This window comes from Sorex araneus, chromosome 2 (genome assembly GCF_027595985.1).
Source record: "Sorex araneus isolate mSorAra2 chromosome 2, mSorAra2.pri, whole genome shotgun sequence".
Lineage (NCBI taxonomy): Eukaryota > Metazoa > Chordata > Mammalia > Eulipotyphla > Soricidae > Sorex > Sorex araneus.
This window is the reverse complement of record NC_073303.1, coordinates 64,081,343-64,225,521: the sequence shown is the minus strand read 5'-3', so window position 1 is coordinate 64,225,521 and position 144,179 is coordinate 64,081,343. Positions and strand designations below refer to the sequence as shown.

Here is a 144,179-nt window from a genome sequence, read left to right as displayed (position 1 = left end):
TAAGAGACAGTTATGAGCAATTTTTTTTATCCTTTTGGGTCATACCCGGCGTTGAACAGGGGTTACTCCTGGCTTTGCACTCAGGATTTACTCCCAGCGGTGCTCAGGGGATCATATGGGATGCTAGGAATCAAATCCAGGTCGGCAGTGTGCAAGGCAAATGCTCTACCTGCTGTGTTATTGCTTCAGCCCCAGTTATGAGCAATTTTATGCCACTAGGAGGACCTAGAAAAAATGGACTAATTTTTAGGATTTTATAAACTCCCAAGACAAAATCAGGAGGAAATTGAAACCATGAACAGGCTATGACGGAAAGTATATTAAAGTAGTCATCAAAACTCTCCCTCAAAGCCAAAGCTCAGATTTAGGTGTTTGTACTGGTGAATTGCACCAAGTCCCTCAAAAATTATCTGCTTCCCTATAAGTCCAAGCTTCTTCCAAATGTTGAATTGTAAAGTAATTCTTCCAAAAACTTTCTTTGAGGCCAAAATAACCATGGTACCAAAAGCTGACATGGACATCACAAAAAAAGAAAACTTCATACTCTGATGCAAAGATCCTCAAAAAATATTAGTGACCTGAACTGAATCATACACCATAAAAAGATCATATATCACAACCAAGTGGGATTTATTCTAGGGATATAAGTGTGGTTCAACATACAGCTATTAACATTATAGATCATATAAAGTGCAGGAAAGATTTTCTAAAAAGTGGTTATATCAATATCAGAGAGCTTTGATGAGATTCAAGTGGGTCTGGCGCTTGCCTTACAGTAGCCAAACGAGACTCTCCAAATGGTCCCCTGACCACTGTCAGGAGTGAGCCAGGAGTAACAGGGGTAAGCCCTGAACACTACTAGGGAAGGCAAAAAAAAAAAAAAAATCATTTAATTACGAAAAAGGTCTTCCACTAAACAAGGATAAAAGGGTCATACCTCAACAAGGCAAATGTTATTTAAAAGAAACCCACAATTAGCATCATACTCCATTGTGAAAACCGAAAGTTTTTCCTTGAAGATAAGGTTCAAAAACAGACGTTCACTTCCTTTCTTTGTTTTTTTCTTTTTCTTTTTGGGTCCACCTGGTGATGCTCTGGGGTTACTCCTGGCTCTGCACTCAGGAAAGGGAATTACTCCTGGCAGGCTCAGGTGACCCTATGGGACGCTGGAGACAAACCTGGGTAGGCCGCGTGCAAGGCAAATGCCCTGTCCACTGTACTATCGCTCCAGCCCAACGATGTTCACTTTCACCACTATTATTTAACATAGTATTAGAAGTCCTAAACTGAGAAATTAGGCAAGAAAAAAGGGTAGGGGGAAAGTATATAAATTTAAAAGACTTTAATTTATCACCATTTGCAGAGAACATAACTATATATTTATAGAAAACTCTAAAGGTACCACTAAAAAATTATTAGAAACAATTGACTAATACAATAATTCTCTGTTGGGTTTTGTCCTAGAGCAGGGAGGGGGAGCGGGGAGGCGGCAGAGGGGGATGGAGTTGGGGTGACCCCAGTTGATTCTGGGCCCAGCTGTTTGGGCCTGATTCTTGACTTTCAGGCCCATTGTTGTGTAGCTACTCAAGTCTGGCAGTGTTTGGGGACACCAGGGCTATACCTTGAATCAAACTCAGGGCAACATAAGGCATGCACTTAGTCCTCTGAGCTCTAGCTCTAACCCTTAAACCAATGAAGTGTCAGGCTACAAAATCTGCGGCATTTCTATAAGCCAACAAATGTAGGAGAGAGAAAACAATCCCAATTGCAACCCAAAAACTGTCACCTAGAAATCAGTATAACAAAGAAGCGGAAAGATTTGCCCTTCAAAAGCTATCAGTTTTTGTTTATAAAAAGAAAAGAGGGGTCAGGAGAGATATGAGAGAGGGTCAGGTTCTTACCTGTCTGGGTTCCTCCCAGTATAGTTCCCTGAGCCTACCAGGAGTGATCCCTGAGCACAGAGCCAGGAGTAAACCCGTAGTACTGCCTAATGTAGCACCACCACCCTTCAAAAACAAACAAACAAACAAACACAAAAACAAGAAAATGGAAGGATAGTCCATGTTCTTGAATTGGAACAACTATTTGTTAAAATGACCATTCTTCCCAAAGCTTTTTGAAGATATGCAGATACAGTGCAATTGCTAACAAAATTCTAATAGAATTCTTCAAGTATGTATAACAAGCATTACTAAAACGTGTATGGAACCATACCAAAAATCAAAAAAAAAAAATCAATCCTGAGATGTGAGGCATATATTCACTGGCTTCAGACTAAACTGCTAGAATAATCCAAACAATATGATAAGCATTGTGATAAAAGCAGACGTAGCAAGCAATGGAATTAAACTGAATGCCAGAAATAAGCCCTCATACAGACAGACAGTTAATTCATAACAAAGATGCCTTCAGCCTAAATGGAGAAAGGAAAATCTCTTCAACAAGTGATGGTGAGGAAACTGGAGATACACTTGCAGAAGAATGAAATTACATCAGTATCTCACACCATGCATAAAATTCAACTCAAAAAGTTTATGCATTCAACTTGGAGGTTAGACTTGAAACCACAAAATACATCAGAGGAAACATAAGCCAAGTACTCCATAATATTGACTTTGTGGCCTCTTTGCAGATTTAACTCTGCTGGCAAGGAAAAACATATGCGAAAGTAAACAAATGACATCACTTCAAGTTTTAAACATCAATTTTTAAATGTGTTAAACTTTTAAACATCAAGCTTAGGAACTGAGAGACAGTACAGGGAGCTAGTACTTGCCTTGCTCTCAGGCTACCCCAGTTTGATCCCCAGCACAGTGTAAGAGCCTGCTAAGTACTACCGGAAGTGATCCCGAGCACAAAGCCAGGAGAAAGCCCTGAGCACAGGCAGGTGAGGCCTAGAAAAAAAAATTTAAATTTAAAATGTCTCTTAAACAACAAGTTTAAAAACTTCTGCACAATGGAAAAAACTTAACGCTTTTTAAAGGGTATTCTGCTGAATGGTTGAAAACTTCGACACCACCCATTTGACAAAGGAGTGCCTGGTAATGTGTACCAGGAAGAAGCACTGAAATCCCAACCAGCCCAGAGGCATAAGGACCTTTGAGACAAAGACCGACCCTTCTCAGGATCCAGAATGTTTTTCTGACACAGAATTCCAGGCCCGGAGTATGAATCCCTGGGAGCTGAAGGAAGGAAAGTTACGGACAAGGGCTGAGATAAGAACTCAAGAACTGACCATCAGAAGTTAAACGCTTTTCCCCAGGAAAAGCCCAATTAACCCTGATATGTGTAAAGAGTTCCAGACACAGGCATTCAGCAAAAATACCCACAACATAATCTCTCCCCCAAACCCATGCTGGGGTGTTTTCCACTCTGAAGAAGCTCAAGCTTTCTCTAGTTCACGGAACTCTCTTGCCCTCCCCTCACTTCCCAAATACACTTATCTGACTTCACTAATTGTCTCATCCTGAAATTCTTTTCTGTGAACAAAGGCAAGAGACCTGGAAAAACTGACAGATTTCTTTTTATAATAAATTATTTCTCCTTTCAGCCTGCGTTCCTCTGCCCCATGAGAAACCAGGAACTTGGGTGGCAGGGCTCGTTTCCCACATCCAGGAGAACAAGTGTGACTCAGGAACAATTTGATGACCACCTGCTCCACGGAGCTGGTGAGATGTAAGGTTTGTGTCATGCAAGTGTCATGGCTGACCCATGTCAGTCCAAACCCTCCCCAGGCACATTCTTAGGTGATGGGGAGGGGAAGGGGGATGAGAGGGAAGCTAGAGACTCTCTTCTGAGGCTGCCATCTCTGTCCTCCACACTTCACACTTCTTTTTTTTTTCCACTTCTGCATTTGAGTGCATATCCATCCGTGCTCAGTGCTTCCTCCTGTCTCTGCACTCACAAATCCCTCCTTCAGGGACTTCAGGGCCCATATGTGGTGCCAGACTGAAACCAAGTCATCTGCCTGCCAGGCACATGCCTTACCTGCTGCACTATCTCTTTGACCCCTCGATAGTGTATATTTAAAGTCAGGGAACGCAATGCCTCCCATATTGTTTTTCTCAGAATTGCATTGGCTACTTGGGGAGTTTTATGGTTTCATACAATATTAATAGCATCTGTTCTATGTGCTTTAACGAGCGCCATTGTAATTTTGATAGGGATTGTATTAAATCTATACAATGTTTTGTGTGGATGATCATTTTGACAATGTTATTTCCTCCAATCCAGAAACATGGAATATTTTTTTCCATTTCCTTGGGCTTCTCTTTTCTTTTGGAATTGGAGCTATACCTAGAGGGCCTCCAGCCTTTGTGTTCAGGGGTCACTTCTGGTCATGTTGGGGATCGAACCAGGGTTGACCATGAGTAAGGCAATTGCCTTAACCTCTGTTTCGTTTCTCTGCCTTTCATCTATTTAATAGCGACTTGTAGTTTTCTATATTTTCTTTATTGATTCCTAGGTATTTGAGGGTTTTGAATACAATATTAAATTGTTTAAGTTACATTTCTGTCTTTTCTAGTTTGTTGCTTGCTTACAGAATTGTTGCTTGCTTACAGAATTGCAACTGATTTTGGTCAGCATCATTTGTTGAAGAGATTTTTCCTCTGTTGTACTGTGGTAAATTAAATATTGATAAATTTGTGGATTTAATCCTGGGCTTTAAGTTGTATTTCATTGATATATTTGTCTATTTTTATTCCAATGACTTACAGTTTTAATTATGAGTATTTTTTCTTATAATTTAAAGCCAGATAACATTGAAGCAGGCAGGCAGGTGGATAAGAAAGGATCTCCTATGGCAACAAGTTCCTTGTAACTAGTAACAGCGATGAGCCCTAAGGCTGTCAGGACCCCCCTTGTGAACATAGGAACTAAGGTCTGATAAGACCTTTTCTGGTGCCAGCACAGACCCAGGGAGGCTGCACTTCCTGTGAGAGAAGTCCCAGCAGGAACGAAGGCCAGGAAAGGGATTTCAAAGAAGACCATCAACTACTTTCAACTCTAAACACTTGGCAACCACCCTAGCAACGGACTCTTAGCTAGGTAAAAAGCCCATGTGAGGCAGCTTGGGAGTAACCCTATAAGAGCCAACTTGAACAAAAGAACACTATGCCGCCAGAGTCCATGTGTTGCTACGCCTAGCACATGTGTTGCCTGCATCTCCCTTCTTGAGATGTGTGTCTTCATACTTTCATATCTAATGCTGGGATATACACTGGGCTCTCTCTCCACTTGGAGAAGCCCATGTTTTCTTTTTCCTCTGTCTCTGTCTCTCTCTGACTTTTCCCTCTCTCCCTCTTTCACACCCACACACATACATACACCCCTTTCCTCAGAACTTCCAAATAAAATCTGTTACACTTCACTGCGTGTCTCCTCCTGAAATTCTTTTCTGAGAGAAGGGCAAGAACCTGTAAGGCCTGGGTAAGGTCTAAGTCTACTTCCTTTCCTACAAGGAGCAAGGCCCATGGGGCTAGATTCCCTCAGCCATTCCCCCGGGGGCCGAGGTGGATAGACAGCGAAGGGCATATTCCCTTCCAAAGGCCACCTCCCTTCTCCTCCCCACTTCGAGTAAGTCACTAGGGGACTCCACCAGCATCAACATCATGCCACCCTTTTTATTTTACTTTCTCAAAGCAACCCTAGCTATTGGAAAAAATTTTTAATGAGTGCATATAAATATTCATAATTTCTTTTTCCATTTTCATAAAACATATTTTAGGGGATTTTTTGAGATTGCATTAAATATTTATCCTTAAAAATAAAACTAAACTAAACAGTAACAACAAGCCTCACAATGCCTGCTCGAGCAAATCGATGAGCAACGGGATGACAGTGACAGTGACAGTGACAGACAGAAAGTAGGTCAGGAGGTAAGGTACTTGACTTGTAGAGGTGCTGCAAACGTGGTTCTAATCCCTGGCACTACGTAAGTTTCCCTGAGCAAAAAGCCAGGAATAGCTCCTGAGCACAGTGTTCCAAACCCCACCCCCAAGATTGCATTTTTTGTATTAATTTCAAGTGTATTAATTTTTTCTATCCATGTGTGTGGAATGTCTTTCTTATTTTATAATATTTTGTTCTACCTTTTTGTAGTTCATTAACCAATATTTTATCTTCTTTGAAAAATTTATTCCTATGTATAAAATTTCATTTTTTGATTTTGTAGTTTTGAAGCAATACCTGGTGATGCTCAGGGCTTACTTCTGGCTCTGAGCTCAGGGATTACTCCTGGAAGGACTTGGGGGATCAAAGGAGATGCCAGGATCAAAACTGAATAAGCTATGTGCAAGACTACTTCGTCAACCTCCATATTTTTAAATATAACTGTGCAAGGAGTTGCTTTATTAAGGCCTTTTTCTCATTTGCTATTTGCATATAGGAATGCAATCTTTTATATATAGATATATACACATATCTATATTATTGATTTGTAATAGTTACTTTTCTGTACTCCTTATTGTCAATAGCTTTGTTTTTCCTCCCAATGGATTCTTTAGAGTTTTCTACATACTTTGCCAAACATCCGCTAATAATGATAGTTTTAGTAGTTCATTTCTTTTTGATCTGGATTCTTTTTGTTGCTGTCTCATTGCTCTGATTGAGATATGTAATTCTAAATTAAGTAACTATAATGATAGAGGACAGCCTTGTTTTATTTTTCACAAATGAGTGTGATACTAACTGTGGGTTTATTATATATGATTTTTACTCTGTGAACTATAACTCTTCTATCCACATTTCATTGACTTTTTGTTACTAGTGGATGCTGAATCTTAAACACTTTCTCAGAATGTATTTGTTTGATTTTTTCTTTATATTTTGTATATTACATTGTTTGATTTGCAGATGTTAAACAATCTTTGTGTCCCTCAAATTAACCCTTTGTTGTCATATAAGATGTAAGATCTTATACAAGATATAAGATCCCATTGACACATTATTAATTTGATTTGTAAATATTTTGTGATAATTTTGCATCTATGTTTATAAGAGATACTGATGTTCAATTTTTGTTTTGGTTTTGTAGTGTCCCTGTCTAGTTTTGATATCAGAGTTATGCTGCCCTTAGAATATGTATTTGGGAGTATTACTTGCAGGTTTTTGTTTATTTACTTGTTTTGAAGAGTTTGAAGAGATTAGGCTTAAGTTCTGGAGAAGTTTGCTTAAATTTACACGTGACACCTTTTGGCCCATAACTTGTGTTTTTGGGGAATTTTTTGTTTGTTTTTATTTCTCTAATGGCAATAAGTCAATTCAGATTTTCTATTTCTCCTTGTCTCAGTCTTAACAAGTTGTAATTGTGTAAAACTTTATCTCCTTTTATAGGTTACCACTTTGTCATAGTATGCTCATAATAGCTTACTGCTGTCCTTTGTTTTTCTGTTTTATCATTACTCCTGTCGGTGCTAGGGGGGACCATATGGAAAGCTCAATCCACACATTCTACTTTTTTAAATGATGAATAAAGACCATTGACATTTAAGGTAATTATTGAAATGTAATTTAAATATTTTTATTATTTTGTTATTTAAGTAGTACCATTTTATTATTAATTTTATGCATTTTTTCGTTTAGTTGTTCTCTTGCTTTTCTAATATTTTTTTTCCAGGTTAATTTAACACTATTCTTAGTTTCTTGTCTAACATCTATATTTTTCTTTTACAGATTTAGTTTTAAGGTTGTCCAGAAGTTTAAATGTAAAATTCTATACATGTGACCTAGTGATCTTAAATTTTTTTTAGTGGGTCACATTTCACATTTCAACCCTCCTCACTTCCGCATGGAATAACTTGGGTGACTTACTACTTACTACTACTTACTACTTCAATCAAATGCTTTTCATTTGATTGAAGATGCTCTACTATTTCTTGCAAGGTCAGTTTGGTGATGATAAACTGCTGTTGCTGCTGTTTTATCTGCAAAATACTTTATCCTTCTACTCTAAATGCTAATCTCTTCGGGTAAGTGTTAGCCCTTGAAAATCTTCTTCCTTCAGATCTTTGAATATCTCATACCACTTCTTTCTGTCTTATATAGTTTCTCTGGGCAAGCCTGAAGAAAATCTTACAGAGGTCCCTTGTGTGTGTAAGTTATTGTCCCTCAGATGCTTCATTTTTGGTTTGGTGGTCACACCTGATGGTGCTCAGGGATTTGCCCTGGCTCTGTGCTCAGGGATCATTCCTTGTGGAGCTAGTGAACCATACAGGGTGCCAGGGATTGAACCCAGGTCAGCCACATGCACAGCAAGTTCCCTACCCCCTGTACTATCTCTCCAGCCCTAGTATTCTGGGGTTTTTTTGTCTCTAGTTTTTAACATTTTAATTATAATTTGTCTTAGAGTTTGTGTGTTTGGGTTCATTTTGCTTGGAACTTCTTAAACCTCCTGTATTAGGATGTCTTATTCTTTTTTTTTGGAAATTAAGGGAGATATTGGCCATTATTTCTTCAAATAAGATGTCTGTTCCCCTTTTTGCTTACTCTTTTTCTCTAGGACCTTCATAAACGGGACCCTGACAAGTGTGCGTTGTTCCTATTGATGTAGCTCTACAGGACTTACAGTTTTGTGTGTGTGTGTGTGTGTATGTGTGTGTGTTATTTTGTTGTTGTTGTTTTTACCTCTTTTTTTTCTATTTGCTATTCTATTTGGGCGTTCTACCACCACAATACTTTCCAATGCGTCTGTCACTGTCCCTGTCACTCGTTGTTCACTGATTTGCTCGAGCAGGCATCAGTAATGTCTCATCAACTCGAGTAATATTCTTTCTATTTTTACTATATGGTCTCTGTATTTTGTCTTTAGTTCACTTGTGATTTGAGGTTCTTTATTTCTATTTGGTTATTTATCTTTTTTTTTTTTTAATTTTGTTTGGTTTTTGGAGCCACACCCCGTGGCTCCTAACTCGGTTTAAGGGATCCTTCTGGTGGTGCTCAGGGCATCATGTTACGAGTTATATATGGTATCATGTTACAGGGAAGCAGAGGGAGGGACAGGGCACTAGATAAACCAGTTCATTTAATTGATCATTTTAATTCTCTTCCATGGAATCTGTAGCACTGTCATTCAGTTGTTCATCAATTTGCTCAAGCGGGCACCAGTAATGTCTTCATTGTGAGACTTGTTGTTACTGTTTTTGGCATATCTAATACGCCACGGGCAGCCTGCTAGGCTCTGCCGTGCAGGCGGGATACTCTTGGTAGCTTGCCAGGCTCTCTGAGAGGGACGAGAGAGACCAAGGAATAGAACCTGGGTTGGCCGTGTGCAAGGCAAATGCCCTGCCCTCTGTGCTATCACTCCATCCCTCCATTGAATCAGTAGTCAAAATAGGTAATGAGATGGCTGTGGGTAGGATATGGTAGAAGATAAAAGGAATCCCCCATTTCTGTATCAAACCCAGGTCAGAGGGATGCAAGGAAAGCACCTTAACCTCTGTACTTTCTCTTCAGTCCCTACTTCTGTTTGAAACTTTTAAAAAGTTTCTGTCTTTATAAATCTTATTTGCCTGTGTATTGTTTTAAAAATAGTTTTTAACACTATCATAACTTTTTAAAAAAACTCTTAAAACTTTCTTCCAGTTTTTTCCATGGGTATTTGTCTTGTTCCATTATCTGTGGCAAAATTACCTGTTTGCTCATTGAATAGTGCACGTTAATGAGTATGTGTTGAGTTGGCCGGCTGGCCTTGCTTGGGCTGTTATGCAGGTCTTATATCAGAATTGTAGCTTGCAGGGTATAATCCTAAAATATATAATGAGGGCCCTGGGTGTTGCTTGATATAATGGCACTTCTACACCTGTCTAGATGATTGGAGGTCTCATGTTAGCACGGGAAGACCAGCAGTGAATATAAGAGGCTCTCCACTGGAGAGTACCATGAACTCATGTTTCCCAAGAGGGTGATAGTGTTCAAAATGAGGAGGGCAGAATCTCCAACCTCTGTATTCCATATATCAGTTCTGCAATATGAACTTCTCCAGCCACTTCAGGTCTTCAGTTATCCCTCAGCTACAGTCCTGTTCTGTGGGTTCTAAATATGTCACAGAGGAGTACATAAGAGAGAGAGATACAGAAGCTGTGAGATTAGACTATGGTAGGCTGGGTGATGCAAAGGATTAAATCATGCCTTAGCCCTTGTAATATCTCTCTGTTCCCTCTATTTGATTTTTTAAATATCAAAGATACTGACTACTACATAACTTACATTGTGAATTATTGAATTATTATGAATTATTTGGAAGGTCTATATCTAAAATACACAATGCTTAAGTGCTAGAAGCAGATATTTCCTGGTATCATTACTGCTCCTAGAGCATTAGACAAGTATTTTAAGAGACAAAACAAAATTAATTGAGATATGAAAATATCTACTATTGTCAATATTCTTTGACTTGCCACCTCAGATACAGTGATGTCCCTTCATTGATTCAGTACTATTCATCATCTTTGGATTATCTTGTGTTACAAAAATGCTTCTGGATAAAACACCCAAAACCTAGAACCTTAAGATAAATCAATCCACTCCTGGGTGATTTTGAATAAATTTAGCTGCAAAATATTTTTTTTTCTTTTTGGATCACACCCAGCGATGCTCAGGGATTACTCCTGGCTCGGCACTCAGGAATCACCCCTCGCGGTGCTCAGGGGACCACATGGGATGCTGGGATTAGAACCCGGGTCGGCCGCGTGCAAGGCAAACACCCTACCCGATGTGCTATCACTCCAGCTCCAAGCTGCAAAATATTTTGTATCATCGCTGGACTTTCTCACATATCTAGGGACCTGGCTGGCAGTTGGCTGATCTCAGATGTTCTTAAATGGGATGTCTGAAACAAATGGGCTCTCTTCCTCATATTTTTCTCATGTTCTCCTCACTAACCCAGGCATGTCCTCACAGTATGACAGAGGAAAATAGTGAGCATGCCCAGTCATGCAAGAGAACGATATAAAAGTACATGAGCTTTTCAAGTCTCTGCTTGTGTCATGTTGGGTAACATCCTGTTAGCCAAAGAAAGTGGCATGACCAAGCCTAGAGTGGGAGAGAACTTTAAATTTATAGAAGAAACATTGTTGATTGATGATTAAGTGAGGTCATTAATTCATTCTACAAACACCTGGGTTCCGGATCTTACCACGATACTAAATTTTAAATCCTTGTTTAAGAGAAATTGGTAACATTTTAATCCCATGTAATACAGATTTCAGAAAGTAGGATTCCTTAGGAATTATACTATAGTGTTAAAAGGATATTGGTATTTTAGTGCTGGGTGTGGTATCATACCATGTATTTTGAAAAGCTGGTGAAATTTTCCCTATAAAGCAAGTAAAGGCTTGTAAAGCCACATTACTGCTAGTTCCATTGTTGTTTTATTATGTCGTTAGCATTATGGTTTTGAATACAGTTCGCTCTCCCTGGTCATTTGCCCACAGTCGATGCCAAAGCCATTTTTGTTTTGTTTTGATTTGGGGTCACACCTGGCTCAGGGCTTACTCCTGGCTCTGTGCTCAGGGATTGCTCCTGGCAGTGCTCAGGAGACCATATGGGATGCCAACGATTGAACCCGGGTTGGCTGTGCACAAGGCAAACACCCTTCCCCTGTACTATCCCTTCAGCCCACCAAATCTGACCTAGGGCTTAGCCTCACAGCAAGAAGCTAAAGAAAAAGCCTCTTTTTAGAAACTGGCCACTCTCCTCTCCTACGAGAGGTGGGAAACTAGACAGTGGGAAACTGAATCTTGGTAAATTGTAGTCTACTCTGCTTATCCCCCAAGAACAGGCTGCAGCTGATGACCCATGTCATGGCTTGACACTACTCAATCACCTCCCAGCCCCGGTGCAGGCTAGGAAATGATAAAAACTTGGTGATAAGAAAGCCTGCCCCTTGGTGTTACCAAACTGTTGGGGGCAGCTGCTGTGAATGTATATGTATTTTTTTGGCTTAGAGAAATGAAAAATCAACCTTCAAAGTCCCCCCTCAGTCACATCCTTTTTTGTATCAAGAGCAAGAACTGGAGCAATAGCACAGCGGGCAGGGCGTTTGCCTTGTACGCAGCCAACCTGGGATACCCAGCATCTCATATGGTCCTCTGAGCACCATCAGGGGTAATTCCTCAATGCAGAGCCAGGAGTAAGCCCTGTGCATTGCCAGGTGTGACCCAAAAGAAGCCAAAAAAAAAAAAAGAGCAAGAACTCAACAATTTTGAGATTTCACCCTAATTATACCTCAATTCAAAAAAATTTTTAAATGTACTTCAGTATTTCAAAGATTTGAATCTTTATTTGGAATTTATCTTTAACTTGAAGAAGTTGTGCGGTTTTTTTTAGGTAGATTCTCTCTCTGAAATACACTCATCAGATATCAGAAAAAGGAAACCTATACAGTAATAGCAGTTGCGAATTTCAAGTGATTCTGTCGAATCTGGCAAAGTATAATGGTATAAGAGATGAGACAGAAAGAAACAGTATGTCACAGAACATTTAAACTTGAAATTTAGTATGCTCTACTGAAGGCTAGCTCCTAAGCTATAGACTGATATTTAAATGAATGTCTTAAGTCAAGAACCAGTCTTTTCCTGCCCAATTCTTGATTCCTGGATCAAACAAACAAAAAAAGTCGCTCCTTTGGAGTATAAATGTTATAAATATTCTGAGCTTTATCAGACGGCTCTGTCAAGTAGTTTTGATGACTATTTAATATAAAAACCACTGTAAATGATAAAAGACCAAACCAGAAATAGCCAAATTGATATGAGGAAATCTATTAATATAATGTGTGTGTGTGTGTGTGTGTGTGTGTGTGTTTCAACACCAAGTCATCCTCCAATTCCATCACTGGGTTGGTAAGTCAAAACTAGCTGGTGATCCAGGGACTAACTCTATTCATACTTTCTCTCTCCCTGGAAATACCATTGGTCCTTGGAGGCGAAGGGCTTGGTTCTGCAAGACTGCCGCACTAATTTCAGAGGTGGACTCCAAGTCCAGGTTGTTAGCTATGCGTCGGACCTATGGACTGTAGGATTCAGATGTTTCTACAACCCATTTGGGGGGTTTGATTAACAGGCTAGTATAACTCACAGAACTCAAGAGGAAGGTTTTACTTATTAGGTTTCTGTTTCTTATAAAACTTATGAACATTATATGGATAGGTCCTTGGGGTATGATAGGTGAAATGGGCAGGACATTCATTTCATTCTGGACATGTAACCCCCCATTTCCCTGTATTCACCAAACTGGAGCATTCAGATTTCTGTGTCTTTAGTTTTTTTTTTTTTTTATAATTTTTTAATCGGTTTGAGGCCACATTCAGTCAGGCTCAGGGCTTATCCTAGCCGTGCTCAGGGTTGACTCTTGATGGTGTGTTGAACTGGGGTCAGCCCTGTGCAAGGCAAGCACCTCTGCCTTGTCTCTCCACTACAATCTCTCTTTAATTTTTAATGAAGGCTTCATTACAGAAGGATGAGTGTTTAAATCTTTGGTCATTGATGATTAATTCAACCTACACCCCATATTTTCCACAGAGATCTATGGGGCTGAAAGTTCCAATTTTCCAATTGCCTGTTTGGTTTCCTGTGTACAATCCCTCATTGGTAGATATTTTGCAGATGTTTTCTCACTGATTGAGATAGCTATAAATGTGATTGAAAGAGATTTGTTATGATTATCGAGTTACCATTTCACTTAGGAAATAGCTTTCTTCAATTATATAATTCTTATTATTAATTTCACATCACTCCTAGTTTCATAATATCTAGTCAGATCAAGAGATAAAAATATAGATCATCTTGATCACTTGTCACTTGTCATCCTTTTGCTCATCAATTTGCTCAAGTAGGCACCAGTAATGTCTCCTTTCGTCCCTGTCACATGCTAGTGTAGCCCAATGGTGTCTGCTTCCTCCAGGAACACAATATCATCTTGATATCTAGAAAATAATTCATATGTAAGAAAGGATTTAATATTTATAGTATTTTGCCTCTTTGAGGCCAGAAACATAATATAGGGGTTAAGGCATTTGACTTGCATGCAGCCAATCTGGTTTGATCTCTGCACTGCATACAGTACCCTGGGTACAGAGCCAGGAGTAAGTCCTGAACTCTGCTGCATATGGTCCAGAAACAAATAAAAAAGTCAAATTCTTTGTATGAACAGTGATCATGGACACTTCAGTGATGGTGGGGTATAGTAAGTCTGTGCATCAATGCCATAAATGTTAACATTATTGTAATTTCCTGAACTATAATAAATACAAAAATAATTTTTCTTCCCTTCCTTGCAATGACAAGAATCAGTTGCACATGGTGTTTGCTACAGGTCGTGCACATAATTGCAATGCTTGCACACTTTCTCACTAGAATTCACACTCACTTGGTTGTGGTGCTCATTCAGATTCTGGTTATGATGCTCACTGGAATTCATGATGGTTCTCACACATGTTTTTGCTGGAGATCACACTCCTGGCCACAGTAGTGCTCACACAACATTAGCTGTTGTGCTGCCACACACTTGGGTACAAGTTAGATATGCACACTGTTGTAGCGCTCTCTCCCCACACAGGAGAGCTCTTGGGACCGCACTGTACACATGTGGACAGCACCTGCAATTGAACTCACGGTGTCATGCATCCATTATGGATACCTCTAATTACTGAATAATTAGGGAGGCAGATTAATTTTTTTTATCTTACTGTTTAGTAAAGTAACATTTGTTTTAAAAGACTAGCACTGTTGTCCTGTTGTTCATCGATTTGCTCGAGCAGGCACCAGTAACTTCTCCATTGTGAGAGTTGTTATTACTGTTTTTGGCATATCGAATATGCCATGGGTAGCTTGCCAGGCTCTCCTGTGCAGATGGGATACTCTCCCTAGCTTGCTGGGCTCTCAGAGAGGGACGGAGGAATCGGACTTAGGTCAGCCGGGTGCAAGGCAAACGCCCTACCCGCTGTGCTATTGCTCCAGTCCTTTAAAAGCATATAAATGTTTAAACATTTTAGGGAAGAATGTTACCATAGCACACTCACCACAAGAATGTCAAAATCTGGGTGAAGGAGATGATGACTCAAAAGATTGAAGTGTCTGCTTTGAATGTGGCTCTTCCGGTTTAATCCCCACCACACCACCATAGTGACTGTTGGGCAATGCACCAGGAGCAGCTGCTGAGTATCCCTGGATTTGGTCCAAACCAACAAACCAAAAGAAAAGAAATGAACCTGCCCAAATCCCTCCACCACCGTTCATAGAACCCTTCGAGCCCCCTCTTTTGTGCCTCGGTCACCTGAGATTCTGTGATCTCAGTCTAACTGTTCATGTCCATTGACCTTTGTCCATGCCCTACTTTATTTCTTTAGACACCTGATCCAGTGATAGCGTCAGGAATTGGTACTTGTCCTGACTCACTTTGCTTAGCATGATGCCCTCTAGATATGTCTGTGTTACACCACACAACACGATATCATTTTTTATAATGAGTGAGTATCCCACCTCATGTCTATACCACAAGTTCTTTATCTAGTCACTTATTGTTTGTCACTTGTTTTTTTTTCCCCCCAGATTTTGGCTATTGAAAATAGTACCGTAATAAACATAGGTGTGAGGATCTTTCTTAATGTATTTGGATTGTATGACTAGTTACCTAGGCCTGGAATCATTAAATAATATGGTAGTTACATTTTAAATATTTTGAGAACTCTCTACACTGTCTTCTATTGAAACAAAATATTCTGATGAAAAGTGAATGAGGGTTCTTTTCTCTCACCTCTTTTAAAGTAATTTAGCAATTGCTTTTTTGGGGGGGTGGGGGAGCAGGGACACATATGCTGAGCCCAGGGCTTACTTCTACACTGTCCAGGGATGACATTTAGCAGTGATCAGGAGACCGTATGAGGAATTGAATCTTTATTACCTGCATGCTAGGCAAGCATCTACCCATTTACCATCTCTCTGACCCCTCAGTCATTGTTTTGTACTGACTTTTCTTTTTTTTTTTTTTTTTTTGCTTTTTGGGTCACACCTGGCATTGCACAGGGGTTACTCCTTGTATGGACATTTTGATATAGAATATTCTCATTGAAGTGAAGTGATATTTCATTGTCACTTTGATTTGCATTTCCCTGATAATCAGTGATAATAAACATTTTCTGTACATTCTCTTTACAGAAGTATCAATTCCGTTCTTCTTCCCATCTCAGGATTTTTTTTGGGGGGAGGGGTAGTTGAACATGAGTTCTTTACAAATCTTGCATACTATCACTTTATTATATGTATGGAATGTTCATATATTATCCTATGTAGGAGAATTTCTTTTTTGCTTTTGTAATATTTTCTTTCATAGTACACAAGTTTTTGTAGTACTATTTGTAGTACTATTTCAATTGATGTTTGATGTAGTATTATTTGGTTTTTCTTTTGCTTTTTTGCCAGTGGAGTTGTGTAAACCAAACATGCTACTCAAACCAAGAACACAGAGAGTTTTGCCTGCCTTTCTTCAAAGAATTTTATAAATTAATGTTCAATATACATATGTTTGGTTTATCTTGAATGAAGTCTTAAAAATTATATGTATTTTGAAATTAAGCACCATGATTTACAAAACCATTAATAGTAGAATTTCAGGCACACAGTGTTCCAGCACTAAACCCATCACCAGTGTCAACTTTCTGTCATCAGTGTCCCCAGGTTTCCTCGCACCCCTAGCCCACCTTCTCGGCAGACATATTTTTTAAAATTAAATTACTGTGATTTACAAAGTTATTGATAGTTGAATTTTAGGCATAGAACTTTTCTCTCTTTTTTTTTGGCATAGAACTTTTCAACACTGATTCCACCACCAGTGTCAACTTTCCTCCAGCAGTGTTCCCTTACTCCCTCTCCACCCCCACTCCCACCCCATCCCCACCTGTCAACTTGACAGACACATTACAAAGTTTCAGAGATTGCAGCTTAGATCTCATGCTTTCAGTTCTGTTGAGTCTGTGTTTTGGATATATGGCCAAAATACTCGCCCATAACACCAGTATAACCAAAGCCTGGATGCCTTTTCATCCTTTATTTTTCATTTTCTTATTCCCCCTTTGATTTCTTTTCTTCTCTGTCTCCTCTCTAAACACTGGGGTCCTGTGAAATCTTGGCAAAACCCTTTTTAATACAGCACATTTCCTGATGCAATATTCTATATACCAAGATAAGTGAGACCATCCTGTGTTTGTCTTTTTTCTTCTGGCTTACTTCACTCAACATGATATCTTCCAGTTCCAACTAAGTTGCGGCAAGTTGCATGCATTCATTGTTCTTTGCAACTGCATAGTATTCCACGTCTTCATAATCCATCACATCCTATTATACTGAGCAACAATGAATAATAGAGTTCATATGTCTTTTTGAGAGAGTATTTTTTGTCCTGGAGGTAGATGCCCAAGAGTGGAATTGTTAGGTCATATAGCAGTTCAATTCTAAGTTGACTGAGACTTCTCCATACTGTTTTCCACAGGGGTTGTACCAGAAAACATTCCCACAAATAGTTGATGACAGTTCTTTTATCACAACATCCCTGCCAAGACAGATTGCTCCTACTTTTATGGATATGTGCCATTCTCACTGATCTCAGATGGTATCTCATTGTCATCTTGGATTTGGATTTCTCTGATACATGCTGATACATCAGGCTGGAGCAATAGCACAGCTGTAGGGCGTTCGCCTTGCTCGAGGCCGACCCCTGTTCGATTCTCCCGCCCCTCTCGGAGAGCCCGGCAAGCTACCAAGAGTATTGTGCTCGAACAGGCAGAGCCTGGCAAGCTATTGGTATATGCCAAACACAGTAACAATAAGTCTCACAATGAGAGACGTTACTGGTGCCCGCTCGAACAAATTGATGAGCAACAGGATGACAGTGACCCAGTGCTGATGCATACATGCTGCTGAGCATTTTTTAATGTCTTTGTCTTCCCCTGAGAAGTGTCTATTCATTTGCTCTCTCTATTTTTAATGGGGATTTTGAATTTTTTGATCTTTGCAAGTATTTTACATATTCTGTCCATAAAACCTTCATCTGATATATTGAATGCATTCCCCCGCCCCGCCCCCAGCCCATTCAGTTAGCTGTTTTAGGTTTAGCCCTTTTCTCTTGCCATACAGGAGCTCTTTAATTTTGTGTAGTCCTGTTCGTTTATTTTTTTCATTTCGTTACCTTTGTCAGTGGTATCAGATCATTGAAGATATCTTTGAGGTCCAAATCTTGAAGTGTTCTGCCTATATTTTCCTCAATATACTATTGAGTTTCTGATCAAATCTCAAGATCTTTGATCTACTTTGAATTGACTTTTGTGAGGTGTCAAATATGGATCCAGCTTTAATTTCTTATATGTAGTTCTCCAGTTTCCCTAGCACCAATTGTTGAAGAGGCTATCTCTAGTTCATTTCATGTTCTCAGCTCCCTTATCAAAATTAACAGCCCATAAAATGGAGTTTTGTCATAGTTAATTCCATTCTGACCCATTGATCAGGGGATCAAGCTTTACTCCATTACCATGCAGTTTTTGATCATTATAGCTTTATAATACAGTTACAAATTAAGCATGAAATACCTCCCAATTTCTTGGTTCTTTTAGTATGGCTTTGTATATTTGTGGTTTCTTCTTTAGCTATTTGTCATCTTTTCTGATTCCATGCAAACTTTATTATTGACTTTTCTAGATCCTGTTGCATTGAGCCTATATAATACTTAGGTAGGGTATCACTGTATCACTGTCATAACATGGCTCATTGATTTGCTGGGGTGGGCACCAGTAACGTCTCCATTGTGAGACTTGTTACTGTTTTTGGCATATTGAATATGCCACAGTTAGCTTGCCAGGCTCTCCGAGAGGGGTGGAGAAATAGAACCCGGGTCGGCCACATGCAAGGCAAACGACCTACCTGCTGTGCTATTGCTCCAGCCCCAGCATTTCAAATTCAAAAGTACTAAAATTCTTTTTAAAAATTCTGATAATAATACTCTCTAAAAGAATAAATAGATGGCATCCAAAGTTTCTTAGAATTCACGTGAGTTTTGAGGCTATTTTAATTTTATTAAACTTTATGTTTGTTCTGAAAAGAAACACTACTTGCTTGTCTTGTATAATCAACAGCTGTGGAGTGAATGTGGTAATTCAGCTACATTATAACGGCTTTTGAAGGTTGGACCAAAATGCCAAGGGCCACTTGATTAGGTAGGGTAGTCGTTTTAATAATATTGATTCTTCCAATCTGTGAATATGGATTTTTTTTTATTTCTTAGTGTCTTCTATCTCTTTCTTAAGTGATGTTAAAATTATCATGGATAATTAAAATAATCAAAATAATCATGGATCATAGATCTCTCCCACATTTTTTATAAAACTGATTCCTAGATCCCTGATGTTTTTGGATACTATTTTTAATGGGACAAAGTCCTTATGGCTTTCTCCTCTGATTCATTCTTTGTATATAAGAATACAACCAATTTTGTGTATTGACTCTGCAGCCAACCACTTTGCTGTATTGGTTTATTGTTCCTAGAAGCATTTTAACAATTTTTTTAGGGAGGGTCTTCTATGTTTATCATAAGTGGATGATAAATCTTATCAAAAGCTCCCTCTACATATATAATTATTATCCCTCCTTTTTAAGTTAAGACAGATTTTACTTGGAGGTTTTTAGGAAGGGGAAGGAGGAAGAGGAAGTGAGAGAGTGTAACGTGCGCAAAAAAAAACCCCAAAAAAACAGGCTTCTCCAAAGGTGGAGAGATCCCTTACATACATCCTGGTGTGAGATGTAGAAGCATGAAAATACACATCTCAAGAGGGGAGATGCGGGCAACACATGTGCTCGGCCACGTGGGCACAAGTAGTACATGCGCTTATCTTTTCTTTTGTTAATAACATATGTTATATTGATTTGCATGTGCTGAACCATCCTTGCACTCATGGTATAAAATCCACTTGGTCATGATGGATTACCCTTTGAGTGCATGCTTGATATTTGTTTGCTAAGATATGTTGTAGACTTACGAGTGAGGGTTTTAGTGGCTATTTTCCCAAACCAGTGGTGTGTGTATGCAAGCAATGACATGCGCAAACTGAGACACAAAAGTTCTTAAGTGAATTGAGGGGATTCCCAGAAACCAGGAATTTGCTGAATACAGTTAAACAGAATTTCTTTTATTTTTTCATTGTGATGATAATGGAGATTTATTTTATCCCCTTTGTCTCATGAGTACTACAGAAAAAATGGAAGAGCATCCATTTTTTGACTTTTATATTGCCTACTCAGTGTTTGCAACCTGTGCTTCTCTGCCTCCTACTGGGAACCGGAAAATTAATTTCACCTACTGAGACCATCAAGATTTCTGTTTTATTGTTGAAGATGATGTCTGATTTCCTGAAATATATGGGCATTGTTGTAAAAAAATATGTTGAAGAACTTTGTATGCTTATAGGGCCATTGTATACACTTTTGCTTTATCTGATGTCCTTGTTTGCTTCTGATATTAATTTATCATGGTCTCATATACCCTGGAAGAATTCTCAGGGATCAGAGTTGGGCCTCCCATATGCAAAGTCTGAGCATGCATGCTTGGCACCTCCTCCCTGGCATCTACGGGGCTTTGGTGGATCTGAACAGTGAAAACATCTTTGAGTCTAACCATGGTCTTGGGGAAAACTTTTGAATACTATTTCAGTTGTGTTGTTTGTAATTGCCTGTTCACATTTTAATTTCCTTCTTATTCATTCTTGGGAGGTAGTATGCTCTAAAATTTTATACAATTTCCCTAAGTCCCCAAATTTAGTGTCATAATGTTGTTCATAATAGTTTCTTAGTAGCCTTTGCATTTCTGTGGTATGTGCTGGAACTGTTTCTTTTAGTGTGTGAACTGAACTAAAGGTTAATCTTGTTTGTTTTTTCAAAGACCAGCTCTCGGTTTTGTGGATGTTTGTATTATCTTTTTGAATTCCATTTTGTTTCTTTACACTTCATTTTCTTAATTATTTTTTTTCCCTGGTGAGGCTTAGGGGACCATATGTGGTGCCAGGGATTGAACTAAAGTCAGCCATGTAAAATGCAAGTGCCTTAACCCCTATCCAATCTCGCTGGCCCTGTAACTGTAATTTTAAATAATACTCTATGAAGGAAGAGTCCCCCTGTAAGCTGTATGAAAGTCTGACTCTTGCCCAGGGGACAGACCTGTTTTTTGTTTTTCTGCTTTTTTGTGTCACACCCAGAAATGCTCAGAGGTTACTCCTGGCTCTGCACTCAGGAATTACTGGCAGCAGTGCTTGGGAGACCGCATGGGATGCCGAGGATTGAACCTGGGTCGGCTGCATGCAAGGCAAACACCCCACCTGCTGGACTATGGCTCCGGCCCCACAGAACTGTGTTTTGACCTCAAGTAATGTGACACTAAGTCTATGTTTTTCCAGGACAGCAAGTTACCCTATATTTAAAAAGGGCTAAAACTGTTCAAAAGTTTGATAACTTTTTAAAATTTTAAACAAAGACATTAAATAGGGGCTGGAGCAATAGCACAGCGGGTAGGGCATTTGCCTTGCACGTGGCCGACCCGGGTTCGATTCCCAGCATCCCATATGGTCCCCTGAGCACCGCCAGGGGTAATTCCTGAGTGCAGAGCCAGGAGCAACCCCTGTGCATCGCCGGGTGTGACCCAAAAAGTAAAAAACAAAAACAAAACAAAACAAAAAAAAACAAAGACATTAAATAAGGATAGAAAAAAATGATCCATGAAAATATCACTGTATCACTATCATCCCGTTGCTCATCAATTTGCTCGAGCGGGCACCAGTAACGTCTCCATTGTGAGACTCGTGTTACTGTTTTTGGCATATCGAATATGCCATGGGTAGCTTGCCAGGCTCTGCCGTGCGGGCGAGATACTCTTGGTAGCTTGCCGGGCTCTCCGAGGGGGGATGCCATGAAAATATATTCATTTTTAATGGTGTTCAGTTGAAGCCATGGAGATATTTAATTATATGAAGCTGATTGTATTGACTGAGAAAAATGGCCTAGGTGGATCCTAAAGGCCTATGGAGTGAAAGTTCAGGGGTAAATTCAGGACTTGAACAGTTGCAAGCGAGAGCAAAGAGGAAATGAATTAAAGGCTGTACACAATCTGGAAAGAGTGCAGACCTTTCCAGGGTATAGGTATTGATATTTAAGAATGCATGTCTGCACGTCCTAGAATTTATATTCGGAAACATTGGAAAACTAAAAAGATGAGGAAAAAGTCGAGAGGGAACAGTTCTCATTAACAAAAAATAGTAAGCAGGAAACTATAAGGACTTTGTAACAATGTGTGTACATGTGTGTGTGTGAGAGAGAGAGAAGGGGGAGACAGAAAATAAAGAGACGTATAAAATAAGTATGTATAAGTATGTATAAAATAAGATGGAAAAAGTAAGCATCTGGATTGAAGAATCAAAAAATGATTCATAGCAATGGAGTGACATGCTTTGATATATATTTTAGAATTATCTTCATGGATTTAATGTTGCCTGAATTCCAGCTACAAGATCAGAGGGCAGGGATAAATGAAGAGGAAGATAATATGCAGATAAAAGTTACTCATTGAATATTCAAATATTCAAGGAATGTTACTGGTGTGTTTGGTACAGGCTTTTCCCCCAAAGCTTGGGTATGCTGGAAGAAGAGAACTAAGAAGAAAGTATTAAAGTCAGGAAACATTTTAAGACAGGAAACTCTGGTGATTATGCTGAGTTGCAGTCTATAGAAAGGTGAGGTGAAAGACATGCCAAGACAGCGATGACAAAAGGAATTAGACAACGGACAGGTTTGCTTTGTAGAGAAACAAGATTACCTAATCTTTGAGTCAAAGGAAAAATAGTGGGCTGGAGAGATAGTACAGGATGGGTAAGGCAAATTCCTTCCACAAAGCTAACCTGAGTTCAATTGCTGGTGCCTCATATGGTTTTTGCAGTACACTCAGGAATAATCCCTGACCATAGAGCCAGGATTGAATCTGGTGTGGTCCCAAACGCCACCCCTCTGCCACCGCAAAAAGAGGAAGAATAATTAAGTTGAGTTCCACACTATGTGGAACCCAACTTTATGTGGGTAATTTATGCAGTTTGGGTGTGGTGACTGGGCAATAATTGTAGAAGTTCATGCTCTGTGACTTTCATTATCGAAAGGTTATTCCTGATGAGTAATGTAGTTACAGCTGACTTCTATTACAGTGGCCTTCCTCCTGAAAGCAATGCACAAAACCGACATCTCTTCTCTACACCCAGGGGCTGGCTTGTGCAAGTGCGGAAAATAACGCCCACTTCATGAGATTGTGGTGTGCACTGATTACAGGGACCCACGTGTTGGCGCGCTCAGTAGTCGGCTTATCGCTGTACCCGAGCAGCGGATTACCAATCAAACTGGACTGGGCGTCGTCTGCCAGCAATTACTCCTTCTTCCAACGGGTTCTAAGTCAAACACTCAACTAGGTTAAGAAGTACTTGTGAGCTGCCTCGTGTGAGCTGCGTCGTGTTCAAGGTGAGAAGGCCGGCGCCCCGAGACCTCCCTCGGGGGAGGGGGAGGCTATGTGCCCAGTGGCCCGAAAAAGTCAACCGGGTGCCCACCACCTGCTGGAGATGCTCAGCCCGAAGCCTCGGCCGCGGCGTGGCCCCGCCCCCTGACAGGTTCAAGCCCCGCCCCCGCCTCCGATTGGCTGGCCTTCCACCTCCCTCGACCACTCGGAAGACCTGGAGGAGCGGAGTTTTCAAAGGCCTGGGGGGCGGGGTGCGGCGAGGTGGGGGGGGTGGTGGAGAGACGCCCTCGCTGCGCATGCTCCCCGGAAGCCCGATTCCGGCCCGGGAGTCGGCGGCTTCGGGGCGGCCGCGGCGTCGCGCGCAGTTGCCGGGGCCGGTGACGCGAGGCCGGGGTGGGGGCGGGGGGCGGGCCGGGTGTCGGCGAGCGCGGCGCGCCGCCTCCGAGTGGCTGCGGGCGGCCTGGGCGGCGAGATGGCGACCGTGGGCGCCGAGGGCTGAGCGCGCCCGCCGCTGAGGGCCGCGGGGCTGCGCGCCGGGTAAGGACGCGGGGCGCGCGCGGGACCCTCGGGGCGGGGGCGGGGGGCGGGGGGCGCGGGGCCCCGGGCCGGCCCCGCCGCAGGCCCCGCCGAGCGCTCGCCGCGGCTCCGCAGCCGGCCCTGCCTCCCGCCGCTCCCCCGCCGCGACTTTGGCCGCAGTGTCGCCGTCCCGAGCCGGGGACTCGCCGCCCGACTTCGGCTTCTCCCTTCCCCCCCGCACCCCACCCCCCGGGCGTATTTTTCAGTCGCCCCGGGCGCTTCTCGGACTCCGCAGCTTTGCAGATCTCCCCCTCCACCCCTCCCCGCCCCGCAAACACACCCCGCACCTGCACCTTCGTGACCTGCTCGGTCCCGGTGACCTTGCAGTTTTCCCGAGTCCTCCGCTCCTCTGTGACTTGGACCTTCCTTCCGCTGGCATCCTCGAAATGTGCTTTTTTTTTAAAAAAAAAAAAAAAGCAAAGAAAAGAGAAAAAAGAAAATTGCCGCTGGCCCTTTTCTCTTTCCGCTCTTTTAAATGATCCGGCTTGTGCGCGACCCTTTCTTGGCTCACATCGATTTGGAGTTGAGTTTCCTTTGCTTCCGTAATTATAGCAAACCTTCATCTCCGAAGAGGAGAAGTAGCGATTATTGGGCCGTTTCTGTCCCCGGGGGATAAAATATTTTCTAGGGGGCTTGATGTCTATCCCCCCCTCCTCCCCCCCACCCCCCAGTTTGGTAAGTTGTGTGTATGTGTGTGTTTAAATTTTTTTGGTTGTGGGATGATGTGCAAAAAAAAAGAAAATTGGAGGTTCTGTTGTAAAATATTCTTGGTTAATAGTGGGAGAGGATGATACTCAGCGTCAGCTCTGCCACTTCTTGTGGTGAAATACCTGGTTTACAGTTGAGCCTGCAGATTACTGTCTGCAGATATGCTCCTGGCGAAATGCCGGCTTTACAGTTGTTTGAGAATTCCTGTATAAATTCACTTGATCTGTCTGCATAATTATCTGTGTGCTTCATACAAACAATAAGCACCTTTTTAAAAAAAAAAAAGAAAAGAAACTTATCTCCGTGGCTTGCCTGGGGCAAAAAATAGCTGTGGCTGAAAAAGGCTCACTTCTGGTAGATGCTACTTTTCTTTGATAATTTAATGGCCGGTTGTTTGGGAGTTACTCCGACTGAATAGTGCAAAAAGTTCTTTAGGACCTTTTCAAGTCTTTCCTGGAAATGAGAAACCCCTTGGAAGGTACACATCACCAGGACTTTCAAAAATAGTAACCAAGGGCTGGATTTTGAGAGGAAGTTTAGTGTGATAGAAAATGGTGTAGAAGTTGAGTCTGCTTTTAGTCAGCACGTAATCTGGTTTTTAGCTGAGATTGTACTTAATAGTATCTTCTGCATGATTCTGAAAGGTATGGGGGGGTGTGAATTTTGGGGAGGAGGATGATAACAATTTAGCAAACTAGTTAGGCCGGTAGGACAATAGAGGAACACTTCATTTGTCTTGTAATATACAGCTCCGTTTCACCCAGATTTTAGATGGAGAGCCGGGAGGTGAGCTCATGTCTCCTAGGGCAGAGTTAGGGGGAGTAGTTCCCGGAGCCTCTCTGGCTTGGGAAGTCTTCGGAGGGATGGCCCCGGCTTTCGGGAGCCTGGGAAAGATAATCTGAGCATAGGAAGGGGTTGACGCTACGAAGGGTGATGAAGCCTGCTGTAGTGGTTCTGGGCGTTTGATGATCACTGTGTGTGCGTGCCAGGCTGAGCGCCTCGGCGGGAGGTCGGTAGGGGGTTTTCACATGGTTTTGGAGTTGGGGCTGAAATAATTGACGTTTGGGTTTCAGAGCACTAGTCTGGGAGCCGTGTGTGCTGTGCGGGTCGAGAGATGCTGCAGGTGGAGCATGGGGTCGCTGCGGGCGTGTGGAGTGAGTGGGACCCCGACATGGAAGGGAGGAATGGAACAGGCGTGGGTGACGGCAGAGACAGCGAAGAGAAAAGCCCCGAAGATCCTGATGGAGGGTGGGTAGGAAATCTGTTGGTAGCCTTCTGAGCGCCCATAAATGCATTGGCAGGAGCTTTTATCTGTGGCATAGGTGTGTTACTTCACAGCAGTCATTCTCAGCCTTGAATCAGCTTCTGATTGTCGAGGGAACGAAAGACTTCTGGCCTGGCAGATTTCCCTGTGTGACCAGCTGCTTGTTGACATAATCCCAGGGAGCCTCATGCCGCAGACCCAGGGGCAGTGATCGGGGCTTGGTCAAAAGTTTCACAAACTTTTAATTCTATGCATTTTTATTATTTCTGGGTTTGGGGCTATACCCGGCATTGCTCAGTGCTTCCTCCTGGCTCTGAGCTCAGGGAGCACTGCTGATGGGGCTTAGGGGAGCAGGTGGGATTCCGGGGATTGAGCCTGGACCAGGCGCTTGCAAGCCAGTGCTGTGCCTGCTGGCCTGTCTCTCTGGCCCTCCTGTAAACTTCGTAAAGCAACAGGCCCCTCAGATGCTTGTAATTCCTGATAAAAATTCCCTCAAGGTAGATATATTATGTATACATATGTGTATATATATGTCTGTACATACATGTATGTGTACGTATATGAGTACATATTGAGAGAGACACTGCTTTCTTACATCTGTATTGTGGTTTATAGTTCATAGACAATTTCAACTAATTTCCATAATTCACTACTATATTACAAAACAAATAGCCCGGGAAGTTTCATGATTTGCCCTATTTCAGTAAACAAGTGTGTAAAATGGCATCAGGAGTTGACAAAGATGGGTTCGTGCATGAACATCAGCGTGTATCTGCAAGTGATCTACCATCAGTTGACTATGGTTACTGCTTTTAAATGACTCAATAAGGAGTAGCTGATCCTGGGAGGTTCCTTGCAGTCCTTAAGAGCTTGGTGGTTCTTGGGTTTTAGAGTCGGGCGGACTGACGCAGTGTCCAGTTCCAGGGAGCTGGTGAGGCAGTGACTGCCGTTTATTTAATTCCTTGGTAGCGGTCCGTGTCGGTCTTCATAATCTCTCTTCTAGATTCATGAATAAGTTTAGCATTCATCCTGTCTTTCATAAAGCCTTTATTAGGAAAATTGGAAACTAGACTAAACAAAGTGCAGGGTTCTAGTCAGTAAGTTTTTATTGGGTTAGGTAACTTTTAGTAGGGTTAAAAGCTAGTTTTGCTCATAAGCAGTTAACTTCCCTACTCCTGTGTGATGGTCTACCTGGTGGAAACTCGAGCGCATTATTACTTGATACCCTCTATAACTGTAGGAACTTTAATTCCATAATTATTAGAAACATGCGGGGTTTTTTGTACTCTATCAAAATATGATTTAATTATAACAAGCTGTGAAAAGAGCACAAAATTAGCCTTTGTGGTGTTTCAAAATGAACCAGCTCCTCATACTTATTGGAGTATAAAATTTCTAATGAGCACATTAGCTGGTGTTTTAATCCTTCTTGCCAATTTTTTTAGACTGCCATATCTTAGTTTAGCATTTTGCATTTTTTCATAATGGTTACATAGACTCAGTTGGTTCTCAGAGCATCAGGTGTGTCAGGGGATAATCACTGCATCTTAAATAAATCACCTCAAGCTCAGTTAAAAATTTAGAAGTTAAAATGTTAGGGCTTATGGCTAGAGAGTGACTAAATAGAGAAGTGCTAAAACCTCTCTTTTCCTACTGATTGAAATGGAAATTTAACTGATAGCTATATGAGGAGTCTGAATTTGGAATGTGTTTATACCCTCTAGACCTGAACTTTTATATTTCTTCCTATAGACTAAAATGGCAACTTTCTTGCAGCAGCTATTGTTAGGTTATTATAAAGTATCACTAAATAGTTTTTCTCCTGTCCTGAAAAAAACTGAAATAGATCTGAGAGTACCTTGATGAAATGTAGATTTTTCATACTGTTTGAAAATTTGTTGATTTCTGGGGCCGGAGCAATAGTCCGGCGGGTAGAGCATTTGCCTTGCATGCGCCTGACCCAGGTTCAATCCCCAGCGTCCCATATGGTCCCCCATGCACTGCCACCAGTAATTCCTGAGAGCAGAGTCAGGAGTAACCCCTGTGCATTGCTGGGTGTGACCCAGAAAGCAAAAAAAGAAATTTGTTGATTTAATATCAACTGCTTTTACGGATAAAATTCTACGTTTACAGAAATTTAGTCTATGAAAATTGCCTCTGGAGGGAAGCATATAAATAGGAGTCTGATTCCCAGCGTGTGATTTGAATTTTATGATTTTTTGCCATTATATGAAAAACTATATCATTTAAGAAAAGTTACCATTAAAAACTAGTATATGTACTTCATTACAACTTAAAATACTAATATATGTATATATAATGTAATGCCATATCTCTAATAGTTGCTGTGTTGCAAGGAAGATTGGATTTGTCTGAAAAGAGCTAAAATAGTTATTGGTTCGTACTGTAACAGTGTGCCTTTCCCCACCAGCTGTGCGGGGCATTGAGGTCACAGTGCCGGGGGGGGACACAGCTGAAGCTGTCTGCTTAGAACTTGGTGTATACTCGCATCCTCGCTTCAGGATGGCACGGACTCTGTCTCCCGAGGTTGTGTGTTTGCGTTCCGATCAGTCAGTACTTTTTTCTGGGATTTGAAGGAATGGTGTGAGTGTTGTTTCACTTCCTCAGTGCTGTTCAATTCTTCATCCCTAAAATTGAGCTAAAACAACTTGTGTCTTTCTATGTCTTTCTCTCTAATTTCTGTCTCTGGAAAACACGCACACACACTCAGTTACACACACACACACACACACACACACACACACACACTCTCTCTCTCTCTCTCTCTCTCTCTCTCTCTCTCTCTCTCAGTTCCAACCCTGGCGTGTACGCACACACACTCAGTTACACACACACACACACACACACACACACACACACACACTCTCTCTCTCTCTCTCTCTCTCTCTCTCTCTCTCTCTCTCTCTCTCTCTCTCAGTTCCAACCCTGGCGCGTTTGAATGGTCCTGCAGGTAAAGCAGGGGTGTGAGCCCTTTTTTCTGCTAAGGATCATTTGGCTAATTCAGATCATTCTCAGGTCAGACGGTAGAGGCAGACAGGCCCCAGGCAACCCGTGAGCAGTCCGTGTGTCTGTCCGGTCAGGAACCAAGCCGGCCCTCAGGGTTTCCTGGCTGTCTGTTTCAGGCCGAGTGTCCCCCACCACTGCCAAGGGCTGCTTTCACCTGTGAGGTCACCTCTGTCTTTCCCGTCCCTCCTGTTTCACGTTCTAGTGTAGTCTCAGATCTGACACCCCGTCTTTGTGGGTCCGTCCAGTCCAAAGGCCGAAGCAGCCAGGCTTGAGGCCTGGAAGGAGCAGGCCACCATTTCGGCCACATTCTGTGGTTAGAGCCAGCTGAGGTGGAGCTTTGGCCCTGCCGGGATTCGGGAGACAAGCGTGTGAGAGCCAGGGTTACAGCACCTCGTAAACGGGCTGTCTAGAATTGTTCTGCAGGTTGTGACTTTCAGTACTTTTGCTTTGGGCCTGAGAAGCAAAGCCGAGCCTGAGGTAGGAATGATCGCATGCTTCGCTTAGTATACAGATGGAAAGAGCTGCTGCTCTCTTTTGGGCAAGAACAGAGGAGAAAAATTATACCTCTGGGGTTTACCTGGTATGCCTCATATTCGGGCAGGACCGACTTGCTCCGTTTGAAGGCTGCCCAGGCCAGGGGGACAGAGGGGCGGGCTAAGGAAATGTAGGACCCACAGCCCCACAGCCCGGGCTGTTAGAAGGCAGCAGTTAGTCAGTATTAGGAACTAGATTGGACAGATGTCCCCGAGTGGGCCAGATACGGGCGGAGATTGATGCCCCCTCGCCGCTGGGAAACTTGGCCTGGCGCATTCCCTGACCAGTCACAGTGTCCTTGACCAGCCTAAAGCAACCTGATTACTCAAATTTGTTTTCTCTCGAAAACTGTTGGGATCAGCTACTTTTCCTCGGAGAGGAGTCAGTGCGTTGAAAGGCTCTCCTCCAGGGGCCTGGCGCCCAGTTCCTCCTCCTCTGGGCTGGGTGTGGAGGAAGGTCTTGCTCCTCGCCTGGTACCCAGAGATTCATTGCTTGCTCGCTGGGTTTGATCACATATCTTGAGAAGAAAATGAGCGTTTCACTGTAATTACATAATTGCATCATAGTCTAGGATGCTATTAAGCATAGCTTTAGGTGTGTGTGTGCTTTTTTTTTTTAATGGCCCCTGTGTCCTTGTGCAAATCTTTGAATATTCTGGACACCATTGTACTTGTAGGGCAGAGTTTGTGATTGAAAGCCTTGAGAAGCGTGATTTTATAAGTAGGAGTTTGCAGAGCACAAAGAAGGGTTTGAATTACCTTAAAATGTTTCCTGATGACTCCTCCCTGCCCTCTTGCTTAGGTAGTTTAAAAATGCTCTAGCATTAACAGAATTATAAGTGAGATAGCTTTAACAGAAGAAAGCAAGTTCTTTTGGTAGCTGTTCACTACGCCTGTAATTATGATGAAATAGGATGGATGGAAGCAAAGTATTGAGTTCTTACTTGAGGAATACTGTGGTTATATATTAATCAACTTGCCAGGAATTGTATGTACTTGTGCAGGGGAGTTAAATGAACTTGATCTGTACAAATTAGAATGTATTTTACTTTAGAATAGTAAATGAACTAGATTATCTCAGTCATTAAATATGTGCTGGAGTATATGTCAAGAGCCATGGCTGTTAAGCTAGGATGTATTGGTGCTGCCTAATAACCATTCTTTTCTCAGTATTATTTTCTTTCTTCTATAAATGTCTTCTTTATTGGGTTTCTGGTTCTGTTTTGGGTCCCTCTGGCTGTGCTCAGGGCTAACTCCTGGCAGTACTCTATATTTGGTGTTGGGGATTGAGCCTAGGTCAGCCTCACGGAAGGCAAGTTCCTGCTGGCTCTGCTATCTCTCCGGCCACTTGACTAGATTGTTAGAAGATCAATTGAAGTAATGTTTGAGAAACAGGAAGTACAGCTCCTGAGCATAAGCAACGCCCATATCATTTCCCCCCTCTTTCGAGGGTCTTCAAGCAGTGCTCAGGAGTCTTGGAACCCTGCCCAGCAGCTGTCAGCTGACTGGGCCCGAAGTTGGATGGGACATGTGGGTGTGGTGCTAGGGGCTCCAGGGCCTTCACCCAGTAATGCTGGGGACAGTGTGATGCCAGGGATGGAACCAGGGTTTGACATGAGAGGCATAGTTCCTAACTAGGGGCCATCCCCTGGCCCTTTTAGATTATTTTTGTTGCACGTAATTCATTATTACTAAGAAGATGAACATTCATCATCCATCTTTTCTCTGAGCCACTCATTTCTCGTGGATGGCCATAGCTTCGTTTTGATAGGCGCGGAGCTGCAGATCAGCTCTCATCTCTTAACTTACAGAAAGCGTTTTCAGGGCCCAGGGATGTAGGCGGCCTGACTTTTGTCCCCCTCATGTGATTCCCGCACCCGAGAGTCTGAGAGCCTGCAGCTAATCGTCGCATCCAAGCGGGTGGTTCCTGGGTACCACTGCCAGTGTGTCCCCTGACCCCGCCATGGCAAAAAGAATGCCGAGGCTCTGATAAAATAGTTAAAAGCTACGTCTCAGAAAGACTGAGACGTAGAAAGTTACTGACTCAACATGACAGGCGGTTTTTATCCCAGAGTGGTGTTTTTGGCTCTGCAGTTTGAGAGCAAGAAATTGTTACCCACCGTGAGGTTGGTTGAATTATAGTGTAGAGCCGCGTTTGTCAGAAGCAGCTCCTCCGTCCCAGTCACTGGTCTACTGGCTTGTTAGCGTGACGGCTGTGAGATTCTCCTCCGCAGGCGTTTTCCCGTTTCACAAACCCAGATGGCTTTATGCAGAGTTGTTGAAAACTGCCTGTAGAATCAGGTAATTCGGGGTTCTAGAGTTCTCTAAGATAATTTGGGGCCAAACCTGGTGGGACCCAGGGCATATTCCAGGCACTATGCTCGGTGATCATGCCTGTTGGTGCTCAGGGGATGGTATGTGGTGTCAGGAATCGAATCTGAGTCAGTTCAGTGTAAGGCAGTTACCTTCCCCACGGTACAATCTCTCCAGCCCAGAGATAATTTTTTGGCTACTCTGTTCACAGAATGTACAAGTGTAATATAAGTACCGTGAACTTACTAAGAAGAACAATATAATTGTCAAGGACTTAAGCTAAACAAACCTGATAAGACCAATTACAGTGTTAGGCAAGAGATCAGTATTAGGCAAGAGATAAGTAACATCGTGCAGGCTGAATCAGTGAAGTATTCTTCTGTTAAAACACAAAAATCCCCATGTTTCAGCATTCTTTTAAATCAGAGCTTTTTTTTTTTAAACCCACTGAAATAATCAGACCAAGCTGTTTTTAAAATCAGGTTATCTGATTGCTTTCATGTAGCTAAAATCACCTACTACAAAGGAGATTATGATTGAAGGGCATCTGACTTGAAATTTGGTAGGTTAGAAGGGAACCAGGACCATCTCTCCTGGGGAAGACTGCCAGAGCTGCATCTTGGCCATGGGTGAGTTACATGATAAATGGAACCAATTTTCCTCATGTGGTGTGGATTAATTGTCACTGTCATCCTGTTGCTCATCAATTTGCTCCAGCGGGCACCAGTAATGTCGACATTGTGAGACTTGTTGTGAACTTTGCTGTAAACTAATCAGTGAAATACATTTTAGATTCTGTTTTACTTAATTTGTAAGAGACATTTACGTATTTCTAAGCTTCAGTTTTCAAGTGGTACAGTGATAGTTTCTTAGGTAAATGTTTGATTATCTTACATGTGTACTCCACTAGACTTGATCCAGTAGCGACTTCAGAAGTTAGTTTAACTTGTAATATGTCTTTACTTTTTTCTTAAGGAATAAAAAGCAGACCCCCCCCCCACACACACACACCCCATAGAGCCGGACAAGCTACTGAGAGTATCCCTCTGCACAGGCAGAGCCTGGCAAGCTACCCGTGGCGTATTTGATATGCTAAATACAGTAATGACAGGTCTCATTCCCCTGACCCTAAAAGAGCAGTCATTGGGAAAGACGAGTAAGGAGAGGCTGCTAAAATCTCAGGGCTGGGAGAAATAGAGACATTACTGGTGCCCGCTCTAGTAAATCGACAACATTGGGATGACAGTGATTATGATGTCACTGAGTTGAAAACCTGAGAAAAAGTTTTAAATTTGCTAATCCAAAAAAAAAAAATCTTTGACACACACGAACACAAACTTTGACACTTATTTTCCCTCGGTTTTGCTGAGGACATCAGGAGTGAGCGCCTGAGTCTGTCACTTAGTCCTCATCAGTCTGTGTCCTGGTGGTTGAGGAGCAGGTCTTTAAAACTGGGGCCGTGTTGGAAAGCAACCATATTTTTATCCTTAGAACATTTTGAGGTTTAAAAAAGAAACATGCCAAGACCATGATTCTGTCTTAATTTGGGGAGAAAAGATTGGTTGCCATTTGTTTTGAAGAAGCCATTGCCTTTGTTTTTACAGTCTTCTGGAGAAAAACAATAATGCTCTCACTCTTTTTTGTCCTCTAAGTGTGAAAATGGTGTTATGTTTAGGTGTGAATGGGGATACACATTATTTTCAGGATTTCTATTTTTCTAGTTAAATTTTTTGTAACTAGTTTTATTTTTTCTTAATGTTGTCTCTTTGGGGGTTTTCCATGTAAAATAAATTAGATTTGAATACTGATGCTCAGTTATTGGCAAAGTGATCTTGACTGAGTTATCCTGGGTTAAGCCCTATGTAAATTGGACATTGATATGCGAAATGACAATTATCTTTTCTAATCAGTAGACTTAGTATGTGACTTTTAATTCTCACACTCAGTAAGTTTTCTCTCTGTTCAGTTAGTGATACCTCATCATTGACATCAGTGGGTTTTTTTTTTTTTATTTTTGAGAGAGAACATTTCGTTTCTTAGGTTGCATAGAACATAAACTCAGTTGAAGTACAGGGCCTCATCTTTTTTTAAAAAAAGTTCAGTAACATGTATTTTTTAGTCTGGAGGGGCTTGATATGGTTAAATGCACTTGAGTATAATAATTTCTTTTTATTTTTTTCATTTTTATTGCATCACTGAGAGATACACAGTTACAGAGTTGTTCATGGTCAGGTTCCAGTGATACAGTGTTCCAAGGCCATCCCTCCACTAGCCAACATTCCCACCCCAGGGCCCTCCTTTCTCTCCTGCTCTGCTCTGCCCTGCCCTCCTTCCCTCACCGCAGGCACTTCTCTAGGTGCTCTCTCTCTCTCTCTCTCTCTCTCTCTCTCTCTCTCTCTCTCTCTCTCTCTCTCTCTCTCTCTCTTCCCCCTCCCCCCTCCCTCTTCCCATCCCTTCCTTCCCTCCCTCCCTGCCTCCCTCTTTGCTCTTCGCTCCTCTTGGGCATTATGGTTTACAGTACAGATACTGAGAGGCTATGGTGTTTGTTCCTTTACCTACAGTTCTTTCCCAACTGTCATTGCCCTGGTGGTCCCTTGTGTGTCTCAACTGCCTTCTCCCCCAGCTCCTGAGGCGGCTTCCAACCAAGGGCAGTGCCTCTTGCCTCGTGTTTCTACTGCCCTTGGGTATTGGTCTCATAATGTTGTTGTTGTTGTTGTTTTTTAATGTCCCACAGATGAGTGCGGTCATTCTATGTCTGCCGGTCTCCTTCTGACTCATTTCACTCAGCATGATGCTCTCCATGTTCATCCATTTATATGCAGATTTCATGACTTCATTTTTTTTCTAGCTGCATAGTATTCCATTATGTAGATGTGCCATAGTTTCTTTACCCAGTCCTCTGTTCCCAGGCACTCAGGTTGTTTCCTCAGTCTGTCATGAATAGTGCTTCAGTGAGCACAGTGAGCATAGAAGTGCAGATGGCATTTCTGCTGTGAGTTTTTGTGAAGGGCCTCATCTTGTACTTTATTCGTGTAGTGTGTATGAATAATTCTTAGGGATAATTAAGGACAATAACTAACTTCATATCTTGTTCAGATTTCATTGCTAAGAGAGTTCAGGTCGGTCTTGTGATCCACATCAATTGAAAATTACAAAAGAACTTTCAAATTTGGGGTGTTTTGTTATGCTTTGTTTTGGGGACAAAACACCCGTTGACGCTCTGGGCTTACTCTTGGCTCTGCACCAGGAATTATTTCTGTTGGGGATGCATAGACGAAATGCCGTGCTGGCATTGAACCCGGGTAGGTCTCGTGCAAGCAAGGCCAGTGCCCTACCCGCTGTGCTCTCTCTCTGGCCTCTCAATTGAGTATCGTTTTGTTTTGTTTTGTTTTGTTTTTATTTTTGTCCTTGTTTTTTTTTCCTCCTGCCTATCTTTTTTTTTTTTTTTTTTTTTTTGTGCCACACCCAGCAGTAGTGCTTAAGGCTTGCTCTGGGCTCTGATGATACTTCAGGGACTGTATCAGGTGCCTGGAGATGAACCCTGGCTCGGTCACATGCAAGGCAAGTACTTGCTTTCCAACTCTGTCCTGTTTCTCTGGCCCCACTGCCTTTTTATAACACGATCCCTTGCCTGAAATGCTATATTCTGCTGCAGAATTGTGGCCACTGCAGAGCGGTCCACCCAGTTTTTAAGTAATAGCAGCAAAGGTCCAGTAGGAAAAAAAAAAAGCAGTTTCACAGAATGGGCACACCCTACTTTTTGGTTAAAAAAAAAATTGGCACCAACTCTGAGGATTATGCAGTGGTTTTCTTAACCTCTATATTGTCATGAAAGTGTACTGGGAAAATATTGGCATTTCGATGCGTCAGAGTCTCTGAGAGTGGTGAGGTGATGAAAAGGTGTTCAGGGCATATTGAACACCTTCCGTATTCTAAAAACAATTCTGGTTTGCAGTTAGTGTTGCCGTTTCTTTTCGCTTTCACAAAGCTACATTCGTTTCCCCTCACCCTCCCCCCCTCCCCAGTTTCCAGATGAGAAAACCGAGACTCAGGTTAAATATACAGACTTAAAATTTTGGTTTGAGTGTGTCTGACTCTTAAAGGAGTTCTCTATATTGGATTATCCCCAGGGTGCTCTTTTCAAACTAGAAATTGGCACTTTGGAATTGAACAGCTAGCAGATCCCCCCGACTGCTTACGTGCTGGTAAATCAGAATTCTTTTTGTTTGGGGGCCAGGCCGACTGGGGCGTGGGGTGGCGGGGGGTGCTTCTCCTGGAAGAGAAAAGTTTCATGTTTTCTTAGCACCCTTTAGCCTCACCTGAGCTCTGTCCATTCCTGTGTTTGCTGCTTCATGAAATGCTGTAAAACTGTGTTTCAAGAATAATACCCAAATGTTTTCTTTTGAGGTGGGGTGAGTGTGGGCCACACGTGGCGGTGCTCGGGGCCAGAGTGGGCTCTGCACACAGGAGTCGCCCCTGCCGGGCCGCGAGAACCGTCTGTGGTCCTGGCATGGGAACTGCGTGGCTGCTTGTAAGGCAAGTGCCTTGCCTCCCATCCTATCTTTCCAGCCTCCCAAAATATTGAAAATTTTCTATTTAAAAAGAATCAGGTGGTTAGCAAATATTACATTACAAAATACCACCCTTTGAGACAATGTATCAGATTGGCGGGCCGGAGTGAAAATACAGTTGTAATGACATTTGCCCTGTACTGGGCTGCAGCAGTTCCTGAGTGCAAAGCCAGGAGGAGCCCCTGAGCTTTGTTTGGGGTGTAGCCCCCAAACAAAACAGAATACCAGTTTTAAATCTGAGATGGTGCATAATATGGCATGAGGTTTGGTATTTGCAAAGTAAGAGTGTTCTGTTGCTCTGAAAGTTCTCTCCAGAACAGCCTGGTAGCTGTCTCCTTTATTGTAATGGACTGTTGTTGTTTACACTGTTACCTTTTTTTTTTGTACTGTTTTTCAGCCATAAGGAAACTTATTTTTCAGTGTCTGTTGAAAAGTCTTACAATGCCACCAAGTTTTGAAGTTGCTTAATCTTAAGAGTAGCATCAGATTGGTACAAGAGAATGCTCATTTTAAGACATGGGTTTAATTTCGTGTTAGCATTTCATATTTTATACAGATTGTTTTTACAGTACAGTTTCTAGTGGAAAGAGTTTTTCATTAAGCCCAAGAATCTGAGTTTGCCTCAGTATACACTTATTTAAATTTTTGAAGCCTATATTTCCTCACCTGTTCCTAGGGCTAATGACCATGAAGGGTAAATGATAATAGGGATAGCAATTTTTGGTGTATACTTATTTGTTTTGTTGAGTTTTTATATTACATTCCCAGGTTCAATTCCTCTGTCCCTCTCGGAGAGCTCGGCAAGCTACCTGTGGCATACTCCATGTGCCAAAAACAGTAACAGGTCTCAAAATGGAGATGTTACTGGTGCCCGCTCAAGCAAATCGATGAGCAGCGGGGTGGCAGTGCTATTTATTTGTTTGTGACTGACAGTAGTATAAGTTCAGTGCATGGTCACTGTTATTTCTCGAGTGCTTTTGGAGTTGGAGACTGGATTCAGGTTCCAAGAATAAGATTGGCTGTTTCTGTGTCTCTTAGACAATCTATGTGAAAAAGTGGGCGAGTTCAGGCTTTGGTTATTCTTTCTTATTTCTACAAAGTACTCTGTATATTTGTTAACTTAATTCTGTAAGTTTGAAACCTAATTTTCAAGGTACTCGTTGTCATCTAAATTTTCTTAAGCTTTTTTCTTCTTCGGCCGTGGTGCCTCGGGGCCACACCTGGCAGTGCTCAGCGTTGTCCGGGTTCTGCTCTGAGGTCAGTCCTGGCAGTGCTGCAGAGACTGTGAGTGGTGTCCGGGACTGAGCCCGGGTCAGCTGCTTGCGGGGCAAGCCCCTGCCTGTGACACCTTCTCTCTGGCCCTGATTTTCTTTTCTTTTCTTTTCTTTTCTTTCTTTTCTTTTCTTTTCTTTTCTTTTCTTTTCTTTTCTTTTCTTTTCTTTTCTTTTCTTTTCTTTTCTTTTTGGGTCACACCCGGTGATGCACAGGGATTACTCCTGGCTCTGCACTCAGGAATTACTCCTGGCGGTGCTCAGGGGATCATATGGGATGCTGGGAATCGAACCCGGGTCGGCCGCGTGCAAGGCAAATGCCCTACCCGCTGTGCTATTGCTCCAGCCCTTGTTTTCTTGATTGATACCATGCAACCCAGGAATGGAAAACTGATTTTCTGTGGATGCTCACTGAAATGTGTGGAGATATACCCAAATGGCAAGACTTTTTTTTTGTTTTTTATGAACTATGCAGTTTTTTGTTGACATAAATGATTTTTATATCACCTTTTTTGGCTTTTTGTGTAACACCCAGCAATCCTAAGAGTTTCCCTTGGGTCTGTACTCAGGAATTACTCCTGGCGGTGCTCTGGGGACCATCTAGGATGCCGGAGATCAAACCCAGGTGTGCTCGCGTGCAAGGCAAACCCCCCCCCCCCATGCTGTACTATCCCTCTGGCCCCAATGTCACTTCTTTCAAAACAAGGAAACAAGAACCATGTTCCTAAACTAGGAAAGAAAAAAATAATGCATAAAAAGTAAACATTCAGACAGTAGAGATAAGGCTTTTTTAAAAAGCCTTCCGTGTGTCTGGCCTGGGTTTGATCTCCAGTACCACACACAGTCCCCGGAGCCCCTGGGAGAAGTCCTGAGCACAGAGCCAGGAGGAAGTCCTGAACATTACCAGGTGTCACCCCCAAGCATATATGATAAATAGATTATACACATATGTATCTATTTTAATTCTGACCTGTGGCGGGAAAGGCTGTAGCAGAAAGAGAAGGAAGGGTGAGTGTGACAGAGACAGCAGTGGGCAGAGTCCTGTGTGTTTGTTTTGGTCTTTAGGACCCGAGTCATTTAGGCTTACAAAAATTAGGCTTATAATTTCTGCTAGATTTGAGTAACATAAATTTTTAACTCATTTTATAGTAAATTGTTAATATTTTTATATCCTTTTAATTGCAGAAAAATATTTCATTTTTCTGAAACTTAGTGTGGTATAATTGGTTTCAGGGGTGCCTTTTATGGAGCAACAACACCATCTTGTGGCCTTCTGGAATATTGTTGCCAGTTATGTTTTCAGCAAGTGAAAACATCAATTAAATACTTCTGTGATATTGGCCAAGGGCTCAGGGAAGCTTGTAATTGGAAGTTCTTACTGCAAATAAAAGATAGTCGCTACGAGATAAAATGATTTGTACATAAAATATCGCAGCTTTGTGAAATGTGTCGGAGAAAATGGCATAAATATTAACATAGGTAGGTGCAACTTAAGATGATTACTGTTTTGTGTTTCCATGAACTATGCAGTATATTTTCGCTAAGTAGATTCATTTTATTTTTGAGCCACACCCAGTAGTGTTCAGGATTTTGCCCTGGCAGGGCGTGGCAAACCATTTGGCCCTGGGTCTTGAACCCGGGTCAGCTGTGTGCTAGGCAAGCACTTCACCCACTCTATACTCTCTCCAGCCCTGTTAAGTAGTTCTTGTATCACTTGCATCACTTGTCGTCCCATTGATCTTCAATTTGCTCGAGTGGGTGCCAGTAACATCTCTATTCGTTCCTGTCTCATGCTAGTGTAGCCCAATGGTATCTGCTCACTCCAGGAACACGAAGAGCCTCAAACCATTCGTTCAGGGTTTTGACGAAGAAGTCTGACCATCTTGTAGATGGGCGGCCATGCGGTCTTTTGACGTCCCATGGAATCCAGTCGGTCTAGTCCAGCAGTCATCTCTAAATCTCATATTGTGTCCGGCCCATCTGATTTCCGACGCCTTGGCAAACATGACAGCGTCTCTGATTCTTGATGGTCAGTGGAGGTCGGAACTTTGGATTCCTTCTCTCACTTGAGTGAAACGTGATACTCCAAGCACAGCTCTTCCGATTTCTCTTTGGGATACCCGAATAGCATTCTCGTCCCGTTTGCGTAGGGCCCAGGTCTCTGAGGCGTATGTTAGTGCAGGAAGAACGGTGGAGTCGAAAAGATGTGCCCGGAGCCTGAGGTTCTTCATCCTCTTAACCACTTCTTCGACGCTCATGAAGGCGTTCCACACTGCTCTCTTCTTCCTGCGAAGTTCTGGCACCGACTCGTTCCTCATGTTGATTTCTCGACCCAGGTACACATAACTGCTACATTCGGAGATGTTCGTTCCATTGAGAGCAAATGGAACTTCAGGGACTAGTTCGTTTTTCATGAACATTGTCTACGTGAGATTCAGCTTCAGTCCGACCTTTCCACACTAGGTCAAAGTCGGCCAGCATTTGTGCCGCTTGGCTAATGTTTGGTCATTATGATGGAGACATCAGTTTCGTTGTGAAACTGTCCACCAGGAGACTCCCATGTCCACCGTTGAGATTCGGCCTTCTGGAACTGAACTGTGAGTTACCATGGATGGTCTTGGTTGACAAGATGAACTTGGACAGTCTCTCACCCTGTTCATTCCATTCTAGGCCATGGGTCCCAATGTGGAGTTCTTCGGCGACCTTCTCAGTCCTATCATGGCATTAAAATCACTGACAATGATCTTGTAGAAGGTGTGGTGTCCTTTATAGAACTTCTCCAGCTCCATGTAGAACTAACTTCCCAGTTTCTTCTTCATCATAGTTGGATGTTGGTGCGTAGGCGACAAAGATAGAAACTGCCGGCAGTGAACCACATCTATTCAAGCATAATCATCCGATTTGGTTTGTTAGGCATTCAAATGAATCAATCAATGCTCATGGCCAAGTTCGTGTTGACAAGGATACTGACACCATGATGCCTCATTGTTGCATGTTCCAAGGAATAGTTCTTCTCCAGTGTCAAAAGTGGCGTGATGTGATTGATGCCTTCTCGTTTTGGTCAGACCAATGATGTCGTACTTGATCTTCTACGCGTGCACCATCAGGTCCTCGATGAATGCTTCCGATGCCAGTGTACATGCATTGAAAATACAGACAGTCATTTTAGTCCTCCTTTGTTTTGGTAGTCTAGTTCATCCCTGAGATTTCATCAGCCTCTCCTTTCTCATCCTTAACACTGCTGTATAGGGGCTCTTTCAGTGTCAGGGGAATGAGGCCCATTGTTACTGTTTTTGGCATATCGAATACGCCACGGGCAGCTTGCCAGGCTCTGCCGTGCGGGTGGGATACTCTCGGTAGCTTGCCGGGCTCTCCGAGAGGGGCGGAGGCTTTTAGGGCGGCCTCTAATTGCCCTTACAGGTGTTCCCATGGTTCACACCATATTTGAGCCCCATCAATAAATACCTCGACCGATGAGGTATTTATCTGGCACTGGTAGGGTGGGTCGTCTTGGTGTGATCCCGGGGGTGCCGGAGGTTGGGGGAAGCAGGCAGAGGGTCTCTGTTTCTGGGCCCCGTTGAGCCTGGAGTCCAAGGTCACAAAGTTCTACTTTACCTGGTTCTGTGGGGTCCACTCATGCATGAGTAGTAGAACTAAGTAGTTCTAAGCTAGAAAATCCTATCTTTTTGTTGTTGTTGTTAAAGCCTTTTAAAACACTGTGATTTACAGTTATTCGTAGCACATTCATAGTTATCTATAGTTGTTGGAGGCATGTAATGTCCCATTACCAGTTCGTCCACCAGTGACCTCAGTCACTTCCCTCAAGCCCCTGCCCCCTTAGCAGAGACAAGACAGATTTATTTCATATTGTTTGTTCCAAGAAAACTTAGAGGAATAGCAGACGCAATTATCAGAAAATTCTGTGCTTTATTTCTACTTTAGTAAGATTATTTAGGCCCAGTGAAATTTAGGTTCTTTTTATCTCACTCAGCTGTTTAATGAGATTCTTGCCTATAAACGTGTTTTCTAATCATGTGGGAGGGGTTTTTAATAACTACATTTTTGTTCTTTTCATTTTGATCGTTTTAAAGAGATAATTTGAGAAGCATGGTAATTCCTCCAAAGAGCACTTGAAGATTGAAGACTTTTGATGTGTTCATTTGTTTTTGCGATTCTGTTCTGCTCAGTCTCTCACGGGCAGGTCTGTTTCAGTACTCCTGTGGCTCTGAAGGAGGCATTGTCTCACAGTTGGATGCAACAGTTCAAATTTGTCCTATGCTTTTGAAATAATTGTTTTAAAAAATTGAGCTCTTTGGGTGAACACAATTTTTGAATTCAGAAGTTCTTGATAAAATAGCTATAAAATAGTGTGCTAGGCAGCATACAAAGTTCTCTTGTTTTTCTCAAACTCAGTAATTTATTTGTGAATTTTGCTTTGGTTTTGCAAGAATAATGCATATACCAAAACTAACGTGAAAACCCTGAAACCTCTGTCTACACAACTGATCTCCTTGTATAACTAACGTGTGGTTTGGCTCCTTGAGTTCTGGTGGGCTTTTATGTCTTGGTTGTCATATCTGAACGCTAGAACATTTTGGTTTTTTATGTCTTTTTTTATTATTATTGAGTCATGGTGAGATACAGTTACAAAACTTTAATGTTTGAGTTTCAGTATACAGTGATTGAATACCCATCCCCCCACCAGTGCACATTCTCCACCGCCAGTGTCCCCAGTAACCCCCCATCCCACTCTCCCCCTGCCTCTCTGGCAGAGTTTCCCCCATATGCTCTCTACTTTTGGACATTATAGTTTGCAATTATTCTGTAACATTTCTATGGGAAAAATTGTATATATTCAAGCAGCCATCTTCCCCATGCCCCAGTTTTAAAGTTTGATAAATAATTTGGGGATAACCTTGCTACTTTGAATTATTTTGAAATCATAGAGTAATTTTAATTTTGCTATTGCATAGAAAATTACAATAGTATTGAAATTTATGCATTGATATACAAATTTGTCCCCACCCCCACCACTCTCCTCTCCCCCAACACACACACGTGCGCGCGCGCGCCAACTTGCCCGGAAACGTCTGCATTGACTTTGTGTCTCTTTGGTGTGCTCTGTCCTAGCCTCCTCTCCTTCCCCTGCCGTGGGATAGCTGGTCCTTCGCTCACTGTCAGTGGCTTGTCATCGATGTTCGTATCGTCTGTGTTCTTACTTGGACTCTCTGTTCCACAGATGAGTGGGACCATCCTGTACTTAGCCTTTCCTCTCTGACTGACTTGGCTTGCCATGGTGCCCTCCTGCTCATCCGTGTTGCAGCAGACTTCGTGGTTTCATCTCTGTCAGCTGCAGAGTGTTGCACCGGTGCACACCACAGCCTCTTGCTCCCTTCGTCTGTAGTTGGACATGTCGGTTGTTTCTGTATCTTGACTGTTGTACTGAGTGCTGTAGTGGAGATGGTGAGCTTACGTCCTTTCCGATGAATGCTTTTCTCAGTTTTGGAGACAGAGGCAAGAGCTTTTTTCTTCATTCATATACTTTTTAGCAGTGTCAGTATTCAACAAACCCAAATGAGTGTTTTAGGTAATCTCTTTTAATAATCTTCCTCTTTGGGATTGAGCATTTTCATCTGAGCATCTGTGTTATGAAGTCAGTTGGCAAGTGCCCACCTGCCGTACATACTGTCTCTCTTGCCCGTGGCACGGCTTCTTTCTACACCCATGCTTTGCCTGAGCAAGACCCACTTAGTCCTTGAACTTGGACTGCCTTGATAGCATTTTGGGGGACCATATTTGTTGGTGAATAAACCTGGGGGTCACTCGTTCATGGCATGTTCTTTGCACCTTTAGGGTATCAACGTGGCTGGTTCTGGCAGCTTCTGTTTAGAGTTTCATATTTGAAACTTAATTTACAATTCTTTCTCAGTGCAACTGAAAAAAAATATTGCTAAGCTCTGGTCTGGAAAACAATCTGCATTCTGTCCATTCAGAATAGAAATAGTTTTGATACTTGGTATCTGGATTTGGTATGCCACGGTTATTCCTGACTTAGCTTCTGGTTCTCTGTCCGTTATTTATTACATTTTGGGGAGATAAATTTATTCTCTGCAGACACGAACCTGCATATTTTGCAAACTGAAAATTCACATAAAACTGACTTATTTGAAAGGGTGTATGGTTACTTTTGCTTTGGGTAGGCATTTTCAACTATTTTTTGTCACTCAAGATGCAGGGCTGGGGAGATACTCAAAGGGCTGGAATATGAGAGGCCCCAAATTCTGCCCCAAGCACCAGGTGGCCTCTTGAATACTGCTGTATGTGGCCTGGTGGGCCCCAGTGCCTTTGGGCCTGAGCAGCATTGCACCACTGAGTTCCAAGCATTAAAGGGTCCTGTCTGCACAGCAGGGCTAAATATGACTGGAAGTGACCCTCAGCCTCCTGGTCAGTGCTTGAGAATATAGCCCCTCCTCTCCTCCCCTCCGGAAAAAGGATCCAAGCGCCCCATCTTTATTAATCCTCTGCCTGTTAACTGTGAGGGTTCTTCAAGTTGCTCGAAAGACAGAGTTTGTAAAGTGCCCCTTTACCGAAAGTGTACATGGCACTCGTAATGTACCAGGAGGGTGACATTCCTGTGTTTTCTGTTATTCCTACAATCTGAGAAATTAATCAAGAATATTTATAAAGATGTCTGTATGAAGAATGGAACTTGTAGAAATCATCCAAATTCTGTTCCAAATAGATCAGTATTTACTTGAAGACACTAGGTAACACTAAGAATATTTGATGATGATGATGATGATGATTTTGTGCGTGTATGTGTGTGTATGGTGTGCGAGAAACACACACACAGAAAAAGGTCCTCATAAGAAAAGCCCGGTGGGAGTCAGAGTAGGAGTTAAAAATAATGTTAATGTATTACTAAAATTGGGAATGATTATGCTTAGCCTATTTTTCTGAGATGACACGTTTGAAACTGCAGTGCTCTGCGAATAGAAAGCAGGAATGACATTGCCACTAAGTGCTCCCGGGGTGAAGGAGAGCCGCGGGGACTAGGCCGGGAGGAAGGGGGCAGAGTGGAAAGCGAGAGAGGGCGGGGGCTGCCGGGGGAGACTGAGGACACGGCCAGTGGGATGTTGGCAGACTGGCGCGAGGGTGGTGGCGTGATGGGGAGGAGCAGCAGCGCCAGGTGTCTGCAGCTCTCAGCGCTCGGCCCCTTGGGGTTGGTGGTGGCTGGGGAGTGTTGGGTAGAGGTTGGCAGTCTGCGGGCTGACAGCAAGTCCTGAGGAAGCTTCTTGTTCCTTCATCGCCTGGTCTTGGGTGTGATACAAAGGACGGACGGACGGTCCTCCTGATGGAGTTTCCTGATGTGAATGTTAGGGTTTAGAGAAATGTGGAGTCAAACAGGATTCTGCTTTATTCACTGGGATTCCAATAGGGAAAAATCTAGTTTGAAAAGGTGAAAGCTATCCAGGGAGGGGCTAGAGCAGCCGCCCAGTGGGTAGAACACTTACCTGGCACGTAGGCACCCCAGGGTCTTTCCCCAGCACCCCATGTGGTCCCCTGAGCCCCGCAGAAGGGATTCCTGAGAGCAGAGCCAGGGGTATCCCCTGAATATTGCGGAGTGTGGCCTAAATCCCCCTCTCACCCCCCCCCCAAAAAAAATTAGGCAGTCTTTATATTGTTTATTCAGGTTACCAGATATCCCAGTGGATGGAATAATAAATTGAGAGGCTTCCTACGGGTGAATCCTCAAATAAGCATTGCTTGGGGAAATGAGGAGGAGCTGGCCATTCCTTTTCATTGCTCCAGTTTCTACATTTGCTGAGATGCCGCTAGTCTCTCTGGGCGGAGGGGTTACCCGGCTGGCAGTGGGCGGAGTGTTTTGCTTTATGGTGCTGGAGCTACCTAGTGCCTGAAACATGAGGCTTGTGCTCTGCCTTTGAGCTACATCCCTGACCCCCAGAATGTCTTTTAAAAATACAAATAGAATCTTGCAACATGAAAGTAATAGTGTGTTGTTTCAGAATTAAACCTGGGGGCCAGAGATGCGGTTGGTGTTCAACCCACATACCTTGCATATGTGAGCTTCTGAGTGTAATCCCTACCTTAATGTTTCAATTGAAAACCTGTATTTGTGGTTTACATTTTGGGAAACAGCTTTTCTGCTTTGGGGTGGTTGAACTGTGCATGTTTTCGGGGGAGGGACCCTGCTTTGTTCATGTGTCTTGGCCACATTCATTGCATTTTAAAACTAGACCCAATTGAAGCAGGAATTTTTGTCTTCTACCATTTTTGTGTCCTTGCCTTTGTGAGAGTTGGGGGTGGGGAGAGCGAGAGGGGGGAGGGAGGGGCGGAGGGAGGGAGAGAGGAGAGAAAGAAAGTTCCTCCCATAGAGATGGGGGCAGTGGCACTAGGGAGACTTGGGACATTGGTGGTGGGAAATGTACGCTAGTGAAGGGATGAGTGTTGAAAAGTTACATGACTGAAATCCAGTCATGAATGACATTGCCATTGTATTCTTACTGTGATTCAATTTTAAAAGTTAAAAATAAAAAATGTTTTTATTTTATTAATAAAATATAAAAATAAAATGAAAAATTTTAGTCTTTATGGACTAAACAATAAGTATGTCTAATAATTATTCAAGGAAGGAAGCTTAGTGCATTTTTCTTTTTTAAAGCCTTAACATATGCAAAAAAGGATTAAAAGGATTAAAAGAAAAAAAGGGAAAAAAGTTGTTTTTAGTTTTTCTTCTGATTTAAGAATGACATTGTGAAGAAGTAGGTAACTAAGATACAGCTTCTGAAAGAATTAGATAGGTCTAGAACCTTGGAAGTTTATTACATTCCTAACTTTCACAATGTTTTTGGCAGTAAGAATGAGCGTTTATATAAACATGAGAATTTTTAGAAGGTTGAACTGGGCATATTCAGTTTCCACGTAAGTGGTCATTTCCTCTGGGCAGCGGTTGTAACTTACTTCATGTGAATGAGTAGCCGGATTGCTCGCCGGTTTGTGAAAACCCAGGCTGTCCTCATTCACGTAGTGGACACACAGTTGTTCAGCGGAACTGGAAATTTAAACATTTTGCACAATTGACTCCAGAAAATCCCCACACTTTTTGCTTGTCTCTTCCTACTCCTTTTCCTGGTTATGGTTAAGATCATCTTCAAAAAAAAAGATCATCTTCATCCAGATAGTAAAGGGCGAAATTTCAGCCGTTTATAATCCTTTTTATAGTTTTTTTTTTCTTTTCCCCCTGGTTACAGTAATATCATCTCCACCCAGAGTTAAGGAGGAAATTTCCGTTGTTCATGATCTTTGTTGTATTGCCAGCTGTCCCATACGCATCGAGTCAAAATTGTTTTTGTAGCCTGAATTTTTTCTTCATACTACTCTGCTTCAATGCACTTGTTACTCTTTTCAGTCTCACCCACCGCTGCCAGTGTTATTATTAAAATGCAAGCCTTTGTTTGTTGCAAACTTCCAGTTTCTTCAGGCTAAGCTTTGAACTATACGTATATATGTATATGATACCATATAAACTGTGCCCCAGGATTCTATACAATTTATATCACCCCGTTTTCCTCTTGGGTCAATAGGTTTTCTTAAAGTTTCTATGATAGAGAAAACATTTCTATAAACAACAATACATTATAAAAATTATTAATGTTTCTACAATATTCTCTTGGAGGATTATGCATGGGGACACACCTCATTCCCTGCGCTCTTCCCTGCGTAGTGTCTGAGGTTCGCGTCCCTTCACACCCTGCTTTCCCTGTCTGCCCCTCCCGAACGGGTGTCACTCTGAAAGCCGTTTCTTTGTTTCTAGGTTTGTCTCCTCGCTAGACTATGAACTCCTTGGAAGTGGGAATCGTGTATCATTCATCTTTATATTCCCAGTGTCTAGCACAGTTCCTGGTACATAGTAAGTGACCAGCAATTTTGTTTTTAATGAAGGCTAAGTTTAATAAACTTAATTTGCATTGATGATGCCTGTGTAGATCTACGTAAGTTTATCTGTTATACTTACAGTAGACAAATAAGGGCGGTTGACCTTTGCCACTGGTGAGGTTCAGTTTCCTGTGAGACAGGGCTAGTGTTCGTTCAGCATTGCTTGTAGTGCTCGGTGGAGAGAGTCCATGTAATAGAGGACTTTAAGTGCATGGAACCTTCATATTGAAATGTATAATTTTATTTGTTCTGAGTCTTCATTTTTAAGGTAGATGGTAGCTCTCTGAAAGCATCTGTGTCGTGTTCTGTAGTCGCACTTCCTTATTAGCAGAGGCATGTGCTCACAAGGCATATAGCCTTCAGGATTAGTTTAGTAAAGACTATGAAGAAGAGCGTGGAATGGAGACCCAGGTATAGAAAGACTTCTGAAAAGTGGATTGAAGGGCTGGAATAATGTAATAAAGGGGAGGCATTTGCCTTGCACACGGCCAACCCGGGTTTGATCCCCAGAATCCCCAGAATATGGTCCCCCAAGCACTGCCAGGAGTGTTTCCTGAGTGCATAGCCAGGGGTCACCCCTGAGCATGCAGGTGTGACCCAAAAAGCAGGGGGAAAAAAAAAACCACAAGAACTGGAGTGAGCAGTCTTTAGACTGATTTCCCCGTCTCAGCTGTTTAAAACTTTTAAAATTCTTCTCAAATAATGAGTCCTGCATGTAACTGGCATGGGTTCAATCCCTGGCACCCCGTGTGATCTCTTGAGTACCAGCATAGGAGTAAACCTTAAATACTGCCATATGTGCACCAATTAGAAGAAGAGACACAAATAATGAACTCTGTCCCTACTTGTCTCTATTTTTCTCAGTTAGATTTCTAACTCATCAGTTAGGCTATTTCCAAATGAATTTATATGTTCACCTAGTCGTAGGCCCATCATTTGCTCTGCAGAGGGAGAGATGCCTTTTTCTTGGGAATTAATTGCATACTATCTGAGAAGGAAAGCCCTGTTTTCTTTCATAGCCTACAGACCTCACTTTTGATGAATTATAGATCAGTATTTATTTTTTGCTGTCTACTTCCTTGTCTGCCATGAATTTAGAGTTTTAAAAACTCTGAAATCTGAGCTTGCCAAATTATCTGTAATTTATGGAATTTAATCTGTGCTGTTGCTCCAGCCCATGGAATTCAATAATTAAAAAAATTTAGGGAACAGCCTCCTAACTCAAGAAAAGGCCAGAGAAGATTGGCCAAGCTTGCACAGTATGTGGAGGCCCCGAGTGTGATCCTGAGCTCCACATCACTTGTCACCCCCGCAGCTGCTGGCCAGGACCCTGGGGGACCCTTGGGCACTGTGTGGCCAGAGGCCCAGGCCCTCAGGAGTGGCTCCTATTTAAAAAAAAAACAAACACTCGAAACCTTCAAACATCTACACTGCGCACGCATCTCTTTAACATTATATCTGTCTTTCCACAGCCCGTGAAGTGTGTGCGTGCTTGCTTGCTTTCCTTTCTTGCGTTTTTGTTGTTGAGCCATCCCTGGCAGTGCTCAGGCCTTACCCCTGGCTCTGCATTTAGGAGTCATTCTTGGCAGGCCTAGGGGACCTCGGGGCTGCCAGGGATCAAGTCCAGGTCAGCTGCATGCAAGGCAAGCACCTTGCCTGCTTAACTGTTGTGCCAGCCTCAGTAATTTCTGCTCAGAATTAGTTTTTCTTTATCTGTTTTTTTTTAAATAGTATTATTTGCTTGTTTTTCTATTGAAATTAATTTTGTTTCATAATTGTTTTGTAGATTTCTAAAAGCTTGCAAAAATCGTGTTTTATCTTAGAGGAAAATCTTGACTCACAAATCTTCGTACACTTTTTTACATTGAATTGAATTTTTTGTTTTGTTCTATTTTGGGGCCAAAGCCCATTGTGCTCAGGCTCACTCTTGGTTCCGTGCTCATGGATCCCTCTTGATGCCGTGCTCATGGATCCCTCTTGGTTCCGTGCTCATGGATCCCTCTTGGTGCCATGCTCACGGATCACTCTTGGTGCCGTGCTCATGGATCCCTCTTGATGCCGTGCTCATGGATCCCTCTTGGTTCCGTGCTCATGGATCCCTCTTGGTGCCATGCTCACGGATCACTCTTGGTGCCGTGCTTATGGATCACTCTTGATTCCGTGCTCATGGATCCCTCTTGGTGGTGCTCAGGGACTATATAAGGTGCCGAGGAATTGAGCCCAGTCAGCTGTGTGCAAGGCAAATGCTCTGCCTCCTGTACTCTCTCTAGCACAGTCTTCAGATGCTGGAAAGAGAACATTGAAAAGTGCAAGGATAGAAAATCTCAGGATGTAAAATCAGATTTTGTTTTGGGCCCACAGCTGGCTGTGTTCAGGACTTAACTCCCGGTAGGGTTTGGGAGACCATACGGTGTGCGAGAATTTAAACCCGGGTTGGCCATGTGCAAGGCAAGTGCCCTACCCACTCTACTATCTCTCTAGCCCTACAACTCACGGTTTTTAATAAGGAAATTATTGTGGTGACATTTTCCCTTCGTGGCTATTGCTGTCCCAGTGCAAAATAAGGTTCTTTATTTGGAATGCAGAAATATAATCGAAGTGTTTCCACACATTAGTTTCTTTAGAGCAAAAGTGTTTGAAGTCGATTTCTAGTGGGCTGCTTGGAGGAGAAACAGCTTAGCATCTTCCCTTTGATGGTTATGTCTTTCGGATGGTTATGGATGGTGCTCCCTTTTGAGACTCAATCCACAGTTCTCCGTGTTTCTGTCATAGAATCATTGAACTATCAGAGAAAATGCGTAGCAGAAGATGAGGTCATGGTGGCCATTAGAGGAATCCCTGTCTTCTCTGTCATTAGGAATTGGAAATATTCCTCGATGACTTGATTAGAGGGTGTTAATCTTGGAGGTGGGGCTGAGGGGAGATGCCCGTACTCAGAGCTCCTGTTTGTCTTTTTTCCCCTCCTCTTCACTGTTATGTCGCCTGAACTTGTTCATTTTGCTAAAGCTATAATTCATTCTTTCTGCTCCATAATGGCTTCATTTGTGGAGTTCTCTGAATTCCTTTAACCATTTTTCTACCAATGAACATTTAAGTATTTGTTTTGTTGCTGTTATGAAGAACGTTTATGTATTGCACAAAAGTACAAATTTTTTAAATTAATTTATTTTTATTGAATCACCATAAATAGATCAATGAGCAACAGGATGACAGTGACAGTGACCATGAATAGAGCATTAAAAAATTGTTATGATTGCATGTCAGTCGTACAGTGTTCCTACACCAATCCCTCCACCAGTGTAATTTCTCAGAAAATGCCCCCAGTTTCCCTCCCACCCCTTCAAGTCACATCCCCCCACACCAATCTGCCTCTATGGGCAGAATTCTTGGTTTCAGGTTCTTTTCTTTCAGTACTTGAGTATGTCATTCCATTCTCTTTTTTCCCCCTTGTGTCCCCTCTCCTTCTTGCCATTTTGATAAACGTGTGTTTTGTTGCTGTTCTCCATAGACTTATGTTCCGTGATACTTCTTAGGGGCTCCGGAGTCTGACCGCCCCCACTCTTTGTTAGGTTTCCTGAATTGCTTCAGCCACCTCTTCCCCTTTCCCTCTTTCTTCTTCGGAAATTGCCGATTCTGAGGTGGTTCCTCCTCAGGTTGTCAGATAAAACTTAAATTTTCTTTGTTCTCCTCATAGCTTTTTCCTATTGCTTCTTCTTTGTTAACGATATTGTGGACCTTCTTTTCAAAGTTACTGACTTAGTATTCTGCTTTTTTTTATTCTACTACGAAGACTAAACTACTGGTGTTTTTTTCACTCCTTCATTTCTGCTTGAATGAGTTCTTTAAATTTTTTTCCGACTCTTTGAACCACTTAATTCATGTTCAGATTTTCCCCCCAGATTATTGAGCATCAAGGGGTTATTATAAATCGTCTTTGGGCAGCTTTGGTAGATCTGATGTCATTTAGCATCTTCTCGATTTCTGTCACCGTCTGTTGATGAGGCTGAATTCCTCCTCTCCCGTTGCTCCTCAGCTCAGGGAAGCCTCCTGGGGGTGCGGGCTGTCCCCGCAGCAGTTTGGCGCTGCCTGGGCGAGGGCTGCGGGTCCTAGGGACTGCTGCTTCCCCGGCGGAGGGGCCCGGCCTGAGTTTCTTCTGTGGCAGCTCAGGGGTTGCTTCCTCTAACTTGCACTGTGGTGTCTCCTCTTCCTCCAACAGCTTCTCCTGTTCTCTCCGTTTCGTCTCTCCACTAGGCATTCTCTAGACTTTGGCTCACAAAAGACTTGCTAAGACTGGGAATTAATGGGGGAGAGAAAAAAATCTAATCCCCCCCCTTCAGAATCAGTTTGGGTCTGTCCGTCGTCACGCCTGCAGTCAATCAGTCTTTGTCACTCCACGACCAAGTCCTACTTATGCTCATTTTTACGCTGGGCTTACATCCTGCAGTGCCCAGCAGCACATGTGTCTGTGTCACTGTTCATCCTGGGGTCACTGCCTCTGTCATGTCTCCATTGCCGTAGTTGTCAGCGTCCATAAGATTCTAGTGTACCTTCAGAGCTCTTGCTTCCACCCCCGGGCCGGGAGGCCGTTGGTGGCAGAGCAGTTCCTCCTGTACGGATCTGTTTCCGAGGATTCAGATTTTTTTTCTCATGCAAAAGAACGGCCTGTGTGTAATCAACAGTGTCTACTAGAATTACGTTAGCCAGAGGCTCTGTTGAGTTTCGGGGCACTGAGCAGAGAATCTAGAACCTTCCCTGCAGAATGAGAGCATTGTCCTGAAGGAGAGCTTCTGTCATCATGGATCAAGCAACTCCTTATCTTTTCCTTCTAACATACAGACATTAATATGTATATGAACAGAATGTACACAGTCCTGAGTAAGAGGGTGTGTGTTTGAGTCTTTATAGAAGTATGATGTGTCCCTGAATTTGGAAGAAGACTCTTAAGTGGAACGTAGAAAAATTTTACCAACAGGGAAAGAATAAGATAAGCATTAAATTTTATTATTATTTTTCAATCTTCTCCAGTCTGCTTTGATTTGTTAGTTTAAGGTTAGATAGAAGACCACCTCTAAATAAAAACATACCATATTTGCTGACATGACAGATAGTGTCAGGCTAGGTACTGGATTTGGGTAATTAATAAAAAGGCTTTATTGGGTCAGTTGAAATATAAATATAAATGACCAAATCTATTAGATCATCTGTACTGGATAAATTCTTGGATTTATTATTGTATGGCTATTAAGGTGCATTTGCATGTACTTAATGCTGGTTTGATACCTCACATGACCTGGGTGCAGCCTCGGGGGCCCCCAAGCACTGCCGGGCGTCCTGGGTGACCCCACACCACAGAGACCAAGAGGTATACTGCGTCCTCAGGCCTGAGCACCACCTCAGGGACCCCCTCCCGCCCCACAAAACAGAAGTCCACACTGCAGTGTAAGAGTGGGAAGGGATACCTAGTCAGGCATTTCAGGGAAAATCAGTGTATTTTGCATTATACATTTTTTTTTTTACAAATTCATTTATAGAGTTACATGTAAAATATAATTTTTAAAGTCTTAACTAGGGGCTGGAGTGATAGCACAGCGGGTAGGGAGTTTGCCTGGCACGTGGCCAACCCGGGTTCAATTCCTCCATCCCCTTGTTGAGCCCGGCAAGCTACTGAGAGTATCTCACCTACACGGCAGAGCCTGGCAAGCTACCCATAGCGTATTTGATATGCCAAAAACAGTAACAACAAGTCTCACAGTGGAGATGTTACTGGTGCCCACTTGAGCAAATCACTGACAGAGCTACAGTGCTAAATTTTTAAAAACCCAACTGGACTGTGAATATTATAATTGGGGTGTGCACACCTGGTGGTGTTCAAGGGCTACTTCTGACTCTGTACACGGGAATCACTTGTGGTGCTGCTGGCGGGACCCTGTTGGGTGCCTGGGCCTGCCCCTGGGTGGTCTCGTGCAGCATACACACCTACCCGCTGTGCTGTCCTCCAGCCCTGTTGTGACTGACTTTACTGCTAGTTGACTAGATGATTTGGGGAGCTAGGCGGATCACACTCAGTGGTACTCAGGGCTTATCCCTGATTTTGTGCTCTAGGGCCCTCCTGGTGGGGCTTGGGGGGTACCATACATATTTCGTTTCAAGGGATGGAACCAGACTTGGCCACGTGCAAGGCAGGACCCCAACTCTCTGTCTCTCTGGCCCTAATAGTGAATTGTTGGCCATATTCTCCCGGACTGTTTATCGTGCTGTTTTAAGTTTGCATGAAGTACAATTTATGATGGGTCGAAATTACTGCTTTGCATGGTTTATTATTTTATACAGCTTAATATTGAATGTGATCATCTCCTGGCTAATACTTGAATGAAGGGATTTTGTTTGTTTCTATAGGTTTAGGCTGAGTGTCGGGACATGGCCACTGCTTCCCCACGGTCTGACACTAGTAACAGCCACACCGGAAGGTTACAGTTAAAGGTAACTGGTAAGTGATTTTCATCAAAGTTTAAAATAGTGATCTTCTGGTGAAAGTTTTCAAAAAATACTTCATTTAGTAGATCTTTTCCAAGGTATTTTTTTCGTATAGGTTCATGTTATGGTCTGTTTGTTGGAATGGGCCTTAACAGTGAAAGTGCCCTAAGATATATTTTATTTATTCAGTAAGTATTTATTGGAACTGTTACATGCAGGGACTGAAGCAGTAGCACAGCGGGTAGGGTGTTTGCCTTGCACACGCCAACGCGGGTTTGATTCTTCCGTCCCACGGGGAGCTGGCTAGCCTATGCCTTGCGGGTGGGATACTCTTGGTAGCTTGCCGGGCTCTCCAAGAGGGATGGAGGGATTGAACTCGGGGTCAGCCACATGCAAGGCAAACGCCCTACCCACTGTGCTATTGTTCCAGTCCTTTCCTGGTATATTTTTAAAAATTTTTTTTGTTTGTTCTTGGGTCACTCCTGGCAGTGCTTAGGGTTGACTCCTGGCTCTGCAGGCAGGAATGACTCCCAGCGGAGCTCAGGGGGACCGTGGAGATCATCTTCCTTGACCCCGATGATTTATAATGTGAAGTATCTTTTCATATCTTGTTGGCCGGTTTTGGGTTGTTTTTTTTTTTTTGTCTTTTTCGGTTTGTTTTTTAAATTCTTTTCTGTGTGATACAGCCTAAAAGCTTTTGGTCCATTTTTAAAATTGATTTGTTTGCGTTCTTATTCCTGAGTTAAACTGTACTTCGGACAGTGATTATCAGCCACTGTCTTTTGCAGATGTCTCCTGCCATTCTGTGGCTTGTCTTCTTCTGATAGTGCTTTTTTTCCCCTTTTTGCCGTTATATTTTAGATACTAATTTCTATTGTTAATGATCAAGTTTCATGCGTAGTGTTCCAATACCACACCCTCCGCACACCCTCCCCTGTCCTGTCTGGGTCTCTTCACCATCATCCCAAGGTTCCCTCCCTTCCGCCCTCGTCTCACCCCTTCCCCGCTGCACCCCATCCCCAGGGTCAGCACTGTAGGTCAGTTTTCAGGGTCTTTTGCCTTTGGCCATTTGTTACTTCCTTATTGATGTTAATGTTTCTTTATGTTCCTCACCTGAGAGTACCCATTCCGTAGCTGCCCTTTTCCTTCTGGAAACTTCACACCACGTGCTATTCTCAGACCCCATCCACTTCGCAGCAAATTGCTTGATTTCGTTTTTTCCTTATAGCCAAGTAAGTATATTCCATATTCCCGTGTGTGTGTGTGTGTGTGTGTGTGTGTGTGTGTGTGTGTGTGTGTGTGTGTGTGTGTGATATGTATACTACAGTTTCCTTATCCAGTCATCATCTGTTCTTGGATACTCAGTTTGTTTTCAGATTTGACTATTGCGAATATTACAAAGTTCTGCATTACCTGGGTTCTGTGGGACTTTGCTCATGCGTGAGGCTCGGCCCAAGCATGTGGAAAGCGGCCAGGAGCACGGAGGTGGTTGGGTAGTGGAGGCCTGCTCCCGGGGCTGGGTCCCTTGGGCTCTCACCCTCCCCCCTTGGGGCACCGTGAGTGAACTTTGTGATCTTGGACTCTGGGCTCAACGGGACCCAGAGCAGAGATCCTCTGCCTGGGTCACACCCATTAGCCACCTCCTGCCGGCGCCAGATAACCTCCTCATCAGCCACCCTCCAGGGGTGAGAGCCCTCCCCGCCTCAAGGGACCCAGCCCCAGCAGCCGACCTCCACTGCCCAGTCACTGTCACGCTCCAGGCCGCTTTCCACACGCTTGGGCATGCAGCCCGAGCTTGAGTGATGGATGAATGAACGTATTCCTGGACATATCATCATAGAGGGAAATAAATATATGTGCCTCTCGGAGAGCCCAGCAAGCTGCCGAGAGTATCTCACCCGCACGGCAGAGCCTGGCAAGCTCCCCGTGGCGTATTCGATATGCCGAATACAGTAACAATAGCAGGTCTCATTTTCCTGAGCCCGAAAGAGCCTCCAGTCGTTGAGAAGACCAGTAAGGAGAAGCTGCTGAAATCTCAGGGCTGGAGTGATTGGAGATGTTACTGGCGCCTGCTCGAGTAAATCGATGAGCAACGGGGTGACAGTGATACAGTGATTATGAATATTGCTAAGTAGACATAATAGTGTAAATTTGACTATTTTTGCAGAACATATGTTTTAATTTTAATGAAGTGCAGCATATCAGGCACAATTTCATGGATTTTACTTTTTAAAAATTGTATCACAGTGAGATACACTGTTAAGAGTTGTTCGTGAATGAGTTTCAGTTGTGTAATTCCTACAGTTTCTACACCCACCCTTTCACCAGTGCACATTTCCCACTGCCAGTGTCCCCAGTTTCCCTCCTGCCACCTCCCTCCTACCCCAGCCTGCCTGTGGGCATCCCTCTCTCTCTCTCTCTCTTTCCCCCCTCTGTCTCCATCTCCCTCCCTCCCTCCCTCTTATGATTTGAATACAGTTTCTGAAAGGTTATCCCACATATCATTTTACCTCCTTTCATCATTCAGTTCTTGTCAGAATCATCATTTCCAGCTATTATTGTCATAGTGGTCCATTCTCTGTTCTAACTGCCGTACTAGCCGCCCCCACCCCCCCATGGTCCAGTCCTCCTGGTCCCTGTTTCTACTGTCTGTGAATATTAGTCTCATGAGTTTTTTTTTTTTTTTGCTTTTTTTGGGTCACACCTGGCGATGCGCAGGGGTTACTCCTGGCTCTGCACTCAGGAATTACTCCTGGCCGTGCTCAGGGGACCATATGGGATGCTGGGATTTGAACCCGGGTCGGCCGCGTGCAAGGCAAACGCCCTACCCGCTGTGCTATCTCTCCAGCCCCATGAGTTTTTTTTTTTTAATATCCTACAAATTAGTGTAATCATTCTGTCCCTCTCCCTCTGACTCATTTCACTCAGCATTATACTCTCCATGTCCATGTATAAGCAAATTTCATGACTTCATTTTTCTTGGCAGTGTGTAGTATTCATGCTATAGATGCATCATAGTTTCTTTAACCAGTCATTTGTTCTCTGGTACATGGGTTGTTTCCAGGTTCTGGCTTTTTGAAAAATGATAGTGAATATAGAAGTGCAAATGGCCTTTCTGCATTGTGCTTTTGGGCCTCTAGGTCATATTCCCAGGAGTGGTATTGCTGGGTCATATGAAAGCTCAATTTCTTGTTTGTTGAGGAATGCCCGTATTGTTTTCCAAAAGAATAGACCACTTACTTTGCTAGTTGGCATTCCCACCAGCAATGAATGAGAGTCCCTTCCTCCGCTGTCTGTGCCAACACTGGTTGTTCTCGTTCTTTTGGATGTGTGCCAGTCTCTGCGGCATGAGAGAGAATGAGATGATATCTCATTGTTGTTTTCATTTGCATCTCCCTGATGACTAGTGATGTACAGTATCTTTTCATGTGCTTTTTTGCCATTTGTATTTCTTTTTTGAGGAAACTTCTGTTTATTTCTTCTCTTCCCCCCCCCCCCGCCCCACCTTTTTTTTTTTTTTTTGATGGGTTGGGTGTTCTTTTCTTGTAAAGTTCTACCACTGCCTTATGTATCTTTGATATTAACCCCTTAATCAGATGGGTGTTGGGTAAATAATTTTTCCCATTCTGTGGGCTTTCTTGTGTGCTGGTCATCATTTCCTTTGAGGGGCAGAGGCTTCTCAGTTTGTAGTCCCCTTTGTTTATCTTTGTTTCCACTTGCTTGGTCAATGGTGTTTCATCTTTGAAGTTTCAATTGTCTGGAGGGTTGTGACACTACATTTTCCTTTATGTACTTTATGGCTTCAGGTCTGATACTGATCTTAAATCCATTTGATCTGACTTTTGTGCTTGGTGTTAGAAAGAGGTCTGGGTTCATCCTTTTGCGTGTAGCTTCCCAGTTTTCCCAGCACCGCTTGTTAAAGAGACTTCCCTCGCTCCATTTCATATTCCGTGCTCTTTTATCAAAGATTAAATGATCCATATACTTGAGGGTCTGTGTCAGAATGTTCAGTCCTATTGCATTTGTCTGAGAGTCTGTCTTTATTCCAATGCCATGCTGTTTCATTACTACCACTCTTCAGTACAATTGCAACTTAGGAAAGGTGATACCTCCCATCTTTTCATGGATCTTACTTTCGTGTATCTAAAAAAGTCATTGCATACCCATGGACTCCTATCCCTTTGTATTTTTTTCTGTGATCTATTTTGAAGTATGTGTGGTGTGTGTGTGTGTGTGTGTGTGTGTGTGTGTGTGTGTGTGTGTGTGTGTGTGTGTGTGTGTGTGTGTGTGTGTGTGTGTGTGTGTGTGTAGGGTATTACAACTGTGCTTCGACTCCTTTACTTGAGCATGAGGCTGTCCCAGCTGGAATGGCGCTCTCTATTGAAAGGTCTTCCTGTGCTTTTTATATCATCCTGTAGTGACTGCCCCTGCTGTCACGAGGTAGATAGGTCTTGTCCACCTTGAGAAAATGCTGGGTACCTCCCCAGCAGGCCTGGGGGCTCAGCGCTGGGACCTCATGATGCTCTGCTGGTCAGGCCCGGTGATCCTTGGGGCCAGCTGGTCCACATCTTCCACATCTGGCAGCTTGCAGGCGGGCAGGGCAGGGAAGCAGCTGCCGTGCTCCTGAGTGCAGGACATCCCCCAGCCCTTTGTGCTGTCTCCCTGCTCCAAGGCCACGTTGGTTTCCATTCAGAGCGAAGAATCTTGGTTGGGCACTTTGGGGAGAGGGGTGCTTGTGCCTTTTTTGTCGCTATAGTAAAACTGAATTTAGAGTGGTTTGAAACAGAGAAGAATGGGAATGGAATTTACAGAATCCCTGATAACATAACAGTCCTTTATGTATATCATTCATTACTGATTGCTTTTCATTACCAGTGCTTTAATACTATAAGATAATTTGTTTCCTTCGAGTTGCCATTACTGTTCTTCAGATAATAACTGGGGACTATTCTGTTTCAAACACTATTAGGGCTACAGGATACACAACATATTTTGCAGTTTATTTGTGTTGACTGTTTACGTTACCATTCTCATTACAACGGGAGCGTCCCTTCGCCTGTGTGGAGGGACTCTTATCTCTTTCTCATCTCAGAACAAAGATGCTCTTAGGTGATTGATGAAATTGCAATCAGAGGTGGTTACAGTTTTGCTAAATTGTAATTACTGCTTGCTTGCTAGTACTTGGCACTGAAATTACATATTTTCCATTTCAGCTGTCATAGAAGTTTAGTTTGAATTAAATCAGCCTTCCTTCAAATCTGGGGTAAAATATATTGAAGAGTCACTTTCTGTAAAGGATTATGATTAACTCTTATAGTGACATTTAAATTTTTTTTGTTTTAAAACAGCAATTTTTTTTGAAACCTACTTCCTAAAGTTTTTTTAAGTGCCAAAGTTTCATAGTTTCAGATATGCAAGGCTTGAATATGACCAGGCAGAGCTGTTGATTGGCATGTTGAATGTGAAGAATTTTGAAGTATGAGACTGTAGTTTTGAATTAAAATAGTTAACAAGGATATCGAGACATCTTTAGGTAGAGATGTAAAGATGGGCTTCCTTATATCACTACTGGCAGGAATCTGAAACAGTCACTTTAGAAAATAGTCCAGCAGTTATCAGAGTTATTATATCACCTAGTATTTTCACTCCTACGTACGTGCCTCCCCAATTACTATGATGCTATTAATGTTCATATTAGCCAAAAGTGGAAACAGTTGGTATAAACTGTTGAATGTATGAAAATAAAAAGTACTATATAATATAGTGGAATATTATTTGTCATATAAGAAATAAAATTGAAACTTGAATATACCTTGAAATGTTACAAGCCTTTATATATAAACCTTTCATGTATAAACTTTGAAAATATGCCAGGTGAGAGAAACCAGTTATCAAAAGGGCTGCATACTGATTCATACAGCTGTGTGAATTGTCCGCAATTCTCGGCCTTCAAGTGACAGAGAATAGCTTAATAATTGCCTGAAGTAGTGGGGAAGAGTGGGTAAAGGAGACCTCGGGGAAAAACATAGGACGTCTGTTTACTGGTGTGGGATTTACGAGACAAGTATGTTTAAGATTGATTGTAGTGATATTTTACAATATACTAAAGCAAATTTACATGTATTTATTTTAATATATTTTATATAACTGAATGTATTAAAACTGTTGACTTATGTTGGTTGAATGGGTGGATTACATTACATGTGAATTTTATTTTGTTGACATGAACTTCAGTTTTTTTCAGGCATAATAACCTTTAATGTGTTTTTTTATTCCATCAATAAGAACAGAGCACAAGAAGTACAAATCCAATTGTATTGATTTCGTACAAAATGATGCTTTTTGAGCAGTGTTTATTTTCTAGTGATCGTCATGTTTGTTTCAGTTTCTAGTGCCAAACTCAAAAGAAAAAAGAACTGGTTTGGAACAGCAATCTATACGGAAGTAGTTGTAGATGGAGAAGTTAAGAAAACAGCCAAGTCCAGTAGTTCTTCTAACCCCAAGTGGGACGAGCAGCTGACTGTGTGAGTATCTCGGCAGGTCTCCGAGGCCCTGTCCCGGGATGGGTGTGATAGGGTTCGGCGTGCTATGCGCTCCTTTCCGTCCAGCCATGGACAGCGTGTACGAGCCAAAAACCATTTTAAAGAGACAAACATAATAATCCTTACTTGGCCATATAAAATCATTTTCATATAACCATCTTTTTATCTTACTGTCTTGTAAAGCTGAAAACAGAATAAGTAATTTTGCCATTTCTGTGACCTAGTGTTATAAACTTGTATGTTGTACGTAGTGCTATTGATTGTCTTAAAGCTTTAGAAACTTGTTAAATTAGAAATAGTATTACCAAATGCCAGTAATCTGCAATAAAAGAAGTAGTATCACATTTTATAATCTAGATGTATTGCTAATTAGAAAAAAATTTAGCTATTTCAGTTCAAAGAATATTGTTTTTATTTATAAATCAAATAGTTTCTGGCTAAAACATATTTTTCTTTAAATAAACTGAATTAAAGGCCTTTAAACTTACTAACGTAAATGATTTATTAGGGATTATAATTTAAAGTAATGATAGCCTATGTATTTATTAAACTTTTGCAGAAATGTGACCCCACAGACTACATTGGAATTTCGAGTTTGCAGTCATCATACATTAAAATCAGATGCTTTGTTAGGAAAGGCAACAATAGATTTGAAACAAGCTCTGTTGCTACACAATAGAAAATGTAAGTTTTCTGTTCTAACCTTTGTTTCTTTAAAATTTTATTTAATATAAGTAATTTTGTACATCAGAACCATAAATCTTAACACTATTGTAACCGTGTTATCTAAACTATGATAACTATAAAAATAAAAGGAGGGAAAATTATTTACTACAAAAATGTTATATTAAATATTTTTAAAGCTTTCCATCAAAAAAAAAATCCCCTAAGTCCCAAAACAGCTTTATTTACAACACTTTGAAAACACCCCAAAAAGCAAATGAAATAATAATTAGTTTTGTTTTTATAAAGGAAAATTTCAGTTACTACCTAAGATTACTTTTACATGGCATTATATGGATAGGGAATATTTACCATCAGTTTTTCCTGAAGAATTACAGATTTACAGAGTGATCTCAGCTCTCCATGAGTACCTGTTTACTACTAATTATGTACTTACATGCTTTAAAACAAAGATAATGATTTAGCCCACTGTTACTTGATTAATAACAGTTTTATTTGTATAAAATTGCTGATAATGTTTTGGCTTTTTTTCTTTTGCATATGTATAATAATTGGGATCATTCAGTTTTTAGTTCTGCTTAGTCCTCTAAATGTCAGGTAATTTGCATTTCCTTGAATAATTCAGTGGTAGCTAGTTTTTGTAATTTTTTTATACATAAACTATGTAGGAGTTTTATAGTACATCATGTATTGTAAATTCTCTTCACAGTCTCTGGTGACTGGGCTGGGAGTTGTCAGCACATGCCAGGCTTGACTTTCCTGGGACACTCACATACTCAGCAGTGCTGCCTGCTGGAAGTTGGTCCCCTTTGGTTTCGGTGTTCAGAGGTCCATGTGGCATGTTGAGGATTGAACCTGTGTGAGCCATGTGCAAGGCGAGCGCCATACCCATTGTAATAGTGTCTACCGCCCCACCGCCCTTCTTTGATCTTGCTGCTTTCGGTATTCTATTCCTGTCTCTGGCTTTCACCATTCTGATTTTAGTGTATCTCGAAGTATTTTTATTTGGTCTCCCTTGGCTGGGACCCTGCAGGCATCTTGAGTCTGGGTGCAGGCACTCCTCAAATCTGGAGGCTGCTTTTTCTTCCACTGATGCTTCTTCATCAGAATTGCCTTCCTGTTCCTCAGAGATTCAGATGAATCTTTTTTTTTTTTTTCTTGTTGAATCACATCCAGCGATGCAGGGGTTACTCCTGGCTCTGCATATGGGAAGCTGAGAATCGAACCCAGGCTGCGTGCAAGGCAAACAGCCTCCTTGCTGTCCTATTGCTCCTTCTGATGACTCCCAAGTGTGAACTCCTCCCACATTTCTGTTACTGTGGGGTTTTGTTTGTTTTTGGGGCTTCCTGCATCTCATCTCGGAGCTCACTGATTTTATCCTGTTTCTGTTACCCCACCTTTTAGGCCTTCCTTTGAGCATTTTTGTTCATGTCCCAAACTCTGGTTGTGTCACTTCTTACTGTGTTCACTCATTTGTGCCCTCATGCTTTCTTGTACTTGCACCGTTGTTTATTCGAGCTCATTAGACATCCTCATCTCGTTCTCTCTGCCGCCCTTGTGGTAGAGGTCATCGAGCCAGTGGTACTGGTTGAGTCTTCTGAAAAACTCTCCTGAGCAGTGTGCTGTGCTGCAGTGCTTCCCGTCGCGCGTGTTGTCGCCTGGGATTGAACCTTCCTCTTCTTTCACGCACGCTTCCCCAGCAGGAAGCCCTCTGAGGGGACCGGCTGTGCCCTGCTCCCTCCTGACCCTGCTGGAGCTAGCCCCAGGAGTTTTGTACATCCAGGTGTACTAACTAGTTGTTCAGAGTTGCGTGTGAGGATTCCAGGAAGGCCTTGGGTGTCACTGACTGTCCCACACTGGCTGTAGTTTAAGGTTCTTCGATTTCTTACTCCCTTTTGAGTGTTTGGGGCAATTAGTGTTGGAACTCGCATCAGGCTGATGTTGGCCTGGTGTGGTCTGGGCAGCTGAGCCGCTCCAGGGTGACGGCGGTGCAGGAGTCCCCCGGGGCTTGCCTCGAGAGATGGAGGAGGGGTACCCTGCTGCCAGCTTAGCCTTGATGGGGAGGAGCTTGCGGCGGGGTGTGAGGGCCCGTCGGGTGAACGCACCTGCGGCTCCGCACTGATGAATTCTGACATATGTTCTTTGAGATGGAAATCGAGCACAAGTGATCTTGCATTTAGGAATTTAATATTCTAATATTAAATTAATATTCTAATAATAGGAAGGATTTGGCCTTATATAAAAATAATCGCATGGGTGTGGCTCCCTCCACCCCAAACATGAGCGATCGTCACAGTGTTTTCAGTTTATTGCATGCTTGCTCTACGTCAGACTTGAGCTTTACGACAGTCCTTTTAGATTTATGCTCTTGTTTTTGTTTTGTAATTTGGAAACTTAGGTTTACAGTGTAGAAGTACTAGAGCTGGCAATAGAACTAAACCTCCTGATTCTAAATGCAGAAATTTTGTCTGAATTATGTCTTGTGTTGTACACTGGGGTGAAAAATAAGTTTAGGTATTTGCTGCTCTTATTACCTGAGGTACATTTCATATTGTTTGAAGTTTATTGTTTTGTGTGTCTGGTTTTGGGGTTTGATGGTTGTGTGTGTGTGTGTGTGTGTGTGTGTGTGTGTGTGTGTGTGTTTGTCTCTCCAGACTATAAAGTTTATTGTGTTGTGAAGGTAAAGGCAGTTACTCAGTTCAGGTGTAAAAGGGAACAATCTAATTATAGGATAGGTGTGTCTGTTAATGATTATCTATTCATTAGATAATGCAAATAATTTCTTGCACTTGTAGCTGTGAAAAATAGTATTAGGGTAATTATTAATATATAGTTTTGATTTCTATAACATTTGTGTGTGTGCTGAAGCTTTTAAATTAGAATTTTTTTTTCTAGTGGAAAAAGTGAAAGAACAATTAAAACTCTCCATGGAAAACAAGAATGGCATAGTGCAAACTGGTGAATTAACAATTATGCTTGATGGATTGGCGATTGAGCAAGAAAATATAACGAACTGCAACTCATCTCCGGCCAGTAAGCTTAATTTTTACGTGTATTTAAATTTTGAAGGGAAAAATAAATCAGGGGTGTATAAAAACTGTTTCTTTCTTGTTGTTAGTAGAAATACAGCAAAATGGTGGTGCCTTACATGAAAATGGAGAGCCTTCAGCAAGAGCAACTACCAGGTAGATGATTTTTATGTTTGAGCTAAATAATGTTGCATTCCCCTTATGAAGTATTTCATTTTAATCTCATTGGTATTTGTATACAACTTAGAATATTCTATCGAAACATCACATTGAAATGTTAGGAAAGTAGCTTGTGTGAGTATAGTTTCCTCAGCCAGAGCTGCTCCTGGGCTCTTCCTCGCTGACACAGCCCATCCTGGGCTGCAGGCAGTTTCCATGACCGTGTGCAGCCAAAGGTCGACTTTCACTTAATGCATACAAAGCATGCACTAAACCCACGGCGGTATCTTTTCAGCCTGGTAAAGTAGGTTTTTTTGTGTTTTTTATTTTGTTTTTTGCTCTTTGGGTCATACCTAGTGAAACTCAGAGGTTACTCCTGGCTCTGCACTCAGGAATTACTCCTGACGGTGCTCGGGGACCATATGGGATGCTGGGGATCAAACCCAGGTCGGCCACGTGCAAGGCAAACTCCCTACCTACCGTACTATCACGCTGGCTCCGGTAAAATAGTTTTTTAAAAAAGTAACAGCTTTGTTAAGATGCGCACATAAATTTGCCCTTTTTAACTATACATTTCAAAAGTTTTTCAGTTACAGTCAAAGAGCTGTATGCTCGTTACCACAAACTAGTTTCCGCAATTTCTGATCCCCCTCAAAAAGAAGCTCTTTAGTGCCGAGCATCTCTCCTTACTCTCTTTTCCGTGTAGCTTCCCGTCTGCTCTCTGTCTCGGCAGATTTGCCCATTATCACCATTGCATATCCACTTTATCAAGCCACATGCGGCCTGTTTTTCTGGTTTTTTTGCTAATATAAATGATACCCATGACATGGCATATGTAAAAACTTAACTTTTTCTTATGAAATATGGCCCATTAGAATTTGTGTCTTAGCATTTCTTATTACTAAATAGAATCAGATCATGTGGAAAATGGATATAAATTGCTAATGAGTGGCAAGAATATTGCTATATTGTGACTTCTTATAATAGAAAAAATAGGCTGATAATTGCCAGATATGAGTTTTGCATAATTATAGAGCTACTAATATCTCTTGAATCACCATTAGTCTTGAAGAGAGCACTTGGACAAATATATCTTATAGATATATTTGACTGAAATAAATGTATTGTCTTTATTATCATTTACATTGAGACCACAAGGACTGAGAGGGTACTCATTTTTGGTGTGTGCGTATATGTCTTTTAACTGATTTTTTAAATATAAACTGGTTTAAAAATAAAACACTACCAATTTGAAATCTAATGTTTTTTACATAGTAATATGTTTTGAATCAGAGATCGGTCTATATCACTAGAATTTAATGTTTTTTGTTGTATTTTTACTTTTTACTTGGGCTTCTTTATCATTCTTGCCAAGAAGAAATTTACAATCAGAAAAGACTTCTTCAGGCCTTTACTGGACAGATTTTCCTGACCACTTCTTCCAAATATATAAATCACAGGATAAAGGAGAATGGCACTCATTCATCACTTTGTTCATTTTTTTTTTTTTTGGTAACCAGTTGGTGCAAGTTCCTAGTTCAGCTCAGAATACTAGCCATGCTCATGTGAAACTGTCATTCTACTGAGATAAAGGGAGGGAGTCAACAAATGAAAAACATGAATGAATTAATCAGAGGTAGAGGTCTTAAATATTACTAAATCCTTTAACAAGACTTGCTGAGAGAGGGAAAACATGAAACCTTTTTAAAGAGAGGATGTTAAAGAATCATCTTTGAGTAATCATTGTCTAGGCTCAAATTTAAAAGTTCACCACCTGTGTAAAATTCTGGGGAAGAACATTTCCAAAATTCTGAGGGAAGAGAAATACTAAGGACAAAGATTCCGTTTATTTCCAGTAAATTTTTGGTTCCCATGTTCTCTTTATAATATTAACTTCCCAAAAACAATGGCGGCCGTCAATATACTATTGCTGGCTCATACAGGCATTTGTGATAAACATATGAGACTTCCCCGTGTGGTTTCAGCGTTCAGTAAAAGTGACTGTGCGTCTGCAGCAGGCTGAGCACGGAGAGGTTGCAAAGAAAGAGAGCAGGAGAGAATGTCTTTGATTGTTTTGACTGTAGTAAGAAGTTTACATTTATGCCAGTTAACCCAAGAGAAAGACATAGTATGATTTACTTTGAGAAGTCTAGGTTTGTGTTGCTTAAATTAAACACAATATGGTTTAGTCTCTTGTCATTGTTATTGGGCTATCCTTGGCTCTGCCCAGGGGCTGTCGCAGTGTCAGGTGCTCAGGGCTGAGGTTGAAGTTGGACTCCCTGCATGCAGAGCCTGTACTCGCACTCTGGCTCTCTGAGTTCTCACTTACATGGAAAAATTACCAAATCTGCTCTGTGTAGAAAAGCCTCATCATCTCTTAACGTGATAACATTCTAATTCATACCCACTGGCTGTAAGAGTTAGCATGCTTGTAGTTTTCTTTTTTTAAGTTAATTTACATGGCGTACATTTTTCTGAGGTCAAAGACTTTCTCCTTATTACATAATCATTTTGGTGTCAGTGTATAATTTATAATCAATTTTAACACTTTCTGAGCTTGTTCAACAAGATTGATGTACTTTTAGCATTGATGTTTCTAAATTTTATGGTCTTTTAACAAGTATTTTGGAGCATTTTAAGTAAGATAAAAATATTCTTAAGCTTAAAAATACACGCTTTGATCATTGTTTTTGAGAAATTGATTTCGTTGTTAGAATATTTGTCTATCTCAATATGCATTTAAAAGACTAAAAATAATTTAAACTTTAATGCATAAGAGCCATATCTTAGTTTACTACTCTTTGTCACTTTGCTTTAATGTTAAGAAATCAGTATTTCATACAAAACTTCTGTTGAAACGTTGTTTAATTGCATTTAACTCATTGAAGTAAGGCATCTTTTTTTTAAAGGTTGGCTGTTGAAGGTACTAATGGAGTAGATAATCATGTACCTACAAACACCTTAGTCCCAAACTCATGCTGTTCATATGTAGTTAATGGAGACAACACATCTTCATCTCCGTCTCAGGTTGCTGCCAGATCTCAGAATACACCAGCTCCAAAACCACTCTCCTCTGAGCCTGCCAATGACACTGGTAAGCAGAGCTCTGCACTAGAAGTTGTTTCTGTATTTTTTTAATAAAGGGAGAATTCGATTTCATGTATCTCTACTTCTTGCACTTATTGTAGTCTTTCTTAATCATCAGTTCTGTGATACAAGTTTAAAAATTACAGTGCCTGAAATTTTTTCTAATATTTTGAATTTCCCTACATTATTTTGGAAGACATTCCAAAAGTATATTGAGAGATCCCAACACATTTCACAAAATAATTATTATATGAGAACTGGGACCTATGACTAGAAGGTTTTTTAACAATTAGATATCTTTCTTTCATACCAAGAATTCTAAAGAAAATAAAAATCTGCTCATTCATAAAACATTGAACTTTTAAACTATAAGTTCCTTGTAAATTCTTCAAGGTAGCTCAGGGAAAAAAATGTCTTTGTGTGATCAATGGCATGAGTATATTACATATTGTATATAGCACTATCATTGTGTGAAGAATGGTAGACCTAATTTTATTTTTCTGGAAGTAATCAGATAATGGGTCAATTATTTGTCTACTCTAAATTTATAAAAAGTACATTAAACTTCCCAAATGCTTTTTTCAGAAAGACACTGACACCATTGTATTTAATTTTTATCGTTGCTTTCTATCTGAATACGTACAATTGGAGATTTAGCTTTTCTTCCAAAAAATACTTGTTTAGTGGAGTGGTAAAGTTGCTAAGCATACAAAGAAACATAGACAAGTAAGCAAGATATGTGTTCCAGGGAGAACACGGCCTAGAAGAGCAACGCCACTGTAGAGTTTCTTACTCTCTGGTTTGTAAGTGTTAAGTGGACACTTTGCATTGTTGGTGATTTCATTTCCTCCATTGTCATACGTATCCTGAGATGAGATTTCAAGTTAAAAATGAAACACATTGGGACCGGAGAGATAGTGTAGTGGGTAGGGCACTTGCCTTGCATGTGGCCTACCCAGGTTCAGTCCCCCGCACCCATGTAAATGATTCCTGAGTTCAGAACAAGGAGTGACTCCTGAGCACTGCTGCGTGTGGCCCCTAAGCCAAAATAAATAAAACAGGGAAGTGAAATGTTGATTCTGTTGTAATTCCATAGATGGTCACAGTTGCTGGGGAGACCTAAGACAATAAGAAGAAGAATAGCAGCTAATACTTATGCTGCTCATATTCTAAATATTAGATACTTAGTTCTCCCAGTAACTCTTTGAATATATCCTAGTATTTATTCTTGGTTTTCTCATGAGGAGTAAAGCAGAGAGGTCTTTAGACCTAGTAGAAAGAGAAGAATTGACCTTTATGCTTCTGCTGCTTTTAACTCTGCTTTTCGGTTCACTTGAACATGTTCTTATAGTCTTTAAGTTGTAGTGTAATCTTAAGAGTGAGATAAGGTTTCTGGTTTCTGCTCATATTTCTTCAGCCAACTTAGTGATTGTGTTTTCATCTCAGTTAGTGGCCTTTGCCAAATAGTCCATTTGTCATCATCCCATTGGGTAGTTTACAAAGACTTCTGGAACTTTCTGTGTTGGTAGCAACCATTTAACCATTGTCTTTTTTAATGCTCTCTAATCCCTTAGTAGGAGGATGAATTCAGGTACCCTTTTAAGAAATTATTATCTCGTATATGGTATAAGGGCAAAAATTGTGCTCTTTGTTTTCTAAGTAAAAACTTAATATAAAATGTATTTTCATTGTTGGAGTAAGGTAGAACTGTGCCTATAATTTATAGCAAAAAAATCTTCTTAAGTTCTTGACCTGGCATTTCAGAATCCCCAAATCTTTAAAATTAAGTTGTTTTTGAAAGTGTGTGTGTGTGTGTGTGTGTGTGTGTGTGTGTGTGTGTGTAAACTCATTTGATGACAAAATGACTAAAATTCACTTAAAGGTATTTGTAACTTATAGGTTAGTTGTATTTAATGACTGTAACTTTCAGATGTGATCTGTTGTTTCTATAATATATGATATATTTACTATATTACCTTTCTCAGTTCTGCCAAGTTATGAATCCTGGAACATGCTTGATACGAAAGCTTTTAACTAAGGGATTTGAGGCCTGCATTTTGGCATTTCCAGCCATTGGTTTCTTTTTATGAGACACAGTATTGTAAATAAGGACTTTTTCTCTCCTTTCTGTTCTTTTGAATCTTGATTAGAGGGACTCATCGGATAGGCGCTGTTGCCTTGAATGGTGATTGTCACTCTGAACTCAGCCGTGGGCACTCATGATTGGGGGAAGAGTAGATTTGGCCTCTAGCGAAGCACATTCAAATCCTGACTCCCCCAAAGATCTGAACTGTTAAGTGGACCTTTGGGACAAATTTAATATTCGCGTAATTTTAGCTCCTTTATAAACATTTATAATTTTCACTCAAGATTCAATTCTTACAGGATTTTTTGATAGGGTAAATGAAATCATCAAAAATATGTCATAGTCCTTGGATGGTAGACAGGTTTTCTTTTGTCTTTTTATTTTAAATTTCATTAAAAGGTTATCCATAGTTGTAGACATACCATGTTCCAGCTCCAGTTCCTCTGCCAGTGTCAGCTTCCCCCACCAGTGTCCCCAGGTGACTTCCACCCGCTGCACAGCCTGCCGCCTCGACAGGCATGCTTTCAGGCTCGGTTGTAGTTTGGATCTCGTGTTTTCAGTGCTCTTGACCTATCAAAGTACCTGAGGCCTGACCACCAGCCCTCATTACTTCCCCTTGATTTCATCTTTTCTCTATTCGCCTCCCTAGACTTGGGGGTGGGGGTATTCTTGGCATCCTCCCTTAAATACATTCCATTCCCTCCTCCAGTTATTGTGTATACCACACATAATTGCCGTCATCCTGTGATTGTCCCTCATCTGGCTTACTTGTCTTAACGTGGCAGTGAATTCCATCCATGTTGCAGTGAATTGTATTATTTCAGCATATCTTCATGATGTACCTATCTGTCGTTGGACACCTAGCTTGATTCCAAGCCTTAACCATTGTACTCCTTACTGCAATAAGTAGTGGTTTGCGTATGTCATTTTGAAAGTGGATAGGTATTTAATAATAATTGTTTTTAACCTTCCCAGCTCCACCTTTTCCCTAACTTCGTGTGAAATGGCTTTTTAAAAGCATATTTATTAGATGCGTTAATAAAATTGATGCAAGCTCAGTTTGGCAAATTCTGCCCCCTGCAGTGCTTAGGATTACTGCTGGTTCTGCACTCAGGAATTACTCCTGGCAGTGCTCTGGGAACCATATGGGATGCCGGGGATCGAACCCAGGTTGGCTGCATGCAAGGCAAATGCCCTGCCTGCTGTACTATCACTTAAGCACCAGTCTTTTGTTTTTAACCTACTTAGGAAGAATCATAAATTCACAGAAAGTTGGAAAGAAATATATAGGACAGAGCTATGTTCTCTTCACCGGCCTGCCCCAACCATTGACATCTACTGTTATCTATAGTACAGTAGCAAATCCGAGAAGTTGGCAGTGACACCGTCAGAGGCCTGGTGTGCATTTGAGCAGTCTACCTGCTCGGTTAGTGTCCCTGTGTGCAGGTCATGCAGTTGGGACCTGCCCTTCACCTCAGGACCCAGCGCTGCACGTCACAAGGATTCCCTCAGAGCCTCTCCCATTGACTGATGGGAATTGATTTTCATGTCGTTGATTCTCCTCCCCCCCCCCCCAATATTCAAAGTGATTTATTGACAACATGAAATGACACATTTCCCCAGTGTTTCGTTCTGGAGATCTCTACACTGTGAGTTGACTTCTGAAGAAATTCAGTGTGTACACAGCAGTTTTCCATGCTGAAACTTCTTTGTGGTTGCTGAGGCTCTCTAAGAGGTGCTCTGGGACATGCAGTTCTTGGGGGGCCATCTGTACACCCTCAGAGTCTGTAGCAGGCTCCCAAAGTGCTGGTGACCAAGCCCGGGGTCGCCCAGGGAAGACACTGAGCACATGTCAGGCACCCGGACCCGGCCAGCAGGGCGCCCTGGCCGGAAGGAGCACGTATTCCTGGGTTACTGCTTCATTCCTTACTGGCTGGCCTCTTACTAATTTTCTCTTTTCATTTAATGGAGAATCATCCTCATCTGCACCAACTGAAAATGCCACGGGTACTGCAGTAGCCTCTGAAGAAGCCACTTTGTCTTCAAATTGCACTACTACTACTGTTGAAGACGCGCCCGTCCCAGAGGCCCCGACTTCGTCGGAAAACAATGAATGTATTCTCCCTGCTAGCGCGCCCGTTGGTTCTGAAGCTCGAAGTGCGTCAGACCCTGCTGTCTCGAGTTCTGGAAATAGTTCTGCTTCGGAGGCCGCCAAGCTAAGACAGCTGGACGGGTCTGTGGAGCCGGCGCGGCAGCACTCCGGGAACGTGAGCACAGAGACTTTGCCGGCAGGGTACGCAGCTTTTCCAGTTTCCTTTCTGCCGTTTGACGTGACACTGAAGTAGCAATTTTTTAAAGTAGTAACTGACTGCTGGATGTCTGTACACAATTGTTTTCATTGTCAGTGATTGGAAGCCTGATTCAAGTTCTTTATTTCTCCAAACCAACAGCTTTTTAAAGTGAAGAGTATTCATCTGGCTGTAATAGATGCAAATATATATGAAGGAAAAAGAAAAACTTTGTGGTTTTTTTTTTTTTCCTTTTCTGGTTCACACCTGGTGATGCTCAGGGGTTACTCCTGACTCTGCTCTCAGTAATTACTCCTGGCAGTGCTCAGGGGTCGGTCACATGGGGATGCCGGGGATTGAAGCTGGGCCATCCGCATGCATGGCAAATGTCCAGCGCTATGCTCTGACCCCAAAAAGCAAAACCTTGATGCTAACTTGTAATACCATTTGATCTGGTTCTTGGTTTATTTTTATTTTTGAGTAAGACCATGACAGCATGATGACTTTGGTTTTATGGTTGTCTCGGGACCGAAACGTGAGAACAAGTCGCTGTCCATTTGCCATTTGTCCATTGCTGTCCTGGGTCCAGGGAAAGTTCTAAAACCTTGCTGAGAGGTTCTGTTGCAGGCTCAAGTTGTCATCACTGCTTCGTGATTCTTTCCATTCTTTGTTCTGGTTTTGCTTTTGGGGTCACACCTGGTTGTGCTTAGGGTTGACTCCTGCATCTGTGCTTAGAGATCACTCCTAATGGGGCTGGGGGACAGCATGTCGTACCAGGAATTGAACCCGAGTCGGGGCTCTGTAGGCAAGTACTTTTTATGCTATACTGCCTGTCCACCCTGCTTAGAAATTCTTTGTGTGTGTTTTTTTTTTTTTTTTTTTGGTTTTTGGGTCATACCTGGCGATGCACAGGGGTTACTTCCTGGCTCATGCACTCAGGAATTACTCCTGGCAGTACTCAGGGGACCATATGGGATGCTGGGATTCGAACCTTGGTTGGCTGCGTGCAAGGCAAACACCCTACCCGTTGTGCTATTCCTCCAGCCCCAGAAATTCTTAATCTTACATTTTCCCATGATTTTCTTTTTTTAGTAGCAAGCATTTGATGTAAGTCGGAAGATTTAGATCAGAAAATACATCTATCTAGATACTAGAAAGGTTGAAAGTAAAGTGTGGCAATTCCAAATTTGCATGATTTTCCACGAAACTAAAGGATTCTGCCTGCCGCTGAGCTCAGTCCACAGAGTGATTACTATAAGAAGGAATTGTTTTCTATATCATCTTGTTCTTATTATTAACTTTCTGCTTTTTAATTGCAGGTGGGAGCAGAGGAAAGATCCTCACGGTCGAACCTATTATGTGGATCATAACACTCGAACTACCACGTGGGAGAGGCCACAGCCTTTACCTCCTGGGTAAGGTGGCGTTTTGTGGATCTTCATAAGTGTGTTTTGTCATTTGTGATTTGTGATTTGTAAAACTTTCATAACAAAATTATTCATTCTGCATATTGGGTTTTTTTTTTTTTAACTTGTGAGTGACTGTTTAATCACAGCTTTAGATTATTTCTTTTATAGTTTACAGGGCCACCTCAAGAGAATATTTGTGGAAGAATTTTTCTCCCCTTTCTACAACTACACCTAGAGTAGTCATAGCACTTTGAGCCAGAATTTTAACCCTTTTTATTTTTTGTAAGGAACAGAAGACATGTGTAGGTCAGTGTATAGTATGCTTCACCATTGGCAGTAATCTAACTGTAAACAGCTTCGTGTGGTTTAACAACACAAGGTGTATGAGAGTGGTTCAGAACTATGAGCTGTACAAAGATTGCTGCAAGTGACATTACATTATAAATAAGATTATAGAGGGGTTAAAATGAATTCAAACCTTTTTTAATTTTTTAAGTTTTTAATGAATCACCATGAGGTACAGTTACAGACTTACAGAATTTCGTGCTTATGTTTCAGTCATGCAGTGATCGAGTGCCCATCCCGCCACCAGTGCCCCTTCTCCACCACCAATGGTCCCAGTGTCCCTCCCGTCACCCTCACCCCTTCTAATCGCCCCTCCCCCCCGTAAAAACTTTTAAATACTAACTAAAAGTTGATGGTGAAGGTTGTCACTGACGGCCACACAGACTTTCCTTGTTGATCTTTTCTAACAATTGTTAGTGCTCCCGTGCTGCTGAGTGGGCGGCCAGGCCTCTCGCTCTGCACTTCCTGTCTACAGCAGTCACGCAGCAGGAAAACTGATTGGAAAGCTCCAAAAAAATTATGTTTAAAATCCTGAACAGGAACAGATGAACAGATGCATGCATTCATGTAAGTGCCTGTCAGCTGCAGGGAAAAGGGGTCTCAGATTTCCCCCTTACTTGACTGAGGCACCTTGATTCCAGTACCGTTAGTGACGGGGGTTCCTACATTTGCTCCAGCATCACAGCCCGCAGGGGAGTATCGTTTCCCGCCCACCATTGTCCTAAGCTTCCACACCCACCCCCCCCACCCCCCGCCCTCCCCCTTCCCAGTACCCAAGACCGCGCAGTTCTGTAGATCAGCTTTCGGGGGCTCTTGCCTCTGGCTCTGTTTGCCTACTTGTTTCTTTATGGCGCATATGCAAGAGGATTGTGGGGTTTGTTCTCTGCAGACTGTGGCCACTTCCTGCTTTGTAGGCTGCCTTTAGAAGTCATACAGGGGTCGGATGGGGAGGTCATGGAACCAAAGTGTGAAATGCGCAGAGTTTTCCCGAAGAACACCCATATTTACGTGCTTTGGAAATGATGTTATCATGTCTTGAACTTGGTTTGAAATGGAGTGAAGCACCGACAGCCTTTCCAGTGTTCTCACGTTGAGGTGGTGGTTTCTTGTTTCGGGTAGTTGGGAGAGGAGAGTGGATGACCGCGGCCGAGTGTACTACGTGGATCATAACACCCGGACCACCACGTGGCAGCGGCCCACCATGGAATCGGTCCGCAACTTCGAGCAGTGGCAGTCTCAGCGGAACCAGCTGCAGGGCGCCATGCAGCAGTTCAACCAGCGGTACCTCTACTCGGTACGGTCGCGGCCGGGACACCAGGCAACTTTGCCTCTGGATATTTGTCATTTACTGTTGTGGTAGAGTGGTTTTGGCTATTTGTTTTTTTAAATGTTACAAAGTGCATTACATTTGATCATAAATAGCACTTCTGAGATCCATGAACATTCTTTTCAATAAATCCTAGTTCGCTAGAAGCTATATGCTCTTATTTATCTTTATTAACTGGTAATTCCATAAATAGGATTTTTATGACAGTGGTAGTTGGAAATGAATACTGTGGACAATAACTAAGCACTGAGTGGGCTGGGGCCGTAGCACAGCGGGGAGGGCGTTTGCCTTGCACGCGGCCAAGCTGAGTTCTATTCCCAGCATCCCTTATGGTCCCCCGGGCACCACAGGAGTAATTCCTGAGTGCAGAGCCTGGAGTAACCCCTGTGCATCACTGGGTGTGACCCAAAAAGAAAAGGAAGAAAAAAAAGAGTTAAGCACTGAAAGGAAATAAGGGATATCCATGGTGACCTTCCAGTGCCCGTATTGCAAACCATGATGCTCAGGAGGAGAGAGTGACAGAGCAAGGTAGAGAGAAGAGAAGTGTCTGCCGTAGAGGCAGGGTGGGAGGGAAACTGGGGCCATTGGTGGTGGGAAATGCACACTGATGAAGGGACAGGAGTTGGAACATTGTATGACTGAAACCTACTCGTGAACAACTTCGTAACTATCTCACAGTATTTCGGTTAAAAACAAAAAAAGAAGAAAACAAAACACAAAAAATAAATATGATTCTTAAAATAAAATTTTATCATTCACACCTTTTGTTGTAAACATTTTTTTTTTTTTTTTTAAGTAAAATCAGTCACAGCCTGAGTTTACTGACGGCTAGTCTTCCCATGATTCTAGCTGTTCGGATTCCTGTCTCAGGTTCTCTGAAACAGCACTTTATCTTGCCAAATACATTTCAGTTCTTTGCATTGGAAACAATTCTGTTAAAAAAGTGTAATGCTGTCTGAAATTTTGACCTGGTCAGTGATTTTTTCTAATAAGCAACATTCATCTGAGAGGGGCAGGGGCTGGGAACGGGGGTGGGTTGAGAGCAACTTTCATTAAATGGATTTGATTACATGAATAGAATATTTGTGATTGTTAGGAACTGGGCATATCTCCATCATCCCAGTGTTTTAAGGAAATATGAAGTAATCCAAAATGTCCAGATCAGCAGGTTCAAGTAGGAAAGTTGCAAAAAAGAAAACTCTTTCTTTAGATTCCTGTCTCAGGTGGTTTCATCTTTATTTTCTTCAGATGTTAAGAAAATTATCCTTTGTAGGTGAACTGCTCTCCTAGGTAGCGAAGGAGTGGCTGACTTTACATAACATCAGCCACTTTTCTTTTTTTTGGTAATGTATAGAAGCTTGTGGCACAGTTCCATCATTTAGCTTCACAGGATAAATATGAAATTTCAAACTGTATTTGCTTCTGGCCTCAACTTGTTGATAGAAACTCTTGGTATGTTGTAGGGGAACTGCAGAGCAGAAATAAGTAATAAATGTGTACCACTGTATCACTGTCATCCCGTTGCTCATTGATTTGCTCGAGCAGGTGCTAGTAATGTCTCCATTGTGAGACTTGTTACTGTTTTTGGCATATTGAATTACACCACGGGTAGCTTGCCAGGCTCTGCCGTGCAGGCGCGATACTCTCGGTAGCTTGCCGGGCTTTGTGAGAGGGGCGAAGGAATCAAATCCGGATCGGCCGCATGTAAGGCAGACGCCCTGTCAGCTGTGCTATTGCTCCAACTCGATAAATGTGTAGAAGTGGTTTATTCACCTGCATGTAACATGATGACATGCATAAATAAGTTGAGGCCCAGTCACCTAAATACCTCTCCAAGCCTGGGCTTAGGAGTTTAAGGCAGGCCCTGCATCAGGTACCAAGATTCTTTCTGCCCCTTTGCTCTCCAGTCATCATCATGTTTCATGGTGCCTCAGTCAGATGAACACGCCCTCTTTGTCTCACTTTCACAGTCTAGGCAGAGTTCTAAGAAGGAAAAGAACCCGGGGTGGCGGGGGGGGGGGGGGGGGGCGGCGTCGGGGGCGCGACTGGAGCCATAGCACAGCAGGTAGAACCTTTGCCTTGCATGTGGCCGACCGGGGTTCGAGTCCCAGCATCCCATATCATCCCTCGAGCACCGCCAGGAGTAATTCCTGAGTGCAGAGCCAGGAGTAACCCCTGAGTATCACCGGGTGTGACCCAAAAGCAAAAAAGAAAAAAAAAATTGAAAGGGGGAAAATGGCTTCTTCTGACACATTTTTTTTTTGCCTCTTTTCCTGGAAAGGGATGCCCTCCCCAGGTATCTGCCTGTACCTACAGACCAAATTTGCTCATTCTTTGGACCCCATTGCAAGGAAAGCTGGGAATTAAATATTGCTACCTCCAAGAAAAAAGTTGTTTAGTTTTCAGGGAAGAATTAGTGGGACAATGGGTATTATCAAGTTAATTTAGTAGTATGTATTACAAGGTTATAAAATCATCAAGATAGTTGAAGAAATGCTTTTTCCTTTCCAGCAATTATTTTTATATTATTCTTTTTAAATTGATAAAATTTTACATTTTAATTTTGAGTATATAATGTTAAGCATAGGTGTGTGAATATGTAAAAAATACCAACATTTAAGATAAAAGTTTGGGGCCGGAGCGATAGCACAGCGGGTAGGGCGTTTGCCTTGCACGCGGCCGACTCGGGTTCGATCCCTGCCATCCCATATGGTCCCCCAAGCACCGCCAGGAGTAATTCCTGAGTGCAAAGCCAGGAGTAACCCTTGAGCATCGCTGGGTGTGACCCAAAAAGCAAAAAAAAAAATAAATAAAAGTTTACTTGAAAAAGATACTGTAATTTAATATTGGTCTCATTCTTAGACACAAGTTTAAAGAGAACTATGCAAAAACATTAACAAAGAAGTCTCAAAATGGAGACTTTACTGGTGCCCACTCGAGCAAATTAATGAGCAACAGGATGACAGTGATACAGTGACAGTGATTCTAATTACTAGTTATTATACTAAGTATTAATCATTAGAATAATCAGTGCTATTAATATAATGACAGATATTAGGATAATTATAAAATATTAGCAGAATTTTTGGTGATAATTATTGTTACAGGACTGTGCGAATTACATGTTCTATTTTTAAATAATGCCTTCTTAAACAGAATTTTTTGTATGCTCTTATCCTTATAAATGAATGTTGATATAGACATTAAAAATGTTAAATGTCAGTGTATGATTTTATAACCATCTTAAAACGAATACTTTTGGTTTGATTTATTTTCTTAATTGGTCTTTTAAGACTTTGTGTCTTGAAATTCTTCATATTTATATAAATTTTAGAAATGACTAAAAATGTGACTATTCTATGTTTATTTTATCTTTTATATTAAAATGTCATTTCTCCCTTCAACCCTTTCTCTCATTAGGCTTCAATGTTAGCTGCAGAAAATGACCCATATGGGCCTTTGCCTCCAGGCTGGGGTAAGCTGATTTGTTGCTGATAAAAATTTGTCGCTGAACGATAAACATATTATATAGTTGCTGAATGCTGTGCTTATTCTGTGTTGTAGAAAAAAGAGTGGATTCCACAGACAGAGTCTACTTTGTGAATCACAACACAAAAACAACCCAGTGGGAAGATCCAAGAACTCAAGGGTATCTATCTAATGGCTCGGGCCTTACTTGGTTCAAGCATTGACTTCTGTGGATAGGATCAAGTGCATCTTTTTTCAGATGTTTCAGTACCTGGGAAATGCTCACATTCTCTGTTGATGTCATCTCTTAGCTTACAGAATGAAGAGCCCCTCCCGGAAGGCTGGGAGATTAGGTATACTCGGGAAGGCGTCAGGTACTTCGTTGATCATAATACAAGAACAACAACTTTCAAAGATCCTCGCAATGGGAAGTCATCTGTGTAAGTGAAAACCCTAAGATTTTTTAATCCTTTTTTTTTTTTTCATTTTCATTTAAAATTTTATTTGTTGGCCATGCCCAATAGTGCTCAGGGCTAACTTCTGGCTCTGTGCACAGGGATGGCTCCTAGCAGTGCCCAGGGACCATGTGTAGCAGGGATCAAACCTGGGTTGGTTGTGTTCAAGGCCAGTGCACTACCCACTGTGCTTTGTCTCCAACCCCTCTTCACTTGTGTTTAATGGAGACATAAAGTTTAACCTGTCATTTAGCCTCAAATGGAGCAACATGTTAAGTTTCTTTGTTACAGAATGGAGTCGTGCCATGTAATTTCTTGACAATATAAAATTTATATATAAGTGTATAGGATTGTTTGAAGAACTTTAGCTACACACACACACTTACATATATATATGTTTATATATATGTATTCATTTTATTTTGTAGTAATTCCTTCAAGTAGCTAATTTTAGTTTGCTTTTACAAGTACAGAAACAAGTTTGGGAAGCAAGGTTAGTTTATACAAAATCGTGAAGTGATTGAATAATGGAACTGTTTCACACCATACTGCTTTGTCCTCTGTGTTACTTCCTTTCATCTCAGTGACACTGTTGAAACTTCAGGGAATAAGATATGTAGCAAAATTGAAATTTTTCGATAAAGATATTTTAATCAGGCCTCTGACAGATCTCTCCTCCCGACTTCTGTGTGATATCATTGCTTCATTAAGAAATTAGAAGCAGTCTGGAAAGTCCTTTGGCAGAGTCTTCCTGTCAGAGTGTGTTTTCTTGAGGTGAATTGCCACTAGTCCTGTCAAAAGCCAGCCCCTCCCTCTGTACACTACATCTTCCCTCCTCTTTTACACTTAATTATGCAAGCACTTAACGTCTTTTTTATTCCATGGTATCAGGTTTTCTTTTGGTGCTGTATTAGTTTCATCAGATGTTGTTTTTCCTAGATAAAGAAAAAGACACTGCTCTTCACCTTACAGACCCACTTAGTGGAAATTCATTTTTCTGAGGCCCTTTCCCGCTGAGAGCCTGGGAACCTGCTGCAGCATTCATTGTTCTTGTTAATCTCTCACACCATCCAGGAAGATCTACTAACTGGGAAGTGATTAGGGACACCTTGACCTCTGTGGTTTTAACCCAGGAGCTGGATTGCAATTGTTTTGTTTGCACAGGGACATCTGACCAGGAGCATTTCTCTCTTCAAAAGTCACCTAGGGTGGGATGGCAAGGGCTGGAGAGATAGTACAGCGGATGGAGCATTTGCCTTGCACAAGGCCAACCCAGGTTCTATCCCTGACGCCCCATTTTGGTCCCCCGAGCACCTCCAGGAGTGATTCCTGAGTGCAGAGCCAGGAGTAACCTCCGAACATCGCTGAAAACCAAAATGTAAGAATCACTTGTATCACTTGTAGTCCCGTTGATCTTCGATTTGCTCGAGTGGGCGCCAGTAACATCTCCATTTGTCCCTGTCTCGAGCTAGTGTAGCCCAATGATACCTGCTCGCTCCAGGAACAGAAAGAGCCTCAAATCGTTCATTCAGAGATTTGACGAAGAAATCTGACCATCTAGTTGGAGGGTGGCCACGAGGTCTTCTGACGTCCCGTGGAATTTAGTCTGTAACAGCTCTAGTCCAATGGTCGTCTCTGAATCGCATTACATGACCAGCCCATCTGATTTTGATCAGAATAATCAATTGTAATTGTAAAATGTAAGAATAAAAAACAAATTTAGAAGGAAAAATAGGCTAGGGCCTAATCTGTTACTTCTCTCTGCCTTTCTGGTCTTAGTCCTTCCTCTGTTGTGTCAGGTCCTGCCCTTCTCTCCGTTTCCTCTTCAGTATCTAAGTCTCCAGAGATCTCTGCTTTGTTTACTATTTGTACTGTCTCTTCTCATTCTCTTGGTGCAGCTTAATTTAAAAAAAAAAAATCTGATGACACACAAAATTTTATCTTTACTCTGTCTTCCCATTTGAAATTTTGCTTAATCTGTTCATCTGCTTGGTATCTCTGCTTCTAACATCTCCCTGATGATTCCTTCAAAATTGTTCTGTATTAGCTTCTGTTTTAGTTGATGACAAGTCCTTGTGTAGGTGCGTGGGCCAGAGGTCTTGGAATCACCCTTGATTTCTCTTTCCCTCTTACCTCACACACAGCTCACCAGGAACTCAGTTTCACAGTATACCCAGCTTTCAGCTCTTCCTTCCCACTTTCACTGGTGCCATGGTTTCACCCAGTGCTGTTTCTGCTTCCTAATCTCCTCCTCATGTTATATGATTAATAATATATGACATATTCCTCATTTGTATTATCCTTGTAATTACAACTGGGTTTCTGTTTTTGCTTTGAAATGTAAGTAAAATGTTATATATTTCCTTGCATAGGTCACTTCCGTGCTTTTCCTCTCCGTGAAGCAAAAAGCAGAGCTCTGACTGCAGTGCCTTCCGAGTCCTCTCAGTGTCTGACTCCTATTATTTCTCCATCCTCATTTCTGATTTCTCTTCTGTTCTCTGTCTTGCAGCGTCACTGTTCACCCAACTGTTGCACAGGACATGCTTCTCTCCGTTTCCGGGTCTGAGCCTGTAAACCCTCAGTGTGATGTCTCTTCTCCCCGATACCTGGACTGCTTATGCCCTCTGTTTCAGCTCAAATGTTAATTTGCCCCTGAACCTATTAGTCTTAACTCTTTTCGGAGAAAGTCTTGAAAGGTTTTCTATACCTTACTCTTTCTACACAGTTTTGCCCGTGCATTCATTCACTTATATAAGCAGGGATGGTAAGGCATAAATCTTACGCTACGTTTGTAGCTTATTCCTCCTGTTTCTTGTCTGTCCTATTCCTCATACATAAGCTCCACAGAAGCAGACGTTTTTGTGTTTTATTAGCAAGTAATAAAACACTTTCTCAGAGAGGGTTAGATCCATGCTATGCATTTTGTAAATATTTTTTGAACTAATTCTGTTGAACCTGTAAACAAAAGAGAGCATTTTTGACCCATACCAAAATGTTCCTGTGTCTGTGCAAGTTTCTACAGCCTGTCTCAGATTCTGTGGCACTCGGCTTATCTGCATGAATCCAGTAGCGTTGTGAAGCCTCTTCGCATTGCCGTTGCTCTGCCTCTTGCCTTGCTAATCTCCAGCGCTTTGGTGTCGTCTGGTCCTAGGGGTTTGATCTTGTTTGATTGCTGTCTCCATCAGTATTTATTTTCATTTCACATCAGGGTTAGGATGTGGTAGAATTTCCTTCTGTGTCTCTTCTTTCTATTTTAAGATGCAGGGTGTTTTAAGGTTTTCTCTGAAATAGTAATGGATTTGAATATTTTATTTAACTTCTCTTTAAAAGATCCTTCTATTTTTATGCAATATCCCTTCTTTCATCGTGTGTATGTTCTATACCTTCCTTGTTCCAGCCACTAATGGCCCACTAAATATTTATAGCTTTGTTTCTCTACCAGCAAATAACTTCGTATGCTCTGGACCACTTATGTTTTGTACTGTATATTAAATGCTCTGAATCAGTATATCATTAAAATTATGGTTTGTTTTTGTTTTTCTCTAGAACTAAAGGTGGCCCACAAATTGCATATGAACGCAGCTTTCGATGGAAACTTGCTCACTTCCGTTATTTGTGCCAGGTACTACAGTGGTAAATAAATCTTAAATTCATAATAATTTAGTCTTATCTTTACGCAGTATGTATTCTACAGCTTACATGATGCTGTCATATTTTTATTTTTAGTCGAATGCACTACCGAGTCATGTAAAGATCAACGTGTCCCGGCAGACATTATTTGAAGATTCCTTCCAACAGGTAAGGAAGATTTTGTTGGAGTAAAACAGTACAACTTTTATCTCTGTGCTATTATCTCACAGGAATTAGTCTGAAACATTTTAAGACTTTCAGAGGTAGCAGTGGTTACCGTCTTACCAGGGGCCCAGTAAGGTGTAATTACAATATTGCAGAAATCATCCCCATCATGTCATAAGTGATTGTTGTGTGCTTGGACTGGCCCCTGGTGTTTATCATATCATTTCATCCTCACAGCACCCTTTTTAAGATAGTATGTATCTTTTTCTTCCCCTTTATTGGTGAAGGTAGTGGTGCTGAGAGACAGTCCTCTATCAATAATTAGATTCTATCAAAATAAAGCTTGAATAGCTGCTTCTGGTCAAGTTGATGAGTTCACTCATTTTGACACCTTGCTAAGTATATTAACTCAGAGCTGTCTTGGTAGTGCAGTGAAATTAAAATTTAAATGGTGTCGCTCCTATGTTCTAATTCAGTATTCCCTTTAACCCCGCTGATGTTAACTCTCACATCCTTTGGGTTTCTATTAAATGTTACAAGTTCAGAGAGACCTTAACTGAGCGAGTAGGTAGATGGCGGCTGTGTTCATCATTTCAGTCACATTTTGGCTCTTTACCATACTTTATCCTTTTTTCTAACTCTCACCACAGCGGACCTCTTTTGTTTATTGCTGTTATTTATGCCCAGTACCTCAAATGGTGCAAGTATTAATATTTGATGATTAAACATCTATCTTTCCTGAGTTATCTGTAAATTAATTAAAAACCAAAAAGCTGTCTCTCTCTTTTTTTACTGTTTTCAAGCAGAGGATTTTTCGTGTAAGTTCTCAGTTCTCTCAAAAAAATTATAACAATGGACCAAAATTCATTGTGTGCACTTGTACACAGGGGCTTTTTGTGTTTTTAGTTTTGTTTTGTTTTGTGGATGGTTCCACACTGGTGCTCCGAGATCACGCCTGGTGGTGCTTGGGAGACATGCGTGCGGGGCGTTGAGTCCGGGTCAGCCGAGCGCAGGGCCCGGGTCCTACTCGCTGGACTCTTGCTGGACTCTTGCTGGACTCTCCGGCCCCCGCAGCAGCTTGCAAATATACTTCGCAGAGATCAAGAAGGAATAGTAATGACTTTTGTCAGAGTGAAAATGTGTCCATTTTACTAGTTGTTTCTGTTTCTGTCTGGGCCATATACAGACACACACGCAGAAACCCCAAAACACACAAAAGCCAACACCCACCCAGAGAACCCACTTCTGACTCGAGTTAATATTCTTACCCAAGTGCGAGTGTCAGGTGAACTTGCGAGAAGCAGTTTGGGCTTCGTCTGAGTCAGCAGACATCGTTCATGGCGAGCGCTTGGCTTTGTTCTCCGCCTTGGGGTTCGAGCCTGACTGCCCCGTAAGTGGCGGCGTCTGCCTCAGCATCGCTCACTCTCTTGGCAATGGTTGTAATACGTGGGTGGACCAACCTAGCTTGTTTTATAGCAACCTGACAGGAGCGTGTCAGGATTATGAATGTTCACGTAGGTATTGTTTGAAGATGCAGAGTCTTGCTTATGTATAAATACATCATCCTATACAAATTATTTGTCGTGACAGTTCCTTGAAAAATGGAAGGTCTAAGGACCCAAGCAAAATGTCTTAACCTCTACCTCAGTGCCATTTGTCAGAAAAATCTGCAAGCTGCCTTTTGCAATAGTGTTGAATGATATAGTGGGTGCGGCGAAGGGAGAAGTGAGGAGCCAAGAGGGGTTTCTGCTCTCGTGGTGGTCACGGAGGGGGCTGAGCCAGAGGAGCAGCTGGCAGGTGACTCCTGGCGGTCTGGGGCCGGCAGGGCCTCCTGCTGGCTCTCGGCTCTGAGCTGGCGGGCTTGGGAGCCTGCTGCAGCCTCTCCCTCTCCCGCTGACAACCCGGAGTGGAATCCCCGTTCACTGAAGTCAGAGGGGATGGAGTCACAAGGTACACGGGCCAGAGAAAACGCCTTAAAGTCAAACACATCCTGTTAGTTTGTGGAACAAAATCAGTTATCTTTTGAGTTAAAAATGTTAGGAGAATAGGAAATGTGTAGTTTTGAAAATTAATAAGGTGAAATTAAAATTGAATTGTTTTTGGAAGAAACTTGTACTGTGAATGAGTGTTTACATATCCATGTTTTATTTTTAATTAGATTATGGCATTAAAACCCTATGACTTGAGGAGACGATTGTATGTAATATTTAGAGGAGAAGAAGGACTTGATTATGGTGGTCTAGCAAGGTAATATATCATATATCAGCTGTAAAATAATTGCCCCCTCATCCTCTCATTGTATGAAATGAATATATTGTTTCAAAGTTATATTTTTAAAATAAAATTTAGAACTACTATTTAAAGGAAGAATGTAGATATTCACACAATTTTTGAAGTAATTTATTTCATTTTATTTATTCTATGCATTCTTTGTGTAAATAAATTCTTGTGTATATGAATTTAGTACATATATTCTGTTTTTTTAAAATAGTCCTACAGCAGTCATAATTATGGCAGCTTGATTTTGTTATTTACCACGAATATCGTTTATATCAGCATGTATACAATCTAATAGATTAATGCTTGCACAATTCCTTTGTGTGGTGGCACAGTCATTAATGGGTCAGCATGCATAGGATTATGTACCATTTGCTATTTTAACAGTGATGCTGGCCTTTGTGTTCTTAATCCAGTCTCAGTCTTTCTGAGAATAATACTTTCCGTGTTAAATATACTAATAATACACTTGTGAAAAAGTATCAGTGGAAAATTCTTTACATTTAAAATTTCCTCTCACTTCTTTTTCTCAAATCAATTAGACAGTGATTTCTGTTTTAGAAAAATGCTTTTATTGACTCTTTCCAAATAATTAAACTTGTGTTTCCGTAGAATCAACTCTTTTTTGACCTTAAATTTCACAGGTATATAGAGTTACCAGATCAGAATTGTAGTACAACGGGCAGAAAGAGATGAATGACCAGACATAGCTGCTCAGAGCAAACCACTCCTGTGGTGGGCTTGTTGAAGAGTTGGTTATGTTAGCATATCTTTCTCATCCAGAGTATTATCAAGCTTGTGCAGAAAAAAAAGCACACTCCTATCACACTGAATGTTCATACCATATTTGTTATGATTTATTTTAATAATAGAATTATTCAGACAGTAAGAAGGATATTTGTATTATTTTTACAGCGCCTGCTTGATAATGCCAACATTCTTATCTGAACCCTTGTTTACCTCAACTCCTTGAGTTTCGTTTCATATTTTACTGTTTTTAATGCATTTGGTCAATTCCTCCAGGTCATGACTTTTTTTGTCCTTAGATTTTCAATTTTGGTTCATGTATTAATTAGTTGCAGCTGTTCACAAGAGTGATATGTCCCTTAGTCTTTGCCTGTCTGAGAAGGTACCTTTTGTTACTTGTATATTACACGGCAGCTTCACCAGATTACTTCCATAACACTTCAGTGCTCTGTGGACATTGTTTTTCTCTCTCCAGTCATTGACTGTTGTCCCTGCCAAGGGGGCGACCAGTTCCTCTAGGAAATGTTTTTCCTTCTGGGTTTCTACGTAGTTCTTTTCCTTAAAAGTTGATTGATTTCATTGTTGATTATTTTATAGCTTTCTAATGAACGTATTAAGATCTTCCTTAACTTAAGGGGAATTTTCTCCTATTATGTCTTTGAATATTTTTTCTGTTCCGTTTGTTCCATCTTTTCTTCAGGAACATCAGTCATGGGTATGTGGAATCCCCTTTGTCGGTCTCACTCACCTGTCATCTTTCCTCTGATCAGTTTTTATCCTTACGCTTCTCCGTTTTGTTTTGAGGTTTGTCACACCTTTCCCCTGTGTCACTGTAGTACTACCCTACTTTCCTCTGCTTCTGATGTGATTTTGTTTCGTTAGTGGAATTACTGTTTCTTCATTTTCTTTTCTAGGCTCCGTTTGTGCATCTGTTGTCTCATCTTTTTCATTTTTATCTTTTTGGTTCATTTGAGATTATAGGAAAGGGTATGTTGAAAGTGAACTCTTCTGCCTCTTAAGTAGTTCAAATTTTTTTCTTCCTGCTAGTATCAGAATATCAGTTCAATGCCATATTATAGTAAATCTTATAAAAGTATTTTATTTTCTCTGGGATGCTGTTCACTAAAACTTACCTACAGCAGCTGATAATTTTTTTCCTACTGTTTTGTGTGTCCAAACTCATTTCAACTAGATTTGTTAAGTTCTCTTCACTGGAATCATGTCTTACTCAGCTTCAACACAGCTAGAAGTCCACTTAGATCAACTGCTATGTAGGGACTGGATTTCATTTCATGGATTTTGTCTAGGGGCCTTCTAAAGTTTCAGGCACTTTTCATGACTGTACTTGAAAAGCTGTCGAAAAGCATTTGTGAACAGGCTGGGAAACTCCTGCATAGTAGTGGCTCCCGTTGTGATTTATTTTTTGAATTACTTAAGAGTATTAAAAAGTATCACTGAATTACACCTAGGAATCAAACCTTCTCGCTTCTCTACGAACACCAACCTGTGTTTGTACCTTCTCTATGGCATTGGTTGACTGGCCCGGGGTAGCTGCTGCTTCGAGACACTTTCACAGTGTCCCCGCCTCTACACAGTCTTCTGAGGATGATGGTGCTGTGCCTGGTTCAATACTTTCTTAAGAATGATCATTTTTATCAGGGATACAGTGAGGGAAGAGGATTAGATGCTCACGTGGATGAGGATACCTCTAGTACTCACTGATTATTGGAGGCATATGTGTTGGGATCCCTGCCCTAAGAACAAAGGATTGTTGGCGAGTTTTCGCTAATTGAGTTTATATCATAATAGAAATTGTTAATCTTTTACCTAGCTGAGTTTCATATGTTAGGTGTGTTTTTTTTTTTTTTAATGCAGCAGAAGAGGTGGTACTAAGTAGATACTTATCACATTAAATGATTTCTTCTTTCAATTTTTGGTTCCATTTTTAATGTTTGCCTTTAAAATTCAGCCCGTTCCATAGCAGGAGGGCGGTGTATCAGTTTTCACCTGCAAGTATTTATTAAAACCTGTGGTATGGGGGTGTGCTCTTAGAGCCAAGGATAAAAAGACACAGAGAGATGAGGGTTTTACATTTGATGGACTTATGATCTGGCGAATGGGGCATGTCATATAGAAAATTTATAAAATTGTGAGATTACCACAAATATTTTCCATAACTATTAATAGAGATAATATGCTAAAATTTGCTGGACTGGCATTGAAGCTGGACTTGAAAGAAAAAAGTGAGACTCACGTAGGCTGAGTTGAAGTTGAGACATTTCCAACAAAAGATACGGAAGTAAGCATGCTCTATATCAGGAATATGGAATTTTCTAGCTTGGCAGTGCAGGAAGTAGCACGTGACATTGACTGGAGGCCCAGCTATGTCATCAGAATACTTTTTAGAGAGTTAAGAAATTGTTCAGTGGAGTTACTAAAAAAACAGCTTCTGAGCAGAGGTATGATACATGCATGGGTATGATACATGCATATTTTTAAAACACGTGCCTATACAAATGCTAAAAGATACTCTTATTTTCTTTTAGAGAGTGGTTTTTCTTGCTTTCACATGAAGTTTTGAATCCCATGTATTGTTTATTTGAATATGCTGGCAAGAACAACTACTGTCTGCAGATAAACCCAGCATCAACCATTAATCCAGACCATCTTTCATACTTCTGTTTTATTGGTCGTTTTATTGCTATGGTGAGTCCTTACTTTTCATTCTTTCTTCACTTGTTTAATTAAGCTTTGTTTATTTCAGAAGTATTTTATAGAGTCCTTTATGTATACCTCTTGGTAATATGGTTTCACAAATTTCGTTACCAAGAAAGTTTTGCCCTCTATCGAAATACAGCATATATTGTTGAATACCTGTGCTAAGTCAGCACTGTGAATATAAGGATTATTGATTAAGCTGCTTCGTTTTTAAAAGTCCTTTTATTTTATAAATTAAATTCTGACTATAGCTTATCTTTAGAAGGAAAATCTTGAGTTATGTAAAAATTGCACTTCCTTGATGTTTTAGGTATTTTCAGAAGTTTTCAAAGTATTGTCTTTTTATTTGCACTTTATCCTTTGTTCATTCAGAAAATATTACTGAGCTCCTTTTATAGTATCACAGTATGAGGAAGATGAGACCACACAAAAAAGGAAACACCGTCCCTGCCTGTTCTTGGGGTCAAAATAGGCTTAGAGGGAGATAGAAAATAGCTGTGTGCTGTGGGAATGTCGTCTTTTAGTTTTTTATAGATATGCATGTCTACAAACATATATTCTGTACCATACTTAGAATGTGTACCATGCTTAGGGCTGGAGCGATAGCACAGTGGGTAGGGCGTTTACCTTGCACTCGGCCAACCCGGTTTTGATTCCTTCGCTTTTCTTGGAGAGCCGGCAAGCTTCCGAGAGTATCTCGCCCGCAGGGCATGGCAGAGCCTGGCAAGCTCCCCATGACATATTCGATATGCCAAAAACAGTAACAAGTCTCACAATGGAGACATTACTGGTGCCTGCTCGAGCAAATCTGATGAGCAATGGGATAAGAGTGATACAGTGACAGTGATACTTAGAATGTGATTTGAGGTGTGCTTTGTGACAGGTGACATGTGGGCAGAAACATGAGGAAAGCAAGGGAAAGAATCATGCAGATGTCTTAGAGAACACAGTACTAGGTGTAGGATACAGCAAGACGAAGGCTCCGAGTTCGAAGTAACTTTTAGGCTGAAAAATACCATGGCTGGGACAGAGTACATGAGAAGGCGTATGATGGATGGGGTCGAGGGCTACTGTGTCTTGAGCCTAAGAAAATTTATTTCAAAGTTCTGAATAGGGGCATGATATGAGACCATTTGGAACAGTCAGGTGAGAAACACAAGCTTCCACTTGGGGGGGTTGGCCCCGCATAGTTGCATATGCATTTCTAGCATGTTCCACTTCCCTGTATACCTGGATTTAGTGAGGCATGAGATTTTTGCCAGAAACACATCGAGGAAGGAGAACTTGAAAGTATTCAAGGGAGTTCTTTCAGTGACTTATGGTGAAAGCTAAGTGGAGTGAGCAGAGGTAAAGCTTGGCGAGGGGACCAGGGCACAGCTGTGAGGTAATAGATGCACTGGGGGGATGTGTTTGGGATACAGTAGGGAAGAGGCGGGTTCAGTTTCCGGTTGTTAGTACAGAAGGCAACAGCATACTAGAAATTCAGGAGGTGTTTGAACTTCTGGCTATGAAAGGAATTGAGCCTTTTTTTTTTTCTTAAATTTTGCTAATAGATACTTACAACAGTATCTATGCTGTGGTGCTGGAATGTTTAGCTGAGTTCAAGACTAAGATAACTAAAGTGACTAAACAATTCATTAGTAGCAAAAGGAGTATCAAGGTAGATGTTGGAATCTGTGAACTTACGATACTGGCATAAGATGAGAATTTTGATGGAATGAAAAGAGGAAGGAAGAAAAGAAAGTCCGAGACCTCGGACGATGGCTGCAAGTTGGGGTGGAGGTGCTTAGCCACCAGCAGGTGAGGCAATGTGGCAGGTTTGGGGGAGATGGCTTCACTTCGAGGCCTGGCGACATGCGGAGGGTGGTTGGAGAGGTAAGCAGAGCCTGGAGAGCGGTTCCAGTAGAACGAGATGCTGGAGCGTCTCTCAAGGAGAGGAGAGTAGGAATGGGGATTTGTTAATACGGGACCGTGGAACGTAGAGGGGCAGCATTAGTCGACTCTTTGGGGAGGTGAGGGAAATGGGACAGATTTTGAGATTAGGTGCTCGGTGGCGAGAGAGAGGAGGAGTGAGGAAGTTTGTGGCTTCCCCTGTCGCTGCTGGGAATAGGAGAGAAGATGCGGTGGGGTTGGTCTTAAAAGTCCTCGGCGCCTGTGAGGGGAGGGAGGAAAACGGGTCTTTCTCGGGACATCTGCCGGGGAATCCTGAGCCTGTTCAGTTCTCCATCCAGTTGGCTCGTTTGATTCATAAAACATTAAAACCAGTAGGGGTTTGGTGAAGATGCCTTTGCTCTCCTCTTTCACAGATAGGGCAGGACCTGGCTACAGAGCTGACCTCAATTGAGATAGATCTTGTCCCAAACCTTTAGTTTGTTTATCTACTTAGCAGTTTACTAGGTGCTCTTTTTCCTTGGTAAGATAGAAATCTGGTTTCTGTATTATCATAAATCCTAAGAAAATTGATATTTTGTATGTTTTTTTTCTTTCGCAGGCACTTTTCCATGGAAAGTTTATTGACACTGGTTTCTCTTTACCGTTCTACAAGAGGATGCTAAGTAAAAAGCTGACCATTAAGGATTTGGAATCTATTGATACTGAATTTTATAATTCTCTTATCTGGATAAGGTTTGAAAATTTATCTTTCAGAATAGCATTTCCTTGAAAACAGTTTGTGCATCTTGCTAATCAGTGCGCATATATGCATCTGTATCTCCAGAGACAACAACATTGAAGAATGTGGTTTAGAGATGTACTTTTCTGTGGACATGGAGATTTTGGGCAAAGTTACTTCACACGACCTAAAGTTAGGAGGCTCCAATATCCTGGTCACCGAGGAGAACAAGGATGAGTATATCGGGTAAATAAGCATTGATTACTTTAATCCTAGATCTTCTGCAAGAGCATGTTAGAGTTTCTCTCCCCGATCCCTTCTTTTATCTAAATTCTGTGTTCATTCCTTCACTTACCCTTTTCACTTATTTCTCTTCACTTGATCTTGTTCTTAATTTACAAAGTTGTAATGAAAATCTAAAATGTGTTCTTAGGAGGAAAGACCCTCCCTTGCTCCCGCCTTCTGTCCGTGTTCTTCTGAGCAGTACCTCTGTTCTTCTGTGTTTCCTTCAATTCCATGGCCCCTCCCTGTTCTCTGCTTTTTATATTAAAGATGACTTGCAAAATCTTTATTTCCTAAGTGTATATATTTTTCCCGCGTAGGTTCCTTATTCAGTCTGCTTTTCTAAATAGATTGCTATCATGGTTTCAGGAATTTCTAAAAAATTAATAATCTGAATATTAGAAATAATTTCCATTTGGCAGCCAGGTAAATGCTGGCTTCCCAGTAAGGACCCGGAGAGTGAACCTGCTGGGCTTGTGGTCTCTGCACTGTCTCTGCAGCCGCAACCGCGGGGCAGCTGGCACGAGTCTCAGACCCTGACACTTGACTCCGTAAGATAGCTCGCAGAGACAGTCCTTATGTTCACAGGTTGCCCCTCAGGAAGTTAGGCTTTGCCCAGGGCCAGTTTGCCAGCTTCTCATGACCCGTCCTGACTTCACTGGATAAGGATCAAGTTCGGTTCACCCTCTCTTCTTGACTTACCGCTTTCACGCTCTCGTGTTGCTCTCTTTCTTTTCTGGATTTTTCCCCCCAATTTTTCTGCCAGCCTATCTTGGTATCCTCTGTCCTCTCTTTCAGAATTGTTGTACCAAAAATAGTTACAAAATACGTTGCTCTGTAGTGTTCCCATCCCCCAGCTCAGTAAGGAGAGCCCAAATTCATTTTCTAATAGCAAGATAAAGTTTGGTGTATGCAGTCTATGTTAGTCAGCGCTTTCTGTTACTACGGCTGTTCAAGGAGTAGCCATTGGGCCACTAAGAAAAGCACAGCAGAAAATGCCCAAAAGCAACAATCCATGTATCCTGCTGCTTTTGTTTCTGCAAAATAGATTTTTTAAAAAAAAAAAACTTATTAGGTCTGAGACTGATATTTCTGTGTTGTTCTCTCAAAAATGTATGACAGTTCTTTCTTCCACTTTCATATATGTTGCTATGATTTTCGGTTTTATAACCTTTCTTCCACTTTCATATATGTTGCTATGATTTTCGGTTTTGTAACCTTGGTATATCTCTATGTGCCAATTTAATATGGCTACCTAGTTTCATATCCTAAGTTTCTCCCTATTTTTTTTCCTGGATGGAAAAATTACCAGTAAACTCATTTTCTTTTTTTTATATAAATTTTTGCCTTTAGGTATTTTTTATCTAGCTCTGTCATAAAATGAGCTTTTTTTCCCTAATATAAGAAAACAATTAGCATTATTTACATTATAAAGAGAACCTGTTCATGAACATAGTGCATTCGGTGCTGGGCTTTCTATATAGTTGTACTAAAAAATAGTAAGCTTTTCGCTTTCCACAAAATCCACCAATAAGTGTGCAGTATCAAAGCCTAAGCACGAAAACTTATTTATTTATTTATTTTGGGGGGTCTTTTTGGTCATACCTGGCGATGCTGGAGGTGACTCCTGACTCAGCACTCAGGAATTACTCTTGTGGTGCTCAGGGGACCAAATGGAATGTCGGGGATCAAACCCAAGTGGGCTGTGTGCAAGGCAAACGCCCTCTCCGTTGGACTGTTGCCCCAACCCTGATCTTATTCTTTGCTCCTTTGAATTCTATGCCATTCATTAAGGTCATTTTTGAAAATCGTCAGTAAAACTCATTCTTGGGTTCGGGGGAAAGGCACAGGCGGAGGTCCCAGGGTAGTGTAGGGCCCCGGGTGGGACTCAGGGCTTCAGGGCCGCACACGCTGATGCTCAGGGGACCGCGTGGTACTGAGATTCAGCCTGTTTCAGTGTAGGCATCCTAGCTGCTCATGCTCTCTTAGCCCTTTCATCTGGAGAGCTTCCCCGCCCCCCCCCATGGAGCCAGCCTAGATTGGCTTGGAGCCCACTGTTCAGTGCCTGGGGCCGCTGCTCACCCCTAGGGCCAAGACCCTTTTCCAGGGGACTGAAAATCTGCATATCTCCTAAGAGCTGGATTTGTTGGGGGACTTCAAGCGGCATTGCTCAGGGCTTCCTCTTGGCTCTGCATTCAGGGCGAAAGGCAAGCACCCTGCCTGCCATACTGTCATGCAGGCCCCAGCTCTTAAAAGGCTTTCTTAGATATATCCAGTTTGGGATTGATATTCACTGTTTGATCTTGAGTTTGATCTTAGCTTCTAAGGGTTTTTGTGTGTGTGTGCTTTTTAGATTTTTGTGATACACTTTCTGTTTTGAGAGCAAAATAGGACCACAGTGACTGAGTCGAGTGACCATCAGAAATACATCTAACAGGCTTTTGGAATGCAGGGTGAAGGGAACCGAGGGGAGTGCTTGGAGTTCTTTGTTGGATGTTTATAGGTTTGGGCTTGAAAGATGAAGGTGAAGGAGTGTTTGCCTGCTCAATGGAGAGCTTTTGGGAAGGGAAAAACAACAAGCACGGAAGAACTGAGATAGCGATAAATTATTTTGTCCTGGGAACCTGCAATGCTGAGGAATGGTATTAGAAAACGAGTTAAAGTGCCATCAGGAACAAACCAAGATTAGATCATTAAATTCTTTTTGGAAGACTAATTCTAATATCTATGCGGAGATGAGATTGTTTTTGTTTGGGGGCTATACCCACTGTGCTGAGATCTTACTTCTGGCTCTGTACTGAGGGGTCACTCCCGGCAGGCTTGGGGGACCATATGGGGCTGCTGGGGGTTGATGGATGCAAGCGAAATGCCTTTATCCGCTGTACCATCTCTTTGCCCCTGTGAAGATGAATCCTGCGGTGGGAAGAACGATGAGAGATTTAAACAGTAGGTAGAGGGTGCTCAACCGGGTTGTTCGGTGCTGCAGATCTGAAAGTGGACAGGTGCAGCAGAGAGAAAAATCAGGGAACAGAATGTGTCTTTGAGGATGCTATAGAAATAGAACGGTTCCAGTTCAGCTCCAGTTGCACATCGTAGAGTAAGTAATGATGCACAAAACATCATTTAATTGGTTGACAGTTGGGCACATTAAGAAACCTAGGGAGAGATGGTTTATAAGTAACCATCTCAGGAAGGAAACGGGACTTGGGAATAGAAGAATTGTTGGCTTTCCATGCCAGTTGATATTTTGATTACTGACCATGTCACCTTACAAGAGTGAATAGCTAGGAAAGACACGTCTCAGTGACAGTATCTCTAACAATGAAACCAATAAAGAGAAGCCAAAGCCACGTGAGAAATGATGCAATTTTTTCAGTTCTGGGGAGGTGTGAGGGTTGGGAGTGCTGCTGTCTAGTGTTCCAGGCACTGAGAAGGCGTTGAGTTTGGCGATTCAGTTTTCGTTTGTGACACATTTCTGAAGGAAGCTTTTTGGTTTCAGTACCTTACCTCCAGGAAGGTACTGAAACTATCAGGAAGCTAGAGTAGTTTCAAGTTTAGATGGATAGGTGAGCCAGTGGACACTGAGTGTGTAGTACTCCTCTTTGATCTTTGATGCGAGTGTAGAGAGAGGAAAGTGCAGACTCGCTGGTTTGAGGACTGGGCCTTAGTTCTGTGATAACTCTGGGTTGGATCACTGGCACCACAAAAACAAAACTAAACAGAAAGAGCCAGCCATGGAAGAACTTTTGGGAAAAAATTGTTGGGATACCCTTGTGGGCACACGGCCGGGGGAGGGGAGATAGAGTTGAGGATGTCTGGCCGCACAGGGTTGGCAGGTAACTCTTTGGAGGAAGTGAGGAGAGAAGACTGGCGGCAGCAGGGAGGGGCGGGAGCGGGAGAGGAGGCTGACCCGGCTTTCCTGTCACGCTTCCCTGTCACCGCGGCTCCTTCCGCCCCGGCCGGGATCCCTCTGTAGACTGCCCCGGAATCCTGCCACAGCCACAGCTGTTTGGGTGGTTATTCAGAATGCTTCGTGGGGGGCTTATTTTTTTCCATCTTAAATTGCTTCCTCTTTTCTAGCTGGAAACTTTGGTGTTCTGGGTTCACTGGGGGCGGGGTGTCGCAGTTCTTTCCCTGCCTGGCAGGCAGGATACCTCCCATGATCCTGAAGAGCTCGTGGAGAGTCAAGTCTTCTCCAGCGGACTAACCATAAACCTAGACAAGACAGAGTGTGACTTGCTGTCCTTAACACAGCCCCTCCCCGTCCTGCTCACAGCCCCTCATGTTCCTGCGGCTGCAGGCGAGGCAGCTTGGAGCCCAGAGTTCTCAAGTCATCCTTCTTAGGCGCATCAGGGGAGGGGCGCCTGCCTGCTGGCACCGGTCCCTGGCGGGGTCACCGTGTAGGGGTTTGGATTGTTTACAAATGGACATAAATAATTAGCGCTAGAATTGGCTGTCTTACAATTAAGGCCCTATTTATTTTGAAATGCATTATTTTCTGTATTAATTGTGCTAGAATTCTCCATGTTGAAGCATGTATTAACTCTTAAATTTTAGACACACATGTTATGAGTCTGTGTAACAGTATGTTTAGGAAAATAGAGAATTTTAGAAGTGCGTGGTGTTTAAGCCTGTCACCTATTTTTAAATACCATCTTTATTTTCAGTTTAATGACAGAATGGCGTTTTTCTCGAGGAGTACAAGAACAAACCAAAGCTTTCCTTGATGGTTTTAATGAAGTTGTTCCCCTTCAATGGCTACAGTACTTTGATGAAAAAGAATTGGAGGTTAGGCTCTTTTATTCTGCTACTCTAGGGAAGGGTAGCGGGAGGAGGGCTGTTTGGGTGATTTCACAGAAAAATATCCACACTTTTTTTTTTAAACCATGTGGCATATATCTGGAATTTTTGTTGCATCCTGTCACTCATCCGCATGCGTTGGAGGCATTAAATCCTAGCATGGGTGTGGGTCAATTAGGCTTCCCTGCCCAGGATGATGTCATGGTACAGAGCCACCCCTCAGGGCTGCTACCAGCTGCTCTTGAGCTTGGCCACAGTCAGATGAATTATCCTGGGAACTTCCCGAGATCCTGGCTTAGTAGGGAATTGCCACTAAAATAAAATGTTTTTCCTCTTTGGTGGTCTTGGAACTGTAGTTAAACTTATTAACAGTATATCAGGAAGAGTGTGTGTGTGTGTGTGTGTGTGTGTGTGTGTGTGTGAGATAAAACACACATAACATGAAATTACTGCCTTTGCCATTAAATACAGTTTAGTAACGTTAAGTATATTCATAATTTTGTGCAGCCTCTCCGGAACTCTCATGAGACAAAACTGAACCTCAGTTACCCTAAGTTTGACTGGTCTTGATACCCTATATAAGTGAAATCACACAGTAAACTGTCTTATTGTGACTGGCTTCCTTTACTTAAGATAATGTCCCTGTGTTTACTGGTATGTAGCACGTATTAGATTTTCTTTTTCTGAGGCTACTTAATATTTTTCTGGATATGTACACCTCCCATTTTGTTTATTCATTCACCCAGCAATAGATATTCGAGTTCTTCTCTCCTTTAGGCTACTTGGAATAATGCGAGTGTGACTATAAATATATAGATAACCTCTTTCAGAAACGTTATCAGTTCCTTTGGAATATATCAGTAGGGGGCAGAATGTTAAATCATATGATAATTCTGTATTTAACTTTTACCATAAGTTTTACCATTTTATTTTTATCGTAAGTTTTCTAGTATAGCTGCACCATGACGTTCTCCCAACAGTTCAGAGGTTCTGCTTTGCACACCTTTGCCGCCACTTGCTGCTTTCTGTTTCCTGGGCTATAGTAGGTGTGCTAATAGGGTAAGAGATAAAAATCGTGTGGCTTTGATTCGTGTTTGCCTGATGATTAGTGTTTATGAACCCCTGAAGTCTTCTTTTCTCCTCTGACATGGACAGGAAGTAGGGAACCCCTGCGCAGTCCCCTCTAGCAGTTTGGGCACCGCATCTGTTCATAGGCCCCGGGAGCTGCTCCCCGTGACCTTGACCAGGCGGGGTTTAATGTGCAGAGGGGGCACAGTGGAGCGGTGTGCCAAGGGGCACGCGTGGGGTGCAGGCTCACATCCAGTGTCTCACTTGTCCGGGCATGTGCTCCACTCCTGGGCCCCTTTATCCCTAACCACTGGACAGGGTGTGTTAACTTGGGCCATCTTGGTCTTCTTACTTTGTTCATTCATGTAATTAAATTTGCGTAAAACTTTGTACAGTGATATTCTTACTCGGTCAGTTGGCGCTGGCAGCTCTGAGGTGGAAGTGGAGGGAAACCAGACCCTGGCGGGTCGAGGGTGTAGCCTGGTATTAGAGTAGATCTCCTGCACGGGAGACACCCCGCGAGGACTTAGGGGAGGAAAGAAAGATTACAGAAAATCACAGCTCCGAATCTGGCTTACTTTAACGGTTTCCTTGTAAAACTGTAGAAATGAAAACAAAACAGTTATATCTCTAGGATTCATGCAGCTCGGTTGTTCCATGCCCTGGAATTCAAGACCTTGCTGGCCAAGGAGGGCTACCGTGGCAGGGACGGAGGGTGACGAGCTTAGTGGGACGGGCCAGACAGAGACACGTTCCTCGTGATTTCACTCATGGCAAACAGAATGAACAGAGATGAACGGAGTAGCACAAAAGTGGACTTCTAAACTCCAAGTCCAGTTAGGGGGTTGCCAGAGGAAAGGGGGAAGGGAGTGGGTAGACGGACACAGAGGCATGTGGAGACTAGGGTTGGATATCCGGTGACAAACGTGGTGGAATAGATGATGTTCATTTTCAGTGATGGACACCAGTTGCTTTGGTTTAAAGAGAGATACGATAAATGCTCATTTTAAGAGATTAAACTGAACACAGGTATATCAAAAATCCTTTTATAAGGTGCCAGGTAGCATTTACGGTGTTATCACAGGAAGCCCTGTGAACTAGTTTGGACATGTGACCATTTCTCTGCATCTGAGGAGACGATTCTGGCTACGGATTCGCTCACACCTCCTAATTCTAAGCTACAGAAAATACAGATGGGGTTGGGAAGGTGTTGGCTTTGCTTTGATTTTTACTCCTGTTATTCTTTTGCTTGCATTTGTTGTTTCTCTTAACCATTAATAAAATAATAATGGGTATTTGTACCATTAATTTAAAATGCTATCCGTGGCATATTCAATATGCCAAAAACAGTAACAAGTCTCACAATGGAGATGTTACTGGTGCCCGCTCGAACAAATCGATGAACAGTGGGATGACAGTGGTACGGTGCTATTCACAATCATGCCTCTTTTTACAGGGTAAAATTTTGAAACTTAAGAATGATAAAACTGTCATTCTTCAGGGCCAGAACAATAGCACAGCGCAAAGGGCTCTTGTTTTGTACGCAGCCAACCCAGGTTCAATCCCTGGCTTCCCAGAGAGTACCCTGAGCACCACCAAGAGGAATTCCTACGTGTAAGCTAGGAGTAACCCCTGAGCGTTGCTGGGTGTGCCCCCTGCCCAATCCCCCCATGTCATTCTTTATTAAACACCACATTAAGAATTGAGCTTTGGGGCCGGAGCGATAGCACAGCGGGTAGGGCGTTTGCCTTGCATGCGGCCAACCCGGGTTCAATCCCCGGCATCCCATATGGTCCCCCAAGCACCGCCAGGAGTAATTCCTGAGTGCAAAGCCAGGAGTAACCCCTGAGTATCCCTGGGTGTGACCCAAAAAGCAAAAAAAAAAAAAAAAAGAATTGAGCTTTGGTAGTTTGATACGGGACAATAGAAAAGATAGACTGACATAACTCTAAAAAATGGTGCTCTTAAAAATAATTTTCATGATCATAGGCAAAGGTATCTGCTCCCACTATTTATATTCAGTAATTGCCAGAGGCCCTGAAAAACAGGAAAAGATTGGAAAGAAATGAGAATGTATTTAGATTGGATTTTTTTTTTGTCCTGTTTTGGGATGTTGCAGGCCTGACTGTCCTCAGGGCTTCCTCCTGGCTCTGTGGCTCAAGGGTCACTCCTGTGGGGAGCCAGGGAACCCCATATATGGTTATAGGCTGAGCCCAGGGTGGCTGAATGCAAAACAAGCACCTTTGCTGTTATCTTTCTGGCCCCAGGGATGCATTTATTCACGAATGAGAACATGATTGTCAACTTAGAAAATGCTGGAACTGTGGGGTGTGGGGAACGACCTTAAGTAATGGCTTATCTACATGAATAACTGCACAGAATGAATATGGATCAGCTGCCATCCAAACTAGCCCCGACTCTGCTTCATCCTTTATGGCGTAAATAATATACTTGTGTGGTGGTGGGGTCTCTAGAGCAGCAGTCTTCAGGGGCCTGGGCCAGTGGTGACTCGGCCAGCTGGGCGGCTGTTCCGCGCAGTGCCCTGAGGACAGCCCTGGGGACACGGTGCTGCTTGGGTCCTGCAGTGCCGGGCCTTGTCCAGGTCAGCTCCGGGACACCTGCTTCTCCCCTCTGCACCCGTTCCTGGGGTCAGTTGCAGCCAGCATGGCAATTCCTACACTGCCACTCTGGCTGACCAACGCTAATTCAAAATCACAGATAAATAAATACAAAGACCAAAACATCATGGGACAGAAATACTGGTGTAGGCAGAGGTATCTTTGGGTGAACGCAGAAAGTAACCGTGGCACAAAGGGAAAACGCAAGAGGTTATTCTCCTCGAAAGGCACGTGGTGCATGAGTGAAGTGGCTGCCCGTGCTGAGAAAAGGCGTATGTTGAGGATATTTTCTAAAAGTCTTGGAGTGCAGGGATGTGACTCAAGTGTTAGTGTCTTGCATGAAGGTCCAGATCTGACAGCTGCGTGCCCTGCCCCATCGCTGCACTTGGGGTGAGTCCCCTACAGCACAATAGGAGGGGTCCCGGTCTTAGAACCAGATAAAGAGGCAAGAATAAAGTGGGCTAAGTAAGACTCCCGTCACAGCTGCTGCTAGAGATTGAGCAAATGTAAGTTAAGAGTGAATTAGGGGCCAGAGAGATGGCACTGCATGCAGCCAGCCTGCGCCCAGTCCCCAGCACCGGATGTTGTCTCCGTAAGGCCTTCAGGAGTGACCCCTGAGCACTCCCCAGCCCCAAAGGACCACTGTAGCCTGGGGCTCATTGACGTCTTCACTGCTAGATGTTAACCCAAGTGCAGTGTAATAGTTACAGAGAGAATTGTACATCACTGTTCATCACGACTTTTATTTATCAAAGCCAAGTAACCTAAGTGTGATTAACAAGTGAATAAGTATTTTCATATAATGGAATGCCACTCAGGAAATATAAACTAACTACTAGGACCTCCAACAGGGTTGACTCTCAAAATCATTGTGTTGAATGGAGAAAAGGGAAAAAAAAAAAGCAGAATTTTTTGTGTGTAAAATACTTAGATTTTTTAAAAAAAGAGTCTTATAAAATCATTTCTCACCCAGAACCTGAAATGATGATGGTAGCCTTAACGACAAAAAAGAACTTAAAGGGAATGAGGATGTAGAGTAGAGCTCATGGTTTAATTCCTAGCACTAGGAAAGAAAGGATACAATAGAAATATTTTTGAATAATCACTACTTGATTGCGGTGTCAAAATTTAACTAATTCTGTACTTAAAATTTATGTCTTTTATTGTTAGCAATTTATAGCTCAAGTTGATTTATGGAAAATCGATATTTTACTTTATTATGCCTTTTCCATCTATAATAATCTGGAATTACTAAATAATTTCACACATACTCTATTTTATTCCTAAATAACTGAATAGTTATCTAGTCAGTATTTTTAATGTTTAAAAACATAAAAGCACAATTTCTAAACTATAAATTGAGACAATTTTGATGTCTAGCTCAAGATATAGTAGGAGATTCTTTTTAGCTGATGAATTTTTTAATAGTTACATTTTCTGTTTGAGATCTGTAAACGTGGATAGAATAAAGTACAAAAAATATTTAATTGCCACAAATGGTGTTGGGTTTGCGTATTTTGGTTATTTTTGGAGCACAGCACTGTTCGTATTACTGTGCATGTGCGTATCTGGATACCATAAGTGTTCGGCGGTGTTTCTCTCAGCACTGCATCCTCCCCGTGACTCAATGCCATGTTTGCTCCCCAGGTGATGCTGTGCGGGATGCAGGAGGTAGACCTGGCCGACTGGCAGCGGAACACCGTCTACCGGCACTACACGAGGAACAGCAAGCAGATCATTTGGTTCTGGCAGGTATTTTGCTTTTCCCTTTTTGACACTATGTTCAGAGAAAATATTTTCTAATAATACACATTGAAAAATCATTTTTAAGTGGAAAATGTTTTTAAATACGGGTTTTATTTTTTAAGTCCTAAATCAGAAATTAAGAGTGTGGAAATATGTTACAAGTATTTTCATTGATTATTTTGCCTTCTTAAGTGAAAGAACAAGTGACAAAATCTTTATTAGTTTAAAGGTAATGGTTGTGGGTAAAGCGTTTTTGAGCACGTATCAAATATTTCACGTAGCTCTAAAAGTAAAGGAGGCCGCGTCTCTCGGAGGGAGGGCTCAGCCCTCCAGCCCCACGGAAGCCACTCCGGAAAGTTAGTGCCAGTAATTCTTCTGCGGGAGAATCTTAAAAGACATTTGAATAGACTTTATTTTGAAGATTGAAAAATCTCTGGGCCAGGGAGATTACTCACATAGATCAACTGCTTGAGAAACGTTTGAGGAAAATGGTGGCTGAAGTTTTGGCTTAAGAGTTTTGCTTTCAAGTGAAAAATAAGCCTGAGTTTATTACTCTGAAAAGATTTTCCAGAAATTGTGTCTTTTCACGGATGTTTATCATGACAGTATAGCTTAATCTTATACCTCAGATTGTGTAAGCCGTCACATAGGTATATTTCTTGTAGCATTATTAGCATACACTAATATTTGAAGCATCTAATTGTCCCTTAGGAGGGAACTGAGTAATTATGTTATATTTTGTGTATACCTGTATTATTTTTAAAATTAACAAAATTATTGAATAATGATGTTTCAGTACAGTTTAAGATATGTCTCTGTCTGTGTGCACATACACATTATGCTCTGTAATTAAAAGGAAAACTTGAAGATGTTCAAGTATGGTGGTTGTTTTTTGTTTGTTTGGTTTTTGCTTTTTGGGTCACACTTGGCAATGCACAGGGGTTACTCTTTCTCATGGACTCAGGAATTACTCCTGGTGGTGCTCAGGGGACCATATGGGATGCTGGGAATCAAACCTGGGTCGGCCACGTGCAAAGCAAACACCCTACCCGCTGTGCTGTCACTCCAGCCCCTCAAGTAGGTTTTATTTCCTTCCAGTTTGTGAAAGAGACAGACAATGAAGTAAGAATGCGACTGTTGCAGTTTGTCACTGGAACCTGCCGTTTACCTCTCGGGGGTTTTGCTGAGCTCATGGGTAAGTGCAGTTCTGTCGTGGTTTCTCTGGACATCATTTGTGAGAATGAGCTTTCGACAGCCAATAAACTTGCACAGAAGCATTGTTCTTGTTGATGTGGGGGTAGTGGGTGGGTGCCACATCCGACAGAGCTCAGGGGCAATGACTCTCTGCTTAGGAGGGACCCCCGAGGGTTCTTGAGAGACCCTGCACAGTGCCTTAGGGTCGGCAACCTGCAGTGAGTGCCTTACTGCCTCCAGCCCCGGGAAAGAGGGAGTCTAGCAGAAGGAGGAAGACTAATGATTCACATTAAATACACTTTTTAGAAGATAAAAATGTAAGTCTGCTCACATAGCTGGTTGGCCATTGCTTTGTTTCATAGGGTGATTGTGAAAGGGGCAGAATTGTGCAGGTGTGTATCTTTTCACGGATATGATTCTTTTTTGATCTCCAGTGGTAAGCCTCTATGCATAAGCATTATTATAGTTTCGTCCTTATCATGCATATAACTACATGGCATAATCTTAATTTTAAAATCCAAGTTTAAAGGACTACATATATTTTATCTTATCTTCTTGATTTAGGAAGTAACGGGCCTCAAAAATTTTGCATTGAAAAAGTGGGCAAAGATACCTGGTTACCAAGAAGCCATACATGGTAAGTTCGAGAATTCCAAATAGGCAGTCAGAGTTTTTGCTTTTGTAAATATATGTAAGACCTAAGGCCAGAGCAGTACTACAGTGCATAGTACTTTTGCCTTGCATGAGGCCGACCCAGTTTCAATCCCTGACATCCCATGCAGTCCCCCAAGTACCACCAGGAGTAATTCCTGAGTGCAGGGCCAAGAGTAACCCTTGAGCATCACCAGTGTGACCATAAAACAAACAAAGATCTAGAATAACTACTTATTGTAATGGTTAGACTTTTAATGTTAAGAACAAACCAATCAGAATAGCAATCTATAGCTTACATGCTAGAATAATTTATCACTGGTTAAATACTCGAGAAATGTATCCATTGATCAAATAAATATTTTGATTTCCTGCTATGTGGAATGTTGAAGTAGTGTTTCCTGCCTTGTACTGTTTGTGCTTCGTTGAGGGAAGGAAACACAAATGATGAATAGGCAGACAAATAAGTAGTTGCAGATTCAGGGTAAATAAAGCGGGCACTGTAACAGAGAACCCTACTCTGTATTGGGTGGTCAGAGAGACTTCTAGGGAAGGAGAATGTTTAAGTTGACTTTGACAATTAGCAGACATGGGAAGAAGGAGAAACATGTCCTTTAGAGAGTCTTAAAATCAGAACCACTTTCCAAGGAAATGAAAGCTGTCCTGGTCTGAACAGAACTTAGTGAATCGGTGAAGAGAAGGATGGAAGGAAGTTGGCGATGTAGATCGGAACCTAAGTAAAGCATAATAGACGATTTTAAGGAATCAGATTTTTCTTCTAATAGTAAAAGACTTTTCAAGTCCTTCTCTGTGGCAAGAATGGATGTAGACTGGTTACTGATTAGTTGCACAAATATTAAAATTGTCCCTGCAAAAAGATAAAGGCTTAGAGGTATGGAGTGCTTTCAGAAGATAAAGAGTATCTTCTTAGGCATTATTTGCTTTTTTATTGTTTTGACATTTGTATATATTGGAGCAAACATTGTGTGCTAATGCCCTAGCACAAATTAAGGCACCAAACTACATCACCTAACACCACACACTTGCAGTGCAAAGCAAAAAAAGTTGGGTTCATTAACTTGTGTATTAAGCAGAAAAGACTAACTTTTTTGAAGTCTGCACACTTGGCTGTACGCTTTTGGAATACTCCGTGTGACAGTAGAAATTCTGCACAAAGCATTTCTGCACCCCAGGGAGGTGAGTGTTGTGCAGAGGGGGGGAAGAGTGTTGTCCCCAGGGAGGAGAGGGGGGCTTCTTAGTTGAAAGCTGAGCTAACTTTCTGTAAAATGCTCTTCTCACTCGAGAGAATGACAAAATATGTTTATACAGATAAGCCTTCTGCAAACATTTTCATTAAAAGTAATTAAGTAGTAAACTTGTCACTTCAAGGAAAACAATTGACAGCATTTGTTGGAAATGATTGACATTTCAGACAAAATTTATAATTTTGGAAATATCATCTTGAGCTTGACAGCTTCCCAAGACACTTCTGGGAGGCTCATGATGTAATTATACTACTATGATTTTTTTTCCTGTTATGTAATGAAATGTGTCAGTATTTGGAAATTTTTTATAACTTACTCAACCAATGTTTCCTGATGACCAGTGCATGATATAAATAAGATTACATGCATGGCTAAAAAGAGTCAATGAGCCACATGGAAAATAAACCACTAGATTTTACATAACAGTCGAAAAATTCTTCAAAATAATTTCAGAACCCTGATTTTACTAACATTGTTAATATAACACACTGTCAAAGAGTAACATCTACCATTATCTGAAATAATCTGTTTTTTAGTTACCTAAAATAATTTATTTTCTAATTATGTATCCATGTTGAATAGATTTTCATATATTTTTCTAAAAGTACATAGTGGAACAGAGTGAATATTCAGCTACTTCTCCAATAAATTAAAGAGTGCAAAAGGCTATTCTTTTCACTAATCTTTTGAAAGTTAGTAATTTTTAAATATAAGATGTTTTTATACCAAATGAATGTTTTGAATTCAGTTTTAACCCAGTGCAGAAATACCAGCTGATATAATTTATATAAACAACAGCTCTTATTTTAAGGGGCCTCTTAGAAGTAAAGATGGATGAGTCTTGTGACCAAATATAATGAAAAACATTGCCCTAGATAATAGTAGTGCATCTAATAGCGGAGAAATTGCTGAAGTAGGGAGAAGAGAGTTCATAACCATAGGAGGTAATTCTTTAAGAAGGATGAAAACAGTCCTAATATGTAAGTTAAGAAATTGACCTTTGATTAAAAAAGAGGCACGCTTCCTTTTTTTTTTAACCCCCATAAGAGGAAAGGGAGAAAACATGATGTAAATGATACAGAGATTTTAGAGTTTGTGAAAAGACAATAGAGTTATCAACTGCTATTTCTACTTCTCAGTTTCAAGTAGGTCTTATAAGGGCGAGGTGCTGAGAGTAAAGAAAGGAGAAAGTCCCGAGGTAAACAGTATGAGCTATCAGAAAGTAAAAGAAGCATGACTGTGAATGTGGGAGTCCTAGATTGCCAGGCTTGAATTCACTTCAAGTGACGACAGGCTTTGTTAGATGATCTCACCCAAGCAGTGTCCAGTTGTTGGGCCACGCTGAATGAGAGGGGGTGGAATGCACTTAGGGCCTGAGCCTCGATAGTAAGTTCGAAAGAGAAAGCACTCTGTGACTCTTCCTACACATACAGCACGTCCCGACTTAGGCTTCTAACTACAAAAACTCACAGGAAACAACCCTAAACTGCAATGGTCACGGTGGCAAACCAGTGCAGAAACCCACTGGGCTGACGGAGGGAAGGAGCTGGCCCACGTGCCCAGTGAGTAATAGTGAGCTATGTAATAAGAATTTAGAATGGAACTGTTAAGGAGACAGTGGAACACTTGCCAATGAAATACAGGAGAATATGAGAACAGAAATGAGGAAAACACAAGCAGAAATGCCAGATCTGAAAAACTTGGTAGGTGAAGTGAAAACCCAGGGGAAGGCCTGAGCAGCAGAGTAGCAGCTGCTGAGGACAGAGTCACTGAGCTCCAAGATAGGTGCAGCCAATCTCCAGACAACAGCAGAAGAGGAGAAGAGCCTCAGAATAAACCAACAGCTGACAAGAGGAAATCGGGGAGAAGCCAAGAGGAACAACATAAGAATTATTGGGGTTCTAGAGCGGCAGGAAGAAAACCCTGATGAAGACGCAGCCTCCAAAGCTGTCATTGCTGAGAAGCCCCCGGAACTGACGTGCATGCACCCAGATCCAGGGACCCCAGAGGGTACCAGCTGAAAGGAATACAAACACAGATTCCTCAAGACACACCTTAGTTAGAATTCAAAAACCCTAGACAGAGTATTGAAGGCAGCAAGATCAGAGAGGGGAATTGCTTAAAGGGGCATCCCTAAGATTCAAGGCAGAGTTGTCAGACGAAACCCTCCGGGACATAGTGAGCAAACTCGGAAATGAACGCCTCACCAGCCCAGCTTCCCAGGTAAAGACCAGGGGCTTCAGACTCAAAACCGTTGTTCCAAGGACTCAGTGGGCTGCATTAGGATAAGACAAGCCAAGTACACCAAGCTGCTACGTACGGATGACACAAGTCCCGGTCACAGTAATTTCTGAATGTCAGTGGACTCAATGCACCAATCAAGAGGCACAGGGAGGCAGGATGGATTACAAAATGGAACCCAGCCTTTTGCTGCATGCAAAAGCATTTGCAAAGTACTGCTCATAGTGGTGGCCAGGGATCTTTGACTATAATGATGGGTTCTGGCTACAGAAAAATTGCACTGGGAAATTCTGAAGACAGGGCAGGATGGTGGAAAAGCAATGGGTTGATGGCTTAGTATTTTAATTGAAACTCTAAGGACAAATGGTGAGAAAGATGTAGTTTTTAATCCAAGGCTGTCGGGTCTGATAATAGGTGACTTTCCTTACTACTGTGTTGTCTGTTGCTTTCACTGACATTTCTGTACCTGTTCAGCGGCTCAGAGCTCTGTGCCAGTAGGGGTACAAGCTGAGGCACCGTGCAGCGGAGGAGAATACTGAAGGGGGCTAGGAAGGCAGGTGGTCTCCTGCGAGGCTACGAGGGGCCACAGGAGGGGAAGGGGAGCTGCGAGCACCTTCTCTGAGCTGGGCTGCAGCCTGGCGCTCCCAGCTGCTTCCAGTCATTAGCCATCCCTCAACCGAGCCTCCTCCTGTAATCTGAACTCTCTGAAAGAGATACTGGAGGGGCTGGAGGATAGCACAGCAGGGAGGGCGTTTGCCTTGCATGTGGCCGACCTGGGTTAGATTCCCAGCATCCCGTTTAGTCCCCCGAGCACCACCAGGAGTAATTCCTGAGTGCAGGGCCCAGAGTAACCCCTGAGCATCGCTGGGTATGATCCAAAAAACTAAAAAAGAAAAAAGATACAGGAAGGAGAGAGCAATGTAGGAGTTACGGGGTTTGGACTGTTGGGACACCGTTTCATTAAAAGACACAGGCAGGTAAGGGGAGTGTGGGCCTCATCCATCAGTACAGTGAGTTTTACAAAGCATGGTGAGGGCGGGGGTAAGGAGGCTAAGCCAGCAGCAGTGGTTTGGGTGTTTGGATGCAGCCTACCGGGATTTGATCCTCACCAGCCATAGAGTCTACTGAGCCCTGCCTGGAGTGATCCCCGAGTGTAGAGCCAGGCCCAAAACTCAAAACAAACTTAACACCCCCCCCCAAAAAAAAGCCTTGGGCCCAGGGACATGGCTTAGTGGTAGAGGAAACATTTCTAAATGTTTTGGACCATTTTTTTGGGTTTTGGGCTATTGGAGCAGCGCTCAGGGCTTCCTCCTGGCTCTACACTCAGGGGTCACTCCTGGGGCTGGAACTTCATCTAAGGCAGGCACCCCACCGCCGTGCTAGCTCTCCGGTCTCTGGCATGTCTGTAAGACTCTGGATTTAAAAGCGATGGAAGTTAAAAGAGAAGTTAAAAACTGGACAAGAGATTCTGGCAAGAAATTTTGATGATCTGGATAAAGATGATAGGGAAATATATATGAGAAACAGTCAGGAGGGAAAATGGGAGATTTGGTAGACACACTGTCAGAGATCTTGGAGGACTAGAAAGTAATTAATGGGTGTCGTACTATAGCACTCTGGGAAACTACCTCTATAAACCAGATGAATCTTATATTAGTTTAAAGCTGGGAGTTGAATATATGATTTGTTTAATTGCCACCATTAATAGTATTAATACAAGAGATTAAAATGTTCTTAGAAGAGCATTTTCACATTTAAATTGGCTGCCGTGCTGGAAAATGCTCTTGATTTTCAGATTTCCAGATTTCCATAGGTGTGGAGGGTGAGGGCTGATGGCAGTTGGTGGGAAGAAACTGGTTACGATTTATAGAAACTTTCAGGGTGAGCAAATGCCGGTACAAAAAGGTTAAACTTGGGTAGAACCGTTTCACCAAACACCATTAGAGGACCCAGGCTGTAGACCACCCAGTCCCAGCCTACCTGTAAATGTCAGACCTTAAAGATGAAATGCTTGCAAGCTTGATGTTTTAAGCATTTACTATTATCATTGGTTAACAGTGGCAACAGTTAAAACGTTGTTTTAGAAAAGGATATGAGAATTATTTGAAAAATAAACTTCAGTGTGTCTACTATCACCAGCTCTTATTACTCTCTTATAACAGATTAACAAGAAAATGATTCATGAATAAAATTATTTGAATTCAAGAACAAGTAGGGGGACTTAAAAAAAATAGAAAATTATCAATGGTTTTATTTTATTTAAAGGGAAATTCAAGAATCTTTATTATGCACATTCAAGTCTCAGAAATTTTTTAATGAATAGGTCTTAAATTCAGTTTGTATACGTAGTAGTATTAAATGATAACAGAAGAGTTGGAATACCTGCAGAAAGAAATTTACATCCTTCGTCTCTCCATTTTGGTTTCAAATGTGCTTGTAAAGATAATGCATTAAAAATATTTTGTTTGTTTTACTGAAACCTCTGATTCTGTTTTTGTTTTTGTTCAGTTTTAATCGCTTGGATCTACCACCATATAAGAGTTATGAACAACTAAAGGAAAAACTTCTTTTTGCAATAGAAGAGACAGAGGGATTTGGACAAGAATGAATGTGGCTTCTTGTCTTGGAGGAGCTCTTGCATTTAAATACCCCAGCCAAGGAAAATTGCACACAGTGTACATAAGCTGTTCATTCTGTACAGTGACTTTTCTGAACCTCTCAAAGTATAAATGTTTTCCGTTCTTCCACAGAAATATGCAAAACATTCATCCTTTTCTACTTTATTTATTGTTCCCTAGAAGTGACTGACAAGGAAAAAGATCATCCTTAAATTACAAGAGACTTTAAGTATATTATCTCTATGAACATATATGATAGTGGCTCTAGTTTTATAGAGCTCTGAGTGTATTAAACATGACAGACGTTCATTCAAATTATCAGGACTTGCTTTACCTTGTTTCTTATTATCCAGGGGGAAAAGTGCAAATTGCTCCATGCTCTTCTCCCTTTTGTAACATCTCCTAAGGGGGTTTAGTTGCATGGCCATTCAGGAAGGTATTAAGGGCTTAGGCCAAATCTTACTTTGAGTATGTTAAAAAATGCTGCTGGCTTTTCTGGACAGGTGTTGAGCCTGTCATTTTGTTTTAAATAAAATAGTTGAAAATTTTCCCTCTTTACTATATCACTAACACAAAGTAATGAATGAAATATAACTTACAAGAAAGTCATGTATTAGATCCAGTAACATTTAGTTTATTTTAGAGATTGGAAAGTATTTGTTGAGCAGCACAGAGGATTGTTTACATGTGACTTTGGGACGCTAGGTAGGTATTTGTGGAATTCAAAATCAGGCACGTCTGTACTTTTATTTTCAAGTCTGTGATGTTCAGTTCATAATAAATTGATGTAATCGGATCCTTAGGAATATATCGTTCAATGTGAACTTTTCCACCTTTGCGTTCAAAGTTTCAGTTTGATAAAGCCATCTGGAGAGTCACTTAAGTATTTGAGCACTCAAATGAATCTAATGATTTTCTATTTGTTTTGAATATCTTCATTACTTTTAAATTCGTGAAAAATCCTATGTATCTGAATTAAATCTGTTGGTCCATCTCCCCTCCTTAGTCATTTTTGTCATAAGTAAGTAATACTTCAACTGCCTCAACCCAACCTGATGTGATTTGATATTAATGCTACTGTAGCAGACTGGGCTTCCTTAATAGAAAAAGCTAGATTTCAATTTCTATCATTTAAATGTGCAACGTAATAATTTAATCAGCTTAATTATAACCAAGGAATTAACATCTTAAAATGTTATCTATAACAGATTCACTGCTTAGTACATACAAAAAATCCTGGTAAGCAGTTTAATTTCTCTAAATAATTTATTCGGTCAGCTTTTTCCCAAAATATTTAGATTACTATATTACTGTATATTTTTAACAAAGATACAAAGATGCAGTAAAAGCAGTAAGTTACTTGATGAATTGACCCCTTCCTAAACCCAAATTATTCATAATTTTGGTTATTTTCAAGCCTATCTAGTTTTTATTATCCTATGAAAGAGTTAAGACTAAAATACAGTAAAGGAAAACTCTGCCACATAAATTCTATGGCAGAATTTACTGAATAACATTCAGTGAAAATGAGAACACCTTCAGCAAGTTGAGCTGGACAGAGGCATTTTCGAGTAGGATGCCGGTCTCACCTCACTGTATGTGTGATGTAAGACATGAGGCTACTAGAGCCAGCAAAGACATGAGCTTCCGGAGCGCACTTTAGAGCACATTCCCAAATGGATTTGGCCAACCGCCCTCTTCACAGGGAAAAAAATTAGTCACTCCATACCCCTTGGAAATCTTCCTTTAGGCAGACTAACACCTTGCCCCCATTGCACCCGTTTGGGGACAGTGCCTTAGAGAACTCCGCAAGGCCTTTCATAATCAGTACGGGAAGAGCAATGGGAAGGACTCCCGGCAGTGAGAGCAACACAAGGATGGTGCCGGCCACAGGAAAGCTAGAAGTGCAAGGGTTGCTGTGCTGCGGATGGGCAAGAGAGGGAGGTGCCATCACTTCTGCAACACCCCATCACATCAATACCAGTGAGCTGAGTCTAGGGAACATTACAGGAATAACACAAATGTCATCAATTTATCAGTTACCAGAGGAAACAACTCCAAGCATTTTTTTTGTTTAGTAACTCCTAGACAGTACGAAAGGCTGAAAGGTTAAGGAGGTTTTTTATTCTGCAGCCTTCCAGAATTCTGATGCTTAGATTGGTTAGTATATGTCACCAATATTGTTCATTTTTTCGTATGTAAAATAATGCCTGCAGGCTGCATCTGCACCAGGGAGTCTGGACACTTGACAGTAAATTACAGCCTTAAAGCTTACAGAGCCAGAAACACATCACTGCTGGGAAGATGTTCTTGGTTTGTATGTTTTACTACCAACACTGGTCAAGCCAAATGAATGTACAAAGGACCAACTTGACCTGCTGGTCAGCAGCGAGTCCTTCCCCAGAGCCTTACGAGTAAATCTGTACCAGATGATCCTACTGTTAACTTTGAGAGTGGATGTTTGGATGAGCCTAAAGGATCTCATGGCGAATACTACAGAAGTCAAATCTCTTACTGGAACATGTGGGTAAGAGGATAGTTAGGGTTGGAGAAATACTAAAATGAGTAAGGTGTTTGTCTTGCACACAGCCAACTGGGTTTAATCTGGCATTCTATACTGTCCCCCAAGAACTACCAGGAATGTGGAATAAACCAAACCAGAGAGATTAATGTTTACCTTATAACATCCTTGCCTTTGTAACACTTACCACTGAATTTATAAAAGCTTGACATTAACAGGGAATTTGCTCCTTGGGGTGAGAAACTGAGACCATATTAAGAGGCATTCCCTTTCTGAGAGTCCTTGTGTCGAGTGTCTTACTTTTTATCATCACATGCCCCAAACCAAATATTTAACAAAGCCGTCGAGTCACCAGAGCCCGTGTCTGTAATATGGCCAGGAAACCATTAAAAACGAATCCTCACATGTTTGTGGGGAAACTAGTAGTCCATTCTAAATCTAACACAGGAACAGAGTGGGGGTGTACGAGAAGGAAAATTCAGTGAAGTCCTTACGGCTTGTTCCTAGAGCAAATTTCATTTTGGGCGAAGAAATGAGGAAAGAGCCATGTGCAACTTGGTGTATCAGACTCCTGGTCAATAAAAAGTGATGCACAGGTACTCGGAATCAGACTCAGGAAGGCACTGTGTCTTAGAAAACAGGTGTCCTCTAGAGAGTGATGGGACGCAGGGGGCGTGGGGATGGCTAACAGCTCAATAAAGGACCCCGAAAGCAGAATTCTGGGCATCTGCCATAAAGAGGATTAACGTTGACAAAACCTGTGCCTAATGTTCATGACAGCCCAAATCCGGAAAACTATGCCCTTCCATGAATGCTTAAATGTATTGGCACTTGCAAAATACATTCAGCAAAGAAAGGACTAGAATATGACAGAAGGTACAGTTGGGGCTACAGCTGGCAAGTGCTCAAGGGCTGTTCTGGTTCTGCTTAGGAGTGACTCCTAGTGGTGTTCAGGGGCCACATATGGTGCCAGGGATTTGGGCCAGCCGCTTGCAAGGCAAGGGTCTTACCTTCTGGACTATTTCTCCAACCCTCAAGGCTGATTTTCAAGGGAATTCTGCTAAATCAAGAAGTCTCAAAAGGTCCCTGAGTATAGTGTTCCATTTATATAACACTCTTGAAATGATCAAATTCTAAGTAGACTAGAGTGGCTGCCAGGTTTGGGGATGTGAGGAAGGCCAGTGGGTGGTGTAACTCAAAGGGGTGTAGCACTGAAGTGATTGTGGGGTGCCGTACCTTGTGAAGCTCAGGGACTGACCCCTGGCAGTGCTTGGGGGACCATACGTGGTGCCTGATTTGAACCAGGCTGTCGGATGCAAGGCAAGCGCCTTAACCCCTGTACTACCTCTCCGGCCCCCAAGAAACGGTGAAGAAACAGTTCTGTATGCTGATTTCTGTTGACATTCACAAAAATGTCCATGTGATTAAAACTGCATAGAACTGCAAAGATAAGTGGGAACATTTAAAACTAAAATCTGAATAAGCTGAGTACTGTACCAGTATCATGCAAGGCTTTAAAACTGTAATAGACATCAACTGAGGGAGAGGGATACATAGGACCTCGACTTTCTGGGAGGGGCATGTAAAGGCAAAAGTGCTTTAGATGCTCTGTAGAAGTCAGAAGATAGACCCTTTCTCCTTTAAGGGCATTATCGGGCTGGACAGGACTACAGGCAGTGTGCCTTGCTCGCACATGGACAGTGTGGGTTCAACCCCCATCACCATATAGTACCCAAACCCTGCCAGCAGTGATCTCTGAGCACTGAGCCAGGAGTAAGCCCTGAGCACCACTGTTACATAAAAACAAAGTATTGTCATCACTGTCATCCCGTTGCTCATCGATTTGTTCGAGCGGGCACCAGTAACGTCTCTCATGGAGACTTATTGTTACTGTTTTTGGCATATCAAATATGCACGGGTAGCTTGCCAGGCTCTGCCGCGTGGGCTCGATACTCTCGGTAGCTTGCTGGGCTCTCCGAGAGGGGCGGAGGAATCAAACTTAGGTCAGCCACGTGAAAGGCGAACGCCCAACCGCTGTGCTATCGCTCCAGCCAAAAAATTGATCATTCTACAAAACTACTTAGCAGAAGGGAGTCTTTGAGTTGATCCAAACTTCCCAAATCTCAGTGGATCATCTCTTATTGCTTTTATATCATCTCCTACACAAGTCACACCTCCAGAAAAGAATATTCAAAGTTACTTTGCAAGGAAAATTAAGAATAAGAAAACTTCAGGTAAAAGGTTCATTATAGGGAGGAGATAGAATATATATTACACGATGCTTATAAGAACCAAATGTAAGTAAATAATTGCAGCTATCAAGAAAATTTAAAAAATTAAACAAATACACAGATAACACGAAGATGTGAAATGTGATAGAAAGTCACTTCTGAAATCTGGCACAAAACTATAGAAAAAGACCAAAAGAGCCCCCCCTAAAAAAAAAAGAAGAAGAAGAAGAAATCTCAGCAGTTAAGACCAGAAACACCACAGAAAACATGCATTCAAAAGTAAAGTGTATGTGGCCGACCGGGGTTCGATTCCCAGCATCCCATATGGTCCCCTGAGCACTGCCAGGAGTAATTGCTGAGTGCAGAGCCAGGAATAACCCATAACCCCTGTGCATCGCCGGGCGTGACCCAAAAAGCAAAAAAAAAAAAAAAAAGTAAAGTGCATGGAAGTGAGAGTGAGACATGTAAAGAGCCAAGACAATTAAAATAGATTAAAAAAAAAAAGCCAGAGTGCTCAGTGCGCTTGGGTGGAAGCTTTGCATGCAGGAGGCCCCATTCATCCCTGGCCGCCACAGGCCTACCCAAGCCCCCAGCTTCAAAGCAGACACCTGAGCCCGGGGACCAGTTTCTTTAGTCTCACCCACTAAAGGGGCAGGACAGTACAGCAGGCAGGATGCCTGCCGGCATTACTAGTGCAGTGGTTAGGGTGCAGCTCTGGTGGCCCCTTCAAGCACTGCCAGTGCAGTCCAGGTACTGCGGGCACTGAAGGGTCAAAGCAGCATCATACCTTTGAACACTTGCACTGAAATCACCAGTTTGTGGGCCAAGAACTGGACTCTTACCCCATTCCCTCAAAAGATATTTCAAAAATAAAATTAGATCCAGAGTCCCTGAAAGACGCCGGAACAGGGATTCCCTTGAGTGACTGAGGCCAGTCTGGGGCTCAGGGCCTGGCTGACAGGGCTGGGGCACGTGTTCCACACACAAGCCCAGGGCTCTACTCCCGCGTCCTAAGGTCCCCCCACCACCACCTAGTGCGGGCAGGCCAGAGCTCATGGAGCTGGAGTGCAGCCCAAGGTCTCTCGACACTACCCGCATGCCCTCCCCCGAGCAGAGCAGGGCGGCCGGTGGCCAGCAGGCACTCCCTGTCTGACCCCGGTAGTCTCTGGGCACTTGGAGTTGGAGCCAAGTGGGCTGCACAGCGATGCATGGCGGGGCCCAGCACTGCGCTCTGCAGGCGACCAGCAGGAGGAGGCTGGGCACAGTCCCTGCACACCAGCACACTTGGCAGGTCCTGCCCCAAGGGAAGGCCCGCTGGAACGAGGAGTAGTGTATGGAGAAAACTGGGCTGGCTTCTTCAAAATGTCAGTGTGAGATAAAGACGGAAGGGTAAGGGCCCCCAAAGGTGGCATTAACCTGCCACTTAAGCACTACGATTTGTTTGTTTGTTTTTTCACATGCATTTTTCTTTGTGTAAGAAAATGGCGCCTTGTCTAGTGAAATAAAACCAAACCAAACCCACTTTCAAAGAAGGAAACCAGCCCGCTTTTGTTCTCTCCTCACATGAGTTCTCTCCCTGTGCAGGCTGCCTCCAAGGTAAATCTTTTAACTACTTTATACCGTAGTTTGTCAGTTTTAAAAACACTGAACTTCTTCCACCATCATCACGCCACCCTGAAACGCGCTCTTCCATAGTGAACATCTTCCACAAAGCAGCTCTCTCGACTACTCCCATCTCCATGTACCTAACCCTTAGAAATGAATCCATCAGGGGCTGGAGCGATAGCACAGCGGGTAGGGCATTTGCCTTGCATGCGGCCCGACGTGGGTTTGATTCCCAGCATCCCATATGGTCCTCTGAGCACCGCCAGGGGTGATTCCTGAGTGCAGAACCAGGAGTAACCCCTGTGCATTGCCAGCTGTGACCCATAAAGAAAGAAAAAAAAAAATGAATCCATAAGTGTTGCTGCTGTCCTTAGATACACAGAATCTTTGCTCTAAAGCCATGGTGATACCTCTGCCATTCGTATGGCAGTTACTTTGCCTTACTGATGAAGAAACAGAATTTTATGTACTAAATCTGGTCACGGCATTTAAAGAACTGAGAAGGAGAAGACAGTCATAGAACAACTACGGTTAATATATTAACTTTATAAATTTGATACAAAGGTAAAGGTAATATGATATTCTGTGTGCTTTCTTCTTTGTAAAATCTCAGTTCTCCTCACCAAAACCTGTAAGCAACCTGTGCTTTCTTCTTTGTTAAGTCTCAGTTCTTGTCACCAAAACCTGTAAGCAACCGAGAAGCTTCTGTTTGTATCTAAAATGGAAAAAAAAAACATGATATGAGTAAACAGGAAAGCAGCGATCAGCTACAAAAATTTAAGCTCATAAAGTCAACTATGGCTCGTAAGAGTCTCCCAAAACCATGAGAGCATACTGTAAGAATAAACTTTCTTAGGGCCGGAGGGGTAAGATGGCAAGTCAGGTGCTTGCCATGAGTGCAGCAGACACGGGTTGGAGCCCCTGCCCGCCAGGAGGGACTCCTGAATGCAGAGCCAGGAGTAAGCTCCCTGACACCTCTGGGTGTGGCCCAAAACAAAACACACACACACACAAAGAATAAACTGTCTTTAAAATGATCAGAAAAGACATTTTCTGCTCTTTCAACTTCCTTTTGTTTTAGAAAAAAAAGTTTTGATCTACTCTACGTGTCAAAAAAGTTCTTATTGTAGCAAATACTGACATTCAACTGTTGATCACGACAAGACATTTGCTGTACGGGAATCAGTGAGTTCACAGTTGAAAACTTTCTTTCAATAACTTGCATTTAGAAATGATGTTTCGAAAGAAGCGCTTAGCTCACACTTCCTAGTGCCTCCGTGAGCCCACCCGCCGTGGTCCCTGGCCGGGCCCCACCTGTCTGTCCTCCTCGGTGTGTGCCGGGTAGTCCTTGGCCTTCATCAGCCAGAAAGCAGCAAGCTTCTTGTTGTTTAATTTCAAATACGTTTTTCCTAAAAGAAGCAAGTTTTTGCTGTAGAAGTTTGGATCCACTGTAAGAAAGAAATACATTTATTCCAGATGAAACAGTTTTGCTCTTGCTCTTATTTTTAAAGGTTTCAATGTTTTAATCTATTGTTTTTTAAATAACCTGCAGACCAATAAATGAGTTAGGTTTTTGTTGTTTGGCTCTTCATACCTCAAAAAAAAAGGCTACACATAATAACATAATTGCATTTTAATGTCTACTATGTGCAAGGCACTGTTGCATATTCTTTTTCACAACAATTTTATAAATCAGTTTCTCCATTTAGCACATGTGAAGTAAGGCCTGGAGGATATAAATTCCCTAGCAACAGGAATCTCTTGTTTAGGGGCTTTATCTTTGATTTCTATCTCATGCCCTGATGTATCCTTTAGTGCCTCAATATACACTGACTATACTTTTGCTGAGTAAATGAAGGAAATCAGCATGACATATATATATTTACATATATATATACATACACACACACACATATATATTTGATCAAAATTTACTGAATATGGGGTATATTAAGTTCTGATAAAGTACTGATAAAATAAGTATTGTGATCTTTGGAATATATAACGTTGACATACTTTATAATGAGAAAAGACAAACATAGGCAGTCCTATAAGTAATACATAAAGTTTGCAAGGTACACAAACTTTAAATTGCAGTCAGAAAACCAAAGAAAAAACTAACTCTAAGAGGTTACACCTGACCTGACCTGGTAACTGAATAATAGGATTTTAACAGAGAGGTGAGAAACATCTTAGTAAAAGAGGTGAATAAAAAGTCTATAAAAAATTAGGATTAATCATTAACTCTCACATAAGCCAAAAATTGCTTAGCTGACATACTGGGGAGATGCCATGTTCCTGGAGTCAAGGTCTCCTTGGGAGTATCTCCCCTCACCCTTCTTCCGTGCCATCCCTCCCTCCAAATGCCAAGCACTGTGCGAAGCACTAAGGGGGAAACTGAGCCAAAAGTTCCTGTCTTCCCTGCTTTTAGTCTTGCACGTGTAAACAAGTACACGTAGACTGTGGAGCTGTAAATGGCTTGACAGAGAAGTAAAATTTACTTAGGAGCTGAGGAAGACACTTGGAAACCAGATATGCACCACTAAGAAAGGGTGACCTGGGGAAGTGGCCATTAGGTGAAACCTGGAGGGTGACGGAAGGCACCGAGAACATGGCTCTCCATGAACGCATGGCCACGTTTATCCCACCCCTGCCATAAACCTCTAAGGCCCTGCTCTTGAGAGATATTTTTTTATTCCAGATTTTATATATTCATGACTTAAAAACTACCATCATGAGAATGCATCAATGGAATTCTATGAGAGAGCAAATCTTCAGACACAGTTGTTAAGTCTGAGGCCACTGCGACAACTCAGGAAAGCACCTGTGTAGGCCCGGCAGGTACCCCTAGCACCACATGGCTCACTGAGGGACTGACCCTGTCTGGCCCAACAATACTGGGGTGACCTCTGTCAAAGACAATGCTTTCCTCTAAAACACCTCAAGAGGTTCATGAAACTACGATATTAAGCTTGATAAGCACTGTTGTTTTCTTACAATTTTGGTTTACTTGAAAGTAAGCTATGTACCTTTCTATACAGTTTGTGCTACTGATATTAAAAAGAAATAAACAGGGCCCAAGAGAGAATACAGCCGGACGGTGCTGCTTGCGTGTGGCCAGCCTGGTTCTATGCCTGCCCTGCAGAGGGTCCCCCACACCATCGGGAATGATGCCTGAGCAGAGCTCAGAGAAAACCTGGAGCACAGCAGGTGTGACAGAAAGGCTCCCAGGCCTAACAAAAAAGAGAGACTTAGAATGTGCTGGTGACAGTTCTATAAGCTGTTTCTTCAGAGCGAGAATGACCAGCTCTTCTTCCAAAAAAAAAAACAAAACAGTAACACAACAAACCAACACAGACCTGGTTTACAACCAGAATTTTCTTTAACGCCTCTAACTGGCACTGTAATCTTCAATATGAAAGTTAAACTGCTGAAACCTCTCTTCTAAAAAAGAAAGGGTGAGTTCTACATTAAATGGAGAACTATTCCAGAATCATGGTTCTAAATCGAGTAATAACCCATTTCTTACTCAGGTTGATAGTTAGAGAAGAAAAACTTAACAAATTACTTTGGAATATAGAGTAAAAATGAGGTGTAAATTAATGTGGTGTAATTACAATGCAGGGTAAACACTACTTGTTTTCATAAAACATTCATACTTTTAAAAATCTACTTCAGTATGTAAATTTAAGTTACCTTGTTCTGCCCTTTGAAAGTAGCCTAAGGCCTGTTAAGAAAAAAAAGAAAAAGTCCAAACATAATGAAACATTAAAACAGTAAATATATATAAAAAAAAATCCTCAAAATACCTAAGTACAAGTCAGAAGGTAAATTAAAACATCTTAAAACAATGTTGAATTCTTCATCAGAGTCCTTACAGTTAAGTTGAACATGTCTAGAGATCACTTTATAGCTAAACTCAACATAAACACTATTTAAAAAACAGAACAAGATTACGTATATGCACCACTTCTGGTAAAAATAATCTGTTCAGAATGCACAACTCAGCCATTTGATCTTTGGCCTCTTAAATCTGAACACTGATTATTAATAAAAGCTAAAGATGGGCTGGAGCAATAGCAATAGTAGGTAGGGCGTTTGCCTTGCATGAGGCCAACCCGGGTTCGATTTCCAGCATCCCATATCGTCCCCTGAGCACCGCGAGGAGTAATTCCTGAGTGCAGAGCCAAGAGTAACCCCTGTGCATTGCTGGGTGTGACCCAAAAAGCAAAAAAAAAAAAAAAAAAAAAGCTAAAGATGGCTAAGCAAGAGCTCTTGCTTTGCATCATGTGTGAAGGCCTGGGTTTGATCCCTGGCACTGCCAACAAAAATCATAAACAAAACACTAGATATAATCAGAATCTGTATGATTTAATTTCTAAGTCTTCAACTACTTACATTCACACATAAAATGTTACTGTGAGTTTGCAATTCTTTGCTAATTCTTTTGTCCCACGTAAGCAGTTTTAAAACTGCATTAACTGGCTACCGAATTCTTAGAAATACTGCCAATTTGCTGTAACAAAGCTAAATATTTTTCTTACAACAACTATTTTTAGTAACAGTATTTCCCAATTATGTCCTAGTGAGGTAACTAAATATTCTTTAAATCAAAGTCTACCCTATGGTTTCCCAGGGAAAAAAAAAAGTTGTTCCTTATTATAATGCAAATACTGAGAGAACTTTTCAATCACTTATTTTCATACTCTGATCATTTTCTACAAATCTATAATGTTTTTCCAGAAATCCTTTTCAAATTTTATTTCAATAGGAAAAACAAAAGATCTTGAGCATAGGAAAGTATTAGTTTTTCATACCCACTTAAAAAAAGTTATAATCACTATTCCTTAATATAAACATATGCCTAATTTTTTAGGCAGATGATCACTATGCAAAATGTGTATCTCAAGAATGCTGAATAAGTTTCTGTATTTCTTGTTCTATATTATTGCTTTTTATATGATACAATTCCAAACAGAAGCAGAAGGTAGATTATAGCCTGGTGGGCTATTTCTGCTGCCTCTCAGTCAGAATTATCACCTACTCACCTAAAAAACGAAAACAAAAACCACTCACCAGTCATGGCTAACAAGTATTAAGCCTTTGTGATAACAGAGCTGCACGGACTCGTGAGTAATAAGATGGTGCTCAAGTCCCTCACCGCTCAGAGTTCCAGATGTGTGGACACTGCAGAACGGCACTGCAGCTAAGAAACCACTACTAACTTAACAAAGGACATCAGATACTACCTCCTCATAGGTGGAACTAGGAGGAGTTGCAAACAGCATTTTAGCAATTCTTCTTTGATACCAAGGCATTTCAGCAAAAGTGTAACACCTATAAGGAAATAAAATGTATACATTAAAATTGTGCCTTTTTTTAAAGGCAAATAAAGCATCTTACGCGATATAAAAGGAATCTGTTGCACATTCTAAAAATGTTACTCTTATTATCTAGTAAGTCCACACTAGATTCATACTTAATTATTTAGAGATTGACTTATACTGATGTATCAAGTTAGGCACATTTTGTGACTAACCATAAGTAGTAACAATTAGTACTAGTAATGATAATAAAGCATAAACACATGATACCATAACATAAACACTCCTACCAGCATAATAAATGAATGTATGTTGGATAAAGGTTGCATAAAAATGAAAATAACTCAGACTGTATTGCTCCTTAGATGACTATGATTGTATCTGACATATTTTGAAAATGAAAAGACCCTCTGAGAATATTTTAGTATTCTATTACTGTAGTCAGTAATTAGCCCAATTTCATTCAGCATGGAAAATGGAAAGTGTTCTCAAAGGGAACTGACAAATCTAACAAGAGTTTTAATCTTGGTGTATGTTTCTAAATGATATGAATTATAATATTTAATAAGATCACAATCAAATGTGTTTTCTAACATAAATGTACAAATTCTAAATACTCTGCCAAATGTTATATTATTTTATGTCTTGCTTCTCTGTATATATGACAAAACATTTATACATATTACAAAATAAGAGCCTATTAAATACCACTGAAATATTTAAGAAATTTTCTTACCAAATACCCAAAAGGTGAATTGAGGTAGCATCTTTAGGATTCAGTTCAATTGCTTTCTAACAAGAAATGAGAGCATCAGTCACATTTGTTTTCTAAACATCAATAAACAACATTCTACCTTGCTAAAGAAGCCACGATTTAAAAACAACTGAAATCTTCAATATCTCTATTACAACCAATACTTATGTTTCCCTACTGATCCTGTTTTTGGGGGGATGGGGAGGTTTGGGGCCACACCCAGAGATGCTTTTTGGTGGTAGTTGGACCCTGTGAGGACGGATCCAGGCACGACATTCTAGACTCTCTGTGCCCCCTCCCACCTTCTGATCTTCTCAATGGTCATTTCATCACACAGTTACCGCTTGTACTAAGGTCACTGTTTCATTAGGCTCAGAAACTAAGAGTAGAGTTTATCACAATCAGAAAAAAACATGAACTTTGTCAATCTAATTTTGAAAACAATAATCTCCAGACCTCAATGTTTCTTCTAGGGAGAAGAAAAGTAAATGTTTTTTGGCAAATTCTAAATGAATATTAAATGATTTTTTTTTTTTTTTTGCTTTTTTGGGTCACACCCAGCAATGCACAGGGGTTACTCCTGGCTCTGCACTCAGGAATTACTCCTGGCGGTGCTCAGGGGACCATATGGGATGCTGGGAATTGAACCCGGGTTGGCCGCGTGCAAGGAAAACGCCCTACTCGCTGTGCTATTGCTCCAGCCCCCAGAAATGAATCTTAATTTGCTGGAGAAACATAATTTTAAAAACTCTATATTCAGACTTCTTTCAACTTTCCATTTGTATTTAGCAAAGAAAGAGGGGGACCGTATTAATTCACAAAATGTTAATAATGATGTACAATCTAAGGTATATTCATAAATTCTTCCTAATTTCTATTTATTAAGTGAAAGTCTTATGTGAATTACTATAAAGTATAAACTACAGAATAACTTTAAAGCAATTCCTCTTTTGTAAAGCAATTCCTTTATTGTAAACCACTAAGGATATTTCAGATTAATGTTAATCCTGTTATAAAAATAAACTTCTTTAAATACTGATGGTGCTACTTTAGTGCTTTTTTTGAACTCCTTATTTTCACTTTTGATTTAATGTGAAATCTACATTTCCATATGTCAGTAAGTTACCAGCATGTGCACTAATATGGATCTATCAGGCTTCAAATCAAAATCCAATGATTTCTATCTTTCTAATCTCGCGAGTTCTCTAGTCTTACACTGCCTGTCTGCATTTTATATTCAGAATGGAGAAAATAACAGACCTACCTTACAGGGGTAGTTAAATTAAGCAAGTAACAAACGATGCTTAAGGATAATCCATCAATACTTTTACTTTCCCTAAGTACCAATCTGTTCCAATCACTGGTGTAGTCACAGTGACAGAGGAAACAGTTAACAATGGCTGAGTATGATTTGGCAGAAAACTTGCTTCAATAATACAGGTAAGAACCAGCACTGGCTTGTTTTTTTCCAGGAAGGCGTATCGCAAAATATATTTCACAGTATACATAACTTATAGTCAGCAACCTTTCTCAACAAGAATCGCAACAGCAGACTAGTCACTACAAAATATGGTATATTGTGTCTGGGCGTTAACCACAGAGGTTAGGGCACAAGCCCATGTGCCTGACCTGGGTTTGATTTCCACCTGGTTCCCTGAGCAGCGCCAGATGAAGCCTCAAGGTCCCCTGAGTAGGTGTAGCCCTGGGCAACGGGCACTGCTGGCCAGAGCACCACCGTCTCCAGGCTGGCCAGAAATAGCTAGAGGAGGCTTGGACCTCCTGCCCACTACTTGGGAGACCTCCCTTGCCAAACTATATAACAGAATACTATTATATTAGGAGCTATTCTTCTTCATTCTGCCAAGAATGATAGATCAAGTTCATGCATGGGGGAGAAAAGTTAATTCATCATGTACAACAGGCGTGGTGCGTTAGAATTTATTCTTTAAGGGATACTTTGAGATGGGCTACTCGTAAGCAAATCCATTTTTCTTTTTAATAGTTTTTCCTGTCATTGGGTTCAAAAACAATTCAGCAATAATATGTCCTTAGGGCTTTATATGTAATAGCAAAATTTGATGTAAAAGCAGTATAAATCCGTCTAATATGCAAAAACTAAATACTGTCACTTTTAATTTACTAACATATTTGAAAACATACTAAACACTGGATTTTCAAAAAATATAGCTTTCACTGCTTCTTTCAAGCATAAATTAATATACACTGAAATATTTGGCAATTTTCCCTTTTTCACAGTCAAGAGGAAATACATGATTATTGCCACCGAGCAAATTACTATTTCACTAAATCTAGGATACAGTGTTATGATACATCATTACTTTCTGAACCACTGAGAAAAAATGCTGCCAATTATAAAACACCACTGATTCGATAATGTAGTTTAATTTCAAAGATCTTAAAATGTAACCTAAAAAATCTGCACAATTAAACTGAAAGTTTGTGTGTGTGAGTGTGTGCATGCAGGCATGCATACACATGCATTCACATTAATACTATCGATGCCTAAAAATGAAATTGGGTCTCCTGACTGCTATCCAATATTCTTTTAAATTAGTCACTATATAAATTAGGTAAACATTATACTAAACAGAATAAAAGCACTACTGCACTCAGTTAACCCACAGAACTGTGAGAAATAAACTGTCACTACTTTTGGCCAATTATAGGTCATCTGTTACAGAACAATAGATAAATATATTCTGAGAGGTGACTTTTAAAATTCATTAGTACCTCAAAATGCTCCTTGATAATGTAGGCATTTGCAATTTTAGCCTTGATACCTTCATAATCTCCAACATCATTAATGCAGATTGCATACCACTGGAGGAAAAAAGAGGGTTATTCTTAATATCCCATTCAACATAACAATAAGAAATACATCATTTCTCAATCATTTTCAGCCCAACAAAAAGATAATAAATTTTTCTAATAAAGTTTTTTCTTAAATGTACTAAAATATGCTACACTACGCTTAAAAGTGAGCTCCCAGAAGAGAACAATGCAGAGAGTCTCTTGCCCGCACCTGGCTGTCTTCCCCGGGGCCCCTCAGAGGGGGTGGGCTCCAGCTTCCCTCCCCACCCCGAGCAGAGCTCCTGGCGGCCGAAGACCACCGGAACCTAGCCACAGCCATGCTCAAGGCCCCTCTCCACACATTCAGACAGGCCTCACGCATGAAGGTACCGGCAGAGGAACCCAGGTGTGTGTGTAATCCCATCAACGGCCAACATCCAGAGACTTAAAAGCAAGCTCCCAGAAGCTTGTAGCCTACTTCTCCCTCTGGAGAAACTGGCAATCTTCTGAGAGTTTCCTGTCCACATGGGACAGCCTTGCAAGCTTCCCATGGTGTATCCATATGCTAAATCCAGTAACAAGCTGGATCCCATTCCCCTGACCCTGAAAGAGCCTCCAGTGGGACATCATTGGGAGGGCCGAGTTGAGAGAGATTCCTAAGATCTCAGGGAAAGGACGAATGGAGAGGTTACTGAGCCCGCTCAAGAAATCGATGATTAACGGGTTTTTGTGATGGTGATCATACTAAAATACACAAAGAAAAGGTGACACTGTCCTCCAGGAAGTCAAGGATATGAGATATTTAAAGAAAACTAGAACACAGGATAGAGCAGTGAATCGCTAAGAATGGGGAGTAAGTCATGAGTAAGCCAAGCCCCGAGCACTGCTGGATGTGGTCTAATACCACAAAAATAAAAAGACATTAGTGTGTTCCTTCATTACATCTTTCCTGTTTCCAATGCTCTCTCGAATACTCTTCATCCCATGTACTGAGACCGACATAGACTGACGCACAACTTAGCCAAGCAAACTCAGCCCCCTCAGCCTACAAACGCCTGTCAGCAAGCAGATCCAGTGCTCGAGAAGCATTCAGCCGTAAGTGTTTGCTCTGTGACTGACAGTCACTAGCCTCTCCAGCCTGCCCCTATACACGGGAACCCAGCACACAGGAAAGCCAGGAACTGTCTAGCTCTGGTGATCCTGAGATCTTAACTGCCACCCAGGCCTTCTCTCTGGGGCCCCTGAGGCCTAGTCCAAATCACCAAGGCTGACTGAATCTAACACACAGTTATCCTTGGGGATTCAGACTCACCAAATCTCTTGGAATCTCCTGCAACGGTACTGAGTGCCCCAGTCACTGGTTACTGTCATCCCGTTGCTCATCGAATTGCTCGAGAGGGTACCAGTAACGTCTCTCATTGAGACTTATTGTTACTGTTTTTGGCATATCCAATACGCACGGGTAGCTTGCCAGGCCCTGCCGTGCGGGCTCCATACTCTCGGTAGCTTGCCGCGCTCTCCGAGAGGGGCGAAGGAATCGAACACGGGTTGGCCGCGTGAAAGGTGAAAGCTCAACCGCTGTGCTATCGCTCCAGCCCAGCATCCAACTCAAATTTGGCACAGAGCACCTGTGACTGTGTAAGCCAGCCCTCAGGGACGCCAGGGCACCTGTGGTTTCAAGCGTCTCACAGCAGCACAGATTCACCCAGACTTGCCAAACACTAGAAATGTTGACCAGGAGACACGATGCAAATCGGCTAACTCTGGCACCACAGTTGCTGCCCGGTGCTGGCAAAGCCAAGCCCCTAGTAGCTATATATAGGCCAGCTCTCCGCTACAACTGTTCCTGGGTACCTCGAACATGATCCCCAGGCACCAAACCACCTAAATATTTGGGCACCACAGTCACTGCCAGATACCAGCAACCGCAAAGCCCGGGCCGTGTGCAACACTGCTGGATTCCGGTGCTGCAGCTCCTACAGGGAAAAGGTGACTGCAAATGCCCGGTAAGCCCCAAGCCCAACAATACCAACGAAGCGGTAGGCGAGTCGGACAGACATCACAGCGAAGGTGCTGGTCCTGCATGTAGCTGATGCCTGCCCCCAAAGGGAGCGACCCTCCAGCAGAGGTCCCAGTATCACCAGCTGCGACCACAGTCCCCCAGAAGAAATCAGTTCAGAAATCCAGAAACTAGTAATTTTCTAGCAATTTTAAACTTTACTAGGTTTCAGTTGTCCAGGCACTACATGCTACCATTACTCTAAACCAAAATATTAAGTGAGAAGAAAGGAGGAAATATTTCTAAGTGTTTTTACAACTAGGAATAAAAATGCAGGTTATAAAACCAATAGCACTTTTTGTTTGTTTTCTCTTTTGGGGTCACACTTGGCGATGCTCAGGGGTTACTCCTAGCTCTGCACTGTGCTTGGGGTCCATATGGAATGCCAGATCAAAACCAGGTCAGCTGTGTACAAGGCAAATGCCTTACCTACTGTACTATCACTTGGCCACAAAATCAGTAGCATTTTTGTTTAAAAATAAATAGTCTGATGTGGAGAGACACTAGGTTGTAAGTAGAACTTTGCACAAGGCTAACCGGGTTCCAATCCCCAGCACCTCATATGGTTCCCTCAGCACACTAAAAGTGACCCCTAAGTACAGTCAGAAGTAATCCCTGAGAACTGCCAAAAGAGTCTAAAAAACAATAAAAAGAAAAACCCTAGTATTCACAAAATGAATTTGATGGCATAAAATAGCACTATCTGAAACAATGCCAGAAAAGTATATTTCTCCTACTTTCCAAAAGGAGTTTAGGTAAGTTAAACTTATTAATGCACTACTAGCAATACACCACTAGTCCATGAATATAGTTTAGTTACTTTAAATACCTCACCTTATGAGCTGCAAAACTTAATTCATTCTTTTCTAGTGCTCTTTTTGCATACTCCAGGGCTTCATATACCAGTAGCTTTTTCTCCTCTTCAGAGGTTTCAGAAAGCTGAGCCATATCACGTGATACTCGTGCCAAACGCCAGAGCAACTCCGCGTCTTCACTAATTTGATATAAAACAACAATGCTATAATAACCATTTACAGTTTTATACAAGTGTAAATTTACAGCTGTCATATCACTAATGAATACATGTGGCCTTCAGCTCAACGAAATGATAGCAAACATATTAAAAGCCATTCATAAAATTATTTTTTCATATGAAACATCTTTTTGCTAAAATTTCCTACATATTAGCTAATATTATTAATAACTATTAACTCCCCTTTCTGGAGCGATAGCACAGTGGGTAGGGCGTTTGCCTTGCACGAGGCCGACCTGGATTCGCGATTCCTCCATCCCTCTTAGAGAGCCCGGCAAGCTACCAAGAGTATCCTGCCCGCACGGCAGAGCCTGGCAAGCTACCCGTGGCATATTCGATATGCCAAAAACAGTAACAAGTCTCACAATGGAGACACCCGCTCAAGCAAATCAATGAACACTGGGACAACAACACTACAAATCCCATCTCGGGATGACAGTGCTACAAATCCCCTATCTGAAAGCATCTTTGTGGGTTCCAGGAGACAGACTGAAGGGCAGGAGCCCCACGTTTTTTTTTGTTTGTTTGTTTCTCTCTCTCTCTCTCTCTCTCTCTCTCTCTCTCTCTCTCTCTCTCTCTCTCTCTCTCCCTCTGCCTCTCCCTCCCCCTCCCCCTCTCCTTCTCCCTCTCCCTCTTCCTCTCCCTCCCCTTCCCTCCATATGTATATATGTTTGTATTTGACTCCTCTAGAAATTTACCTTATAAAACTCAACATATAATTTGAGGCTTAACCTGTGCTTTAAACAAGTCACTAATTAGTCCAGATAAGACCATAAAATAAAAATTAGTCATACTCTAAAAAAATTGAACTATTATATCTTTAGGCTCAAATACAGTACCTAGCATATAACAGGCATATGATAAATATGTGCTAATGAATAAATGATGAGATATAATGTAATCTCAAAATGAAGTCCTATGTGTTGTCATCCATACATTGATGCATGCTATATACTTCAAGGTCACTGAAAGTCTCTGAAGAGTTGATATTTAAATAAAATTAAATAAAAACAAAGCAACAAATTAAGAGCTAGAAACATTTTTTAAATAATTTAAAATTCCTTTTTATTATCTTTTAAACTTGCTATATCATATTTCTTAACCAAAAACTGTCATTACATAAATTTGAAAGCAGACTGTTTTATATTTACAACTCAATGAATATGGAATAAACCACTTCATAGTTTCCTAATTCAACTAACTGATAAAGCCTACCAACAGTTAGGAAGCCAAACTGAATAGAGCTTAGAGAGAAATTGGTTTGAGGAATGCAAGAAAGATGGTTAAAAATGATTAAATATTTTTAGCTTAGGAAATTGAGGTAAATTAATTGACTATAGAGGTGAAACTCCTTCAACCTCCTCCCAACAAAATGAGTACACACCAATTTTCTAATAATATAATACTAAAAATAGCTAACGGAAATGTTTCTGATGTCTCTAAAATACTGGGCTTCTAGAATGATAAAGAGATAAGCATAACCAATACAATCATTCAAATTCATTTAAATCTTAAGAAATTTACTGGAAAAGAAATTTAAAATGTACTGCACAGATCAGACACGCAGTTTAAACAGCTAGCTAGCAGTAAAGCAATTGATAACTGTATACTATGCAATAAAAAATATATTAAATTCTAAGAACTATACTGAAGTAAAAACTAAAAAGTTTAGATATCTCAAGCATCAGTAATTATCTGAATTGTTAAATGACACACATACTCCCCACCTTTTTGTGTACTGGGTTAGCAGCTGATAAAGTTTTTTTGTTTCTCCACTTTCATATAGGTAGTCTGCTTGTTCAAGGATTTCTTCGATCCCAACAACTGAAAAAGAAAATGAACACAATAAAGGAGATTTTCCCAAATCAGAAGACAGTTATGAGACACCTGTACGGAGGGCTGGAGCAATAGTACCGCTGGTATAGGGCATTTGCCTTGCACGCGGCTAACCCAGGTGCAATCCCAGCATCCCATATGGTGCCCCGAGCACTGCCAGGACTGATTCCTGAGTACAGAGCTAGTCGTAACCCCTGAGCAACTGGGTGTGGCCTGCACACACAAGCAAAGGGATTAGATGCAGAAATCACCCCTGCGGGAGAGAGAGATGCACGTGGGGCTGAATGCACGCCCTGCACATGGGAGGTACGCGTTCATTCCCTGCCACCACAGTCCCCAAGCAGAGTCCGGAGTAGTCCCGCAACACTGCCAGGGGGGTCTTCAAACAAGCCAATGAAAGCCACATAACAACAACAACAAAGAAATCACCTCTACAGGAAGCCCAGAAATTCACAAGAACCTGATATAAGTATAGTGAAAATAATTACAAAACTATTGCACTTGGTAGTTTAGTAATGCCATGGAAAACCGAAAAACTAAAAACTATTCTAGCAAGACATTTTCACTGTAATCCCGTTGCTCATCAATTTGCTCGAGCGGGCACCAGTAATGTCTCCATTGTGAGACTTGTTGTTACTGTTTTTGGCATATCGAATACGCCATGGGGAGCTTGCCAGGCTCTGCTGTGCAGGTGAGATGCTCTCAGTAGCTTGCCGGATTCTCCGAGAGGGGCGGAAGAATCGAACCCGGGTCAGCCACATGTAACGCATACACCATATGGCTGTGCTATCGCTCCAACACATTTTACAACATGAAAAAAAGCTATTTTCTTGAGGAATCTGTGGTACATAAACCCTTCACACAGTCTTCATTATCACTGTTAGGCATTGTAGAAAATGATATTATAACATCAAAAATTGATTTGTATAGACTGAACCACACTGTCTTATTAAGTTCTTTTTATGAAAGCGTGGGTTGACAATTTTTTTTCTTTTTTTCAACAAATTTTTTCCATTAAAAAAAATCCATAAAGAATGGGCTCTGGGGCTGGAGCGATAGCACAGCGGGTAGGGCGTTTGCCTTGCACGCGGCCGACCCAGGTTCGAATCCCAGCATCCCATATGGTCCCCTGAGCATAGCCAGGAGTAATTCCTGAGTGCAGAGCCAGGAGTTACCCCTGTGCATCGCCAGGTGTGACCCAAAAAGCAAAAAAAAAAAAAAAAAAAAGAATGGGCTCTGTATGCCTGATACAGTCTCTGTAGTTCTTTCCATCAGTTGCCCCCTCACCCCCAACCTCTCAGTCCTTTTCAGATTATTGGGGACCAGAGAGATGGCTCTGTGGTGTCAGAGTGCATGCTTAGCACATGGAGGCAATCTTACCCCAGGCAGGGCATGGTCCCCTGAGCAGTGCCAGGCGTAGCTCTGGTGGCCCCTGGCACTGTTGGCCTTAAGAAACACCAAATCCCTGAGCCAAGCATCAAACCGTCAGGCCCACAAAGCCGTCAGTATTGCAGGGAGAGGCCTCCCCAAAGACTGCCTAAGGAAGAGCTTGTATTGGAACTGGGAGGCGGTACAGAGGGAAGGCCTTGCACACAGCCAACCCAACGGCGGCCTCCCAGGAACTGGAGGACTGATCCCTAAGCAAGAGCCAGGAATAAGCCTTTAGCACAGCCCCCAAACAAACAAAAATTTGTTTCTGGCACCCAAACTAACAGAAAAACAGAAACACATAGTAATAATATAAAGTATTAATAGAGTATTTTTCACGAGATTTCTATCTGCTATATGTGTCATAAACATAATTATAGACTGAAAATGTCATCTATTTTGTTGGTGTTGTTTTGCTTTTTGGGTCACACCTGGAGATGCACAGGGGTTGTTACCGGCTCTGAACTCAGGAATTACTCCTGGCAGTATTCAGGGGACCATATGGAATGCTGGGGATTGAACCCAGGTCGGCTGCATGCAAGGCAAATGCCCTACCCACTCTGCTATAGCACCAGTCCCAAATGTCATGTATTTGAAAATAAGAAGAAAATAAATTCGTTTTAGAGTTCCAGAGTTTGGCTCAGCTTACCTTTCACTGCTGCATGAACCACAGCAGCCCGAGAAACAAGCTGATAAGCTTCCAGACCCAAGAAAGACAGGGCTGAGAATAAAAGACTTTTTCTGCAAACACCAGGGTGACCCAGCACCTAGAAAAAGAATTATGATCATGTTCAAACTTAGAAAATTTCAAGAAATTGCTACTCGAAGCAACAATTTACAGTAATTTCTTCAACCCTCAAAGCAATCGATTATAAAATTATTGAAAGCTCAAATTTACCAACTTCCTCAACAAAACTATTTCACGAAATTGCCGCATAGGGAGAGCTATCCTGTTAAGGTTCCTTTTTTTCCTCCACCAATGCCCCCCCCAAGCAGTGCTCAGGGGCGTGCTCCTGCACATACAGCCACCCTGAGTGGCTGGTTGGATAGCTCAATGCAAGGGCTGCTGATACAACCTCAACGGGGCCTAGTGATGCTAGTGTCGTCATGTACCACATAGGCAGCTAGAACTCTAACACAAGTTTGTTGAAAATGAATGTTCAGAGATGGTGTTTTATAATAAGGGTGAAAGAAACACACACACACACACACACACACACACACACACACACACACACTGAGTCAGCCACTCAGAAATAACCCCTAAGCATGAGAAAATTTTATTTATTTTAAAATAAATAAAATCTTTATTTTAATCCTAAAGATTAAATACTCCCAAATCTGGGGCCTGAGCGAGGTGTTTGCCTGGCACATGACCGACCAGGGTTCGATCCCCAGCATCTCATATGGTCACCCAAGCACCGCTCTGAGTGCTGAGCCAAGAGTAACCTTTGAGCATCTCTGGGTGTGATCCCACCAAAAAAAAAAAAAAAGTAATTAAAGTTACTTAAAAAAATAAATACTTCCAACTTCACTGATATCATAACAAAATATCTAGGAAAAAGAAAAACAAATGATAATGCTAGGAAAAACACATGAATAACTGGAAGTTGTATTAACTCCCTGAAAATTGATGATCCCTATAGAGAAATAACTGTCTATGCTGGAAAGCTTAGAGTGGATACTTAAATTTCTTTCTCAATCCTCCTGAGACTTTTCTCCTTCTCTCAACTAAGCTTTTCTAGTTTTTAGCTGTTTAGCATGGTAGCTAAATGCAGCTTAGGGTTCTGGAGATAATCTGTCTGCTACAAATTAATATTCTAGTGGTGCAACTTGAACATATCATATTTAAATTTTCCTTTCTAAAAAATGGTTACAATAATGATCCTTACTTTAACAGGTGGAAATAAAGACAAAATGAGGTCATACTTATACACAATGTCCAGTTTTAAGCCTTCAATAAATGTAACATAACTATTTATTACTATTATCTAAACCAGTGTTTCTCAACCTTTTTCTGACATTGGCCCCCCTATTGTGCAGGATGACCCCTAGTCTTGTGCTGTAACTTCCCACTACATGATTTTCACCTGTGGCCCCCTTAGAATATCCTGGGAGCCGACCACAAGAGCCATACTGCTAGAGAAATGCAAAAATGAGATTTTGACCTCAATGGTATTTTAATTTGGAAACTTGAAGCTATTTACTTTCACAGTGATAATCGTCCTGTATTAAGTGACTGCACCACTTAACTTCTCCCATTTGGATATAAGCGAACGCAAGGGAAAATGATTAAGCCTCACTGTCCTTCCCCTGTTCTTTCCCTTGCCCAATGATTAGCTGAACAGAGCAGGTAGTCAACATGTGCATTTCAATTAAAAAAAAAAAAGATCGAATGAATCTGCAATTCCATGTCAAGCTCCGCATCCAAAGTATACAAAACTATTAATTCAAAAGACACATGCTCATTACACTACTAATAATAGCCAAAGTACGGAAACACTGCAAGTACCAACACAATTAGATTAAGATGTGGTATCTATGGGCTGGAGCGATAGTGCAGTGGGTAGGGCGTTTGCCTTGCACGCAGCCAACCCGGGTTCGATTCCCAGCATCCAATATGGTCCCCTGAGCACCACCAGAAGTAATTCCTGAGTGCATGTGGCATGAGCCAGGAGTAAGCCCTGTGCATCGCCGGGTGTGACCCCCCCCCCAAAAAAAAAAAAGATGTGGTATCTACAATGGAATACTATACACACTTAACAGATGAAATCTTTGGACAGTAAAAATGGAATTCTAGGGGCTAGAGTGATAGCACAGCGGGTAGGGCATTTGCCTTGCATGCAGCCGACGAAGGTTCGATTCCCAGCATCCCATATGGTCCCCTGAGCACCGCCAAGAGTAATTCCTGAGTGCAAAGCCAGGAGTAACCCCTGTGCATCGCCAGGTGACCCAAAAAAAAAAAAAAAAAGGAACTCTAGATTATAACGGATATGTGGGATATAAACAAACCAGGCAAAGGAACAGAACAGACAAAACAAACTGGATATTGTATGCAGAACTGGCATTTCAGGGAGTGGAAGAGGCAGGAGTAAAGGGTGGAGGAGGTTCAATGGACTGTGATGGATGGTCGTTTGTGTTATGATGGTGGGGTGGTATTGGAAACATACATATGAAGAGGTGTTAACCCACATCCCTAAAACAAACATGGGTTTAGAAATTAAAAGAGGTGCCTCAAATAAAGGATGTCAAATGCACCAACAGCACTCTCACAGCCCACTCCTTTCAAAGGAATAAGCCAAGTTCGTGAATACTTTAATGGTTTAACAGAAATAGAGGAATTGGGATGACCTCTCATAAGATGTCTTTCCTTTAAATTCTGCTGCTAAGGATGAAGCCGGTCGAGAGAGGGACAGAAACTATCATTGACAATACAGGAAATCACAGTATTTCAGAATAAAATACTAAAATTTAAGAAGTTCTTTCAGGTCAGTCTCTTAATGCTGTAACCTTCCCATGACGGTCTCTATCTTACCAGGGACTTCGAACCCACAGATTCACTAAGCTTTTTTCAGTCAGTCTCATACATCATGTATTTCTCCTTCATTGATCTTCCCAGAGCTGTAATCATTCCATTTATTTATGCATCCATCTAGCTGATATTTGTCTTTTCCACTCAACTATTAGCCTAATGAGGACGAAATGACATTCATTTTTACTCAGAATTGTATCTGTAGCATTGATCACTGTGCCTGGATCGTGCCAATAAACAATAAAAATTAATGTCATGAATAAATTAATCAATAACTCATGCTTTCTTGGGTTAAAATAAAAAAGTTCTTCCAGCAATTCCACTATGGGTATGTTTGAAGAAAAAAATCGAATTTGTAATACGTGTACTCCTATGTTTACTGCAGATCATTATAGATCACAGTACATCTACTTATAAAAGCAGAAAACCCTTAACAAAAGCTAAGTAAATAATGTGGCATACATACATAAATGAATTCTTTGCTTTCAAAAAAAAAAGATATGGGCATCAACAATGCAGATGAAACCAGGTTATGCTGAATGAAAATAAGTTTGGAGATAAAGACAAATACCAGATATGCAATGAAACAAAGAAAAACCAAAACTAATTCTTGGTTTCCGGTCACAGAATTGAGGTTACACTGATAGAGAAAGCAGACCCAAGCAAATGCAAAGAAGTCAATGAACTCTTGGAGCGATGCTGACAGGATATTGACACCTTGGTGATGGGCTTAGTATAGGAACAGACATTTTAAGAGGTATGAGGCTGTGTGTGCTGTAAACCAAGATTACTTTCATTTTAAAAAAAGTTCATCAAAATAATTCTGCAGCTGGGGGCTGGAGCGATAGCACAGCGGGTAGGGCGTTTGCCTTGCACGCGGCCGACCCGGGTTTGATCCCCGGCATCCCATATGGTCCCCCAAGCACCGCCAGGAGTAATTCCTGAGTGCAAAGCCAGGAGTAACCTCTGAGCATCGCTGGGTGTGACCCAAAAAGCAATAAATAAATAAATAAATAAATAAATAAAGTACATCAAAATAATTCTGCAGCTGCGGGCTGGAGCGATAGCACAGCGGGTAGGGCGTTTGCCTTGCATACGGCCGACCCGGGTTCGATTCCCAGCATCCCATATGGCCCCCTGAGCACCGCCAGGGGTAGTTCCTGAGTGCAAAGCCAGGAGTAACCCCTATGCATTGCCGGGTGTGACCCCCAAAAAAAAAATATCTGCAGCTAAGACAAACAACTCAGAAACCATTTTATTGAACTGCTGTAAGACCCTGCAATTCCACTTTGGTGCATATACTCGCAGGACATTAAAACACTCTCTCAAATGGAGATATGTACATCATTATTCATTGCTGCACTGAGTGAAATAGCTAAGATATGGAATCAATCTAGTTGTCCAAAGGCAGATGAATGGATCGTGAAGACATGGTAAAAACACACAATAGAATACTATTCAGCTGCAAGGAATCATGAAAGCAATTCGCTGCAATGTGGTTTACTGGAAGACACAACGTTGAGTGAATTAAGCCAAAAGAAAGACGGGATAATCTCACTTAACTGTGGGATATAGAATACTGGATGAGGAAATGTACTGTAGTAAAGGAAGTTGCCTAGATCACCCTTAATCCCAGTGTTGAGAGAGAAGACAGAGAAAGAAAAAAACCAAGGGGAGAACAACAGAATGGGAAGGAATGGGTGAACAGGCAACAGCTATACTGGAGATATGGGTGAGTGGTACAGCAGTATATCCAGAGCACAGACTCGAGAGAACTGAAAACCTGAGATCTGAGCAAGGACTCGAACTTTGTAATGTGTCTGTCAAGCTGACAGGTGGGGACTGGGCAGGGATGGCGGGAATATGAACACACTGGTGCGGGAAAGTTGACACTGGTGGTGGGACTGGTGTCAAAATATTATATACCTAAAACTCAACTATCAACAACTTTGTAAATCACAGTTCTTTTATTCTAAAAGGGAAAAAAAAAAGCATTTTTTAAAACACTATCACACCAAAAAAAAAAAAAGAAAAGAAAAGAAAAACCCTTTATTCTCGGGCGGGAGAGAGCTCCGAGTATGCCCAGCAAGCGGGAGCTGCCTCTCCCAGCATCACGTGCACAGCCGGGGGCAGCCCCACACCAAGGTGTCAACATTCCGGTGGCTCCGACCCCTAAACTCTACTTGGGTACCCACCTCCGCCCACAATAAAATTTAATTTTAAAAAACTACAAGAAAAAATAATGAAAGAAAGAAAATCTATCTTATTTAGGGGCTGGAGCGATAGCACAGTGGGTAGGGCATTTGCCTTGCACGTGGCCAACCCGATTCGATTCCCAGCATCCCATATGGTCCCTGAGCACCGCCAGGAGTGAGTCCTGAGTGTGCAAAGCCAGGAGTAACCCCTGAGCATCGCCGGGTGTGACCCAAAATTGCAAAAAAAAAAAAAAAAAAATCTAATTTAAAAACGATATTTTTTTTTTGAAAGACCTCCGCTGGAGGGGAGAGAGTCCGCGGGTAAGGCGGCTGCCACGCGCGTGGCCGGCCCGGGTTCGGCCCCGGGCATCCCGCCAGGAGAGACCCCGCAGTGCCCAGCCAGGAGACGCGCCTGCGCCCTGGACGGAGCCCCCAGGGCAACAACGCGGTCTCCAACTCGGGGGTCAGAGGAACGTCCGCGGCCACACCGCCAGCTCCCCCAGTTCAGGGTCCCCTTCCTTCCCTCGCCAGGGCGCGCGGGAGGTCACCGCAGGTCACCGCCACGACCCGGGGAAAGGGGGGCGGGGGGCTCGCGGCTGGGCGTCGACCCCGGCCCCCGGCCCCGCAGCGGGGAGGAAGGGGCCTCCCTCCCCCGACTCAGCTCCCCGGCCCGGTCCTCACACGGGGCCTGCGCCGAAGGGTGAGGGTCGGCAGGGGCAGGCCGGCGGCGTTACCTGAGACACGCCGCGGCTCCCAGGCCCGCCGCCGCCAGCCGCCCCCGCCGGGGCCCGGGCTCTCCAGACTGGGCCAGGTCGGACCGAGAGAACGCGCCGAAGTCGCGCGGCGAGCGCCATGACTTCTCTCTCCCGGGCTTGACCTTTCACCCACTGAGGAACGCCTCCGAGGAACCTCAGGGGGGGGGGGAGACGCTCCAGCACTTCCGGGCTGAGGCGCCAAAGCCCTTTCCCCGCCAGAGCGGCTTCCGCTCCAGGACTTCCGGTGCACGGGTTCCGGGGCGGGGTTTGTCCTCCGCGCCTGCGCTGAGTGCGGAGCCTCCTGTACGTCACTCCCCTAGGCGGGCAAGGGGTGTCTGCACCGCGTCTCGGAGGCGTGGCAGCGTTTCTTCGCTCAAGAGATCACTGAAACATTTGAGAGCTCGGATATAGACATTTTTACATCTGTGTATGTTAAAAAAAAAAAAGAAAAATTAGTGATTATTTCTAGTTGTCTGCCGCCTTCAAGCTAGAGATGATCCTAGTGTTTCGGGTTCCTTCTTAGAAATAAATGCTGGAGGGAATTACACTGTTCCACATAATAAAAGAGGGACAGATGGGTGTGGCTGAGACTTGGAGGGGGAGTTCTTGGGAATGGAAAGAGAATCCGGAGGTGCACGGAGTGAGGAGAAGCTCAAGCTGGTCTTGCAAAGAGTATGGGTCCATAGCACCCTGGCAGGGTGTCCTTTCCTGCTGTGGGTGCAGAGTGGAAGACCCCTGGCTTCCCCCTCAGGAAGGTTCTTCTCACTACGGGACCAAAGCTAGAGTCCGGCGGGGAGGGTGTTGGCCTTGCACACTGCTGACCAGGTTCCATCCTCGCATCCCATTATGGTCCCCCCCAGCACCACCAGGAGTGATCCCTGAGCACCAGAGGGTGTGACCCCAAAAGACACACACACACACACACACACACACACACACGCACGCACGCACACAGAGTAAAAGCATAAATATTCTTTTCACGACGGTGGATTTCTTTAGGAGGAAATGAAATTGTTCAACTTTGCTTCAGAGCTGTTAGAGCTGAACACAGACTGCAAATGGAGAACTTGCTAAGCATTGCGGTGTAGATGGAAAGAACCTGAGAGAAGAAGATGACGACTTTATAAAAGGGCTGAGCGCCTGCCTCCTTGCAACAGCTGGAGCTTGATCCGGACAAAGCCAGGGGTCACCCTGCTCCCCAACGTGACCTTGGACACGCGCGCCCAATTTTGAAAATAAAGATGGGGTTTTGTTTATGCAGAACTTGTCTATCCACAAGGAATTAATGCCTTAAAAAATAATTTAGGTTTGGGGACACACCCAGTGTTGCTCAGGGCTTACTCCTGGCCTGTGCTCACGAATAACTCCTGGTGGTGCTCAGGGGACCGTATTTGGTGCTCGGTAGAGAACTGGGACAAGGCAAGCTCCTAGCTGCACTCCTGTCTCTCCAGCGCCAAAACCTTTAGCCAACTGCTTTGTAATTGATATCTCAAGAGTAAAAAAAACAAAGGACCTGTAAAAATTTCTTTTCTAAGGATTCATCACTAATAGATACTTTTTTAAAAATAAGTTTATTGTAATGAGTACCTATAGATCAAAATATCTTTAAAAGGAGCTAAAATCTGTATATATTTCTATGGATGTTTTGGGTTATTTCTAATCACCTACTAAACATTACTAGTAGGGTTATATATTTATATATACTTAATAGATATGCATTAGAAGAATAGAATTGTTTTTTCTAATTCAAAGCCCAGTGCTCCTATTTAACTGCTGCTTCCTCTACTGTCCATTAAATCTTTTACATATACTAGCATGCTTATTATGTTCTTAATATTTTCTGTTATGGCTCAGAGTAGATTGCAGATACTATAACTCACACCAAGAAATAGTTATTTAGCTTATAATGATCAAACTCATGAAATTGAAATTGACAGAATATATTCCATTACATGCAAATTTTGCTATTATTCCAATGCCATATTAATAGTAACTGTTTATTCTCTAAGGATCAAGTTCTAATTATGTGTTTTTTTTTATTTGTCACAGCTTGTTAAATGTACAATATATCTCAACATTGCACACTCAGGCCAGAGAGTAATACAGGAAGTAGGGTGCTTGCCTTGCACACAGCCAGCCCAGGTTCTATCCTGGGCACCCCTTTTAGTGCCGTGAGCCCTGCCAGAAATGGTCCCTGAGCACAGAGCCAGGAGTAACCCTGAACACTGCTGAACACTGCTGTGTGTGGCCTAATTCCCAAACCCCAAACAAACAAAAACCCACTGCATACTCTGTTCTTTATTCCAGATCTAAATGATATTCTCTGTCATGATTCCTTCCCACTCCACTAATTTAGCATCCTTCTTCACCTCACATCATCTCACTCTACGTGGCTCTGTGCTCATGAATCACTGCTGGTGGTATTTGGGTACCATATTTGGTACTGGGACAAGACAAGCTCCTAGTTGCTGTCAGATATTCTTCCTATACCCAGTGACTAATACCTATCCATCTTTCATTTCTCATCCTAACTTTCACTTCCTCAGTGATACTTTGAGATTCCCTTTTAATATACTTTCATTTTTTTTATTATTCTTCCTGCATTGCAATGACGTGAGTAATTTTTTTTTTTTTTTTGCTTTTTGGGTCACACCCAGCAATCTATGCACAGGGGTCACTCCTGGCTCGTGCACTCAGGAATCACTCCTGGCGATGCTCAGGGGACCATATGGGATGCTGGGATTTGAACCCGGGTCGGCCGCGTGCTAGGCAAATGCCCTACCCGCTGTGCTATCACTCCAGTCCCAACGTGAGTAATTTTTGTTTGCATATTTGTTTGTTACAACATAATATGCCTGGCACAATTTCTTTGTTTTATTTTTTTTTTTTTGGCTTTTTGGCTCGCGAGAGTCTGTGGTGTTTGCAAATACCGTATCTGTGTGGGTTTGCCTAGGTGCTCTGGCTTCCTTCCAGATCCCCAAATTCTGGAATATTCCATTCATTGACACATCTAGCCCAGGCAGGGTGTGAGCCCACCCTGTGGTGAAAGGGTTCCCTGTCAACAACTGATTCCCACCTTACTCTCCAAGCTGCTGGGGGGCGGGTCAAACCACACAACCACCCCAAATTAAGAGGGTTGGAGTATGGAAGTCAGTAGGAACAGAGTGCTTTGCTTAATAATAGGAGCATTTGGGATCCTCAATGAGAAACCTGAGGAGATTCTGTGGCTAGAAATATGCCTTAAGAACTTAACTTTTTTTTTAGTATAGTCGAAGTGACATATGCACTTATATGTTCACCGCTGCACTGTTTACAATAGCCAGAATCTGGAAAAAACCCGAGTGCCCTAGAACAGATGACTGGTTGAAGAAACTCTGGTACATCTTTACAATGGAATACTATGCAGCTGTTAGAAAAAATGAGGTCATGACGTTTGCATATAAGTGGATCAACATGGAAAGTATCATGCTAAGTGAAATGAGTCAGAAAGAGAGAGACAGACATAGAAAGATTGCACTCATCTGTGGAATATAGAATAATAGACTATAAGACTAACGCCCAACAATAGTAGAAATAAGTACCAGGAGAATGTTTCCATGGCTTGGAGGCTGGTCTCTCATTCTGGGTAACTCAGGGAAGGGACCACCAAGTAAAATGTGGTTGGAGGTCATGTGGGGGAAGGGTGAGGCGGGTGGAATACAGACTAGAGACTGAACACAATGGCCACTCAACACCTCTATTGCAAACCACAACACCTAATCAGAGAGAGAGAACAAAAGGGAATTCCCTGCCATAGTGGCAGGGTGGGGTGGGGGGAGACGGGTCTGGGGAGGGGGGGAGGGATGTTAGGTTTACGGGTGGTGGAGAATGGGCACTGGTGAAGGGATGGGTTATTGAACTTTGTATGGGGGAAGCATGAGCACAAAGATGTATGGATCTGTAACTGTACCCTCACGATGACTCTCTAATTAAAAATAAACTAATAAAAAAAAAAAGACTTACACCTGTTTCTGCACTCAAAAACAAAGTTCAAAGTTTGATAAATTTGATGGAAAACTGAAAAAAAAAAAAAAAGAACTTAACTTTTTTTGGGGGGGCAGGGCTGGAGTGATAGCACAGCGGTTAGGGCATTTGCCTTGCATGCGGCTGACCCGGGTTTGATTCCCAGAATCCCATATGGTCCCCTGAGCACTGCCAGGAGTAATTCCTGAGTGCAGAGCCAGGAGTAACCCCTGTGGATCACCGGGTGTGACCTAAAAAGAAAAAAAAAAACAACTTAACTTTTTGTTCATATCAATTAGACTATGGCAAAATTAACTTCTTTACATACTATTTGCACATCTTTAAGTTGCCTTTTCCACATATCTACTGGAGATGTTAAATGATGACTGGCTGTATTTCAATGAGACAGAAATTGGGTGCTACCCATTCCCTTGTATTTCCTACATCTATTTCTTTTTCAGACCACCTAGCATACAGGATTACTATGAGTTAATTAAGGTTATAAAAGGAAAGTTACTAGTACACTGACGTGCATATATTCTGCTGTTATTTATATTAAATATTCCATTTTTCTCTTTTCCATACCTTTATTTTCTTGAAAACAAAAGTCATGAAAATTATGTATACATACTACATATTCTAAAAAATGTAAAACTTGCAATTAAATTGCTGATGCCTAAGAAAACCTTCACTTACACGTTAAAACCAAAATAGGGCTGGAGAGAAAGAATAGCGTTAAGGTACTAAGGTGTTTAGTAAGATACTAAGGTGCTTGCCTTGCATGTGGCTTATTCATCTTTGAGCTACTAGGATTGATCCCTGAGTGCAGAGCCAGGAGTAAGCCCTGAGCACTTGTAGGTGAAATCCCCTAGCAGTAATTCACCGCTGTCACCGCTGTCATCCCGTTGCTCATCAATTTGCTCGAGCAGGCACCAGTAACATCTCCATTGTGAAACTTGTTGTTACTGTTTTTGGCATATTAAATACACCACGGGGAGCTTGCCAGGCTCTGCCATGTGGGCGGGATACTCTCGGTAGCTTGCTGGGATCTCTTAGAAGGACGGGGGAATCAAACCGTGTTGGCTGCGTGCAAGGCAAACACAAACACCCTACCCTCTGTGCTGTCACTCCAGTCCTTAAAACATACATGAAACACTTTTCCTTTCCTCTCTGGGGTTCTGTAACTGCAAAGCCTATAGTTTACTAACTCTATTCCTCCTTCTCTGCTGTTACAATTTCTTCACCCCCGCCCCGTGACCTCCTCAGTCTTTGCAAGACAGGCTCCCTTATCCTAGATCGAATATCAATTCCTCCAGTAGTGACAGCCCTTCATCCTTCTTCTCAATAAGCTCCTCCCAGTCTTATCTCCGTCACATCACACTACATCACTTTCTTCATGGTATTTTCTAAAATTTATTTCTATTTGGCTTTTAGGCCATATCCGGCCATATTCAGGGTTCACTCTTGGCTCTGAGCTTAGGGATCACTCCTAGTGGGGACCCTAAAGTGACTCCAGAGATTCAGCCTGGGTCGGCTGCATTCAAGGCAAGTGCCCGCCCTGCTGTACCATACCTTTCTTCATGATATTTATAGCTATTCTGAAATCTTTCATTTAAATTTTTGTTTGGTTATTTATTCATGCTTTAGAAGACACGCTTCTCTGTCATTTTCCCATCCACTGCAGTCTGCTACTGTGGAGTTTGGATATGTCTCCATTTGCGGCAGTGCTGCAGAAAATCCACAATATTTGCCTGCACAGTTTGGCTGGAGGCAGGGTGGTGGGTTTGGAGCATGTGTGTGACTGCCAGGGCAAGAACTTGGCATGACCCCCTCCAGAGATCCGGCAGGACTCAGCCAGGAATGCTCCTCTTCAGAGAAAATTTTGCTGCTAGTTGTTTCTTTTGAGCTTTATTTATGAATCTCTGGAACAAGTCGGTGGATGAGCTTACGTGGTGACAGTGATGGATGTGCATTTCTTTGTTTTATTTTCAATTTATCTGTAAACAGTTACTCTTTGACTATATATTATTTTTCAATTTTTAAAACAGTTTGAATTCCTCAACATATTAAACTTTTTTGGGTCAGGTTTATGGCATTCCCCACATCCGTGTAGCTACATATTAATTTTGTTCAGTGTAGCTACGTATTAATTTTGTTCCAATATCTCTGGGGAAGAAGTCCTCAGCTGGCAAATGTAGTAATATTTTTATAGTAGTTGTTTAATATCAAGTATCATCCAATAGATATCGAACTTAAGCTCATAGTTCACTTAGAATCTGACACTTTAAGTAGACTACTAACTTATCAAATTCAAACTGCTCAGGGTGGGAGAGATAGTAAGGGGCTTAAGAATTGTCTTGCCTGGG

The 144,179-nt window shown here is 42.0% G+C and overlaps 2 protein-coding genes across 10 annotated transcripts; one reads left to right on the top strand and one right to left on the bottom strand.

Annotated features, from left to right (window-relative positions):
* The first annotated feature begins 23,896 nt into the window (after window positions 1-23,896).
* Window positions 23,897-110,725, top strand: WWP1 (WW domain containing E3 ubiquitin protein ligase 1). Of its 6 annotated transcripts, none has more exons than XM_055128415.1 (25): window positions 23,897-24,060; window positions 47,622-47,717; window positions 54,140-54,230; window positions 60,603-60,741; window positions 61,319-61,443; window positions 64,339-64,476; window positions 64,565-64,628; window positions 67,541-67,725; window positions 71,776-72,097; window positions 73,412-73,507; window positions 74,966-75,140; window positions 78,594-78,648; window positions 78,738-78,822; window positions 78,953-79,081; window positions 82,643-82,718; window positions 82,823-82,894; window positions 85,050-85,138; window positions 88,462-88,621; window positions 91,125-91,258; window positions 91,350-91,490; window positions 96,194-96,314; window positions 101,660-101,764; window positions 102,857-102,953; window positions 103,517-103,589; window positions 109,618-110,725. In XM_055128415.1, the coding sequence occupies exons 3-25, from the start codon at window positions 54,161-54,163 to the stop codon at window positions 109,715-109,717; spliced, it is 2,751 nt and encodes a 916-aa protein (XP_054984390.1). In that variant the 5' UTR covers window positions 23,897-24,060; window positions 47,622-47,717; window positions 54,140-54,160; the 3' UTR covers window positions 109,718-110,725. The 6 variants fall into 6 exon arrangements, with proteins under 6 accessions (XP_054984390.1, XP_054984389.1, XP_054984388.1 ...); XM_055128413.1 differs by having other exon boundaries at window positions 23,898-24,060; window positions 64,562-64,628; XM_055128414.1 differs by lacking the exon at window positions 47,622-47,717 and having other exon boundaries at window positions 64,562-64,628.
* Window positions 110,726-116,076: 5,351 nt separating this feature from the next.
* RMDN1 (regulator of microtubule dynamics 1) lies at window positions 116,077-137,977 on the bottom strand. Of its 4 annotated transcripts, none has more exons than XM_012936048.2 (10): window positions 137,791-137,977; window positions 131,979-132,096; window positions 129,793-129,889; window positions 127,867-128,026; window positions 124,914-125,003; window positions 122,145-122,200; window positions 121,334-121,421; window positions 119,781-119,811; window positions 117,399-117,532; window positions 116,077-116,799 (listed from the first exon to the last, which is right to left on the bottom strand). In XM_012936048.2, exons 1-10 carry the CDS (start codon window positions 137,908-137,910, stop codon window positions 116,749-116,751), a joined length of 945 nt encoding a protein of 314 aa, XP_012791502.2. In that variant the 5' UTR covers window positions 137,911-137,977; the 3' UTR covers window positions 116,077-116,748. The 4 variants fall into 4 exon arrangements, 3 of the variants coding, with proteins under 3 accessions (XP_012791502.2, XP_054984395.1, XP_054984396.1); XM_055128420.1 differs by having other exon boundaries at window positions 117,399-117,493; XR_008628628.1 differs by lacking the exon at window positions 116,077-116,799 and having other exon boundaries at window positions 117,430-117,532; window positions 121,161-121,421; window positions 137,791-137,975.
* Window positions 137,978-144,179: the final 6,202 nt, after the last annotated feature.

Excerpts from the sequence above, each read along its gene's own strand:
- WWP1 (XM_055128414.1), top strand. The coding sequence starts at position 54,161 with ATGGCCACTGCTTCCCCACGGTCTGACACTAGTAACAGCCACACCGGA. Across the intron at positions 78,649-78,737 it reads GCCTTTGCCTCCAGGCTGGG|AAAAAAGAGTGGATTCCACA; the intron begins GTAAGCTGATTT and ends TCTGTGTTGTAG. Across the intron at positions 78,823-78,952 it reads GAAGATCCAAGAACTCAAGG|CTTACAGAATGAAGAGCCCC; the intron begins GTATCTATCTAA and ends GTCATCTCTTAG.
- RMDN1 (XM_012936048.2), bottom strand. The coding sequence starts at position 137,910 with ATGGCGCTCGCCGCGCGACTTCGGCGCGTTCTCTCGGTCCGACCTGGC. Across the intron at positions 125,004-127,866 it reads TAAGTTTTGCAGCTCATAAG|TGGTATGCAATCTGCATTAA; the intron begins GTGAGGTATTTA and ends TTTTTCCTCCAG. Across the intron at positions 117,533-119,780 it reads CTTTCAAAGGGCAGAACAAG|TGGATCCAAACTTCTACAGC; the intron begins GTAACTTAAATT and ends TCTTTCTTACAG.